Here is a 139104-nt window from a genome sequence, read left to right as displayed (position 1 = left end):
TGTTCTTTGGTTTTTTTGGCTGAGAGGCATGTTGGAGCTTGGCTCCCTGACCAGAGATTGAACCCACACCCCCAGATTTGGAAGGCAAAGTCTTAACCACTGGACTGCCAGGGAAGCCCCTAAAATGAAAATTTTTAGATTAAAAAATCTATTTGTGTTGGAGAATTGGTTACAGGTAATAAAAACAGCATCATATATTGCCCAATTACTGAAGAAAGTTCTTAGTAACAACTACTCTACTCATCATATATTGTCTGCCTTAAATGTCTTTTCTAAGTGTTTATTGAATTTGTTACAATATTGCTTTTGTTTTATGTTTTGATTTTTTTGGCTATGACACATGTGAGGTCTTAGTTCCCTGACCAAGGATGGAACCTGCATTGGAAGCTGAAGTCTTAACCACCAGACCACCAGGGATGCCCCCTGCCATAAGTGCCTTTATTTATCTTTTAAAATGGGAAGACTTGGATGTTGGTTATTTCATTTATTCACCAAATATCTATCACATATCTGTTATGAACTGGCCCTGGGATGTGTGTTACGTACAGAGAGGTAAACAAACACACACAAAAATACCTATCCTCATGGAATTTACAGTTTAGTGGGAGATGTAAACAGAAAGCAAATACATAGTTAAATATAGAATCACAAATTGTGTCAATTTCCCCAAAATTGGTATCTAAATTTTAGGCGATTCTATTTATAAGCCCAGCTTTTTTTTTTCCGTTGATGGAGAAGATTCTGTAGTATCTTGATCATGTGTCTATGGAAGAATAAAAGACCAAGGCTAGCCAAGAGGAGAAGGAGTTGGGTAAGGTTGGGGTGGCGCAGTTTACATTGGGTGTTAAGTGTGAATCCTTGGAAAACATTGAGATAGAGTTAGAACCCAAAGTGTTAGTCGCTTCAGTCATATCTGAGTCTTTGTGACCCTATGGACTGTAGCCCACCAGGCTGCTCTGCCTATGGGATTTCCCACGCAGGAATGCTGGGGTGCGTTGCCATTCCCTCCTCCATGGGATCTTCCCGATCCAGGGACCCAACCCAGGTCTCCTGTATTGCAGGCCGATTCTTTGCCACCTGAGCCACCAGGGAAGGACGGGAAAGGGTTAATTCGGGGGTTTGCAGGGGTGGGGATAAAGAATGCCTATAAAAGGGAGGAAGCCCTCAGGCCCTGGTGAGACTAGACCCCTGTGGAAGGGAAGCTGCAAGGGCAGACACCATGCAGTCGTGACCACCACGTCCCAGACAACCTGAGAGTGGAGAGCTCAGGATGGAGCCAAACTTCCACAGCTGGTGGCATCCCACCCTGGGTAGAAGTGACCAGGCCCTTGTGCTTCTGCCACACCAGCTCAGTCACTGGCTGGGGGCTTCCTGGCCCCCACACTGAGCCCCAAGCAACTCTCCAGCTCCTCTGAGCTGACCTCCTGGGTTCTCCTGCAGGAGATCTGAGTGGGCATTTGGGGGCCGCCCCAGGGCACCCAGAGTAGAGCCACCTCCGTCAGAACAGGATGGTGCCAGGGTCACAATGGAGACAAAGTCCGCAGAACAGAAGGAGCAACAGACAGCACTGGTGAGTGAGAATTACCTTACGAAAAACATTTAACCCAGTGGGAGGAATGGTTTGTCTTATAAACGAACGGTGCTGGTGTTGTTGTAGCCACGTGTTCCGGGAAACAAACTCACTCAGATCACAAGGACATTGCAGATAGTGGAGTGCAGCTTATTACACCAGCGGGCCCAAGGCAGAGTCTCCTCTTAGCCAAGGACCCCAACCAGTTTTTGTGAAAATGTTATATACCCTAAGTGTATAAGGTTCCCTGAAACTAGTCTGAACAAAGGAAAAGAAAAATACAATCAAAGTTAACCTGTGATTCATATGCCTTAAGCCTAGGTAGTTAACAGTGGACAATTATCAATAGGCCTGTGGTCATACTCCAATAAGCATAACAGAATTTATGATTCTATTCGGTTACACAGATAATTAGGATATTCTTTTAGGTGATGGAGAATCTAGGTATGAGCCCTGGGGCTCTTCCATGGTCGGGGGGGTGCGGAGGGGTGGGTCTGGTTTTCCAGTTGGTATGTCGGTTCCATATAGCTGGGCATATAGCTCAAAGTCCACAGTCCAGCCCAAGATGGAGTCCTGCTTTTAAGGTGAGACCTGTTCTGTGTTTCCTCCTCAAGTGTTAAGAGCTATCTTTCTAGAAGATAAAAGTTGGCCTCCAACTTAGCGTAGACAAAAATTTAAGCCAGAGGTACAACGGATGTAACTGGCATTAACAAAATCTTTAAAATAATGTAAGAAATGCCACAAAACGTTAATCCAACAGCAAGGAAGACTTTATTGTGCATAGCTGGAAACCCAGAAGCTATCTTTTTAAAAAAGACTGTAGAATATTTAAAATCTTTACCGAGAAAAGAAACTATAAACAAAGTAATTAGACCACACAAAGATCAGGAAAATCTTTTTCAATTCAGGTAAGAGATTGGCTTGTGGTAGGGAACAGCTGTGAAGTAAGGTTGATGTCTATAAGCCAGGAATGAAAATCAGTTGTGTATTTCATAGCCGAATAACACACCTACACTTTCTATACCAGTTTGGTGGCTCAGATGGTAAAGAATCTGCTTGTAAGTGCAGGAGACCTAGGTTTGATCCCTGGGTCAGGAAGATCCCCTGGAGAAGGGAATGGCAACCCACTCCAGTATTCTTGCCTGAAAAATCCCAGGGTCAGAGGAGCCTGGCAGGCTACAGTCCGTGGGGTCACAAAAAGTCGGACATGACTGAGTAATTAACACTGTGCTGTAGGACCAATTCCACGACCTGAAAGTCTTAAGCAGGGCTCGAGGAGAATCACATGGACTCTCCAGTTTCTGATTTCCTTGAATGATTTACAGCTGTGGAAAAAATCTGACTCTCACTGCAGTGAAAGCCAAACCTCCAGCACAGGTGTTGCTAGCTGCAGGAATCTTCTATGTTAATGTGGGTGTTTTGCATTGTATCCCTATAGAATATAATGGATGCCCCTGAATGTCTCTTAGACTAATCCCTTAACCCTTTGGCAAAGTTGTCATTTACCCTGGAAGATATAGTCATTTCCTGAATCAGGAATGAGGTTCAATGAAGGAGGTTAATCTCCAGGAAATGAAATCCAGAAAGGGAGACTTCAAGTAAATCAGTAAAGGAACTTGTTTTCTTTTTTTGAGGTTTTCTTCGCTTGGCTGTTGTTCAGTTGCTTAGTCATGTCTGACTCTTTGCCACCCCATGGACTGCAGCACGCCAGGCTCCCCTGTCCTTCACTGTCTCCTGGAGTTTGCTCAGATTCCCTTGGCTACAGATTGCAATAATGCAGATGTCTTTGAAGTGACACTTGTTTGGTAGATGCTCAGATGGCCTTGATTGATAGACCTTACAGGGTCTCAGTTGCTAAGCCACTCACTGAAGATGCATAAGGAAGATTTATTGAGAGTTCCTGAGACAGACACCTAAGGGTCAGAAGTTCTCTGTAGCTCGTTCCCATGTATTTTCCCAAGCCTTTGGTAAACATAGCAGCCCTCCCCCGAACCCCGTGGACTAGCACATGGATAGTCTCAGGACATGGTGACACCATCTTAATTTCAGTTTCTTCTGTCTTTACCTTCAAGGACAACGCATCTGTAAATTAACTATTGCTCTCTATATCAGAATTACTTTTACTAGCCCTCAGTTTGCTTCTTCAGGTTTCAAGGAATACCCCTTACCCTGGTATGACAATATTTTTTGACTAATTCATGGGTTTCCCAAGTGGCTCAGAAAAGAATCTGCCTGCCAAGCAAGAGACATGAGTTTGATCCCTGGGTCAGGAAGATCCCCTGGAGAAGGAAATGGAAACCCATGCAAATATTCTTGCTTGGAAAATCTCTCCCCTGGAGAAGGAAATGGCAACCCACTCAAGTATTCTTGCCTGGGAAATCTCATGGACAGAGGATCCTGGTGGGCTACAGTCCATGGGGTCACAAAGAGTCAGACATGACTGAGCAACTAAACAACAACAATTCAGGGTTCTTCTCTGTCTATATAAACTGCACCGGAGAAGGCAATGGCAACCCACTCCAGTACTCTTGCCTGGAAAATCCCATGGATAGAGGAACCTGGTAGGCTACAGTCCATGGGGTCGCTAAGAGTCAGACATGACTGAGCAACTTCACTTTCACTTTTCCCTTTCATGCACTGGAGAAGGAAATGGCAACCCACTCCAGTATTCTTGCCTGGAGAATCCTGGGGACGGGGGAGCCTGGTGGGCTGCCGTCTGTGAGGTCGCACAGAGTCGGACACGACTGAAGCGACTTAGCAGCAGCAGCATATAAACTGCACATATACATGAACTCTAAGACCATCAATATGCATTTTCAATAAATTTGGAAATATTCATGGGACTAAATCATTTTAGTATCACAACCCCTCTGGACATCAGTGTATAACAATCATTTTCATTAGATTTTTCTCCCTCTGAAATTTGAAAGGGAAGTAAATCTTATCCATTACCTGTGACGATTGCAATGACAATAGGAATGGTGATTTAATTTCAATATTTATATGAATACATGAAAATGCTTGTATCATTCACAAGATTTATGAATAGTACACCCTGTTGAGGCTGGAAGAATGCAAGGCCTAAAGGCACAATTACGTGTTTAATTCTAATTTCTTTCCAGGAGTTTTAATTGACTTTACAAGGAAGTGCCTGGTTTTAATGCGATCTTTTATAAATTGTTGTAAGGCAATGTAGGAGGATGGAAGGAAAACTAGCTCTGGGATTTCTAAAACCTGGGGAATATTGCATAATGCAGGGCCTCGGGGCTTTGAAGCTCTCTGCCATTTAATAAGCAATTCAGTTTAGGTGGACAAATCATGTCACCTCCCTGGACCTTAAGATACCTTCTTTGAAAAGGAAGACTGAGCTGAGGGCTAAGGAAGATGCTGCAAGTACAGCCCTTGCAATGTGGATAGTACGTGGCAGCTTTTCTTTTCAGCCATTTCCACACTGGCTCCATCACTAACTGTGTGATACTGAGCTGGTCACAGCCTACAAAGGCATCTTCTCTTTATTTAGAGTTAAAAAAAAGTTGCAGCTAAAGAGTTAAATTCTAAATTCCCCTTCAACACTGCATCTTAAATTCTTATATATGAAATGCAATTTTTTTTTACACCACAGCCGTCCTAAAGGCACTCTGTAAGATTCTTTTCTGTTAAGTCTTCCATGACCAACACCCATCCCCACCCTCCCCATCCACATGCCAAGAAGAGTCAATCCCAACTCCTTGCACCCCAAAGTCTCTTGTCTCTTAACGTTAAGAGATCTTAAAGCCAGAAGCGGTTTCTTTCTCCGCTTTGCCTCAGTTGGAAAAAAACTCTTAACATGAAAATGTCTTCTAATGTAATCATGTCATATTTTATAGACTATATCCTTTTACCCACACCCTACTTATGTCATGTTTGACTTATAAGCTATTGAAAAAAATGAGGCCAGAGGTATAAAAATGCACCTCTGGGTCTTTCAAACCTTATCCTTAAACAATATACAAATGACTCTTGAACAGTATTTCTCGTATGGGTTTGGGCTCCACTAAATTATTTTCACTCCCTCTGCCAGATTCTTTATCAATACAGTTCCTATTCCTTTGGTGGAGGGCAGGGGTCAGACTTTGAATGTAGCTGCCACTTGACTGGAGACTTTAACGTGACCTGACATTTTTCATTCACACCTGGCATTGGAAACTAAACTCTCCTCCCAACCCAAGGCTAGGCAAGCCTTTGAATGAAGTGATTGTGGCATCACCTCTGGCATCAACATGGACATCAACCTAAAAGAAGTCACCTGAGAATGTTAATCTGAATATGAGAAGCGATTTGCATTCTCCAAGGGTCCGGAAAGGCATTCAAAGACTTTGGGTTTTGCTTTAATACAATTTCCCCTTGAGCTTGACATACGTACTACAGATAAAATCTCACACAATTTGATATTTCCCTTTGGGCTGTAACTGCTAGGTGACAGTCAATATTACTGAATAAACAATTCAACACTGGAATATTGCACGACAAGTCTTGTGACATTCTGAGCATGGGTTGTCATTTTTCTGGGCAATTTGTTATTGAACAAATTAGATTTCCCAAGAACATGGCCATTTCTTCTTCTAAAGCGATAAGACACTTGCTAGACTTGCTTTACCTCTGCAAATCTCCGCTACATTATCTTTGTTGTCCTCAAATCTCAGAAGTCATTAGGTCTGGGTTTGTCTGAATGAAGAGTTCTCTAAAGTAAACTTGAAAGCTCCAAGGCCCTGGAGCAATATTTCTCCAAGGGACAGTCTGGCCACCTCTGCAGATGGCCAAGGTTTTTGCTGGGTGCAGTAGTTCTGGGTCCTGAGGCTCGAGTGATGAAAGGGCTCTTAGGGGGGTCCTGAGTAGCACTGGCTTTAGGAGGTCACACCTTTTACGTTAAGATTCTCATTGCTGTCACTCAGGAAGGACTTTTATTAATAAAAGTCGTTAGTGGGGGAGCTACTGAGTAATTCAGTAAATGACAACTTTTACGCTGAAGCATCGCTTTGCCAGAATCAGCATGGGATCTAGGAAAAGAGAAAAACAAGGCAAACTTATAGACAGGTAAACAGCAACTCACCCTGAGCCTGTACCACATCGGGGTGAAATTGACCAGGTGAAGAATCAGATTGCCATCCTCTTTACATCATCAGAGTTTGATCCTACCCTAGTCCATAATCACACACAGCAACAGGGAGAAGCCCATGTGCTAGACACAGTAGGGCAGTGAAGTGTACCCCATTTTGTCTACTGGGGGGGGAGAGTGTCGTCTTAGAAGTTGGACCCTGGCCCTCACTGGTGGCTGCTTGTGGTTGTCCTACCGTCTTTAGAGTCTCATCTGCCCAAGGAGGAAACACACAAAAATACGGTGTATGTGAGCCAAGTACATAAAGATGTTCCTGGTTCAAACAGTGCAATTCCAAGGAACCCGTGTGGAGGTGATGATAACTTCAGTCATTTAATAAGGCAAGTTATTGCCTTTGAAATAACTGATCTATAGAAATGGTCAAATTAGACCCTGTCAGATTATTCCTTAGAACACATTTAAAAATGAAGTGCTATATAAATGAAGTGGAAATCACTTTATAGCAAGAACAATTATTACAAGCCAGCCTATTAAGAACCATCTTCCATGCCTCATGTTGGTATCAATTGAGTGGATGGGAATTCAGCCGTGCCTAACTGATCACAAGAAGATATTTGCGTGGAGTCATTTTCTTTCTTTCCCATCAGAATTCAAGAATTAAACTACGATAGAAAGCAAGGGGACAGGGGAGTTTTAAAGCAATTCAGACTGGTTGGAAATGTGGTTTACTTGAAGAAGTCACTGAGAAAAAGCTTAGTACTTCCCTGATGGTCCATTGGTTAAGAATCCGAATTTCTAATGCAGGGGGCACATGTTTGATCCCAGGTTGGGGAATTAAGATGCCACATGCCACATGATGCAGCCAGAAAAAGAAAAAGAAAAAAAATCACTTGTACCCATTGTCAACTGGTCTAAAGCAGATATGAACAGGATAAAAGCAGAAAAAATATAATCAAATGGAAGAGTAATAGATATGTTGTTGGTGTTCACTTGCTAAGTCGTGTCCAACTCTTTGCAACCCCACAGACTGTAGCACACCAGGCTTCCTTGTCCTTCACTGTCTACAAGAGTTTGCTCAAATTCATGTCCATTGAGTCAGTGATGCTATCTAACCATCGCATCCTCTGCCACCCCTTCTCGTTTTGCCTCCAATCCTTCCCAGTATCAGTCTTTTCCAATAAGTTCGCTCTTTGCATCAGGTGGCCAAAGTACTAGAGCTTCAACTTCAGCATCAGTCCTTCCAATGAATATTCAGGATTGATTTCCTTTAGGATTGACTGGTTTGATCTCCTTGCAGCACAAAAGATACGTTAATTTGGAATAATTCTAGCTTTTGAATTTTACCTAGACAGGCTTCATTGGTGCTACAACAGCTTTTGATATTTCCCCAAAGCAAAAATCCCCTTTAGCCTTGAGTCCACAGTCAGGAGACATGCAGGCAGTAGCCATCTGGCATTCCCTTTCACACACAGTCCATGGGGCTCCGTCTGGTTTCTGGGACAGAATCCTTAGGAAGCCGATTGGATGGAAAAGCCAAGAAAAGAGCTCCAGAGCCCCCAGAGGGGAAGAAAGGACTTTGATGTCCCAGGTGGACTTGAACAAAAGACCCAGGTGTGCTGAGGAGAGGATGCTTGCTCATTGGAGCCCAGGGACAACTGGGGACTTAGTGTGATGACAACACATGCATCCTTCACCCTCTGCAGACACACCTTCGATACTGGTGAAGCAGGAACACTGATGCTAGAAATATCAGTACTGCTCCTCTAGCAGAATTTAACTTTAATTTAAAGCAATTAAAAAAAATTTTTTTTGTTGAAGTATAATTGCTTTTCAATGTTGTGTTAGTTTCTGCTGTACAATGAAGTGAATCAACTCTTTAAATATGTGTATCGCCTCCCTCATGAGCCTCCCTCGCCTCTCCAATGATACAGCAATTTAAGATTCCCCTGTCATGCCAGGCATTGTCATAAATCCTAGAAATATAAAGATGAAGACCATAGTTTTTGTGCTCCAAGAAGTCATCATCTACTGGGGAAGGTAAACATACAACACAACAAAAAATGGAGTGGATAAAGGATAGCGAACAATAGTAGAAATAAATAAGAATGAAGGGCAGGAGTGATCATGGGATAGACAGGGAGGGGGTTACCATGGAAGAGGTACTTAAAGCTGATCTTGAAAGATGAGTAGAAAGGCTTCCAAACACCTGGAAAAAGGAAAATACACGAGACCTTGGCTTGTTTGAAAAAGTCTGCCGAGTCATATGTTCCTAGAGCATAGGCTTCATTGGGCTTCCCTGGTGGCTCAGCAATAAGGAATCCAACTGCAATGCAGGAGACAGGAGTTCGATCCCTATGTTGGGAAGATCCCCTGAAGGTAATGATAACCCACTCCAGTATTGTTGAGGGAAATTCCATGGGCAGAGGAGTCTGGGAGGCCAAAGTCCATGGGGTCACAAAAGAGTAGGACATGACTTAGTGACTAAACAAACAACAAGGTTTCATTGGTCAAGAGGCGACAGAGATATGGGACCCAGAACTTGGAAAACCTAGGAAGTTGTACTGAATAATTTAGACTTCTCTTATGCAGCTCAGCCAGTAAAGAATCTGCCTGCAATGCAGGAGACCCTGGTTCAATTCCTGGGTTGGGAAAATCCCCTGGAGAAGGGATAGGCTACCCACTCCAGTATTCCTGGACTTCCCTGGTGGCTCAGCAGTAAAGAATCCACCTGCAGTGCTGGAGACCTGGGTTCGATCCCTGGGTTGGGAAGATCCCCTGGAGAAGGAAACAGCTACCCACTCCAGTATTCTGGCCTGGAGAATTCCATGGACAGAGGAGCCTGGCGGGCTACAGTCCATGTGATCGTAAAGAGTCAGACATGACTGAGTGGTTTTCACTTTTTTCACTACATGCGCTGGAGTGTCATTATTTAAAAAGTTTACGCAGCGTGGTGTGTGACAACAAGACTAGCCTTAAAGAGGCCAGCTGGGAGGCTGTGGATAACGACCCATTTGAGCCTGCGGTCATGGGGGTGGGACTGAGGGATAAAGGAAGACGATGTCTAGGAATTCTATCACTGAATTTCAGGATGTACGGGGCTCCTGCCACCAGGAGTTCTTGGGGAGGAATGTACGCATGTGGGCGTGGGGGTGCTGGGAGCCGGTGGGCAGAGCAAGAACTACAAAGGCAACTCAGGAAGCTGACCTGGCTCTCACCCGCCCCACTCCGACCACAGCTGCTTCACCCCCTCACCTCCGCTCAGACTTCAGCCCACCCACCGCTTCCCTTTGGTCTCCACCCTCACCATTCCTCCACGCTGCTTCTGCCAAGGTCATCAAAGACCTCCCAGTCACTCATTCCCTGCACATTTGACCCCACGGCAGTCTCCCTCCTCGAGATGTTTTGTTTCCTTAACTACCACATCACCCACTTTTCTTGTTTCTCTCCTGTTTCCCTGGCTGCTTTTCTTACGTGTTTGTAAGCTTCCTTTTCTCTCCTAGAGTTTATCCTCAGCCTCTTATTATTATTTTGGACCACGCCACGAGGCATGCGGGGTCCTAGTGCCCCAACCAGGGATCAAACCTGTGCCCACTGTCTCAGTGGAAGCTGAGTCTTAACCACTGGACCGCCAGGGAAGTCCTGCCTCCTTTTTCTTTTCTTCTGCTTTATTTTTTCCAGCTTTATTGAGATGTAATTGACACACATGTACATTTCAGGGTACAGTGTGATGATCTGATACATGTATATAAATACTGTGAAATGATGGTCACAAGGTGTGACCTTGTTGCCTCCATCACCTCACATAAGTACCACTTTTGGTGTGTAGGAGAACATTTAGAACACTTTAGATCTACTCTCTTAGCAACTTCCTAGTATATAATATAGTATTGTTAGCTATACTCTCCATGCTTTGTATTATAGCCCCGGAACTTAGAAGTTCGTACACTTTGACCCAAATCTCCCCATCTCCTCCCCCGCCCCCGGCCCCTGGTAAGCACCACTCTACTCTGTCTCTGTAAGCTCGGCTCCTTTAGATCCCACACATACATGAAGTTGTACACTGTTTGTCTTTCTCTGACTTCATTGCACTCAGCATCATGCCCTCAAGTTTCATCCATGCTGTCACAGAAAACAGGATTTCCTTTTTTTTGGTCTGAATACTATTCCATTGTATGTATACATGCCATATTTTCTTTATCCATTCATCCGTTGATGAACAAGTAGGTTGTTTCCTTGTCTTGGCTGTTGTAAACAGTGCTACAGAGAACATGGGAGAGAGGTTATCTCTTTGATATCCTATTTTTGTTTCCTTCAGGTATATATCTAGAAGCAAGATTGCTGTATCTCCTGATAGTTCTATTTTTTATTTTTTTGAGAAACCTTCATACTGTTTTCCACAGTGACTGCGCCAATGTATATTCTCAGCAAGAGTGAACAAGGTCTCCTTTTTCTCCACATCCTTACCATCACTTGTTATGTCTTGTCTTTTTTGTAATATCCATTCTAACAGGCATCAGGTGATATCTCACTGAAGTTTTGATTTGTTTCCCTAATGATTAGTAATGTTGAGCATCTTTTCATGTGCCTTCCGGCCATTTGGATATCTTCTCTGTACAAGTGTCTAGTCAGTTCGTCTAACTGGTTTTTTTCCTTTTTAATTTATTTTTTTATTGGAGGATAATTGCTTTACAGAATTTTGTTGTTTTCTGTCAAACCTCAACATGAATCAGCCATAGGTATACATATACTTCTGCCCATTTTTTAATAAGGTTGTTTGGGGTTTTGCTATTGAATTGTGTGAGTTCTTTATATATTTTGTATACTAACCCTATAACAGTTTGCAAATATTTTCTCCATTCCATAGTTTGCCTTTTCATTTTCTTGATTGTTTCTTTTGCTGGGTAGAAGCTTTTTAGTTGATGTATCCCCTTATTAATTATTGCTTTTGTCACCTCACTTTTGGTGTCATATCAAAAAATATTGCCAAGATCCATGTCAAGGAGTTTTTTCCATATGTCTTCTTGCAGAAATTTTACAACTTCAGGTCTAATATTTAAGGCTTTTATCCATTTTAAGATAATTTACGTGAGTGGTGTAAAACAGAGATCCCATTTCTTTTCTTTTTTTCCTGTGATTAATTCTCCCAGCAGAGCTTCCCAGGTGGCTCAGTGGTAAAGAACGCACCTGCCAATACAGGAGATGCAAGAGACACAGGTTCCATCCCTGGGTCAGGAAGATCCCTTGGAGGAAATGGCAACCTGCTCCAGTATTCTTGCCTGGGAAATCCCGTGGACAGAGGAGCCTTGTGAGCTACAGTCCATGGAGTCTCAAAGAATCAGATGTGACTGAGCACACACACACACACAATTTTCCCAGTATACTATTTATTGAAGAGATTGTCCTTTCCCCATTGATTACCTTGGCTACCTTGTCAAATGTTAGTTGACCATATATGCAAGAGTTTATTTCTGAGCTTTTGATTCTATCTTATTGGTCTATATGTCAGTTTAATGCTAATACCATAACTCACTGCCCCCGATATTTATGCCCAAAATATTTCTGGTGGAAATAGGAAACATCTTACCTATCATCAAAGTAGTCCACAGAACATTGCTGCTCATCAGGAAAAGCAATTCATAATAAAAGAATGAATTCCATTTGAATTCCAAATGAATTCCATTTGAAATTCATTGGTCTTATACCACACATCCTATTACCGAGAAGCATTTAGCCTGACAGAGCTGACAGACAGCCTCCTGAAGATTCAGTGTAGTGCAGTGGAGAGATAGCATTCTGTGTATGAGATGGACATTGCCATACAGAATATGCTTTGAGGAAGCACCCAGTGTGTGATGCCATTTTTCCAACTGCCAGCATATGTGGGTCTGGAAATGAAAAGGTGGGTCTGGGAGTGGCTCTTCTCACTATCAAATCTAATAAGCCACTTTCAGAATTTTTGCTACTAATTCCTACATATTTGGCTTCTGCTGATTTCTTTCACGGTCTTACTTCCCAAGGGAGGAATGCTTCTACCAGGAGACACAATAGCAGGATGTGTTGGGTTAGAAGCACAGACTGCCATCTGGCCATCTCAGGTCTCTATGTCCCTGAACTAACAGAGACTAGTTGGGGAAATTGACTCTGATTATCAAGTCAGTGAAACTTTGATTTCTACTAAGAAATGACATCAGCGAATAAAATCTGGACATGAGAAGACTTTCCTAGGGCACTTCTTACTACTACCCTTTCAATTTGTACAAGTTAACGTGGCCTTCCCTTGTGGTCCAGTGGCTAAGACCCCGTGCTCCCAATGCATGGGGCCCAGGTTTGATACCTGGTCAGGAAACTAGATCCCACATACCACAAATAAGACTGAAAAGAAAAAAAGATCCCGCATGCTGCAACCAAGACCCAGAGGGACCAAATACATAAATAAAATAAATATTTTTTTTATTTTTTTTTTTATTTATAGCACTTTTACTCACAGTAGCCAAAAAGTAGAGAAAAATCCAACTCTCAATGGATGGATGAAAAACACTAAAAAATGAAATACTGATAAACACTGCAACGTGGATGAACATCAAAGATATTATGTGAAGTGAAAAGAAGCCAGACATAAACTTACACAGAAAGTAGATCAGTGATTATGGGGCTGAGATGGGAATGAAGAGTTTTAGTTTTAGGTGTTTTAGTCACTAAGTCATGTCTGACTCTTGAGACCCCATGGAGTATAGCCTGTCAGGCTCCTCTGTCCATGGGATTTCCCAGGCAATAATACTGGAGCGGGTTGCCATTTCCATCTCAAGTTCAGTTCAGTTCAGTTCAGTCGCTCAGTCGTGTCCGACTCTTTGCGACCATGGAGTATAGCCTGTCAGGCTCCTCTGTCCATGGGATTTCCCAGGCAATAATACTGGAGCGGGTTGCCATTTCCATCTTCAGTTCAGTTCAGTCGCTCAGTAGTGTCCGACTCTTTGCGACCCCATGAATTGCAGCACGCCAGGCCTCTCTGTCCATCACCAACTCCTGGAGTCTACCCAAACCCATGTCCATCGAGTCAGTGATGCCATCCAACCATCTCATCCTCTGTCATCCCCTTCTCCTCCTGCCCCCAATCCTACCCAGCATCAGGGTCTTTTCCAATGAGTCAACCCTTCACATGAGGTGCCCAAAGTATTGGAGTTTCAGCTTCAACATCAGACCTTCCAATGAACACCCAGGATTGATCTCTTTTAGGATGGATTGATTGGATCTCCTTGCAGTCCAAGGGACTCTCAAGAGTCTTCTCCAACACCACAGTTCAAAAGCATCAATTCTTGGGTGCTCAGCTTTCTTCACCGTCCAACTCTCACAACCATACATGACCACTGGAAAAACCATAGCCTTGACTAGACGTACTTTTGTTGGCAAAGTAATGTCTCTGCTTTTAAATATGCTATCTAGGTTGGCCATAACCTTCCTTCCAAGGAGTAAGCGTCTTTTAATTTCATGGCTGCAGTCACCATCAGCAGTGATTCTGGAGCCCAAAAAAATAATGTCTGACACTGTTTCCACTGTTTCCCCATCTATTTCCCATGAAGTGATGGGACCAGATGCCATGATCTTAGTTTTCTGAACGTTGAGCTTTAAGCCAACTTTTTCACTCTCCTCTTTCACTTTCATCAAGAGGCTCTTTAGTTCTTCTTCACTTTCTGCCATAAGGGTGGTGTCATCTGCATATCTGAGGTTATTGATATTTCTCCCGGCAATCTTGATTCCAGCTTGTGCTTCTTCCAGTGCAGCATTTCTCATGATGTACTCTGCATATAAGTTAAATAAGCAGGGTGACAATATACAGCCTTGACGTACTCCTTTTCCTATTTGGAACCAGTCTGTTGTTCCATGTCCAGTTTGAACTGTTGCTTCCTGACCTGCATACAGGTTTCTCAAGAGACAGGTCAGATGGTCTGGTATTCCCATCTCTTTCAGAATTTTCCACAGTTTATTGTGATCCACACAGTCAAAGGCTTTGGCATAGTCAATAAAGCAGAAATAGATGTTTTTCTGGAACTCTCTTGCTTTTTCGATGATCCAGCTGATATTGGCAATTTGATCTCTGGTTCCTCTGCCTTTTCTAAAACCAGCTTGAACATCTGGAAGTTCACAGTTCACGTATTGCTGAAGCCTGGCTTGGAGAATTTTGAGCATTACTTCATTAGCATGTGAGATGAGTGCAATTGTGTGGTAGTTTGAGCATTCTTTGGCATTGCCTTTCTTTGGGATTGGAACGAAAACTGACCTCTTCCAGTCCTGTGGCCACTGCTGAGTTTTCCAAATTTGCTGGCATATTGAGTGCAGCACTTTCACAGCATCACCTTTGAGGATTTGAAATAGCTCAACTGGAATTCCATCACCTCCACTAGCTTTGTTCATAGTGATGCTTTCTAACGCCCACTTGACTTCACATTCCAGGATGTCTGGCTCTAGATGAGTGATCACACCATCGTGATTATCTGGGTCGTGAAGACCTTTTTTGTACAGTTCTTCTGTGTATTCTTGCCACCTCCTCTTAATATCTTCTGCTTCTGTTAGGTCCATACCATTTCTGTCCTTTATCAAGCCTATCTTTGCATGAAATGTTCCTTTGGTATCTCTAATTTTCTTGAAGAGATCTCTAGTCTTTCCCAATCTGTTGTTTTCCTCTATTTCTTTGCACTGATCACTGAGGAAGGCTTTCTTATCTCTCCTTGCTATTCTTTGGAACTCTGCATTCAGATGGGAATTTTCTATCTCCAGGGATAAATAAAATAAATATATTTTTTAAAAGTGAACAGAAAACCACTGCAGCCTAACAAAGACAGAACTATTAAGAATTCGAACCCTTCAGAAATGAAACTTCAGTTTACTTCACCAAGTCAAAATTCCCAAGTAGTATAGGTGCAAGCCCTAAGGGCCCAGGAACCATGGAATTGTTAATAGAAAAAATGAAATTGTTAGTATCAACTATAGCCTTGCCGTCAGTAATAGAAACAATGATTGTAGCAGCTAGGCATGTTTTTTTCTTGTTTTCATGAATTTGCATATTTTGAATATTTTTGCCTTCGTTTTCATTTTCTATATTACTTGGTACAAAGAAATTTCATGATTGTTGCCTTTGCAGTTCAGTCTTTGTATCATAGCACACTCATGTGGGGGTTGTAATGAGCTAGAAAAGCAATTAAAGACACCCAGAAGGCCTTCCCTGGTGGTCCAGTGGTTAAGACTCAGCACTTTTTACTGCAGCGGTATAGTCTCAGTCCCCGGTTGGGGAACTGAAATCCCACATGTTGAGTGGCCAAAAAAAAAAACACAACACCCCGAGATGAATATGTAATTGGTAGGATTTTATACCTCTCTTCTTTGGCTATAGGTGATGTCTTAGTCTGCTCAGGTTGCCATAACAAAATACCACAGCCTGGGTGGCTTAAACAACAAATACTTACTTTCTCACAGCTCTGAAGGCTAGAAGTCCATTATCAAGGTGCCAGGAAATTTGGTTTCTGATGAGAGTGCTTCTCCTAGTTTGTAGATGGCCGCCTTTCACTTTGTCCTTTTACGATCTTTCCCCAGCACGTGCATCAGGGGATAGAGAGAGAGATCTTCCTCTTCTTACAAGGCCACCAGTTGGATTAGGGCCTCACTCTTGTGACCTCAGTTCAGTTCATTTCAGTCGCTCAGTCATGTCCAACTTTTGCAACCCCATGGACTGCAGCACACCAGGCTTCCTTGTCCATCACCAACCCCCAGAGCTTGCTCAGACTCATGTCCATCGAATCAGTGATGCCACCCAACCATCTCATCCTCTGTCATCCCCTTCTCCTCCTGCCTTCAATCTTTCCCAGCATCAGAACACCCTATCTCTAAATACAGTCACACTGGGTATGAGTCTTATAACATGAGTTTCAAGGGGGACATAATTCAGTTCATAGCCAATGAGAACGTTTTCATTTGTACAAGAACATCTTGTTGGGAAGAAATCATTGTTATTATGGGAAAGTTTAAATAAAATCAAAGCATGCATACAGACAATACCGCTAATAAACATAAATGTAAAATCCTAAACCAAAAAAAAAATAAATCAAGTCCAAGTTAAATAAAAATAATTCATCACTAACAAGTTGGATTTATTCCAAGAACATAGATTGTTTTAACACTTGAGAAGTAATGAGTTAAATTCATTTATCATAATAAAGAAAAGATCATATATGGTCATAAAAAAAGATAAAAGTGCATTTGGTAAAACTCAACATGAAAGCTCAATACTTTTTGTAAGTGATTAATAGACAATAGCTCCCGTAATCTAATAAAGAGTACCAAAAACCCTATAGTAAGCAATATACTTCATGGTAAAACAAAGCTTTTCCTCTGAGTTGGAAATGAGACAAGGTTCCCAGTCTTACCACTTAACACAGTAATGTGTCCTAGCCACCAACAGCAAAGCAATAAACAAGCAAACAAATAAGTGAAATAAAGGGCATAATGATTGGAATAATAAAATAAATGTTCTTTGCAGATGACATAATTATGCAAGGCAAATACAAAATAAGACACAAACAATTAGCAAAATCATCAGGTGCCCAAATGTATTTCTTCCTACCTGCAGTAAACATAAAATATGATTTTAAATGATTTAATTCAAAATAGCATCAAATATATGAAATTTTAAAAAATAAGTCAAAAGAAAAATGTGCAAAACCACCATACCAAAAACTAAAGAAAAATTATTGAGACCAAAATAAATGAAATGACATATTAATGGATTAAAAATTTGGAAAAATTGACATAAGACATGAAATTCATATAAATGGATTAAAGTCAAGGAAGTCAATTCTCCCTAAATAGATTCATGGATTTAATAAAATCTCATTAAAAAAGGCTAGCAGTTTCTTTTGTATAAAACTTACAAGATAGTTGTAAATTTTGTTTGAAAATGCAAAGGGCCAAGAATACTGAGAAAAATATTGAAGGGAAAAAAAAGGGGCTTACTCTAGTGCATAAGAAGATTTATTACAAAGCTACAGTAATAAGGGAGTGTCATTTTTCTGCAAAGAGAGACAAATACACCAGATACAACAGAGGAATAGATCAGAGAATCTACAATCAGTGCTACACTTACATGGATGATTGATTTTTGAAAAAGGTCACAGAGCTAAGCAAGGTGGGAAAAAATGACCTGTTCAATAAAAGTTGTTGGGATGATTGGATATCCAAACATACAAAATGAATCTTGACCCTGACACCACACTACACATTAATCAATTTAGTTGAATTTTAGATATAAATGTGAAAGGAAAATATAATACAAATTTTTAGTATGACATAAGGAAAGGCTTCTTCAACAGGGGACCATAAAACTCATACAGGAAAAGTTCAGTTCTGTTGCTCAGTCGTGTCCGACTCTTTGTGACCCCATGGACTGCAACCCACAAGGTTCCTCTGTCCATGGGATTCTCCAGGCAAGAATACTGGAGTAGGCTGCCATGCTGTCCTCCAGGGGATCTTCCCAAACCAGGAATCAAACTTGGGTCTCTTGCATCTCTTCCATTGATAGGGTGATTCTTTACCACCACCATCACTACCACCTGTAAACAGGAAAATGCAAATTAAAACAATACACTGTACATTACATACATATACATCAGAAGAGCTAATTTTTCTTTTAATTGGAGAAAAGGAACAGGAGAAAATGTGAGAATGTGGAGTAACTGGAACTCATAACTACTATAAGTAGTGTAAAATGGTGGAACTTTGAAAATCTGTATAGTAGTTTTTATTAAATTTGGAAATTCACATCCACTATGTCACTAGTTTAAGCAACACTGTAGTATTCTTTTGTGTCTTGATTCTGTTGTTCAACACTGAGTCTGTGAGATTCATTTACGTAATTGTGTACTGTTCATCATCATCTGTCTTGAGTTTCTGAGGTTGCTTTGTTCTTGGTTGACTATTGATTACCCACATCAATTCTCCAACACGTGGGGAGCAGAGTAATATCTACTCTACCTCAGCTCCACCTACAGAAGGAGAAAATGGACTACCTTCACTCTCCTACCATCCTCTTTTGAGCATTATCTTAAGCATAAGGGCATCTTCCCCTTTGAAATTGGGATAAAGACTCAAAGAACAGAGAGTGAAGTACAAATAAAGTTTAGGTATTCTGTTGGCCAGAAAGTTTGTTTTCCCATATGATGTCACAGGAAAAACCCTAGAGGAACTTTTTGGCCAACCGGATACTTTAGAGGCCAGGCATATGAAATTAAGGTAAATTGAATTGTTTAAAAAGAGAAAATCATGGAAGCAGATGATTGAACTTCCAAAGACTTTGAAAAGTGTTGCTGTATTCCAGGTACTGGACTAGACCAACCTAGCCTGGGACACCAAGAAAAACTTTTGGTGGAGAACACACCAGAACAGTCTGAAGCCTGTGTAGACACGAGTCAGCTGACATGGGGCACAGAGAAGCAGAGAGAATTCAGCAGACGGAGAAGCACGTGCAGAGGCCCTGGGTAAGTACCAGCATGAGACATTCTGAAGACCACAGGCATCATTTGGACAAAAATGCAGAGCACAACAGCAGAGAGTGGCTGGATCAGTGTAGTATGTAAAGGTGGCTTTCAGAAGGCCTTGAGGGCCACAGTACAGAGCTGGGCTGTATCCTCTCAGTTCTCTGGACCCTCTAAAATTTTCAGTGCGATGTTATGGTTGGTTGGTGGTGATGATAAACTCAGATCTGCCTGATAATGAGGGTGACATTGCAGAGGTCAAACTGATATGATTCGGTGATCAATTATAATGAAGGCGAGAGAAACGGTGAATTGAAGGATGGGGCTAAGTTTTCTGATGTTGGTGATAAAGCAGCTGCTGCTTTCTCACATTGAGGAGGTTGTAGAGGGTTTAAGAAGTGGATGACTGGTTCAGTTTTGGAAAAATGAGAGCTAGAAAGTTGCAAATTAATCCAACCAGGGAAGAAGAGCTTGAGACACTACGTGGGAGAGATTAACATTTAAGGGGAAGAGAGATCATAAAAGACAACAGAAAGGACATTTCAGTGTAAGCGCTATTTTAGGCCTGAGGGCTAGAACATGTCCACTGGCTTCAGCAATAAGGCAGTGATGATTTGGGGTGTCTGGGGCAGAAGACAGGTAAAAGTGAGTGAAACATATACACTACCATATGTAAAATAGATTAACAGTGGGAATTTGCTGTATGACTCACGGAACTCAAATCAGGGCTCTCTAACAACCTAGAGGGGTAGGATGGGGTGAGGGGTGGGAGGTGGGAGGGATGTTGAAGAGGGAGGGGACATATGTATACCTATGGCTGATTCATATTGATGTATGGCAGAAACCAACACAATATTGTAAAGCAATTATTCTTCAATTAAAAATATTTTTTTTTTTAAAAGTGAGTGAAAGAAGGAATTGGAATAAGAAAGTGGACAGACCACCCTTTCAAAGAGCTTAACTCAAGAAAGGAAACAGCCATCAGGACAGACAAGGGAGGTTTTTTTTTTTTAATATTAGATTATATAAGCGTTTTATGCTGAGGAAGTCCTCAGTAAAATGGAAGAAAGTTACACCCCCTGGAAATGGTAATCGGTGGAGCATCGTCTAGGGAGACACCCTTCTTCTACTGTGACAGGAAGACGAGAGCCTTGTGGCAGCAGTGAGTCTACGGAGCAGGGACCCAGGGGTTCTCTAGTCTCCCAAAGCCGAGGGAGGACCTTTGCTGTGTGAGGGTGGAGGCTGCAGGCTGCAGGCTGTAGGTCTGGGCTGGCACTGACCTTCTTAGTAGCGACACTTTCTCCCATGCTTCTCAGCTGCCTGGGGGCAGTGATGCAAAGATTAGGAAGAGTTAGGCTGACGGAAGATGAGGGCTTTGCCAGGTTTGTGGGGAGAGATGGACAAGGGAAGTGAAGGTTTGGAGTAAAGATAATTATTGCTAAATTAAGGTTCTTTGGAGCTTCATAGGATAGGGTGCTTAGTCTTGTTCAGGTTAATCATTCTATAAAGGGAGAGGCTGAAGAACTTGTCCAGAATCAGAGCTCGTTGCTGGTAGAGGCGTGTCCGAAATTTAGAACCTTTGACCCGTGTCTTTTCTACTGTGCCCATTGAGAGGTTTTCTGTCCCGGCTCCTCTCTGCCCTGTACCCTTGTCCTTGGGCACTAACTTGCAGGGTGGATTATTAGAACATGGTCATCAGGCATCTGGAGAAGGCAGGTTTGCTTCACCTCTGATGTTGCTTTTGAGCATTGCTGAGTCACGGGTTACTCCATGCAGACACGGGCTGCTTGGGTTTACATGTTAACAGGTGGAAACCTTTTCTCTTTCTGCTGGTTTCCAGCAGACACCCATGAAGCACAGGGTTAGTACCATAGGGAAGGAAACTGGATAAGAGACAAAGCCATCCTGTATGTCTGCGTCTCTACTCCCACCCTGGAAATAGGTTCATCTGCACCATTTTCCTAGATTCCACACATATGCATTAATATACAATATTTGTTTTTCTGATTTTTTTTTCATTCTATGTGATGGACTCTAGGTCCATCCACATTTCTACAAATGATCCAGTTTCATTCCATTGTATTGCCATCTATACACTACCATGTGTAAAACAGACAGCTAGTGGGAAGGTGCTGTAAAGCACAGGAAGCTTAGCTCCGTACTCGGTGATGCCCTAGAGGGGTGCGGTGGGGAAGGGGTAGGAGGGAGGTTCGAGAGGGAGGGGATTTTTGTATACATATGGCTGATTCACTTCATTGTACAGCAGAAACTAACCCAGAATAAAAAAACAATATAATAAAATCTTGAGGGAAAAAAGGGACAAAGCCAATGATTGTAGAATGCCCCCACAGTGGAGAACTTTAAAGATCTTTTCCTACTTTCCTCCAGTCACCTCGTCATCTTTTCTGATGCCAATTCTTTTCATTGTACTTTGAATATTTCCCCTTTGATTTTACTGTCTTTTTTGTTATAAGAAGAAACAGTCATTACTGGGATGTTGGCTTTTGTGAAACAGCAAGGGATGGGCTCCTTGCTGACACTGTCCCAGAGATTTCAATCACCAGTCTTTTGATCGGTGAGGCACTGAAAACATATCATTGAACCTCTGATCCAGTCATTTTCGGAGTTGAATGTCATGTCAGTCTCTTTCTCAATGGTTATCAGACTAATTCTGAAAAAGAAAAGGGCCCACTACCAATTAGAATTATTCTTCAATAGGGCAGATATATATATTTCAAATACTTAAGTTTAATTACAATTGTATAAGTGATCTCAGATCATTATTAAAATTCATTTGCATTGCAACAAAGGAAAGGTATCCTTGAAGTTGTTATTCACTCAGTCGTGTCTGACTCTTTGTGACCCCATGGACTGTAGAGCCCACCAGCCTCCCCTGTCCATGGGATGATTTCCCAGGTAAGAATACTGGAGTGGGTTGCCATTCCCTTCTCCAGGGGATCTTCCCGATCCAGGAATTGAACTTGGGTCTCCTGTATTGCAGGCAGATTCTTTACCATCTGAGCCATCAGGGATAGCCATCCTTGAAGTTACAGATCCCCAAATAATATGAGTTAAGAATACTACACAGACCTTTAAAAATAAGACCATGACTATAGGAACAGGGCTGAACACACTGTTTCAAGACTTACACTGTATTAACATTTTATTTTGTTGGACATCATGACTCAGGCTTAGAGTTAGCACATTCAGCAAATAACAACACAGGGTGCTCAGTTAAATTTGAATTTCAGATAAGCAACAGATAATTTTTAGTATAAATATGATGCACACTTACATATGTAAGGCAAGTCTCTGCCTCTCTGAGCCTCAGTTTCCTTATCTATAAAACAGAGGCAAGGATAAAGTAATCTAAGACTTCCTTTCTTTGACATTCATGATTAAAATTGGAAGGAACATTCTTATGTCATTTCCCATTTACCCAGATGTGTCCAGATCGCTGGGGCCAGCTGCTCAGAAGGTTAATAGGTAACTCCAGAGTGAAGGTGTTAGTTGCTCAGTCGTTAGTCTGACTCTGTGACTCCATGGACTGTAGCTGGCCAGGCTCCTCTATTCATGGAATTTTCCAGGCAAGAATACTGGAGTGGGTATCCATTCCCTTCTCCAGGGGATCTTCCCGACCCAGGGATCGAATCTGGGTCTCCTGCATTGCAGGTTGTCTTTTTATCGTCTGAGCCACTGGGGAAGTCCCAGCCCCTAAATCTGATTGAAATAGCACTAGTGACACAGACCGGAAGGGGCTAGCTCCCCCTTCTGGACACCTGCCATCATGAAACAGTTCCACAGTTCCAGGGACTCAGTCTCAGATCAATTTGAAATTACACAGATTCCAAGTTTACTTGAAGCCCATCTTTCCCCACACCCACCGGAGACACATTAGAACTCAAGATTGCCCATCCTAACTTTTGGATGCTTCTTTACCTGGAAACACAGGCTCCAGGAAGCCAGGCACATAATAGGAACTCAATAAATGTTTATTTAATAAATTAGTAGACTAACCAGGTGCACTGAGGTTCACACATCCTTTCATGTGTGTCTGTGGCTCTGGATTGAAAGTATCTCTGCATTGTTCACCATTTTCTAAATGTAAGTCTTAAATTTGCAGACAGGCTTCCCTGGTAGCTCAGTGGCAAAGAATCCACTTGCAGTGCAGGAGACACAGGTTGGATCAGGAAGATCCCCTGGAGAAGTAAATGGCAGCCCACTCCAGTATTCTTGCCTGGAAAAATCCTATGGACAGAGGGGCCTGGTGGGCTACAGTCCATGGAGTCTCAAAAAAGTTGCACATGACTTAGTGACTAAATAACAATAACATAAATTACTAAGAGTTTTGCTCCAGTAGGAGATTCTGGGTGCTTTAATAGATGCTTCATCATGTGGATACAGATAAATATCATACTTAGAGGATGTGTATTGAATTCATCTTAGCCCTGTTTTCCCCTTATTCTCTTGGCCTTCACTGCAACGCACTGTAACTATGAAGCAAGCACATAATCTAAATGTACACAGAAGGCAAAATGTGGTCATATCAAAGGAAAGGCATTTACATGTGTGGATTACCCTCACTGTGGTAGGCACTGTGCATATATGGAATTATCATTAAAAATGTTATAGCAGTTTGGTGAGGTGAATTTTCATTTATCTACCCTCTTTTTAAAAATAATTTATTTATTTATTTATGGCTGTGCTGGGTCTTCACTGCTGCGTGGGCTTTTCTCTAGTTGGGGCTAGTGGGAGCTACTTTCTGGTTGTGGTGCACGGGTTCTCATTGCAGTGGCTTCTCTTGCTGTGGAGCACAGGCTCTAGAGTACATGCGCTTCAGTAGCTGCAGCTCCCAGGCGCTAGAGCATAGGCTCAGTAGTTCTGCACAGGTTTAGTTGCTCCATGGCATGTGGGATCCTCCCAGACCAGGGATCAAACCTGTGTCTACTGCATTGGCAGGCAAACTCTTTTACCACTGAGCCACCGGGGAAGCCCTCTCTTTTGCTTGGAAGAGATTTTTTTTTCACGCCCTTAGGTCACACAAATAGTAACAGAATTGAACTTCAAACCAAACCCATACTGTTTTCATTGTCTGAAAGAAAATGCAACATTAGGCAAAAGGGCATGTTTATCCAATGGAACCAGTGAAAGGAGTGGAAGAAACCACAGGAACTACAGACATCAAATGAAAATTAGAGGATTGTGGTATTTTAACAAAACTAAACAAAAGGTTACATTTGCTTGTCCTTCGCAGCAACGAGGTCCTTTTGTCAATTGTCAGACACATTGTCTCTACTTCCTAATTTCATTTGTTTTATTTGGTTTGTTGAAGGGAGCACAGAGAAGGGGGCGTGGTCAGGGAGTCAGGATTCTAGCATCCTCAGAGCCACTTGGTACCTTTATCATCCAAGATGAGTCATTTAGCTTCCCAGTCTCAGTTATTCCATTTCTAAAATATCAGCTCTACCAACCCAATGCCCTCCCAATAGCATGCTGTACATACAGGGGACCCATGAGAAATATATCTGTGAATGTTAATTTCATAGCACTGTACAAAAATCATAGTGACCACCTCAACTAAAGGCTACGGAGATGAATATTTGTTTTTCTAAGACCAGCAAGTATGGCAGAAAAAAAAGGACTTGGGATGCATGAAGGATTCTAAAGATCATTTGGATTCCAGGTCAGTCTGGCTGCTGTGGTGACTATAATGATTCTGGGTATACTCAATTACTATCCTTTCTACTCGGCAGGGGAATAAATCTTTTTATGATTCTCAATTGCATTTAACACCTTGACAATAAAAATGAGAAATTTCGCATGAACCGTTGATTTACTCATGATTAGAGCTATAGCAGTTCAGACCAAGTTACTGAATTTGACGGCTGAAGAAATATAAGCATCCAACAGTGGGTTGTTCCAAGTGAAAACAAGTGTGCTGCTTTCAGAAACATTTGGTGAGAGATTTGTGTGGGGACAAAATAATAGCAAAGGCCAAAAATGAACAAATGACAAGCTGGTTATCAATGGATGCCCTGTGGAGTCATAGAAGCTGAAAGAGAGATTTCTGGCTGTGATTTCAGGGTCATAATTCCTTCTTGGGACTGCATGCAAATTAAGGAAGAGTTGGCATGATGTGACTATATCAAGGAATTTATGAGTCAGCATAAATAAATAAAAATGCTGACTAGGAGACTAAGTAATTGCCTCTATTTCCTGTCTAACTGCCCATTCTTAAAGTTATATGAGAATCATAAATAATGAAATCTGAACAGTATGAACACATGCCCATGAGCTGGAAGTTCAAAATAAAGTCAGCATTCTGCATGAAGATTTTTAAAGATAAGTTATCAGATATAACCCATTCCATGGACTTTTATCTATTAAAGAAGATATCATAAGCTCCCTCTTATCAGCAGATAAAAATGAAAGAATTATTTTTAGCTTAAATCTCAGGCACTAAAGTATTTTCAGCTTCCGGAGACTGCCAGGATGTTGTAAGGTACATTCGGAAATTTTTGTCTTTGGAGGATAGAGGATTATTTGGGGCCAGAAAAGAATGTGTCCCCTCTTGAAATGCACACACTCTGCAACTTACTTCCCCTGAAATACAGATATGATAAAGGCCCTTCCCTTTGAAATATGGGAAACAAACTTTGGCAAACAGATTTCTTTTAAGGGATATTAGAAATGAAGTGACACTGACATTGTCTAAGCCACTATTACTGAACTTACTATGGTCATAGTCATGATGGCTGTGTCTTCTCAAACATTACCAGTATTTAATCATGAACTTATTAATCTATTTGGGGTGACTATTTATGTAGCTCCAATTTGCTACATCTTTTTTTTTTCTTCAGCAGCTGATTCCTTTGTGCTGGTATGGTGAGAACATTTTCTCTCTACCATCTCAAATTTCCATCCCCACTTCCCTACCATGAACAAATGACAGTCTCCCTGAGAGCGGGATTATGTCTATCTTGCTCATAGCAGGTGCTCAGTATGCGTTTGTGAAGAGAATGACTGAATTGAAGAAGAAACCTCTTTTCTTTTTTCTAATTGAAGTATAGTTGATTTACAATGTTGCATTAGTTTCTAGTATACAATAATTCATTTATATATATACTATACATATTCTTTTTCATATTTTTACTATAACTTATTATAAAATATTGAATATAGGTCCCTGTGCTATACACAGTAGGTCCTTGTTGTTTATATATAGTAGTCTGTATCTGCTAATCCCAAATTCTCAATTTAACCTCCCCCCCCCCCGCAGCTTTCCCCTTTGGAAAACATCAATTCAGTTCAGTCGCTCAGTCGTGTCCGACTCTCTGTGACCCCATGGGCTGCAGCATGCCAGGCTTCCCTGTCCCATCACCAGCTCCTGGAGCTTGCTCAAATTCATGTCCATCAAGTTGGTGATGCCATCCAACCATCCCATCCTCTGTCGCACCCTTCTCCTCCTGCCTTCAATCTTTCCCAGCATCAGGGTCTTTTCCAATGAGTCAGTTCTTTGCATCAAGTGGCCAAAGTATTGGAGTTTCAGCTTCAGCATCAGTCCTTCATAAATGAATATTCAGGACTGATTTCCTTTGGAAAACATAAGTTGATTTTCTGTGTCTGTGAGTCTGTTTTGTAAAGAAGTTTGTATCATATTTTAGATTCCATATGAGTGATATCATACTTCACTTAGTATGATCATCTCTAGGTCCATGCACGTTGCTGCAAATGGCATTATTTCATTCTTTTTCTGGCTGAGTAATATTCTATTGTCTATATATACTGCATCTTCTTTATACAGTCCTCTGTTGCTGGACATCTAGGTTGTTCCCATATCTCGGCTATTGTAAATAGGGCTGCAATGAATATTGGGTGCATGTATCTTTTCGAATTAGAGTTTTCTCTGGATATATGCCCAGGAGTGGGATAGTTCTAGTTAACGTATGATCCAGGAGCCTCTTTTCAATGCACTGTGAAGGCAAAAGTGGAGGGGACCATTGTAAGGAGAAATTCAGCAACTGTCCCAATGGTCTCAAGAGAGCAAAATTATTTCAGCTCAACTTGGGAGAACCTCTTCCGTGTTGTCGACATCCAATAACCTGAGGCTCCTGTGAATGCTTGAGACAATAACAACAGTTTAAAGCTTTCTATTCATGAGAGAGAAAATGAAGCTAAGAGGCAAGAAAATCAGCTTTTGAGTCAGGGCAGACTGATATAGTGGTTAAGAGATCCTGGAGTGAGGTGATCTGGGTTCAGATCCTTGGCTGGCCATTTGCTAGGTGGATAATGTTTGACAAATTCTTTAATTTCGACGTGTTCCAGTTTTATCACTTGTAAATGGGGATGCCTACCTCTTGGAGTGTTGTAAGGATACATGAATGAATACACGTGGAAGACTTCCTGACTCATGACGACTACTGTACAGGCATTCACTGTTTACATTATTATTATTTACCCTCAAGCCAGCAAGCAGGTCTGTAGGACCAGGTGACCAGAGATTGTTTCTAGGCTGTGCCACTAACTAGCTCCAAGTGCTGGTGCTAACATCTCTAGTTTTTTGTCTTTCCATCTGTAAAATGACGTAGGAGGCTACATGGAAGGACTGCTGGATTTCAAATCCTGTCACAATTTCTTCCCTTCTAAAATGGAAATGCACAGGGGCTATAACAATCATCAATGAGTGTGTAGGTATCACATACCTGCAAAGTAAATGTATCAGTCCAGGGTGTATTCAGTACTCTATTCATTATGAAAACACTTGAATATTAATTTCCAAACCTGGTAAGTCCCACTTGCTCCTCAAGTTTAAAACTGAGGGATCATAAAAAGAAATGGAGGATGAGATGGTTGGATGGCATCACTGACTCAACGGATATGAGTTTGAGCAAACTCTAGGAGATAGTGAAGAACAGGGAAGGCTGGCGTGGTGCAGTCCATGTGGTTGCAGAGTCAGACATGACTGAGTGACTCAACAACAATAAAAGGAAATAAGGCAACTATAAAATCTTGTGGATTAAATGGATTGCCCGCTGACCAGCAGTTCCTTCTTTCTCCTCCCCTCTCTTTGTTCATTTCTTTCTTCTCAAACTTTTCCTCCTGTTCTCACTCCAGCGTCATGGCTTCCTACACCTGAAACCATCTGTCGAATTCTTGCTGCTGCTGCTGCTAAGTCACTTCAGTCATGTCCGACTCTGCGCGACCCCAGAGATGGCCACCCACCAGGCTCCCCCATCCCTGGGATTCTCCAGGCAAGAGTACTGGAGTGGGTTGCCATTTCCTTCTCCGAGGCATGAAAGTGAAAAGTGAAAGTGAAGTCGCTCAGTCGTGTCTGACTCCTAGCGACCCCATGGACTGCAGCCTACCAGGCTCCTCTGTCCATGGGATTTTCCAGGCAAGAGTACTGGAGTGGGGTGCCATTGCCTTCTCCAGTCTCATTCTTGATGGCCCCATAATTGAATACATTGCTGTCCTTTTTTGGAAATTGGATTGTTCATTTATTTCTTTTTATTCTAAAGTAAAATATGATCTATTTGTCTCCAATGGACAACTGTAGCTGCAAATGGAGATATTCAGTAGACTGGTAAAAGCTATCATAAATCTACAAATGCATGCAGGACACATGGCTTATGGGAAAAGCATAAAATTAATCTGCTGTGGTCCATGTATTATGTGGGCTTCCCTGCCCACTCGTCACTTGAGTGAAATTAGAGGCCAAAATTTAGAAAACTGGACTACGTATATATTTTTTTCTTTAGAAAGTAGTGTGTGTGTTTACTCAGTTGTGTCCAACTCTTTGCCACTCCATGAACGATAGCCCACCAGGCTCTTCTGTCCATGGGATTTCCCGGGCAAGAATTCTGGAGTGGGTAGTCATTCCCTTCTCCAGGGGATCTTCCTGACCCAGGGATCAAACCTGGATCTCCTACATTGCAGGCAGACCGAGCCACAAGGGAAGCCCCTAAATATAGTGTAGATTTTTCCAAAAAGATCTATTTAGAAAGATAAACAGTTTCCCTCCAAAACTGAGGACACAGTAGGAGAAGCCAATGACATAATCTGTCAGATCACTTCCTTTTCCTATTACAGAATTGACTCAAATATTAACTCTGAAAAGATCTATGTGTCTTGATGAATTTCTAAGGACTCTTGTTGAATTGTTCCTCTTTTAACTGGCGATTGAGACTGTGACTTTTATTAATATCAGATAAGAGAAGCATGGGAAAATATATTAGCTTTTCCCTAAGCATAAAGATAGTCATGGAATATTTAGGGTCATCTGTTACATTTATTATTCTACAGTTTGAATATTGTAGCAACTAATAGATAACTGGCTGAAATTCATGCTCAACCTATTCATCCCAAAGGATGAATTCTCTGATTCAAAGAATTTAGAATCAAAGTGGTATCTAGTTATGCAGACAAATCTGTGTGAGTCGTCAACTAGATTATGAAGAGAAAATGAACTTTCTACTTATTCTACTTGACCTCATCTGCTGTCTCATTTGTAAAGCATGGAAGCTGAGGAATGGCTCATTTCTGGAAAGAACTATGAGCCGATCATGAAAGATGGATGAGGGCTGTAGAGATATTAACATGATGGAGTGAAGAATTCCACTGAGATGTCCTTATCCATTTAGTGTCAATCCCGTCCTGCAGAGCAAATGTTCCCTTCTTAATCATGCCAGAAGTTAAGCACTGGAGCCTTAAGAGGGAAGCCAACAGCCGACTCTGTTCCAGGAACTGTGTTAATATCTTAAAAGAATCATCTTATGTAAATCTTTCGGCACTCTGAATGTCCCTGATTGGCCCCTTCCTCTTTGCTGATTTTCATGGGTGGCTGTACCTTCTGATCACCTGGAGAGCTGTTGTAATTCCAGATCACTCAGTCTACACCCCAACACAATTAATTAGAGCCTCTGAGGGTGAGACCCCAGGGGAAGTATCTTTAAAGGCCCCCAGGTGATGACTGTGAGTAGCCAAGGTTGACAAGGACTGCTCTCAGGCATCTGCTGGACGCTGGTCCTCACCAGAGGATGTGGCTCCCTGTACTCCTCTGGAGAGTGACTGTTTGTGCTCCTGCCTAGGGCTGAGAGGTACCCACCTTCTCTTCCCAAACCTTTCTCCCTCTCTTCTCTGTAAAAGCTCATAGCTATGACTGTCTGATCACCTAACTATCCAACCTACTACCCCTCTTTGTTGCCATCATGATCCACCCACCACTGTCACTTCCCTTTGGAAGATTTTAATTCCAGGTGTCTGAAGCCTTGCTAGAATCTGCCTGGAAGAATATAGTCATTGTTAAATTAGAGTGTTTTGCCATTTCCTCTTCAACAAACATTAAACAAATGGTGGCAAAATGTCAACAACTGGTAAATTTGCATGCTAAGTCACTTCAGCCGTGTCTGACTCTTTGCAACCCCATGGACTGTAGTCTGCCAGTCTCCTCTGTCCATGGGATTCTCCAGGCAAGGATACTGGAGTGAGTTGCCATATTCTTCTCCTGGGGATCTTCCGACCCAGGAATCAAACCCGCATCTCTTACATCTCCTGCATTGGCAGGCAGGTTCTTTACCACTAGTGCCCCCTGGGAAGCCCCCTTGTAAATGTGAGATAAAATAAATATCCCTGCTGAGGGAAATGGCAAACTACTCCAATATTCTTGCCTGGATGATTCCATGGACAGAGGAGCCTGGCGGGCTTCAGTCCATGAGGTCGCAAAGAGGTGGACATGACTGAGTGACTAACACACACAAAATAAATACAGAAATTCTTTTATTATATTCTTTCAAAATAAGAAGCTACCCAAGAAAAGATAACTCAATTTCCATATAATTAGAAACAAAATAACGTTTATCACACTTGGATTACTAAATAGCATGAATTAAAAAGGAAATCATAAAGAAACCTAAGAAATACATAGAACTGAATGTAAGTAAAACTACACAGAAAAATATGTTGGAAAGGGAAAAGCAGTCCTGAGGAGGAAATGTAGACATAGCTCTTTGAAATAAATGTATCAGAAAACAAGCAACCTGTTCACCAAGCCATTTTTTTTCATTCTGGTTCTCCTACTGCTTGGTTCTCAATGCAGGGGCAGCTATGCAGGTGCCCCCAGTTCCTGGTTGAAGGATAGAGAAAGGCGCCTCAGCAAGGCAGAAGTTACCAGGCAGTCATAGAAAGGAAGTCCAGGAAAGCGATGCCATAAAGCTGTTTATAAACCCTAGGTTCACGTTCAAGATGCACATGGAAGGATCTGATCCTGAACGAATGATTGCCGCCCAGGTCCTACGCTGGCCAATGCATGAGAACACTTGTGACAGATCCAAATAGCATCCAAATATACCAAGCAAGGGGGCTTCCCTGGTGGCTCAGATGGTAAAGGGTCTGCCTGCAATGTGGGTAGACCCAGATTCTATCCCTGGGTCGGGAAGATCCCCTGGAGTATGGAAATGGCAACCCACTCCTGTATTCTTGCCTAGAAAATTCCATGGACAGAGGAGTCTGGCAGGCCACAGTCCAAGGGGTCTCAAAGAGTCAGACACTGACTGAGCACACAGCACACAATGCCAAGCAAGAACCCTCTGAACGTGTGTTAAAAACTGACCAGAACTTAACCTAGCTGATTGTCTGCTAAAATTTAAAGAAAAAGAAATCAACATTCTTCCACAGGATTTCACATGGCCCAGAGTCTTGTAACATAGTATTTAAAATACCTAAGACACAATCCAAAATTACTCTGTGTGAAAAGACCCAGAAAATCTCAATTCACTTCTAAAAAGACAGTCAACAGAAAGTAACAATGAGATGACAAAGATGTTGGAATTAAGTAACAAAGACTTAGAGGCAGTTTTATTAAAATTCTCCAACAAACAAATAGGAACACTCTTAAATACAAAACTAGAAAGTCTCAGAAAAGAAAGAGAAGACTAAAAGAAAAAAACATAAATTTTAGACTGAAATAGACAACTGAAATGAAAAATCTCAGTGAGTTGACTAACTAGCAGATTGGAGATGAAAAAAGGGCAAATCAGTTAACTTGATAGAACAATAGAAGTTATTCAATCTGAACAAGAGGGAAACAAGTGTTTTTAAAAATGAGAAGTCTTATAATCCTAAGAGAAAAAAACGTTTTAATCCAATGTCTATATCATTAGAATCTCAGAAGAGGAGAAAGAATGTGACGCTGAAAAAAAATGTGAAGAAATAATGGCCAAAAAGTTCTCCCAGTTAGAGAAATATATAAACCTACAGATTCAAGAAGCTCAGTAAATCCCAAATAAGATAATCTTAATAAAATTCATCCCCAGAAATATCATAATTAAAATGCTAAAAATTAAAACAAGGAAAAAAATCTTGAAAGTAACCAGAGAAAAATAATTACTTACACAGAAAACTTTTTGTTTTGAAATAACAATATATATGCAGAAGTTATCAAAAACATAAAGTGCTCCTATAAACCCTTCACCCAGCTTCCTCTAATGTTAACCCAAGAGAACCATGAGAGCATCCTCTGGATGACCAGCTTCAAGAGGAGGGAGACAAAGGCTGTCTTGGTATGAAGGTCTACCCAGGGTAGACCAGATTCCCCACCAAGTTCAAGCCTACAGGGGAAGGATCCTTTCATTCAGTCAACTCCATCGTATTTTTAACATCAAAAACATTTTGTATTGGAGTATAGCCAATTAACATTGTTGTGGTAGTTTCAGGTGAACAGTGAAGGGACTCAGCCATACATATACAAGAACCCATTCTCCCTCAAACTCCCCTCCCATCCAGGCTGCCACATGACACTGAGCAGAATTCCATGTGCTATACAACAGGTCTTTGTTGGTTATCCGTTTTGAATAGAGCTGTGTGTACATGACCTTCCCAAATTCCCTAACTATCCCTTTCCCCCAGCAACCATAAGCTTGTTTTCTGAGTCTGTGAGTCTCTTTCTGTTTTGTAAGTAAGTTCATTTGTATCATTTCTTTTTGGATTCCACATATAAGGAATGTTGTATGATATTTCTCTTTCTGTCTGACTTTCTTCACTCAGTATGACATTCTCTAGGTTCATCCATGTTGCTATAAATGGCATTGTTTCATTCTTTTTAATGGCTGAGTAATATTCCATTGTATACATGTACCACATCTTCTTTATCCATTCCTCTATTGATGGACATTTAGGTTGCTTCTGTGTCTCAGCTATTGTAAACAGTGCTTCAGTGAACACTAGGATGCATGTGTCTTTTGGGGGCATGATTTTCTCTGGATATATGCCCAGGAGTGGGATTGCAGGGTCATATGGTGGCAGCCAATCCATCTTTGTGCAACAGTTTTTCCCCACTGGCAAAGCAAAGCTTGTCCTTGTGCTCCTTGCCTTGGAAGATGTTCAGAACTTTTTTGATTCGCCCCTCCCACCTGACAGGTTGCTGTTAGATTAGGTTCTCTCTTCAGAGGTCAGGTATGACAGAGAAGTTCCAAGGGGCAGTTCCTGAGGATACCCTGTTCTTCTCTTCCTCTCGAAAATGAGAATAAACCTCCCCAGACATTGGCTCCACCAAGGGAATTTCCTGGCCCAGCATAACTAAAATGGGCAACAAGAAATGTCCATAGCAAGGGCTCAATTAAATCTTGTATCTACAAACCCAGAAAACAAGAGTAAAGTATCTTGTAAGCAGACCCATCTTCCAATAAGCATATTTCTGAAGATACAGAACTATAGAGCAAGGTGCCTTTCCCCTCTTTCTACTGAAGAAAACTTTTTTTGTCCCTTACTTTTATTGCTGTTAATTAAGAGATAATACAATGGTTCAAGTGGAAGCCTGATATAATTAGAATTCTTAGAATAATGTTTTATAACTGTAGATCATTTAAATGCGAATCTTATCAATTAATTGCTTCCATTTTATTCTAGATCTAAGTAGTATAATTAAGGTATTTTTGTTTTTAACAAGACCACTGAAATCATCCAGAAACATAGCAATAATAATTTTTGATCTTCTAAAATGAGTTTGAGCTTTTTCTCTTTTGGTTTCATTGCTATCATTTAAGTGTTTATACAGTAACTCCAGTGAAAACCTCATGGGAACATAATTCTTAGGATAATGTTCTACAAATGTATATTCTATAAATGTGAATCTCATTAGTAATTAGCTTTCTTTTTATTTGATTTCCAGATAGTGTATAGTATTTCTATTGTTGCTGTCTATTAATAACAAGTTTCTTCTCTTGATCCAGAAACAGAGCAGTGTTTCATGTCTCTGCTAATTCAGCATTTTCACTCATTTAATTTCAAAGCTGTTGTTAAGTCCTCATATAATCATTCAAGTGGGAGTTTGATCAGAATCTTTTCTTAAGATAGTGTGATGAATGTATTTCATTCGAAGGTAAAATTTCATGAGTGAATTATTAACTTTATTTCTAGATAAAGAAAGATAGGATTTCAGTTACTGGTATCAAAAAATCATTTCCCATAACCTGAACTATGAGAAAAGTTTTACATGAGCAGTCACACCATTGGAGGTATTTGAAATTCAAAGTCTACATCTGCTTTCCATAGCCTGCATTTACCCTAGTTATAAGATTAATATATTTACCCAAGTAAATGTTAGTTTACCCTCAGATGGCACTCACTGTGCTTAGTATAAAATCCATAGCCCTCACTATGGACTGCAAAGCCCATATGTGCTGAGCTCCGCTGTTCCACTGACCTGTCTCATGCCCACTGAGCTTTGGTCACTCTGTCCTCCCCTAGAGCGTCAACCTACCAAGTCTCTTCCATCTTTTCCTTCATGCTATTCCCTGTCTGCCTGAAATGCTAGCCCCCCAACCCCAAAGATGCCTGTCTCCCCTCACTCTTCTGGTCTCAAATATCCATCTTCAAAGAAGCTTTCACTGAGTTCGCAACCAGAATGAGTTCCTCTGTTCCATGACATTCTGAGCTTTGTACCTTTTTATTAGTAGCATTATCAGAATGTGCAGTTGTAAAATTACTCATGTGATCATGTTTGAATGTGTGTTTCCATACCTCTGCATCATCCGGGATTAGGTCTGCTTCCTATTCATGTACCGTGTCCACTGTTTTCAGAGCAGCAGGGGGAGAGTGCTCCTGGCACTTGGTGGGACACATTTCCTTGCGCAGGTGTTTTACATTTGGCTACAGTGACAAAGCATAAAACACAGCTTTCCAGCACCTAACGAAGCAAGCGTTTCTTTCTCACTCTCGAGTTTGTGGATGAGCTGTCACCTGCCTGGCTTGGCAGGGCTTGGGTTTCAGGTCAGCTTCCTTCTCTGAGGCCTGCTTGTCATTTGAGGGCCGAGGCAGAAGAGACAGTGGCAACCTAGGCCCAGTCCTCACGGAAGACCACACAAACCCAGGCGGGAGGGGAGAACCCAAGCCGCTTCTCAAAGCCTGTGTTCAGAACACATGCGCCCACTTTTCTGCACATCTTCCACTGATCAGAGGGCCCAAGGTCAGTGTGATAGAGACATCAGCTCCATGCAAATGATCTAACATCACCATGTCCCTCAGGGGCCGTTCCAAAACCACTCTAGGTCCTGGCGCCCCAGACTCCTGCCACCAGCCCCATGTTACAGGCCTTACAGTTAATTTTTTTTAGATTTTTATTTATTTATTTATTTTTGGATATACTGGGTCTTTGTTGTGGTATACAGGCTTCTCACTGCGGTGGCATCTCCTGTTCCAGAAACCAGGATCCAGAATGCAGGCTTTGTATGGGCTCAGAATGTATGGGTTCAATAGTTGCAGCTCCCGGGCCTAGACACAGGCTCAGTTGTTGTGGCGCAGTGCTTAGTTGCCTTCCCAGACCAGAGATCAAACCCATGTCCCCTGCATTGGCAGGCGGATTCTTAACTAGACCACCAGGGAGGTCCTGGCCTTACGATTCTTACAAGCAGGTTCCACTCAGGAGGCAGCCATGAGCATCCTAGGGGGAGGAACAGTGTGTTCCCAGCAGAGTTGTTGGCTTGAGAGTCCCACAGAGTGACAGCATTCGGGGCAGGAGAGGCAGAAGACTTCCTTCAAGGGCCTTAGATCTGTGAGTTTCAGAAAGCTCCTGAGCACACATCAGCCCCACAGCACGTCCTTGTAACTCCCCAACGTACTGCGTGTCATCACTTACCTGTCAGCCCATATTTATGGAGGGCCTAAGGGATACTGGGTGGCGCCGAGGTAAGGCTGCTGTGTTAAGGCGAGGTGCCGGGTCTGGGTCAGGCCCTTCCTTTGTAGCTTCCCCTCCTCCCTCCTCCAGCCCACGGAATTTCCTCTTTCCTTTACACTCATCCCATGATTCCCATGGAGTAAGGGACAGTCGGTCAGAGCCCAGGCAATGAGCGCAAAAAAGCAAATGAAAAAGCGGAATAATTGATGCAAAATCAAGATGTCAAGGATCTGTCACTTGAGAACTGCATTCTGCTGCTCAAGAACTCTCTGAGCCGTTTTAATTGGATCAGATTAGTCAAATCCTGAAAGACTTTACCTAGCCATATGCCAAGAGACAGTCTTTACGTAGTAGATAGGTAATCAATATATGCAGAATGAGTGTATAAAGCTATGCAATTAAGTGGTATGGAGGGAGTGGTTGCATCGAACAATGAACCATAACCAAGAGAGCTATGCCCACTCACTGCAAATGAAATGACAGCTTTACTGCTTGATAACATAATCCTATGATATACTGCTATTATTATCCCCCTATAAAAACAGACAGGATTGATTGAAAGGTAACCTTGAAAGCTATGGGAAATCCCACGGACAGAGGAGCCTGGTGGGCTACAGTCTGGGGTTGCAAAGAAGTCGGACACCACTTAGTGGTTAAACAAACACACATAAGAATAATCAGGCCCAGCATGGCATCAGAGGGGACGTGGGCCACCTAGGGATCAAGTGTGGGCCTGACCCCTGGTGGTTCTGGTTCTGTTCTTGCCATTGAAACCCACTATCCAGACAGACTTGGCAGGTCACTTAACACCATTGCGCTAGTATTTGAGCTAATCACTTAATTGAGCATTACTCCATTTAATCCTCACAATTTTCTGCTCTTATCAGAGAACAAGAAGTGAGGTTTAGGGAATCATATACCAAATATTTGAGCTGAGTATGGCTGATTTTAGAGCTGGTCTATTCTACCTTGCTTCATTCAATAGACCCACTAACCCTCAGGCTTTTGTGAACATCAAAAAGGATGTGTATAAAAAGCACCTTTGGAAACGTTGAAACCGACATCAATTAGTACTACAAATCACCTCGGGACGAACAGAATTTCTTTGGAATTTAACACAATCATAATATTATTTCTTCGAGGTGTATTATGGACCCGTTACAAGCATTGATTTTTGTAATTATCGCACAAGCCCACAAGGATGGTCCTGCTCTAATTTTTAGATGTGAATTACGAATGTTTTGGCGAAACGCTGTTAAAACAAGTGTGATAAAGCAGCACAAGCGACGCGAGGGAGCCGCGGCGGCGTCCAGCTTCCTGTGCGTAGATGAGCAGATAACGGGGGAGCGGGAGGGACTCCGCAGGACCGTCACCGCATGGGAGGGGAGGCGATGATGCTCCCACAGCACAGGAGTCGTTACTCTGCTCAACAGGGATGTAGCAACGGCGCTGAGTTATCAGAATTCTCCGAGGGAGCTGCAAAAGAAGCCGAAAACAGGGGCTCCACGGCCAGGGATGGGCTATTCGGCCTCCAGCCCCGAGACTTTTCCGGGGAGATGTGGGAGCGTGGGCGCGTCCCTGACTGGCTCCCGAGATGTGTGTGTGTGTGTGGGTGTGTGTGGGTGTGATCCCTCTCCTCTCTGGGGCTGGGATCGCCCCTTACAGTCCAAATGAAAATATGCCACCTTTGCATCTCTTCTACAAACGCTTACTGAGCTTCTATAACTCGCCCACAGACAAAATGCGGCGGCGATACCCGCTGTGACCCAACGGCCGCGAGCGCGCGTCTCGCTGTCTCCGGCGAGCGCGGAAGGCAGGGTGCCCGGAACGCCCGTCCGGGACTCGCGGGCGAGCCCCGCAGCCGCGGCTCCCGGCCTGCGCGCGCCCGAGGGCGGCACTGCCCACGCACATGCACACGCACGGGAGCGCCGGGCTCCCGCGTCCCCGGAGCCGCGCCGGCGCCGGCGCCGGGCGCGGGCGGGAGCTCGGGAGTCCGAGCGGGAGGCGGGAGCGACAGGCGGGGCGGGTGCCCGCGAGCGGCGCTCGTGCATTCGCTCCCCTGCTCCTAAGCCCCGCCCCGGCCCCGCCCACCCCTTCTCCCGCGCGCGGGCTCCGCGCGCCCCAACCCGCGCGCGTGCGCGCGCGTGCGCAGGCCAGGGCCCTCCGGGGGCGGCCCCGTAGACTCCAACGAAAGCGTCGCAAGGTCCCGGATTAACCCTTTCCCCGCTCGCCCATTTAGAGGCCCGGTCGGGTTCCGTGCCTGCGCAAGCCGGCGGCGCGCCTTCCCCCTGGCCCGCACCGCGCATGCACGGGAAGGGGGGGGTGCCGGTGGGGGTGTTCGCGGCCGGCTAGACATTCTGTGCTCGTGCAGGAGGAGGGCTGCTACCATCAGGGACGTGCACGATTTCCCCCCCACCCCGCCCCCTCCCCAAACTCCAAAAAAAAAAAAAAATCCAAAACACACTGCCACCCACCGTGCCCCCGCGCCCCGCGTCCATCCCGTCCCCGGCCTGCGTGCAGCGAGCGCGGGGAGCCCACGGCGAGTGTCTGTGGCTGTGCCAGGCTGCAGGTAAGCGCGGGCCGGGGGTGCGGAAGGGGCCCGGGCCGGCCGCGAGGCGGGCGCGGGGGCGGCGGGCGCGGCGGGGCTGCCCGGAAGAAGCGCGTTCTCGCCGCGCTCGGGGGCACCCGCCAGCTCCCGGAGGTGCGGGCGGCCCCGGCGGCGCTGCGCGAGCGGGGCCGGGCGTGGGGCCGGGGCGCTACGGGGGCCGCGCAGGCCGGCGAGCGGGCTCGGGCAGCGGCCGGGCGGCGACAGTGGCGGCCCCGCGCGCGCGCTCGCCGTGCCTCGGCGGCGGAGTTTATGGCCGCCCCCGCTCGCACCGCCGCAGTGCACCGCGGTGGGGGTGGGGACGGCCCGGAGCCCGGCGCCGAGCGCGGCCCGCCGGGTGCCGCCCCTCCGCGCCGCGGGCCCCGCCGCGCCGCCCCCCAGCAGCCCGCGGAGGAGGGGGCCGGGACCCCCGCGCTCACACTCCCGGGAGCGCCCACGGAGCTCGGGAAGCCGGCCGCGCGCCGCCTCCGCCCCCGGCCGCGGGAGGGCGGGGGAGGGCCCGGCGCGAGCCGGCCGGGGAGTGCGCGGGGCGCGAGCTCCGGGCTCGCGGGCGGAGCGGGGCGCGGCGCGGCGCGGGGCTGCGGAGCCCGGCCGCACGCCCGCTCCCGATCCCCGCCGCCGGGGCCGCCGTGGGTCCTCCCTCTTGCGCCCGGAGCCGCGGCCCTAGCCCGCGCCGAAGAGCCCGATTCTAAAAGGGAAAACGGCTGGTGCTCCGCCCGGCTTCCCGGGCGGGAGCTTTTGTTCGGGAAGGAATGCCAGCCGCTGGATCCCGTTCCCCACCTCCCGGGCCGAGCGGGATGGGAGCGAGGCTCGGAGAGGTTCCGAAGGCGGCCCGGGTCCTGCGCTCGGTTCCCTGCTCCCTCGCCATCCAGAAGCGGCGAGCTCCCGACCGGGAAGTGGTGCCGCCGCCATTGTCGCGGCGGCCCCGGGGTCGGGGAGGCGGCCGGCTGGTCGCCGCGGCTTCTGTACGTTCGGCTTAGCGGGGGCCCCCGCGCCGGCGCTTTGGAGAAGCGACATGCCGGGGCAGCTTCGTCCAGGAGGTGTGGTTGCGGCTGCATCTTGCCCTCCACCTGTAGGGATACTGGCAACGGGGATCTTCCCGTTTGACTCACCTGAACTTAGCAATGGGAACATCTCAAGAGAGGTGGGGGAAACGGAGATCTGGAGAGAGAGTAGGGCCAAATAACAAATAGACTTAAAAAAAAAATCCAAGTACGTTGCCATGGGTACTGTACGCCTCTCCTATGCCTGGTCCACGCACCTTTATCCCACAAGCTCCAGAGAAAGCGACTGTAGGAAGTGACCCGGTAGGAAGGCTGCCTTCCCTTGGGGGTGGCTACAGGCTGTGGTGCACCCTTAGAAATGATTCTGCCGCGTCCTCGCACTTGGCAAATAAGAAAACAGCTTGCCACTTTAGGCAGCTTAATGATGTTTTTGCTTTTCTATAGAGGATTTTCAGGACTCTGGTTCTGCCACACTCAAGTTTGTGTGGTCACCGTTCAGTAGAGAAGGCTTGATGTTTTTCAGGATGTTGGTCTGCAAAATGGAGTTTAAACTGGAAACAATCTAGAATCCTTTGAGCTTCCCTATAGGGATAGAGGCAGACACCCTGGAGTTCTCTGATGCAAGCTTCAAGACCAGAGTGATTTAAGTAACTGTATACTACATCATACAGAAGAGTGGATAGAAGTAAACAGCTACTGTTCCCTCTCCCCCACTGTTAACTGTTGAGTATATGTATTTTTCTTAACTTTGTCTATATTTATCGATGTAAAAAACATACAGTCTATGTTTATATAAGCCAAGTGGAAAAAAATGTGGAAGGCTGTGTATCCAGCAGGAAATGGTAGGGGAACGAGGTACTTAGCAGCTTTTACTCTATCTGTGCAGCAATCAACATCCTTGCAAATGCTAACAGAGGCTTTGTGAGGGGAAATGCCTTAGTGGTTCCCCAGCCCATCCTGCCCATTCCCATCGCACACCCCCTCCAGGCTGCCAGTGCTCCAGCCCTTACCTTTTCTCCTTCATATCTGTTCAGAGCTGAACCTGACGCTGCCAGCCACCCTCCTCTTTGTTCCCAACCTGAAAATGGGTACAGGTGCCAGTGACAGGACAAAAAAGGAAAGTTTCTTTTTAAAAATCAATTTTTGAAAACATTCTTGTTTATAACTGGGGATAGGGAAAGAGCCAACTTTACTCTTGTATGTCCTTTTCTCTTGTAGGACTGGCGTGCCCCTGATCAGAGTTATTCTGATCCGAAGATTTTGGTGTTTAAAGCATTAAGATAATAGCCTGAGTTGTTCATGGTAACTATGACTTTGCATATTAAGTCTTTAGAATATTATTGGTGTCAGCTTTAAAATGTCTCTCAGTTATGTATTAGCACTCTTTAGGGGACTAGGTATTTTCCTCATACTTATGCTTGGTCGAATAAAAGAAAAGGAAGGTTTTTCAAAAGAAACACACAGGACACATTATTTTAAAAAAGATCACTTCTTTAACACATGGCAGATGTCTTCTGTGCTAGTTCTACATTTCTTTTGCTCATAAAACCCCCGCCGCACTTGTCCAGTGCATCCAGTTCTGATGACACTTTGACCCGGATGACAGATAGACTGGCATCCAGGGGGGAATGAAGTGGCTTGTCACTGTCTCCCCAAGTGGCATCTGATTCTCTGAGGGTCCTATTAAACCTTGCCCCTTGTTCAGAAGTGGCCCAACACTGGTGTGGAAAAACTAGAGGACCACTGAATGGAGTGTTCTGGAAATGATTTCCCTCTCTGGGTCTGCAGGAGTGATCTGTCTCTTCCATCAAGGAAGCAGAACCTTGAGAGCTGCTAGTTATTTTACTGAATTTTCCTCGGCATGAAATTATACACAGCAGACGGCACTGGCGGATGCTTGCCAGAGACAGTTTCTTAAACCTTGAAGCTGAGTTGTCATTATTAGCACTGGTTTTGGAGCTGGAGTGCCTGCCTGGGTTTGCTAGAGCTAGAGCCCTGACGGTCCACTAAATAGCTAGAATATTGGGCAGGTTCCTCAGTTCATCCATAAAGTAGGGTAATAATGCTTATCTCTCAAGGTCATTTGATCACTGCCTTTGTGAAGACATGAAAAGTACATAGCACAATGCCAGGCACGTATTGCGTGCTCAGTAGGAGTTGTTGTTGTTATGAGTAAGCATACGCTGAGTATAGTGAAGATAAGTAGAAGAAACGGTGTGGAAATCCTTAAATTTGGATCTGTCTTTTCTCCTCCTATTCTTGAACCACTCCTGACAGTGACTTTCTGAAATTGTTAGAGACTGGAAAGTGGTCAGAAAATGATAATCTCCCTGAAATTTTTATATGGAAAAGTACTGTTCATAATTACCAAAATTCTTCTTTATAAACATTTTCTTGTAGGAGTTTTTCATCAGTATGTCTGAAACCATTAAATATAATGACGATGATCATAAAACTCTGTTTCTGAAAACACTCAACGAGCAACGCTTGGAAGGAGAATTTTGCGACATCGCTATTGTAGTGGAGGATGTGAAGTTCAGAGCGCACAGGTGTGTCCTCGCTGCCTGCAGCACCTACTTTAAAAAGCTTTTCAAGAAACTGGAGGTAGATAGTTCCTCAGTAATAGAAATAGATTTCCTCCGTTCCGATATATTTGAAGAGGTCCTGAATTACATGTACACGGCAAAGATCTCCGTGAAAAAAGAAGATGTTAACTTAATGATGTCATCCGGTCAGATTCTCGGCATCCGATTCCTGGATAAACTCTGCTCTCAGAAGCGGGACGTGTCCAGCCCGGACGAAAACAACGGTCAGTCGAAAAGCAAGTACTGCCTAAAGATCAACCGCCCCATTGGGGATGCTGCCGACCCTCAGGATGACGACGTGGAGGAAATCGGAGACCAGGACGACAGCCCCTCGGATGACACGGTAGAAGGCACCCCCCCGAGTCAGGAGGACGGCAAGTCTCCCACGACGACGCTCAGGGTGCAGGAGGCCATCCTGAAAGAGCTGGGCAGCGAGGAGGTGCGGAAGGTCAATTGCTACGGCCAGGAGGTAGAGTCCATGGAGACCCCCGAGTCCAAGGACCTGGGGTCCCAGACCCCTCAGGCCTTAACATTTAACGACGGGATGAGCGAAGTGAAGGATGAGCAGACTCCAGGCTGGACCACGGCGGCCAGCGACATGAAGTTCGAGTACCTGCTGTATGGGCACCACCGGGAGCAGATCGCCTGCCAGGCGTGCGGGAAGACGTTTTCGGACGAGGGTCGGCTGAGGAAGCACGAGAAGCTACACACGGCCGACCGGCCCTTCGTGTGCGAGATGTGCACCAAGGGCTTCACCACGCAGGCCCATCTGAAGGAGCACCTGAAGATCCACACGGGCTACAAGCCCTACAGCTGTGAGGTGTGCGGCAAATCGTTCATTCGCGCCCCGGACTTGAAGAAGCATGAGCGGGTGCACAGCAACGAGCGGCCCTTCGCCTGCCACATGTGCGACAAGGCCTTCAAGCACAAGTCCCACCTCAAGGACCATGAGCGCCGTCACCGCGGCGAGAAGCCCTTCGTGTGCGGCTCCTGCACCAAGGCCTTCGCCAAGGCGTCCGACCTGAAACGGCACGAGAACAACATGCACAGCGAGCGCAAGCAGGTCACCCCCAGCGCCATGCAGAGCGAGACCGAGCAGCTGCAGGCGGCGGCCATGGCCGCGGAAGCCGAGCAGCAGCTGGAGACCATAGCCTGCAGCTAGAGGCGGGGGACCGGGATGCGCACGCGCGCGCCAGGGATGCTCAGCATCCTTTATCCGCCTCCCGCATCCCGCATCCCAATCCATGAACGCCAGCCGCCACATTTTGGTGGAAACTTACCGAGAACTTGTACTCACTGGACATAAGGCAGTGCTTGGTTGGGTGTTTGGAAAACTTTGCAAGGAAAATAAGCGTTCCTTGGTTCTGACCAAACTGTTTCACTGTCCCGTCTGGTGTCTTGTATTAATATTGCCAGTAAGCACCCGGCCCCCGCCCCCTTTTTTTTATTATTTCTGATTTTAATTTGAGAACTCCCGGGCCCAGTTCAGAAGTGAGAGACTTATGTCCCTTTTTAAAAGTCCCCCTCCGCCTGCTGCACCAGGGAGCGCACCGCACAGAATGATAATTGAGTGGATTGATTTCCTGACCATCACCATTCTGTGTGACTTATGGGTCACAGCGACATTTTTAAGAACTTTAGTAAAAGTGCTTCGTGTAGACGCAGGAAATACGGGTGAGTGGTTGACCAAGAACCCTGCGTGCACAGATAGGAAAACAAGTTCTGGAAATGCTACATGGTGTCAGATTTATATATTTGATTTGTTAATTTTCTATCACTGTTTTTCATGGTTTTTGTGGACAAATAATGGTTGCTTTGCTGAAGTGTTTCTTCATCCTTTTTGATTGCCCATACCTGCCCCTAAAGATGTTACATGACTGGAAGGCATGTTGGTGGTTTGAGGGCTGAGTTTTTTCACTCTTATTTGGGGTATTGCTACTCTGTAACTGATGGGGTTTGTGGGCTGGACCAGTGGTGAGAGGGTTAGAAAAGGGAGTGTAGGAACCTGGCTCTCAGAGACAGTGTTTGCACATTTGCAACAAGTCCAAGATTTCCTAGATCAAAATAATCCCTGATTTTGAAATTGGATTTTTGTTTAGGATCAAAATTAGGACAAGAACAGGTATACCTCTTCGGATATGTTTGTGTAACTTAAAGAGTGTCATCAAGCTTTTAGGCTCTCTGTAGCACGTGATTATCCATAAAGAAGATGCAGTGTCCTTCCTGAAATCATTATGTTTAAAATCTTTTACCTGTGTAAATAGTACAGAAGCGTTGGTCTTATGTATCTCAAGCTGCATTTTTTTTGCACATTGGATTAACGATATCTCCATCAGCAACAAACATCAGTCTGTTTTTAACCAATATTAAAGATTGTCAGACCAAATGTTTATGTTCTTGAAGTATATTTCATCACTGGTTACAGTTTTAAGTGGAAGATGATTGCCTTTTCATAGCCGTAAACTGAATTATAAGTACTGTTCCAATTCTGGTGTAAGAAATTTCTTTTTAAACATTTCTTTAGGAATATATCAAAATACCAACAATAGTGTGAATTATGTTCTGTAATAAAGAATTAGTTCTTTTAGAACGTACCATTTTCAAAAAATGTCGATTTTTAAAATTTATTTTTGGTTGCTAGGATTTTTTTTTTCTGAAGATACATTAAAGTAATTTCGTTTCCTAGCTCGTTGCATTAACAGCTGTAATTATTATTATTGTGAGAGAAAGTTTATTTTTTAAACTGGTGTATATGTTATGCCCATGATTGTAGGATGAAGATGTTACCTTTTTAAGAATCTTATTTATTGGTATATGTTTAATTTAGTTTAAAACTAATTTAATTTCTTTTCTTAAATGTTGATTATTTGATCCTAAAAGCAGTCTTGTCACTGTGTTTATATGCTCTTCATAGAAGGGGAACCGATTGCCGTTCCTAAACTGTTTTAACCAAAGCAAAGGAAAATTTAACATCTTGTGGATGGCTACTTCAGCAAATCATACCTGGGGCCTTCATTTTTGTATATAAAAGAAAATATACTTCTGTCATTCCTGTTTTCGTTTTTTCCTAGCAGCATGTCACACACCCAGGTTTCTCCCCAAGTGCATTTTCTATACTGTCTTCATCATGGTTATACAGAATTGCAAGTTCCCCATGTGGCATTAACCTTACTGAAACCACATACTCACAGTGGTATCCTCAAAAGAAAGCTTTTTCAGCACTTTATTTGCATCATGTAAATATGTGTCATTGGTCCTATTTTGCATGAGAAATATATTTGTGTTGTAATTTCCACCACCGGTGCTGGGTTCATCTGTGTTTAGGGTACATGTTTTTGTTGTGTTCTGGGCAGCAAGATTGTGACATGGCAGCTCTCCTGTCTCCTGGTCATGAAGCCTGCCTCTCTCCCACCCAGCTGGCTATAGTGTCCTATGGATGATGAAGCCTTTGTGTCCAGCAGTTCTAGGGTACCTCCCTTCATAGCGAGTTAATTCTGAAACGTGCTTACACTGAATCTGCCTTGTGAAAAGGAAGGAAATGCCAATGTCAACATTACTACTTTTTTTTCCCCAAGTGTAAGAATGAAAATATATATAATACTTTAAATTTTTTTAAAGATACATTTTAATCCTTTGAAGTTCTCATGCTCATGCTCGCGCTCACTCTGCAACCCCACCAGGCTCCTCTGTCCATGGGATTTCCCAGGCAAGAATACTGGGTGGGTTGCCATTGCTTCCTCCAGGGGATCTTCCCAACCCAGGGATCAAACCTGTGTCTCCTGCATTGCAGGTGGACTCTTTATCAGCTAAGGCATCAGGGAAGCCCTTTGAAGTTCTAACAGTCTCATTAAAGAATTACTTTTATTTATTTATTTTTAAAGCTCACAAAGCATCCAAGGGTCTGCCCAGTTCTAGCCTGGCAGCTCAGAATTGGAACAGCATTAAGGGTACATCCCTGGTGGTTTTTCTGATGGCCCCTAGCATTGGGTGGGCATGCTGCTGCCTTACAGCAGTATCAGACGTCATTTAATTAAAAAATCTCTTTTTCGTTGTTTTGGTCTCCCTCTTTAGGTTTGGTGCCTTTTAGCAAGGTTTAAAACAAACGGGACCATTTGGCTAGACTGAGAGTTTGGGACACCATTGATCTGAGATGGTCCCTACTGATAGGTGTGCAGAATGTAAAATGAAGATTTCAGCTTCCCACGCACATTGTGGGGGAGATGCGTGTTATAATAGGTTTATGTCCCATGGGAGAACTCCCATGGAACTGATTACAGGGAGGTCAGTCAAGATGGGGTCCTTGACTTCCTGTGGCTGGTGGACTTCTCGGTGCATCACATAAAAAGTGTGTTACCACTTCTGTTTGAGTCCTGTCATCAGGGTCACCAGTCTGAAAGCAGGGTGTTTTGTGTTCACTTGTAGCTTGCTGACACTCAAACACTCCTGCTGGGCAGTAAATATGGTAAGACTTGCCGTGCTGATGTGACAGCTTCCTTTCATTTTGGGGCATGATTTTAAGTATCAGTTCCTGAGTCTACCTTTGACTTGTGGAGCAGGTGCAGAGTTCTCTGTCCATTGTTAGAACTACTTTTTCATTATATGAAAGCCAGCTACTTTTTTTCTCTGTTTGTTCAAAGAGAATGTCTGCGAATTTGATGGTAGCTTTTATGCCAACTTGTATGGCTTCGGCAATGATTGAGGAAGAGGATTTTAGAGAGTCTAAAATGTAGGTAATCTGCCTACTGGCTAACTTGATCACAAATTTAGAATTGTTAGAAATCACAGAGGTCACTGTCAAGTCAGGCTGATAGTAACAAATTCCTCCTATTCTGTTGGGAGCAGGGGGTGATTATGATAGAGTGATTCCAGTTGATGTAGTTTCCAACTTCATGGATTATGTTGTGTAAGGTTATCTATAACTTAGTCATTGTGTGTGCATGCTCAGTCATGCCAACTCTGCAACTCCATGGACTGTAGCTTGCCAGTCCATGGGATTCTCCAGGCAAGAATACTGGAGTAGGTTGCTGTGCCCTCCTCCAGGGGATCTTCCTGACCCAGGGATTGAACCTGCATCTCCTGCATTAGGTCAGTTCTTTACCGCTGAGCCACTGGGGAAGCCCAACTTAGTCTTTGTGTGCTGTGCTGAGTTGCTCAGTTGTGTCTGACTCTTTGCAACCCCATGGACTGTGGCCCTCCAGGCTCCTTTATCCATGGGGACTCTCCAGGCAAGAATATGAGAGTGGATTGCCATTCCTTCCCCCAGGAACTTAAGTCTTTGGGAACCTGGAATTCATTTTCCCAAGTAGTGGTGTTAGTGGTGATTAGTTCCCCTGGCAGATGTAAGTGGAAATGAACTAGTTTAACAGAACTTCTGGTCTTGAGTTCTGAGTTAGGAGTTAAGGAATGAAGGAAGAACAACTCTCAGGTTCCTCTCTGCCCTTCACCTTGAGCATTTGCCTGCCTCTTTCTCTCACTCAGCTCCCCACCCCCACCAAATGTATGGGAAACAAGCCATCCAACTGCAGGCAAAGTGACGGCTGAAAACTATTCCAGGGACAGACTTTGTCCTAAATGTATTCCCTCCTTCCTTCTAGTCCTCTACTGAAACCTGTGAGCACTCGAAATGGTAGGGAGTCCCTTCCCCCTTGGTGGACACCCATTCCTATCCTGGGACCTCTAACTTCTCCTTGTGCCTTGAATTCTGTATCCGTGTTTTGCCTACCTCCTTGAACCTTCTTCCCCTTGGAACTGTTCAAAATTGGCTTAACCCTGCTTGACAAAGCTTTAGGTACCTGAAGATAAATGTGTGTGAGTAGTTGTGTCCGACTCCTTGTGACCCGTGCCAGGCTCCTCTGTCCATGGGATTCTCCAGGCAAGAATACTGGAGAGGGTAGCCATTCCCTTCTCCAGGGCATCTTCCCAACCCAGGGATCAAACCCAGGTCTCCTGTATTGCAAGGAGATTCTTTACCACCTGAGCCACCAGGGCAGCCCATGGTGAAAATAGCGTGTCCTTAATTCAGTGTGTATTAAGCATTGTGTGAGGCCAAGGGCTGAACCCTGAGATACAAAGGGAGATTTGGCCCCTGGCTAGTAGGGTAGCCCTTTACCAGTCTTGTCTTCAGCAGTCTTTTAAAAAACGAAGATGGCGTTTGCCTCTGATTCCTTAAAGGTCACCATACTGATCTTATCTCTGGGGCCCTGGGTGTGATTTATCTGGATTACAACAGATTTCATCAGTTGTGACCCCGTGATCTTTTCTGAGATGCTCCCCATTACCTTTCTTCACATCTTTTCAGTATAGCAAGGAGGGATGGTGGGTTCATGGAAAGAATTTTGAAGTTAGACTTGAATTGGATCCTGATTCTGCTTTTCAGTTAACATATACATTTAGGCTTCCCTGATGGCTCAGCGGTAAAGAATCCACCTGCAGTGCAAGAGACGCAGGAGACGAGGATTTGATAGCTGGGTCAGGAAGATCCTGTGAAGGAGGAAATGGCAACACACTCCAGTATTCTTGCGTGGAGAATCCCGTGGACAGAGGAGCCTGGTGGGCTCTCAAAGAGTCGGCATGATTGAGCAACTGAGCACATCACATCACATACCTTTAGGCAAATTCTTAGCTGCCCTGAGCCTTCATTTCGTTATTTCTAAAACAGTGATTGGGATTTCTTCTTCATGGTCTGCTGCAAAAATTAGTGATAACCAGTACACACCTACTGCTTTTGAGGTGCACCAAAAGTGTTCCCTGCTTCTTAAGGGGCATTCTCAATAGAGAAGCAGAAACAAAATTGATTTTCTCTTGACTTTGACATCTATCAACCATTGGCCGTAAGCTGTAGACCTAGATCTCACTTAGTCTTCTTATCAGGTGATATCTGTAGATGTGTTTGTCTTAGCATTTCTGTAATGTTCAGCCAGTTCACAGCCCTGTCCTCACAAACTCTCATATTCCTCTGAGAGTTGTCTTTGGTTCTGTAGCCTCCCATCCTTTAATGGTTCATGGGAGTGTGGTCAAGTGTAAACATCGGTCTCCGGATGGCTCCCTGCTATTCGGAATATCTGTGATGGCAGAGTCAGAGTTGCAGTTTTGACAGCTGGCTTTTGAGTTTCACCTCAGAAATCATGCATTTGGGGAGATATGTTTACATGTACTTTTCAGATATTGTGTCTATTTGGCCTACACCTGACCTTTGCCTTTCTAGTTTGCATGAATTCCAGGATGATTTGTTGCATTCTCACAAAAGGGACTTACACTACTGCTCAGGAATTCGGGTCTTTTTTTAGTTCCAGAATACCATTTTACTGAATCACTTTGCTCTTTTTTTTGGAGGATATTTCCATCGATCTTACATAAAACTACTTTCTGTAGATTGAGATTAAAGTGTATTGGTCAACAAATGCTTCCTGGATGTCTCGTGTGTGCCAGGCCTTGGACTGGACATGGGGGAGGTAACAGTGGGCAGGACTGACACTTGTCCCATTCTCATGGAGCTTATGTTCCGGGATGGAGTTAAACAATGACTTTCCCCAGTTTTACTAAATTTTACAAGAAATCATAAATGTGAAAAATGCTCTAAAAACTCTGTTCTCACGTGTATTTCAGCGCAGTTCATGTAAGTAAACATTTTGAATGCATAGTCATGAAGTTTGGTTGTACCAAAAGAAACTTTCTCAGGTGACTTTTGAATGTATACTAAGGAAATATATTTGTTCAGTGTGACCATTTTCATAGAATGGTTCTCAACTTTTCTCACTGATACTGGATTTCGGAATTAGGCGTGTAAAAAGAGACTATGGTCTATTTCTTAAAAATAATCCTATTATCAAGTAAGAGTACTTAGGTACTTCCCTGGTGGTCCAGTGGCTGAGACTCTGCATGCAGGGGGCCCAGATTCCATCCCTGGGACCTAGATCCCACATGTCACAACTAAGACCCAGCACAGTCAAATAAATATTTTTTTAAAAAAGGGTTACTGATGTAGAGAAAGTTAGGAGAGTAAAAGCATGATAACTTGGGCTTCCTACAGCAATGAACAAGGATAGTAATACCTGGGAAGAAGGGACCTCTATGAGCAATACGGGATATCCAACTGAGATTCAGCAGGTTTTCCTTTAGAGTGCATAGATCAGGGCAGGGTAGCAAGCAAGCTAAGGGAAACATGAAAGGAAATCTCATCTATTGCTTTCAGATCACCAGGAGGTGCCCTGCCATTTTGATGGAGCTCTGTGCAAAGCATCCTGTGCTGTACCACTTACTTAGAACGTGGTTATTTTTTTGGTTTCAGTCAGAGGGCAGAAGTCTTTTATAGATGATTCCTATAAGTGATTCTTACAGATCATGGCTGTTTCCTTTCCTTTTTTTTTCTTTTGTTTTCACTTGTCGCTTTGAACTTCTGTCACTGGATAGTCAAGAGGATCAGGAATTAAAGCATAAAACTAGCACATGTTGAATGTTTACCAGGTATCAGGCACTATACAGACAATCTCTTTGTATGATTTGCGACAACTCTTGGGTACGTATTATTAAGGATTAAGATGTCAAGATTCAAAGAAGTTAAAAATGCTGCCAACGTCAAATTGTTTTCAGAGCCACGACAGAGGGACCAGTCCACCTGCCTCCAGGGCCTGTGCCCTTAGTCACTGTGTTGTATGCCCTCAAACAGGCAGAGGAGCAGCTCTGACCCTGCCCACGTTCTTACCACCTTCAGCCCATTGTTAGGGGAGCAACTGGAGGACAAAGGGGGCATTTGTGTAAACTGCTGCCTCTAAGTTTGTATAATAAATTAGTACCAGTATTTTAATTTCTGTACATGTTTCCCATGCAAGAGGCCTAAATACTAACCAACATTGTTTTGTCTCTTTTCCGGTCTGGAGGCTGCCCCCAAATAATGTGGAAAACTTCAGACAGAATGTCATGGATGATTGCAAAATAACAAAGCTACTCGTCTGCTTTCTTTACACGTCCCATTATGCAGTGAGCCAGGGAAATCCCACCAGACCAGAGGCCATCGACTTTGGCACCAGGATTAACTCTTTTTGTGTATAAAAATGGTTACCTATGTCAGGAGTTCTCCCGTCCACTCCCTTCTCTCTGAAAGGTGCTAGAAAACTTGAATTCAGGTTCTAGCTCTACCGTTTTCAAGCTGTCACCACTTTGGGCTTGTTGCATAATCTCTTAATTTCTTCAGCAAAAATGCAAACTGATTCCTTGCTCAGCTGACTCCACTCTTGCTTAATATTTCAAAGATAAATTCAAATTTTGCATAATTTAACAGACAGGAAGTTTAGCTTTAAAATGTTTTGTAAGATCAGATATAATTGGCTTAAAATATTACCGGCCTCAAACTGGATGACCCATAGAGAAGGTTAGAAGGATAAGAGGAAATTAATTACACTTCATTCTTGTACATTTAATTAAGTGAAAAGTGTGTGTATGAGGACTGGCTTTTTCTAAATCTTAGAATATTTTAGCTACTCTTCTGTAATCTTCCAGCAAGCTTTCAGCCAGTATGAAGCAGAAAGTATTAACCAGATTGGAAGGCTACTGGATCAATTGGTCTGATAAGCATAGATAAGATTATATTTGATAGTCTGTAATAAAATGTGGCATTGAGAATTGAGGAATGAAAAATAGTACAGATAAATTAATTTTAGGTGCTCTGTAACTAATCATTATTTCCTTAAACTCACTTCTTTGAATTATGAGACCATAAGAGTTTCCTTGATTTTTTTCCATGTAAATTTAGCGAACATCCATCTCATATAGATACAAAATTAAAGAAATATAAACATTTATTTTTCCTTGTGATGAGAACACATGGATTTACTCTCCTAAAAACTTTCATATTTAACATACACCAGTGTAAATTATCATGTTGGGTATCACATCCCTAGTATTTATTTATCTTATAACTGGAAGTTTGTACATTTTGACCACCTTCATCCAATTCCCCCCGCCCCTGCACTTCACCTCTGATAACCACACACCTGATCTCTTCCTATGACTTTGTTTCTGAGGTATAATTGACCTCAGCACTGTGTTAGTTCCTGGTCCATGACATAGTGATTCAGTATTTTCATCCATTACAAAATGATCATCATGGTAAGTCTAGTTACCATCTGTCACCATACAAAGATATTAGGTAATTATCGACTCTACTCCCCACACTGAACATTTCACACCTGTGACTCATTTATTTTGTAACTGGAAGTTTGTACCTCCTTATCTCCCTTACCTATTTCTCTCTCTCCACCTTCCTTGTCAACTACCTGTTTGTTCTCTTTATGACTGTTTCTGTTTTGTTATGCTTATTCATTTGCTTTGTTTTTTAGATTGCACATATAAGTGAAATCAGGCATTTTAACAGGCATGACATGATATCTCCTTGTGGTTTTAATTTGCATTTCTCTAATAAGCAGTGAAAGTGGCTCAGTCATGTCTGACTCTTTGTGACCTCACGGACTATACAGTCCATGGAATTCTCCAGGCCAGAATACTGGAGTGGGTAGACTTTTCCTTCTCCAGGGGGTCTTCCCAACCCAGGGATTGAACCCAGGTCTCCCACATTGCAGGCAGATTCTTTACCAGCTGAACCACAAGGAAAGCCCAAGAATACTGGAGTGGGTAGCCTATCCCTTCTCCAGCAGATCTTTCCAACCCAGGAACCGAACTGGGGTCTCCTGCATTGCAGGCAGATTCTTCACCAACTGAGCTACAAGGAAGCAATGAGTTGAGCACCTTTTTTATGTGCTTGTTGGCCATTTATGTATTTTTGGGAAAATGTCTATTCAGGTCCTTTGACTATGTTTAATTGGATTATTTTGGGTTTTCTTAGGGTTTTAACTTAATTTTTTTAACTGAAGTGTAGTTGATTTACAATGTTGTGTCAGTCTCTGCTGTACAGCAAAGTAACTCAGTTATATTTTGTTGTTGTTCAGTCACTAAGTTGTGTCCAACTTCTTGTGACCCCATGGACTGCAGCACACCAGGCTCCTCTGTCCTTCATAATCTCCCAGAGTTTGCTCAAATTCACGTCCATTGAGTTGAGGATGCCATCCAACCGTCTCATCCTCTGCTGCCCCCTGCTCCTCCCACCTTCAGTCTTTCCCAGCATCAGGGCCTTTTCTGATGATTCAGGTCTTTGCATCAGGTGGCCAAAGTATTGGAGCTTCAGCTTCAGCATCAGTCCTTCCAATGAATATTCAGGATTGATTTCCTTCAGGATTGACTGGCTTGATGTCCTTGCCATCCAAGGGACTCTCAAGAGTCTTCTCCAGCAACACAGTTGGAAAGTGTCCATTTTCCAGCGCTCAGCCTTTTTTATGGTCCAACTCCATACTTACTGCACATTATTACAAGCCAGGTCCTGTAGGAGGAGCCTGGGATACAGTGAGAATCCTCAAATTGAGTGAGGGAAGAAAGATCAGTAAGCAATTGTAGTCTCATGCAAGGGGAGTGTGGGCGTGAGGTAGGGGGCTCACAGGGAAAGAGCATCCAATTCATACTTGGGGTGAAGGGAGGTTCTTGGAGAGAAGGATTTCTGCATACTAACTACATCACACGTGGTCTCCATATTGATTTCTGGTAGGCATCTTGGATATGACAAACTCAAAACCGTGCTCCTGACTTGACCCTCAGATCTCCTCACTTGATCTTTCCTGTCTTACCAAATGGCAACCCCATCCTCCCACCTGTTGAGGCTATAAAACCTCTTCTTTCTTTTGCATCCTACATGTTAGACACCAGAACGCCCTACTGGCTCAGCCTTCACAATGAAGCCGGCACCTGACCACCCTAGTTCTAAGTTCTCTTGTTGCCAGGAAATTACAGTGATCTCCTCCTAGGCTCCCTGTTTCTGCCCTTGCTCCATTCCATTACAGTCCAGGCTCAACTAAACAGCCAGAAGGATCCTTTTAAAACTGAAACTTTAACATCCCTTCCACCACATGCCTGAGGTCCTTTAGGTCACTACCCAAATGTCACCTCATCAGTGAAGTCTTCTTGACCCCTTTATTCAGACAGCAACCCCCACCCCTCACCTGCACCTAGGCATTCATTGTCCATTGTACTTATTATCATATGACATGCTATATCTTACTATTGTAAATTTACTATTTTGTTTGTTTTCTCTTTCCCCCAGTGGAATACAAACTCCATTATAATTGGAATTCAATCTATTTTATCCCTTACAGTATATTCCCTAGATAAGCCTAGGACTGTGTAAATCTCTCTTGACATTTTTGTGTATGCCTTCCAGACGTTTTTCTCTATTTTTATGCTTGTGCTTTGTTGCTCAGTCATGTCTGACTCTTCATGTCTCCACGGACTGTAGCCCACCAGGATCCTATGTCCATGGGATTTTTCAGGCAAGAATACTGGAGTGAGTTGCCATTTCCTCCTCCAGGGAATTTTCCTGACCAGAAATCGGACCTGTGTCTCCTGCATTGCAGGTGGATTCTTTAGCCATCGGGGAAGCTTCTTTTAAGCTACCTTCTATTATATATTATAAATATATTTAAGTAAACATAGGATCATGTTATATACCCTGTTTTTACCATGCTTCTTTCATTAAACAGCATTTTTCAGTAACAATACTGTTCTTGCACAGTATAATTTTGTTTTTGTGTAGTATTCCAGTATTTGAAATAGTTTATTTATTCAAGCTTTTATTTTTATGATTTTTTAACACTATATTTAACTTTTTCGTGTGTCTAAAGCTCACCATTCTGACCAAATATTTGTCCACCTCTCAGCACAGTATATGTCCCTCAGATTTGTCTTAGGAGGCAGACTTGTTGATGTTCAGTTGCTAAGTCATGTCTGACTCTGCGACCCCGTGGACTGCAGCAAGGCAGGCTCCCCTGTCCTTCACTATCTCCCAGAGTTCGCTCAGATTCATGTCCATTTTGTTGGTAATGCTCTCTAACCATCTTGTCCTCTACCGCCCCCTTCTTTTGCCCTCAATCTTTCCCAGCATCAGGGTCTTTTCCAATTAGTTGGCTCTTTGCATCAGGTAGACAAAGTATTGGAGGTTCAGCTTCAGCATCAGTCCTTCCAATGAATATTCAGGGTTGATTTCCTTTAGGATTGACTGGTTTAATCGAGATAAAAATCACTTGTTGGGTCAAGATATATCGAAAATTATAAAGTCTTGTTACCAGCTGCCAGTTTGCATCTCAGAAAGGTGGTATTATTTATATTCCTACCAGTTTCATACAATTTCTTTTAACACTTACACTAGCAGGTGTAGGGGGTATAGAAATAGCTTCAGTTTTTCAAGATAAAATTGAAGAAACCAGTAAGAATTTGATCCTTTTCTTTGAAGATAAGAATCTTCCTTTTTCAGTCTATTGCATGCTCTGTATGGTATCATATTCAGTCTAATTTTGTGAAAGTCACTTAAATGGGGTGGAATAACCTTTTCAGTGGTTTCCTGGAGAGTACTTTTATCTTCTAAAAGACTCTCATTTAGAAGGTTCCTATAAAAAAATATTGTTACTTAGGAATGAAACATTTCATTAATATATTACCCATAATAATTCATACCCATAATACTACTGCATGTTTTCTATAATAAATTTGAATTATTGTCTTAATTTTTATAATGATAAAAAATTAATGCCCAATATTTTGTGGAAGGCACCCTGATAAACAAGACATGACTGCCAGTTGCTTGCATGTTCTACTTTTTGAATTTGTGTTTAGGATTGAACAGACACCAGAAAATTCTACTAATATTGTCATGGAATAATAAGGATGAAGGTAGATTTAGTGCTTAAGAGTTGCAATCTTGCAAATGGCACTGAGCAAATAAAAGATTGGTCACTTTATCAAACACTTTGGTAAAGTAACATGTACCTTGAACATTTATAGGTAAACCACTTAAATGTACATTTTTTTACCTCCATATGATACAAGTGCAAGACATTTCTTGTGGATTAGGTGATTAGGTTGTCATAATCTTAAATAATTCATAACAATAATACTACTGTTTTCTTTAGAACTTAAACCCATTGTTGGTTTTGAAATTTGGTTTGTATTTAATTTGTAATTTTAATAGTTGTGTGAGAGCTCCATATATTTAACTCATATAAGAATTTATAGTTGCCTTAATTTGTATATGCTTAAGTGACATTCTAATAATTGAAGCCAGCCTCAGGGATAGGTGAGAATCTTTTTTTTTTTTAATTTTAAAAGGTATGTGTACAATATTCCAATATGAGAATCACTATCCTATTAGCTAAGAAGGAATTATCATGAACTGATACAAAGAGATACACAACTTTACTGATCCACCCTAACTCTCCATCTGCAACTTTTTGTTTCTCAAATTAACTCCCAGTCGGGCATTAAACATACAAGGAAAGCTCTAAGCTGTGAATATTGGTGAGAAAAGTGGATACAAAGATGAATAAAACTTGGTCTCTGGTTTCTAGACATAAGTCTGGAGGCAGAGAAAAGTGACATAATGTAATCCCTCAGTCATAGATACTATTTAACAAGGCAAGAAGCTAAGTGCCATGAAAAAAGAGTAGAGGTGGCTACTTTGGAACATTGAGAGCATGGATGCAGCTGGTACTTAGTTTTTCGCCCAGTGAGTTTTGGCTTAAAAACTGACGAGAATCTTCAGTCACATATCAGTCTTCAGTAGTCTTCAGAATACTTTGTTCTGAACTTGCCTCTCTATGGGCTGAAACCACTCTAATGGTGACAGATTGTTCAGATCTCAGTTAATGTTTGCTGTTATTATTGCATAAACAAACCATATTGTTTGCAATTGCAGTTTCTTCTAGGCCCACATTAAGTCTGTTAAAAGGCAGCGTGTGTATGTGTGTGTGTGTGTTTAATCCCTGTAAGTATGAAAGCTATACGTCTAAGAGACTGAAGCTAATTCATAATTTCAAAATGGCATTAGCAGTTTACTACACATAAAGACTTGGCTGTCATAGATTTTTGCACGTCCAGATGTTCATGTGTTAAGTTTTCTCGAGTACCAAACATTTGTTCTATTCAAGGAAATTATGCATATATAGGAAATTTTGACAAAGTCTACACTATTAACCCCTCCCAGGGAGGAATCTGGCAAGTACTCATGTTTATACCCAAACCTGATTGTTTCACAGCAGAACAGGCCCTAGGGTTTTGGGAACCTGGCTGGGTAGTCAGATAAACTAAACATCCAGATCTGGTCTTAAGGACCAATCCACAGAGACGGATAGTTAAAGACCTGGTGCCTCGGCTGTTCGGGGTCTCAGGATGTAAGATCTCAGTCTTGAATTGATCAGAGCCAGGCAGACTGGGTTCTAGGAGGAGCCCTGCAGGGGATTCAGGTTCAGAGTTTGGGGAGATAGAAGTGGAGACCGAGTTCTGCCTATTAAGGTCTCCCTGGAAGTAGGAAATAAGTCAGAATCTGACCATGAGTCCTTCATGATGGTCAGATTAGTTTAATGACTTTGCCAGGGGGGGAGAGAGACTCACAGATTATGATCTTTCTCTGTTCTTTAAGACATGATTTACTGTCGGAAATTCACACTAATTTTTTTCTCCCTTCTTCCCCTCCTCTCCCCTCCCTTCTTCCCACTCCCCCCCCCTTTCTTCTTCTTCTTCCTCTTTTCCTTCTTCTTCTCTCTCCCTCTCTGCCTCCCTTTCTTTTTCTTCTGTATTACTTTACTGGGGCTGCCATAACAAAGTAGCACAGACTGGGTGGCTTAAAAGAACAGGAATGTATTCTCTCAAAGTTTGGGGAGCATCAGTCAAGGTTTCAGTAGGGCCATGCTCCCTCTGGGGTTTCCGTGCCTCTTTCACAACTTCTGCCTTGGCATCCTTGACCTCCCCTGCATGGCTCAGTCTCTGCCTCTGTTGCCACTCGCCTTATCTGCCTTGCAACTTTCTATGGCTCTCTGCATCCTCTCCTCTTAAAAGGACAGCAGCCTTGTAATATTTAGGACTCATTCTAATCCAACATGCTCTCAATTTAACTTAACCAATTAAATCTGCAAAGGTCCTATTTCTACATAAGGTCACGTTTTAAGTTCTTGGGTGGACAAAAAAGTTGGGGGGAGACATTATTCAATCAGACTCCTTTCTGTTTATCCATTCCCTCCACCCTGTTTTGGTTTTTTTTTTTTTTCCATTCGTTTTAGAACTTTAATCAGTCACAAGATAAGCAATGAGCTGGTTATGTCCTTCCTTGTTTTTGATGACTTTTTACAAATCACTCCTTATTATGTTTTCCTCAGCATTCATGAATTATAAGATCATCAATAACTCAAAGATGCATTATTTATTTTAAACATGCTCATTAGTCAAGCTTCATATATTTTCTTGGACTTTATACTCGTCTTCTTTAATTATCCTGCTCTTTTGGAGCCTGCTTGAACATCAAATGTCAGTCAATGCATTTTTCATAACTTGTAATGGATTCTTAGGGTTTTATTTTTAATAAGCCTTTCAAACATGGAAAATATCTCTATCAACCTATTCTTCTCTCATTTTTAAAACAGCGGGAGATTCTGTGTGGCTTTATTTTTTGATGCAGACATTTACACTCTCCTGACAAAGGGGTGATGCCAAACAATAGAGGCCAGTGAGAAAAATGGAAAGTGTGAATAATACTATTTCATTAAAATGGCATCATTTCTGCATCAAGAAGAAGAAAGTTGACTGGAAATTCTTCTTACTAACATCCACATTGTTGCAGGCCAAAAGTAGACTTCCAAGACTCGTCAGGTAAATCAAATAACTATTGAAAAAATTAAACAAAAAAAGTAACCATGACCTGTGTAGACAGTGGGCTGGAGGGGAGTAAGAAGGAATGTAGTCAGGAGTCTGTTGTCATAGTGACAAACTGCAAAGCAACTAAGAACCAGAGGACCAGCTCTGCCTGAGCAAACGGCGGGGCTACGAGTGTCTCTGGACCCATCCACAAGGAAAGTGATGTCAGAAGACTAGTGAGCTTTGCCCAATCACTTTATTCCCTCCTTCCTTCTTGGAGAGAAACAAAGGGGATGCAGAAAAATGGAACTAGGATCTGCAATATTCCTGACCGAGTAGAGAGAAAGAAACACCCCCCACATCCATTTATCTGTATTGTCCGCGATTTCTGTCTCCAAAGTAAAGTGCTAGTGGCTCAGTGGTGTCTGACTTGGACACGACTGAGTGACTTCACTTTTTTTCTTTCTTTTCCTTATCTTCACCTGGCAGAGAAAGGAAGCAGGCTCTCCAGCCTTTTCTTGTAAGGCCTCTAATCCCATTTATGTGGGCTCCACCATCAGGATCTAATTACTCCCAAGCATGTTGGGGGCTTTGGGTTTCTTTTTTTTTCTTTTGAACTTTTTATTTTGTATTGGGGTATAGCTGATTAACAATGTTGCCATAGTTTCAGTGAACAGCTAGCAACCTTGTGTGCATATGCACGTATCCATTTTCCCCCAAACTCCCCTCCCATCCAGGCTGCCACCTAACATTGAGCAGAGTTCCCTGTGCTGTACAGTAGGTCCTTGTTGGTGACCCATTTTAAATAGAGCAGCATCTACATGACTATCCCAAATTCCCTAACTATCCCTTCTGGGGGTTAGGATTTAACATATGCATTTTGGAGGGACACATTCAGTCCATGGCTGGGCTTGGGGTACCCCTTGGTGCCATCACAGCCTCCTCCCTGCTGCAGTCCAGCATGATGATGGCCAGTTCCTTTATCTTCTGGAGAATCAGGATTGTCTTGTTAGTACTATGTTCATAGCACTAGCAGAGTAAGTAATAGATGGTAAGCACTGCAGTTACAGGGACCCTTCCTGCCTCTTTCCTGAACTGACTAATGGTTTGGAAAACATAGATTCATCAATTTTGTGGATTCATCAATTCATTAACTTTGCTATAAAGTAGGGAGAATGATAGACTCAAAACTGAAAAATTCAAAGATTTAAAATGCCTCAGGCTGGGGCTTCCCTGGTGGCTCAGTGGTAAAGAACCTGCCTGCCAATGAAGGAGAATATGGGTTTGATTCCTGATCTAAGACAATACCGCATGTTGCAAAGCAACTAAACCTGTACGCTACAACTATTAAGCCTGTGACATTACTTTGTCAACAAAGGTCTGTCTAGTCAAAGCTATGGTTTTTCCAGTAGTCATGTATGGATGTGAGAGTTGGACTATAAAGAAAGCTGAGCGGCGAAGAATTGATGCTTTTGAACTGTGGAGAAGACTCTTGAGAGTCCCTTGGACTGCAAGGAGATCCAACCAGTCCATCCTAAAGGAAATCAGTCCTGAATATTCATTGGAAGGACTGATGCTGAAGCTGAAACTCCAATACTTTGGCGACCTGATGCGAAGAACTGACTCATTTGAAAAGACCCTGATGCTGGGAAAGATTGAAGGAGGGAGGAGAAGGGGATGAGCTGGTTGGACGGCATCACTGACTCAATGGACATGAGTTTGAGCAAACTCTGGGAGTTGGTGATGGACAGGGAGGCCTGGCGTGCTGCAGTCCATGGGGTCGCAAAGAGTCGGACACGACTGAGCAACTGAACTGACTGGAACCTGGAAGCTGCAACTACTACAGCCCGGGGGCCCTAGAGCTCTGCACAAGAGAAGCCACCACAATGAGAAGCCAGTGCATCAAAACTAGAGAGTAGTCCCTGCTCTCCACAACTGGAGAAAGTCCACGAGCAGCAACAAAGATCCAGCCCAGCCAAAAATCAAATAAAATACCACAGGCTGAGACCAACAAGGTAAAGTTCTAGAGAGAAATTTTAAATTCAACAGGTCGGTTCACGTTGTGCAGTGGTTCTCAAAGTGTGGCCGTGACTGATGTCAGGAAAACAGAATCAAAACAAAATCTCTTGTCAACCTAGAAAACCTCTTCACAAAGATAGAAGAGAAAGAAAACGGTTTTGTTTTGAATAAGCATTAAACCAGAAAGTGATATGAATCACAGAAAAGCCACTAAACAGATAGTAAAGATGTCAAGAAATCACACCCATTTAGGTAGCCAGGAAAATGAAACCCATTACCTCCATGTTTTCAAGATAAAGGGTAACTGATGCTCAAGTGAGAGGACTAACTACTTTCATATGAAGGAAAAATTAATTTTTTCTATCTTTACAACAGAAGGCATTTGGGGACAGGTACCTGCTGAAATTGGACTTCCCAGGTGGCACTAGGGGTAAAGAATTGATGCTTTTGAACTGTGGTGTTGGAGAAGACTCTTGAGAGTCCCTTGGACTACAAGGAGATCCAACCAGTCCATCCTAAAGGAAATCAGTCCTGAATATTCATTGGAAGGACTGATGCTGAAGCTGAAACTCCAATACCTTGGCGACCTGATTAGAAGAACTGACTCATTTGAAAAGACCTGATGCTGGGAAAGATTGAAGACAGGAGGAGAAGGGGATGACAGAGGATGAGATGGTTGGATGGCATCACCAACTCAATGGACATGAGTTTGAGTAAACTCTGGGAGTTGGTGATGGACAGGGAAGCCTGGCGAGCTGCAATCCATGGGTTCGGAAAGAGTTGGACATGACTGAGCGACTGAACTTAACTGTAGAGGTAAAGAACTCACCTGCCAATGCAGAAGACCTAAGAGACACAGGTTCGATCTATGGGTTGGGAAGATCCCCTGGAGGAGGGCATGGCAACCCACTCCAGCATTCTTGCCTGGAGAATCCCATGGACACAGGAGCCTTGTGGGCTACTGTCCACAGGGTCGCAGAAAAGAGCCGGACACGACTGAAGGGACTTAGTTGCATGCACACACACACACAGACACACACACAGCAAACCACCCCCCTCCACTCCCGCCCCCCGCCGCCGCTGGAGTTAGACGTCTAGATTCCCAGGAAACTGGGAGGGAGGGGTGCTATTACTGCTTTCTTGATGGTTACATTCTACATGCTGGCTCCAGGGCTCCTTTCAAAGAGGAAATTCCTGTATTGTAAAATGGGCAAGGGGCTTACTTAACCTTTACAAAGACCTACATACATTTCAAAAGGCAGAGAAAGAGCCCACAAGGGGAAGTTTTCTCAAGTTAATGATCTCTTTTTCTTTGCACCATGGAGCATTTGATATTCTGTTACTTCTAATTTCTTTTACCCTCACACCAACAGCATCAGTATCACCTAGTAGTTCCTAAGTCAGAAATGCGAATTCTCAGATCCCACCCCAGACCCACTCAGAAACTCTGGAGATATGGCCAGGCAGCGTGTGCTTTCTAATAAGTCCCTCAGGAGGGGCTGATGCTCCGGAAGCTTAAGAATCACTGCAGACAACTGTTGACAGCAGGCCACTTGAAAAGGATCTAGGAAAGATGAAGGATTTCACTGAACTTGAATCTATAGTTTGCATCACATAGGTAGTCTCTGCTCTGCTGGTCCATGACCTTCAATTAGCTGGCAGGAAATGAAGATGTCTGAAATAAACCTATTAGATGAGACTTAGCTTAGGAGAGAGGATCCAACTGTAACAACTTGCGGGACACAGATGTGAAAGCAGCGAGCATTATGCAAAGTGATGCTCCTCTGGCTCTAGGCACATTCTCTAGGTGAATAGATGAACAGTTGCCTGATTTTCTGGAAAATTACAAAATGCCCAATAAAGCCATATAAACCAAACTCAAAAGAAAATAACACACTTGTGCACTGTCCCCTCACCCCACCACATGAACCCTTAAGTTCACCTGACTTTTAAAAATTATTTATTTATGGCTGCACTGGGTCTTCATTGCTGCCTGCTGGCTTTCTCTGGTTGCAGTGAGCAGGGGCTACTCTCGAGTCGCAGTGCATGAGCTTTTCATCTTGGTGGCTTCTCGTTGCAGAGCACGAGCTCTAGAGTGGGCTCAGTAGTTGTGACACATGGGCTTAGCTGCTCCACACCACATGAGATAGTCTCAGACCAAGGATCAAACCCATGTCTCCTGGATTGGCAGGTGGGTTCTTGACCACTGAGCCATCAGGGAAGCCCAATGTTACCATTTTTTTAAATTTACTTACTGTGATTGATTTACAGTAATTGTAGTGTACAATTGTACAGTTTGTGTTAATTTGTTCAGTACAGCAAAGTGAACTTTCTCATATAATTTTCAATTATAGTCTATCACAAGATACTGAATACATTAATAGTTTCTTGTGCTATACAGTTAGGACCTTGTTTATCCATTCCCTATACACTAGTTTGCATCTACTAATCCCGAACTCCCAATCCTTCCCTCCCCAACTCACCCCCACACACACCTTGGCAACAAGTCTGTTCTCCATGTCTGAATCTGTTTCGTAGATATGTTCATTTGTGTTGTATTTTAATTGCCATAACCTGTCTTTAACCAAATCATGCAAAAATATAACCAGAGGTTTTCACTACAGTCCTTATGTATGTAAACTGTTTACCAAGGTGGCAAGAGATGAGTTTTTCTTTATACAAACTATCTTAACTAGGAATTTAAGCTATTTCAGTGAGACTGTACTGACCACCAGAATGACAAAATCCATGGACATTTAAGGAAAGGTAGTGGCACCCCACTCCAGTACTCTTGCCTGGAAAATCCCATGGACAGAGGAGCCTGGTAGGCTGCAGTCCATGGGGTCGGCTAAGAGTCGGACACGACTGAGCGACTTCACTTTCACTTTTCACTTTCATGCATTGGAGAAGGAAATGGCAACCCACTCCAGTGTTCTTGCCTGGAGAATCTCAGGGACGGGGGAGCCTGGTGGGCTGCCGTCTATGGGGTTGCACAGAGTCGGACACGACTGAAGCGACTTAGCAGCAGCTAGAGCAGCAGTACAGACTTTGGTCCCTAGAGGATTTCAAGAACTCTTTTCTTTAAAAAGAGGGCTCCAATCTTTCTTTGTCTTCCCATTATTTGGCTCCATATGAGAATCACAGAATTCTGAACTAAACTGTAATGATCAAGTTATGCCTTTAATTACAGAAGAAAAACTGAGGCCAAAACTATCAAGTAATTTACATAAAAAGGAGGGAGCCAAGTCATCTAACATAGGAGAATAAGTGACTACAGCTCAAAGAATGCACATGCCCTCCTCCCCCCATTCTTTTTGCTATTAGTTGCACCCACCTTGAAAAAATACCATCTTTGCTCATACAGGAGCAAACATAAAAATTACTCAAGTTGACTCTTCTGCCTCCTGTAAGATGCACGTTTTTGACACGTACTTAATTTTTTAAATTTACTTTTAATTGGAGAATGATTGTTTTACAGTATTGTGTTGGATTCCAGTCATATTAACACGTATTTCAAAACCATGAGGTGAAAACTGAAAAAAAGGCCATAAAACAAGAATCAAATATGCCATTCTTTGCACACGACATCAGAATATGCACTTAGAATTTTTTTCTCACAATTGTGTTCCTGTGGCGATACACTTGGTCTTACTCATCTGTTTCTACTGTAAGCCAAGTATGTAAGATACATAGTTACATTTTAAAAATAAGTCCTTTTCAAATGCACTGTCCAGCGCCTGGAGTTCTCCGACTCAAAGGCACAGTCTCGGAAACTGTTGCGGTTTCAGAACAGAAACGAAGTATGTGGAAAACAGATTCCTAGGGTACAAGGGTCAACATTTGGACGCCAGGCACGCGAACCCTGACAGCCGTCTCAGGGCCTCAGAGCTCCGTCGGTGTCCCCAGGGGTGTGACAAGCTCGGGCACTTCCCAGGTGGCCCAGATCGTCCAGGGCGGTCTGCAGCAGCCTTCGCAGACTCGGAAGGTCTCGGGGAAAGCCATGGGGCAGGCGGGCGGGCGCCCCTGGGACAGCAGATCGGCCTTCTCGCACAACAGCCGCCGAACTTGGTCCATGAGCGCGCCGTTCTCCCTGCGCAACGCATGGTTCGGGCCCAGGACAACCTACATCAGGACCGCCAGCGCCTCCATCACTACCCACCCAGCTCCCCCACTGCCACAGCGCCGCCGCCGGAAGTGCGTGTCGCTCGGGGGCGGATCACGGCGGCGGCGCGTCCAGCCTCCGGGGTTCAGGCCGGGCCAAGGCCCGAGCGCCCGTGGGCAGGGTCGCCAGCATTATTGGCCGCAGAAGCCGAGAGTCCTGACGCCGGCGGGCGGCGGGGAAGGGAGGAAACCTAGGCTAGACTGGCGGCCGAGCCACTGGACCGGACGCCGCTCTCGGCGGAGGAATCTGACTCCGTGGCAGCGCGCAGCGACTTCCGGGGGGCTCCCTCCGCGGGCCGGCGCGCAGGTGCTTAAAGGGGAAGACGCGCATCCCTGGGAGGCTGCGGGTTCGCCGCCCCCTGCCGAGGTACCGCGCAGTCTTAAAAGTCTTTTGAAGTTCCACATTCCTGGGTGTTCACATGTTAACGCCCAAGACCTCACAGCCAGGAGGAGGCAGTTGTAATAAATCCCCCCCGTGCTTGCAGAATAGGCCGTCCCTTGGGGCTTCCAACCTGCCAGGATTCTTCCAACCTACCAGGTGCCCAACGCCTTATGCTATCGCATGCTAGCCTCCCGGCTCTGGGAAGCCCTTGCCGGTCCTTTGGTAGGTTTGTGTTCTTGTTTTCCGGAGGACACAAGTAACTCAGAGAGTTTGCACACTTACTCTGGCTGTAAAGTCGGGTGGGTCGTTGGCGGAAGCTTCCCTAGTGCCAGGTGTTTGAAGATGAGCTTGAACTTCAGGTGGCGCAGGGTCTGTAGATTGGAAGGGACCATGTTGAGATTAACGCCGTCTATATGAATGAAAGGAACACATTTCATCTGGTTCAGTTCAGCCAGTTTTCTGTTCCTTCTTGAGTCAGTTTTGGTAATTTGTGTTTTTCAATTTCGTTTAATTTATTGGTGAACAATTATTCAGAGCATTCTTTTTATTTATGTAAAGTTGGTTGCAGTGTCCTCATTTTCATTTCTGATTTTAGTTATTTACATCTTTTTTCCCTCAGTCTAGCTAAAGTTTGTCAATTTTGTTGAAGTTTTTTTCCCTAAGAACAAGACATTTGATTTCATGGAATCTATTGTTTTTCTGTTATCAATTTCAGTTATCTCTGTTCTAATCTTAATTATTTACTTTCTTCTACAAGTTTTGGGTTTAATTTGCTCTTCTTTATCAAGTTTCTTATAGTGTGTTATGGACCTAATTGGGTCCCTTCAAAATTCATATATTGAAGTTCTAATTCTCATTGTGACTGTATTTGAAAATAAGGCATTTAGGGAGGCAGTTTAGGTTAAAAGAAGTCAAAAGGGTGGTTCTCTTTTTCTGAAGAACCCTGACTAACACATTCTTCTTTTAGTCATTTCTAATTCTTTAATCAAGGGTATATTTGTGGATATACTCTATAGAAAAATATCTTTCAAGTGTATCCTACCAAAATAAAACTACTTTTTACAAACAAGAACCAACCCCATGAATTTGTGTGTGTGTGTGTGTGTGGTTCTATGCAGTCTCAGGATGTATTAAAAGGCTTGAAAATATATTGAATGATGGTACACACCTACTTTTGGACAGGGTTCTTTGTGTGTGTGTGGTGTCCAGTTTTTTGCAGCCCCATGAACTGTAGCCCGCCAGACTCCTGTTTCCATGGAGTTTTCTAGGCAAGAATACTGGAGTGAGTTGCCATTGTCTACTCCAGGGGATCTTCCCAACCCAGGGATGGAACTCGCATCACTTAAGTCCTCTGCATTGGCAGGAGGATTCTTTACCACTAGTGCCACCTGGTGAGATGTAAAGTTGAAAGCTCAGACAGAATTCTCTGGGAAAACTTCAGTGTTCGCTCTTAAGGCTTTCAACTGATTGAGTGAGGCCCACCCAAGTCATGGAGAGTAACTGCTCACTTTAAGGTCAATAATTCTAAATGTCAAGTCACATCCAAAAAAAAAAAATACCTTCACAGCAACATGAAGACCAATCTTCGACCAAACAATTAGTCACCATCGTCTTGCCAGATTGACATATAAAAGCAGCTACATGTACATTTAGTCATTTTAGAATAAACCTTGAAGACATTCAAAGAAGTGGCCTAGGCAAACGGGGGCATTTGTAGGAGAACTCATCTCAAAGTTGTCTTTTATTTGACTCACAAATCTTTGAGAAAAGAAGTGACATCAGGAATATTTCAAAACTGTTACTTCCTTTAGGCAAGTAAATGCAGAACCATGTCCCTGTCTGGGTGGGGTTACTCAGAATATATTTCAAACTGCTAAAAGCAGTAATAACAAAAGACAGTGTGACCAGCAAATAAACGGTTGTTTTTATTTCCAGCATGTACCTTTATCACTTGTTCCCTCTCTTTGGGCCATCGTTTATAGTGACTCAAACTGTGAGTCAGGAAGTGAGCTGTCCCCTGATAACACATTAAAAAGACGTGTGAGACTCATAAACTATACAGGCTTGATGAATGGATCACGTATGGAATTGAAATAGCATTTTAAATGGTTATATTTTTCTTGCAGATATCCTCAGGAGACAGTCTTCCTGCCTCCTGGAATGAATGTGCTTTGCTTTGATGTGGGCGCCATACTAAGGTAACAGTCTCTCTTGATCATTTGTCAGCGTGTCTGGAGCCCCAGCTATAGGCACCAACCTTTACAGATTTGTAGGGGAATCAGACGACTAATGCATGTGCAAGCATTTTGGAAGCAATCAAAAATTAGAATGTTGATGATACAGGTAAGACAGTGTCTTTATCAAAGAGACTGTAAATGTCAGAGGATTTATCAGAGGCCATTTGTTGGCTGCAAAGCTGGATACAATGTTTAAATGAATTTTGGCATTTGGGGTGGGAAGGATGGTTTAATTGAATTTTTGGAGCTTTCAGTGTGGGAAACAAAGCATTAAAGTATTCATTGAACTCTAAATTTTAATAGCGGAGCCAATGATACGGCTCTGTGCCTCTCAGTTTAACAAGGTTAAGTGGTCCTTGAAAGGACAGAATTCTAAGACCAACTATTTGGGTTTATTGTAAAAAGTACCAATCATGTAAAATTTTGAGAATATGTTCTCTTACCTTCTGACCCTTCTTTTTAATGCATTTATTGAAATGCTGATACTCTCCATCCTGGGTCTTGGTCTTTTCCTCCTTTGCACCCTCTCCCTTTGTTATTAAAATTAGGACAAGACTCCACTCCTTTGTATTCCAAAAGTTCCAGATCTTTGCCTCCAGCTCTCTTCTCACTCTGGCCCACTATTCTCCACTGCTTCGCTGTGTCAAAAGGATCAAACTAAATCTAAGTTGAAATCCTTATCTCTGCATCAGCTTCTGTTGCAGAATCTCTAACTGGGCTAATAGTATCACTGTTGTGTTAATTGACCCTAGCTGCTGGGTAAATTACAAAATTTTAGTGGCTTAACCAAATAGATGTTTACTTCTTACTAATGTAAAGTCCAGTCAGTGCAAAGAAGGTGTGAGCCTTCTTTCCAGGGACCCAGACTCAGAGCAGCTCTTCTTCCATCCCCATGTGCGCTGACCTCCGGCCGATGGGGGAGAGAACAGAGGACAGACCGGAAGTGGTGCTCATCCTTGGCACTCATTCCTTTGACCCCCAAATCAGTCACCTTGTCACGCCTGACTGCAGGGGAGACTGGGTTAGGCCATCTGGCTCTGTGCTCAGTGAGGGCCTACCTGATCACTACTATTTAAAATTTCCAACTTCTTCCCAATAGTTGCTCCCTATTCCTTTCTCCCACTTAATTTTCCTCCACAGCAACATTCATCCTGGTGGAAAATACCTGTTTCTATATGCTTGTGCTTTTGTTCCTCCCTCCCGAATGACAATGTAAGTGTAATGAGGAGAGGAGCCTTGTCTGCTTGGGTCACTGTCATATCATCAGGGACTGTGCTTGGCCTATAAAAGTCTCAGTGTTTGTTAAAAGTGAGAATTAATGAATCCAAGTGCATATATAGTGAGTAGGCAAGTCGGTCTATAAGTCTGGAGCTTGGAGGAGAGGTCTTCACTGGGGCAATGCATTTGGGACCCACTGGCATAGAGATAGGGTGACCATGTATCCAAGTTGGCCCTGAACAGTCTGGGCATAATTGCTAGTAGTACCCCTCCTTTACTCTTAAAAAGGCTCTGTTTTGAATGATCAATTGTAGAGTTCTAAAAATTCATGATAAATAAAACCATAGAACTGGATGGGATTCCCTAGAGAAAGCCTGTAAAGTAAAAACAGAAGAGGATCCAGGAGGAGCTTAGGTTCCTTAGGAACTTAGGTTCCCTAACTTTTAAAGGCTCAGAGAGGAGGGAGGAGTCAGAGATGGAAGAAAAATCACAGAATCACAAAGCCAAGAAAAAAGAGTGGTTCCAAAAGGAAAGTGAGAGATTGATCAAGTCAAAGTCTACTGAGAGCTGGAGTTAAGATGAGGACTGAGAGACACCGGTGAGATGCTTGGAAGTCAGGGAAGACCTCGGCAATAGACCTCGTGGTGGAGTGATTAGGGCAGAAGCCAGATTGATGCAATACAGAGAGGAGAGATAAGGAAATGAAGACAGCAAGTTATAGAAAATCCAATTAGTTTGGTTGTGAATATAAGAGAATGGGCGAATTCTGGATCACCCATTTAGCAGATTGAGTGTGTGCTCAAGGCAAAGCTCATAGCAAAACAAATATGTAATAATTTAGTACTTGACAATTTGAAACAATGAACTAAAGGAGTCATTGCCAACAGCTCATAGTTCTGTTGGGCCTTCTGTTCGTTGTTTTAATATTGACTTTACTCGTGCGAGAGGGTACCTGAGTACTCAGTCCACTGAGCAATCTGGTCTGGCCCTGAGTGTGGTCACAGTGGAGGTGGGAGTGGCCTTGAGAGAGAACGTTTTCCGTTTTTGTTGGAAGAGATTTGAGCTGAAATGTTTCTGGGCAGGATCCAGGTGAGAGGGACCAGCAGACTACACAGGAGAGGGCAGAGAGCATGGATGGTGGCATTTCACCTGGGCAGGTGGGAGGATGATGGGAAGAGTGGCTGGAGGTGGGTCGAAGGGTACGGACCAGCTGTAACTGGAGGAGGAGCTGGGTTCATGTACAGCTGGGTTTGTCCAGGTAGACATGGGAGGAGAGGGCACTGTGGCCTGAGGTCTTAAGTGCCCTGAGAAGGAGGAAAGACCACCTGTGTGTGCAGGAGGTGTCTCTCTGTGGTTTAGAGCAGGTAGAAGAGTGAGAAAATCACCTACCAGGGAAACAATGTCAAGGGTGCTTTTGAGGTTGGTGATCATGAATCATCGGCTGTAATGTCTTCAGTTACCTAGGTGATTACAGGAAATCACAGGCTTCTTCTTTGATGGACCAAAACCACCAAGAGAGAAGTATTTAAGAGGGACTTTATCTTCCACTTGTTTTTTTTGCTATGCCATGAGTCAGCATAAACATGTGGAGAAAGTAGGGATTGTTAGGAGAAAAACATTCTGGAAGACATTCACTCTTTTTTGTTTTGTTTCTTCTTCAGGAATGAGTGGGATTGATACTCAGGTTTTCCTGAGATGCAGGTCTCACTGGACTGGGTGAGAGTCAGGAGGCCTGGGTCACAGTCCTGGTTCTGTTGGAACCATGTGAGCCTCTCTCTCTGAGTTTTGGGTTTCTCACAGAAAAGCTGTGAACAGATGATCCTATTTTCCTTCCGCTTCTAGAACAGATGATCCTATTTTCCTTCCGCTTCTAGAATCTCTGAGTCTATGATGGTCTGTCCCCATCTCAGCTGCCTCCAGCTGACCGGCAGGCGTGTAAGTCCTAGGCTTCATTGTGGAGTTGGAAGAGTTCTTACAGATCACCTGAGCCTGGATTTGTGCTCTGAGACACTGGCTTTGGAGGGGTTCTGATGAACTTCTTGCTGGGTGGAGTTTCGAACTCATTAGCAGATGAAGCCAAGGAGTCAGGCCAGGATAGATTAAAACATTGTTTTATTACTGGACAGTCTGATACTGGAAAATGTAGATTAGAGGAGCAGGCCAACGGGCTCTGTGATCTAAATTCCCAAATGAAGTCATTGCACCCACCAGAGTCACAGGAACGCGGAACATTGCAGGTCTTCCCGCATCGTCCCTGAGGGTGTGATCACACGGGGAACAGAGGAAGACACAGACTTTCTGCAAGCTCCCGGCTCCCTAGAGGCCAAGGGAGGAAGCAGGGCCAGTCAGCAAGTATCAGGTTCTCTCCTTGACTTACCACTCCAAAGAGTTACTACTTCTTGTCGGGAGAAATGAGGATGCAGCAGAGAGGGAGAGAGGGGCTTCCCTGGTGGCTCAGTGGTAAAGAACCCTCCTTCAAGCAGGAGACACAGGAGATGCAGGTTTGATCTCTGGGTCAGGAAAATCCTCTGGAGGAGGAAATGGCAACCCACTTCAGTATTCTTGCCTAGGAAATCTGAAAGACAGAGGAGCCTGGCGAACTACAGTCCATGGGGTCACAAAGAGCTGGACCTGACCAAGTATGCACGCATGCACACACAGAGAGGGAGAGAAGGAAGGTGGGAGACAAAGTGAGAGAAAGAGCAGGATTTATGGGAATGGACACCATCCTTTCCAAGGTTTATGGAAAGTGTAAGTGTGAACTCCAAGTGTCTGCATGGCAGGGCAGTTTTGGTCATATAATACACACATTGTGTATGTATATGCATATGTGTGGGGCACATACAGATTAAGTGGGCAACGACGTTATTTTGTTCAGATGTAAATATATGTGAAGATACTGGCAGGGTGTATATCTTCCCTCTGTGTTGGAGTGGCTGTTCATTTAAAATCTCAAGTATCAGACCAGGGTCAAATGAATGCTTTTCCATGGACAGAGTCTTGGATGTCTGTGGGTATTTGTCCATTAAACTTTACCTTTACACGTTTTTTTCTTTATTTCTTTTTTTCGTTTTCTTTTTGGCCACACTGCATGGCACCTGGAATTTCCCCGACCAGGGATTGAACTCATGCCCTCTGCAGTAGATGCACAGAGTCTTAACCACAGGACCACAGGGAAGTCCTACAGTTTTGTTTTTTTTTTTTTTTTTGGCCTGTGATTCTCTAATTTTAACTTATGTAAAACTTATTTTGAGAAAAACCTCATTTATGTAAAGTTGGAGGTAATCTGTCCATTGTTTGAATTCTTTGGTTTTTCTTTACATTTTTGCTTGGCATTTAATCCTATTCTGGCCTGCAATATCATGGTTTATATGTTGGTTTTTCTCCTTTATTAGAACAGAACCTTCTTTTTTTTGGACTATGCCATGCAGCATGTGGGATCTTAGTCCCCAACTAGGGATCGAACCCACGCCCCCTGCATTTGAAGCATGGAGTCTTGACCACTGGACCACCAGGGAAGTCCCTAGAACAGAGCCTTCTTGAGGGCAGGGATCCTATCTTATTTTTATACCTTCCACAGTGACTAACACTCTGCTTTGTGTTTCATTGGTGTTAAGCAAATATGTGTCAGGTGAACACTTAGTGAATAATCTTCAAAAAATACCTTAATTGAAGTATAGTTGATTTCCAATGTTTCAGGTATGCAGCTTAATTAATAATCTTGAACGTTATTTTCCCATACCATTTGAAAGGGCAGATCAGCTAAGCCCATGGGCCGCAACTACCGAACCTGCGCTCCAGAGCCTGCGCTCTGCAACAAGAGCAGCCACCACAACGAAAAGGCTGAGCACTGCAGCTAGGGAGTAGCCTCCACTCGTAGCAGCTAGAGAAAGCTCAAGCAAAAAGCAGTGAAGATTCAGTGCAGCCAAAAATTACCAATTTTTTTTTTAAAAAGTAGCTGGTAAATTTAAGGAATACTAAGAAAGTAAAGTCAGGCAAGTAAAGATCACTTGACTTCCATTGTAGATGAAAGATGCTGCCTCTATTTGAGAGAGTGAGAGCACAGGAGGATATTTATATGGGACAAGGATGATGGATAAAGTTTCAAATAAAGTAAGTCTAAGATCTCCTACTTCAGCCCACCTGTCACCTCACTCAAGACAGTTCTGAATTTTGGAATTGGAACAGGATGGCTGCTGCAGTATAGTAATTAAAGACAAAAAAAGATCTTCCAATGGTTTGTTTTTTAAGCTATCCCCAAATCTCCCTGAATCAGATACAACCCTATTGCATCCTTGTCTGTGTCTCTCCCCACATAGACAGCAGGGGCCATCTGAACCCTCTACTCTGTCATCAACAAACTATACCCTTGGGTTGAAAATGGCCCCTGACTCCGTCCAAGAAGGAGGAGCTTGTGTTGGCCCACATTCCAGTGTTCTGGCCTTTGGGAGGGTCCATTGGTCACTGTCCTCCTAGTGCACAGGAACACTGAGGCCCAGCTACTGCCTTCTGTGTTTGTGAAAAGAGAAAACATGATGCTCTGCAGTCAGTTGTTCTTAGTTTTGTTTTGCTTTTAATCCTTCTTGAGTTTAAATTCTGGCTCTACCATTTACTGGCTGTGTGACCTTTGCAAAACTACTTAACCTGTCTATGCCTCATTTGCCTTGCTTTTAGAATGAGAGCAATAACAGCATCTATCTCAGGATTAAATGAGACACATTCAGGCAAAGAATTTAGCCTAGAGCTTGACATAGTCATTCAACTGTGCTTCTCGAATGGTTGGGTAGAACTGAGGCCATGCTGGGCAGTGTGAGCTTTGGGATAATTAAACAGGTTCTGGCCTTATGGTGATACCATTGTAACACTAACCAGACCATCAAATAACTATGAAATACCAAGTTGGGGAAGGGGAGATAACAAAAATGAATCTAGGATCCTAGTAGGAAATAAACAGTGTGTATATGTGTGTGTGTGTGTGTATGTGTGTGTAATAGTAGTTGGTGGTTACACATACCAAGATTAGTTAGACAGGAAAAACCTCTCCAGGAGTGATATCTAAACTTGGACTTGGATGAGAAAGAGACAGGTGTGTGTGGGATGGAAGGAAGAGCATCTCAGGTGGCCAAAACTGCTGTGTGCATGTCTTAAACAAGCACTGAAAAAAAGCATTTAGTGCGGGTGGTAGAGAGTCACAGACCTCAGATGGGGAACAAAGGTGTTTTTTTTTTAATAACTCAGAGCCAATCATTTTATCATTTGTCTGATAGCAGAAAACTTAATCTAGTTACTTCTAGGCAGGCTCAGTCAAAATGATTGATTACTCAGAAGTTTCTGAGTAAAGTTCTGGATTTTAAATAGCTAATACAGGATCTCCACTGTGGACGTTTCTTCTGAGGCTGTGTGTAAACTCAAGGGGAAGGGGTGGGGACAGGGTGTCCAGTTTGCAGATACCTGTTCTGCCTTTGGTGTTGCTTCCCTGATGGCTCAGTAGGTAAAGAACCCTCCTTCAATGGAGGAGACACAGGAGATGCGGGTTTGATCCCTGGTTTGGGAAGATCTCCTGGAGAAGGAAATGGCAACCCACTCCAGTATTCTCCCATGGACAGAGGAGCCTGGCGGGCTAGAGTCCAAAGGGCTGCAAAGAATCTGACATGACTGAGCAACTGAGCAAGCAAACTCTGCCTAGGCAGTTACTAAGACATGACATGTCCTTTGCTTTTGAGACTTGATCCCTGGTCCATCGTCTTAGATGCCCATGGCTCTGCGTGGCCTCCTGTCCCTCTGAAGCTTTCCTTATTCTGACCTGAACACCCAACTTGAGACGGAGCCTGACACCTGTCCCTATGTGTCCAAGCCCTTCTGTGTGTGTGAGTGTTCTCTAGGGCTGGAAGGGGCCTAGGAGGTGACCCTGAAGCTCACCTGCTTGACCCTTCACTTCACTATCCATACATTATCCCTCTAACCTCAGCCTGGAAATTTTCAAGAGGCTAGAGGACTTTCTGAGCTATGAACCCTTGGAAGTTAGATGAAGATCTTGGGATTTTTCCAAGTTCATCTGGGTTCTCAAGTCATTTCCCCTTTGAGGCCTGCTGGCTAAAAAAAAATGCACATGACAGTTACATTTTATTTGGGGTAATATGAAGACTGCAGCCTAGACGACAGCCTCAGATAGCTCTGAGAAACTGCTCCAGAGGGGCAGGGGGGAAGGTCGGTAGAGATGCGATTTTGGTAGAGGGGAATATGTGCAATCAAGCACGTATTTTTCCAAAAAGTTTCTCGTGACGTCTCATGAAGCCTTTGCTATTTATGAGGAACAGTCATCACCATGAAGGATTTTAGTGCTTTTCTAGATATGAAGAGATACAAGAATTGGGCTCATAAAATCAGCTCCTGAGAACATCTGAAGACCTGTCCTGCCAGTTTTTCCCCTGAGCACAGAGTGCCTCATTTCTGCTCTACACCCTCAACTCCTTCAAGGAGTGTTGAAGGTCGGCAGCTGCAGCAGCACATGATTTAATCCTTGTGGAGGTAGATGGCAAGCATGCATGGCAAGGGCCAATTTGTAGTTGACAGGCCCCACCTCTCCATGGATTGACCAGGGCTGGGAGTAAGCTGAGATGCAGTCCCTTTGTTTGGAGACCTTGCTAAATCTATAGTTTCTTATCTATCCTTGTTAAAAACAAAAACAAAAACCTTGCCTCCAAGCCCCAAAGGAGATTTCAAGCAAAATAAAAACAAACGCAAAATATTTCCTTTGGGGTTTGAATGAGTTTTCAAACAAAATAAAACAAATGCAAAACTGGCTGTGCTTTTTTCCTGCTTTTCATTCCAACTCTATTTGTGTTACAAACTTAACCTTGAGGCTGGGACTCAAAATCTTTCCCCTCTGCTCTGGCAATTGATTGAAAGCCTCAGCTTTCAAGACTTTAGCCCCTGCTCTGCATTTCAAGAACTTATTTTAACATTCAGATGCTAAGAAAGTGATTGTTTATTTTCTAAACTCAGGTCAGTCTCTTTCTGAAGCAGTAAGATCTTGCCTAAGGTCTATTGTTGTTGCTTAAAGTGGTGTAAAAATCAATTACCACGAAAGAAAGTGAAAGTGTTAGTCATTCAGTGGTGTCCCACTCTTTGCGACCCCATGGACTGTAGCCTGCCTGGCTCCTCTCTGTCCATGGAATTCTCCAGGCAAGAATACTGGAGTGGGTTGCCATTTCCTTCTCCAGGGGATCTTCCCTACCCAGGGATTGAACCCGGGTCTCCTGCATAGCAGGCACATTCTTTACTGTCTGAGCCGCCAAGGAAGTATTGCAGGTAAACTCTTTACCTTGTGAGCCACCCTAGAGAAGCCTGTTATCATGCTAGTTATGCATTATTGGCTTATTCAAAGACCTTGTAACTGTTTTCTCCTTAGATTTATCTGGCAACTTCTCAGTAGTTCTAACTATTCATGCCCTTGCCCAACATCCACTGATGGAAGCCAAGCCATTAGGCCCATTATCTCCTCATCTTTGTCCACCCACCTTCCAGAGTGACCTCTGCATCCCTCACTTCAGTCTCTGGATTCTTTCACTTCCTCGCTGGGGATTGTTCTGCAGTCACTTACAGAGGTGCTCTTGAGATCTTGCTGTCCTTCAGGTCTCCACCTTAAACCAAGAAATCCTATCTCCAGTCCTGGCAGCTTGCTTACTTTCCTCTTGTGAAGCTCATCTTTCAACCTCACAACTAATCCAGAACAACCTCTTATTCTCCTCCTTAGAGAGTTCCCCATGGCTTAATTTCTTTCCACTTGGATTCCATTGGCTAGTGCATTCTCAGCTGTACGTTCAAACCATAGTGAGGTATCATTACATACCCTGTAGAAGGTGGAAAATAAAAGGACTGACAATGCTAGGTGTTGATGAGATATAAGACAAGGAGCAACTAGAACTCTGGTGGGCATGTAAAGTGTTACAACCACCCTGGAAAACAGTTTGATAGTTTCTTATAACATTAAGCTGATACTTACCCTAAGACCCATGCATTCTACTCCTAGCTGATTATCATAGAGAACAGAGTGACTGGCACATGATCCACACCCAGACTTATGCAGAACACTGGCAATAGCTCTTCATAGCCAGAAACTAAGACATCCCCGAAGTCCATCAACGCTATTGAGCTACGCAAATTGTGGCAGATAGAGGTACAACATTGGTAAATTTCAACAATGTACGGAGCAAAGGAAACCAGACACCACAGAGTACACACTATAGGATTCCATTGATATGAAATTCTAGAAACAGCTGGAAAAGCTATAGTGACAGAAAGCAGATCAGGGACTTGGGGACATGCAGAGGTGGATTGGGACTGACTGAAAAGGGACACGGGCTTGAACAGATGGGGCCTGCCTCAGCATCAACAAGAGGCAAGTCAGCTGATGGGCAGGATGAAGGGTGTATTTCTAAATATTTAAAAAGATGTGCTAGAAGTAATTTCTTTTTAAATGCTAATACATCAACATCTTGCTACTCAAAATGTAGCCCATGGACCAGCAGCACCTACAGCGTGGACATCACTAGGGAGCTTGTTAGAAAGGCAGAATCTCAGGCCCACCTGCAATCTCCTGAGTCATCATTTGCATTTTGACAAGATCTCCGTGGGATTCACGTGCACAGTCAGGTTGGAGAATTACAGGTTAGGAGAATATAAAACATTTAGTTTGTACTCCTGTAGGGTGTCCTCCCTCATAGCTCAGTTGGTAAAGAATCTGCCTGCAATGCAGGAGACCCCGGTTCAATCCCTAGGTTGGGAAGACCCCCTGGAGAAGGGAAAGGCTACCCACTCCAGTATTCTGGCCTGGAGAATTCCATGGACTGTATAGTCCGCGGGGTCACAAAGAGTCAGACAGGACTGAGTGACTTTCACTCTCAGGGTGTCCTCCACTCCCAGTAATTTCCTGGAATGTGTTTAATACTTGAGGCAGACTGATTACCAAGCCTTTTTTTCTTTTCCTACACTCCATTATTTTTTCCTGAAGACAGAAATGGCAACCCACTCCAGTATTCTTGCCTGTAAAATCCCATGGACAGAGGAGCCTGGCGGGCTACAGTCCTGGGGTCATTGGACACGACTTAGTGACTAAACCACCAGTGCTCTTAATAAATCCATTAATCCATTATCACATTTAATCTTCACAACAAACATTCAAGATACCGTAATCCTTCTACTGCAGATAATACAGTTAAGTCACTTATCTGAGGTCACACAGCTAGTAAACAGTGAAGATGTTCTATTTGAGGCGGACTGATTCCCAAGCCTTTTTTATTTTCCTACACTCCATTGCTTTTTCTTGAACTTAACAAAGAGTAAATTGTTTAGGCGCTAAGGGAATAAACTCATTAAAATTTAAGCTTATAAAAGAGAGCCCTTTTGAGCATGTTAAAAGAAAGAGGTCTTTCAGTTGTTTAAAGAGTATTTCAAATAGTGTCTTGCACTTCTGTTGGTAATAAAGCAGAGAGAGTGAAGCATCATTGGTTTCTCGTTTCTGGTGTAACCCAGGAAGTGGGAAGACTTCATCCTGCATATACACACCCTTCATTCTGCCCATCAGCTGACTTGTGTCTTGTTGCTGCTGAGGCAGGCCCCATCTGTTCAAGGCTGCATTGAGCCAGGTGCTAAGAGCAGTACTGATTGTTTTCTGCTCAGACTGCCCATATGCCTCCATGCAAACTGTAGTCCAAGAGCTGTAAAACTATTTGCATTTGCAATCTATCAGATGGCTTTGAACAAAACTAGTGCCAGTAAGGCCATTTGAATGCTTACTATTTGCCAAAAGAGTGTAGAGCTTATGGCCACCAACCAAATTACTAAGAAATCTGGCGTTTTCAGAAAAGCTACATTTTCCAGGGAGAGGTGCAAGTGAAGAAACCCCAGTGAAACACTGGTGATGACCCGGATCACCCTTCGTTCTTGGAAAACTCCACTCAGCTGCAAAAACAGAGGCTGAAATCCAAAGCCACTGACGTTTGCTTTCAGTGTAGAGGATCCTTATGTCACCTTCACTCGGGGGTTGTAACCCAGATGGATTTGTTTCAAGCTGGGTAATATCTTGTGTGGGCTCTCCACACTGCACAAGCATTTCTTGGCAGAAGGAGATAGTATTTAAAAATAACAGCGTATTAGAAGCTCGAAGTGAGCATGGGGCCACGTCTAGGTAACTTCAGAGTAGAACTGGTTGTACACTGGGCTGGGCGTCCATTTGGATAAAGGCAGGGAAAGCACTGATGTTTCTTGATTGGTCTCAGGGCTGTTCTCACACCTGAAGGGAACTCTGTTGGCCCCACCTTTCACAGGGTGTGTGTGTGTGTGTGTGTGTGTTTGTGTGTGTGTGTTGATGGAACTCTGTCGGCCCCAGGGTGTGTGTGTGTGTGTGTTGATGGAACTCTGTTGGCCCCACCTTTCACAGGGTGTGTGTGTGTGTGTGTGTGTGTGTGTGTGTATGTGTTGATGGAGACCTGCCTCACCTAGGCCTCCTTCCTCTGCACTGGAGAGCCTTGCTGTCTCTCACACGATGACCTTGAGGGCGTCCAAGCTTGGAGCTTTCAGAGCAGCCTGGGAGCAGGGGGCCTGATGTGGTGCCCTCCTCACACACTCCATCCTCAACTTGTTCTTCCCTCCAGCATCCTTGCTGACGTTAGGCTGGGACTTGGGTGCGAGAGTGGAGTCATGGACTCCAAGGACCCCTTAACTGAACAGAGGGGTCCCACCCCTTTGTTCAGAGCCAACTCAACTCGGAGAACTCGAGTCAGCCTCTAGAGTAAAGCTTTTTGAGTTTTATATATATATATAATTTTTTTTTTTTAAAGGGCAAACTCATCCTAAATGTCAGTCCAACATCCACGGGGGGGCGAGCGACAGCAGGTAATTAGAAGCAATTAGCTGCCCCCTGCCGGGAAGCCGGGCATTTACCTTTTCTCTCTTCCTCATCCGGCCGTCCCTCTGCGTGGAAGCGGTGCTGCTCCCCAGGCAGCGGGTGCGCAGCGCTGGCGCGGGCATGAGGACTGGACCGAGCAGCAGCCTCCGCTCCTCGCGTCGCGGCGCCGGGCAGAGCGGTGCATTGTGGAGGCGGAGCGCGCGGGGCCGGGACCGCGCGGCCGGAGCTGTCCGAGGTGCTGACCGCCCGACCCTAGCCCAGCGCGCCCTGCACCGGCCCCCGAACCGTGGCCTGCCCCCCACCTTCCGCCTGCCCGTCTGTCTCTCCTTACCTTGGGGCGCGGCGGCTGGAGGAAATCATGGTGTTCGCTCCAGGTACACCGGTACCTTGCTTTTCCACCAGGTGTCCGAAGGGGAACAAGGGAGAGGAGAGAGGCGATAGGGAGAAAAGGCCTTTACCTTACGGCGCACCTGTGCGTTTTGGAGTTGCTGCTTGTGAGCGGGCGGTGAGAGGTAGGGGGGCGGGAGGGAGAGTATCCCTGTCCCCCCAGATCCGCCCCATCTGTCCTCTAAGAACCTCAGGCTCGGTCCTGCTTCCCGCCTGCCCCTCCGTGTCCCGTCGGACTCAGGCATCTTGAGAACCGGGACCTTGGCCAGCAGCACGCGCGCCCATCTGAACGGGAGGGCGGAGGGATGGGGCACGGAGAAGTGGGCTTCGGGCTACTTCGGTGGGAACCTTCTTCAGGGCCGCTTCCCCCTCCGTAGAAGTGGCAGAGGGACCAGGGACCTCCTGAGGGGGAGAAGTGTGTGCCGCCCGGGGAGTGGGACGGAGGGCGGAGGAGGGAAGCGTACTCCTTAAAGAATTGGACCTGGTACCGAGGCTGCCACTGCGGCGCCGCCGCCGGCGGTTGCAGTGTGTTTTTGGAGCTGGCGGTGAAGGACCTCTGTGCTTTTGCTGCTGTCTGTGGCTACAAGTTGGCCAAGAGTCAAGTTTGCCTGCGGTTGACCGGCGGGCCGGTGTGTTTGAGTCACCAACCCCTGGCCTCTCTCCCGCCCCAGGAAGGACTTGGGCGGGTGTTTCGGCCGAGGTCAGTCGAGTTAGGGAGTGGCAGGGAAACTTACCGTTGTTAATGTAGGAAGCTCTCTCTCTGGGACCGACCTTCCGTCTTTTCCCCCCACCCCCTCTCTTAAATGACAGGCTCTGTTATTAAAATCATTGAAGACCGCTTTGGGGGGTAAGGGTAAGGAGAAAGGAAAACAGTAGAGAGGCCTGAAAGTCTTTAACTTTGTTGTGATTCTTTAACTTGAAAGGTTGGTTTGCATTCGCTGTGGCCATGGACTTCAGCTAGCTAGGGAGGAAAGGTAAAATGCATTTTTTTTTTTTCAAGGTAAGAGTTGAGCCTGGCCTTCAAAAAATTCAAATAATAAAAAGTGGAGAAAAGGAAGCCTCACCCTGACCCCACCCCTCTCCCTGCAGCCAGCTGAGGAGGCAGGAGTGAGTGTCTGTCAGTTCTGACACTGCAGGCAGTGACTCCCAGGAAAGCCTGGGAGCCCTTCTGCTGTTTGTCCCAAATAACTCAAGGGGGGTCAGGTTCTGTTCAGTGAAGGACATTCAACCAACCCAGGGTCTGGAAAGTTGGGAAACAGCAGCTCCTTGTTGTGTTTATAAGCTACCTAACGCTTTGTAAGTGGGGGTGTAGCTCAGTAGTCGAGTGCATGCTCTATGGGGCTTCCTCCATGGCTTAGAGGGTAAAGAATCTTCTTGCAGTGCAGGAGACACAGGAGACGCCAGTTCGATCCCTGGATTGGGAAGATCCCCTGGAGGAGGCAATGGCTACCCACTTCTGTATTCTTGCCTGGAAAAATCATGTAGACAGAGGAGCCTGGCGGGCTGCGTGACTGAGTGACTAACACTAACACTTTATTTTCAGGCCTTTATCTTATTTGATCTTCAAATTACCCTCTGAGGTAAGCAGTGTCATCTCTAGCTTACCTGCTCCTGGGATGGTGGTGGTTCTGTATAATCTTGTCAGCCTCAGCTGGAGTTTTCTGACTCCAGATTCTCTTCTCGACATACCTCAGGGCCTATCTTCCTGACAAAATGCTGTACCAGTTTCAGGGGTAGCTGCCTTTTGGTCTAAGATCAGATATAGCAAAAAGGAAGCGTTCTTACACTTCTAAGGTGGGAGATGGACTGGTGTTGTCAAGTTAGGATTATTGGATGATGTTAACTTTGTTGTTTAGCCACTATGTCTTGTCTGACTCTTTTGCAACCCCATGGACTGTAGTTTGCCAAGCTCCTCTATGCAGGGAATTTCCCAGGCAAGAATACTGGAATGAGTTGCCATTTCCTTCTCCAGGGGATCGTCCCAAAACAGGGATTGAACAGAGATTCTCCAAAAGCATGATTGTGGGTGAAAGGTTGTGTAATGAGCGGTGGGGAATTTCTGGAGTGGACTGACTTGGCTTAACCAGCCCACTATTTAGATAGGGCTTTATTTTTCCATTTCTCCCCAAGCTTTGTATTAGTGCCATGTCTTTATAACTTTTAGAGATGGCATAAACTGACCTGAATAGGATATGTACGGAAACCCTTAGGGAAATACTTTTTGGGTCATTTCTACAATTTCGAATTTCTCTTGAAAAGTCATAAGCATTTTGGGGGAATAAGGACAGGGTGCTAAAAATGTTATGTCAATTGCCTGCTTGTCTACTGATCATTGTGACGTTATTCTGAAAGAAAATCAGGACAATGAATTATTTTTTTAACCCTGCTAAATTTTCAGCATCACAGTCTCATTTCTAGGACTATTGCTCTTCTAAATCTCTTTAATCTGGGGCTCCAGATGTTTTGTACTAAGTCAAGGGAAACACTCCCCCACTGCTTTCTTCAAGCCAACCTGACACTCATGAAGGGGGGGGGACAGAAACAAGTGCTATGATTATACCAAAACTAATTTGAAAAGTGTTAGATAATTCAAGATGAAAATAATAACAAATTAACAACGGGCTGTTCATTGGGTCAGTGGGTACTATGTCTTTCAAAACCCATTGTAGCTTTTCTGGATTTTAGCAAAGGGAGACAAGAAGCCTGAGGTCTAGTTCTGGCCTTGCTTGCATGCACTGGCCTGTCTTTGAATTGTCCTGCTACCTCTCTGCTTACCTTAAAGGCAAGGTGAAAAGTGACAGAGATTCATGAAGCCAATTTAAGTCCAGGAGTACAGTGGAATGAAGTGTATATAACTCTAGTTATGATTCACTCTTACCATATTTTTGCATTCTCTTCTTTCAATTAATCTACAGATTATAAGGGACAGAGCTTAAGTTGGGCAGGATCTTTGGGTGGTTTTTTCACTTTTCATAGGGTAGGCATTTCAGTTCTACCCTTTTCCTTCTTCTTATACATTCGTGGCCCTCCCTGGTGGCTCAGTGGTAAAGAATCCACCTGCAAGCAGGAGATGCAGATTTGATCCCTGGGTCGGGAAGATCCCCCGGAGAAGGAAGTGGCAGCCACTTCAGTATTCTTGCCTGGGAAATCCCAAGGAGAGAGGAGCCTGGTGGGCTGTAGTCCATAGGGTCACAAAGAGTTGGACATGACTGAAGTGACTTTGCATGCACACACTCCCTTGAGTTCTAAGTTTAGTTTGAAAAACATTTAGCAAAAATAGTTCTAGAGAGAGCTGTCAAAAGTATTTAAGAAAATATATATTACAAGGGAGTTATAGCTTTTCTTTATTTACATAAACCTATTACCAATTCCTGAGAGATCCATGAATAAATAAATTATATAGCAGGCAGTCTTAACTGTAAGGTTTAAAGTCTGCCAACTTAAATTCTCTTCTGTTGGCATAAAGGCTTTTTTTAAACTTTTATTAATTTATTATTTTTAAAAATTTATGTTCAGTTAAATTGACCTCTTTTTGGATGTACAATTCTATGAGTTTTAACTCATGCATAGAATGGTGCAATGACCACAGAACAGTTCCGTTGTACCAAAAAATCTTTTCCTGCTACTCTTTTTGTAATCAACCCTTTTCTCCTACCCCTAACCTCTGGTGACCACTGATTTATTTTCCACTTTTACAGTTTAGCTTTTTCCAGAATGTCATATAAATGGAATCATACGGTGTGTAACCCTTGAGATTGGCTTCTTTTACTCAGTATAATGTCAGTGAGATTCATCCACATTTTTGCCTACGTCAAGAATTCATTCCTTTTTATTGTTGAATCATATTCCATTGTAAGGATGGATTCACAAGATATTTATCCCTTTGCCTGAATATTTAGGTTATTTTCAATTTTTAGTGATTATGAATAAAGTAGTGATAAACATTTCTGTACCTGTTATGTGTGAACATGTTTTCATGAGTCTATAAGTATTAGTACCTAGGCTTGGGTAAATATTAATACCTAGGCTTGAAACTAGTGGATCTTATAGTAGGTATATGTTCTTCAGAATTTGTACCATTCTGTATTACCATCGGCACTTTACAAATTCCAGTTGTTTTTCTAACAGGCATGTAATGGTATTCACTGTCATTTTATTCTGCATTTCCCTAATGGCCAATGATTTTGATAATTTTTTTCAGAATTTTATTTGCCATATGTGCATCTTTTTTTGTAAGTTAGTTTTTACTTTATCTGGGGATAGAGTTGATTTACAATGTGTTAGTTTCAAGTGTACAGCACAGTGGTTAAGTTACACATATATATATGTACCCACTCTTTTTCATATATTTTCCCATATAGATTATTCTACAGTATTGAGCTCCCTGTGCTATACAGCTGGTCCTTGCTGAAGGTGTATCTTCTTTTGGTGAAGTGTCTGTTCAAATCTTCTGCCCATTTTGTGGGGAGATCTTTGTGTTCTTATAGATGCATTTTCAGAGTTCTTGATATATTCTAGATGCAAATCTGTTGTTGAATATGTGATTTGTAAATATTTTTCTTCTAGTTGTGGCTTGACTTTTCAGTCTTTTAACACTTTGACCATTTTTAAGGGCAGAAGTTTTAAATTTTGTTGCAATCTAATTTATCAATTTGCTTCTTCTAAAGTTTTACTTTTGATGATGTCTGAGAACTTTTTGCCTAACCCAGTGTCAGGGAGAATTTCTGAAAGTTTTATAATTTTACATTTAGATTGAATCATGGGATTAGATGCCCCCTGTCAACACTTCAGGTAAACCTAATTGTGTCCTCAAGGCCCCACCTCCTAATACCATTACATGGGAGGTTAGGGCTTCAACATAATAATTTTGGAGGGACAACAAACATTTACTCCATAATAAGTTGATCAATCTAAAGGAAATCCTAAAAGATGATGCCGTTAAAGTGCTGTACTCAATATGCCAGCAAATTTGGAAAACTCAGCAGTGGCCACCGGACTGGAAAAAGTCAGTTTTCATTCCAGTGCCAAAGAATGTTCAAACTACCACACAATTGTACTCATCTCACACACTAGCAAAGTAATACTTAAAATTTTCCAAGCCATGCTTCAACAGCATGTGAACCATGAACTTCTCTATGTTCAAGCTGGATTTAGAAAAGGCAGAGGAACCAGAGATCAAATTGCCAACATCCGCTGGATCATCGAAAAAGCAAGAGAGTTCCAGAAAAACATTTACTTCTGCTTTATTGACTATGCCAAAGCCTTTGACTGTGTGGATCACAACAAACTATGGAAAATTCTTAAAGAGAAGAGAATACCAGACCACCTGACCTGCCTCCTGAGAAATCTGTATGCAGGTCAGGAAGCAACAATTAGAACCAGACATGGAACAACTGACTGGTTCCAAATCAGGAAAGGAGTGCGTCAAGGCTGTATGTTGTCACTCTGCTTATTTAACTTATATGCAGATGACACCACCCTTATGGCAGAAAGCGAAGACGAACTAAAGAGCCTCTTGATGAAAGTGAAAGAGGAGAGTGAAAAAGTTGACTTAAAATTCAACATTCAGAAAACTAAGATCATGGAATCTGGTCCCATCAATTCATGGCAAATAGATGGTGAAACAATGGAAACAGGGACAGACTTTATTTTCTTGGGCTCCCAAATCACTGCAGATGGTGACTGCAGCCATGAAATTAAAAGATACTTGCTCCTTGGAAGAAAAGCTATGACCAACCTAGACAGCATGTTGAAAAACAGAGACATCACTTTGCCGACCAAGGTCCATCTAGTCAAAGCTATTGTTTTTCCAGTAGTCATGTATGGATGTGAGAGTGGGACTATAAAGAAAGCTGAGCGCTGAAGAATTAATGCTTTTGAACTGTGGTGTTGGAGAAGACTCTTGAGAGTCCCTTGGACTATAAGGAGATCCAACCAGTCCATCCTAGAGGAAATCAGTCCTGAATATTCACTGGAAGGATTGATGCTGAAGCTGATGCTCTGATACTTTGGCCACCTGATGCAAAGAACTGACTCATCAGAAAAGACCCTGATACTGGGAAAGATTGAAGGCAGGAGGAGAAGGGGATGACAGAGGATAAGATGATTGGAGGGCATCACTGACTCAATGAACATGAGTTTGAGCAAGCTCCGGGAGTTGGTGATGGACAGGGAAGCCTGGCATGCTGTAGTCCATGGGATTGCGAGAGTTGGACATGTATGAGCAACTGAACTGAACGGAAAGGAAATCAATCCTGAGTACTCACTGGAAGGACTGATGCTGAATCTGAAGTGCCAATACTTCGGCCACCTGATGTGAAGAGCCGATTCATTGGAAAAGAACCTGATGCTAGGAAGGATTGAGGGCAGAAGGAGAAGGGGGTGACAAAGGGTGAAATGGTTGAATGGCATCACCAACTCAATGTACATGAATTTGAGCAAACTCCGGGAGGTGGTGAAGGACAGGGAAGCCTGGTGTGCTGCAGTTCGTGGGGTTGCAAAGAATCGGATATGACTTACAACAAAGTTGATTTTTGTCTATGGTATCAATTATAGGTCAAGTTTATTTTTTTTGCATATGAATGTCCAACTATTCTAATCCATTTTTTAGAAAGACACTGTTTCTCCATTGAATTACCTTTGTAACTTGTCCAAAATTATTTGACTGTATTTGTGTGGGCCTGTTTTTGAACTCTTTATTCTATTTCATTCATCTTATCTTTCCACTAACACCACACATATTGATGACTACAGCTGTGTGGTAAGTCTTAAAATCAAGGAGTGGAAATCCTTCAACTTTGTTTTTCTCTTTTAAAATTGATTTGGTTATTGTAGTTTCTTTGCCTTTCCATATAAATTTTGGATCAGCTTGCCCACATGTACATAAAATCTGCTAAGATTTTGGTTGGAATTTTGTGAAATCTGTGTTGTTTAGTTTCCAGTTATTTGAAGATCACCTACATATCTTTCTCTTATTTATTTCTAGTTTAATTTTGTTACAGTCAGAAAAAATAAGTTTTCTATGGCTTCAATTGTTTTAAATTAGGTAAGGCTTGATTTTGAGACAGAGCATTGTCTGTCTTGGTGAATGAATCATGTGTACTTGGTAAGAATGTGTATCTGCTCTTTTCAGGTGAAGTTCTTTATCAATGTCATTTTGATACAGTTGGTTGATGATGTTCATTTTTCCCTTTTTTAGTTGATAGTCAGCATACTGGGTCTGTTGACTACTAGGAGAAGAGTGTTAAAGCCTCTAGCAAAAAACTCGATTTTTCCATTTCCCCTTTTGGTTTATCACTTTTTCTTCATGTATTTTGCTGCCCTCTTATTAGGTGCATATACATTTAAGATTGTTGCATTTTCTTGGTGATTTGTCTCTTTTATCATTAAGAGGTGTCCCTATTTATCTCTGGTAGTTTTTCTTACTCTGAAGTCTGTTTCGACTGATAGTCATGTAGTCACATCAGCTTTCCTTTGAGTACTGCTTGCATGGTACAGTTGATTCTCATTATTCACAGATTCCATATTTATAAGTTTTCCTACTCACTAAAAGCTGTTAGTAAAACACATCAAATGAAATCAGTGTTCACAGCACTTTTTCTGTGTCATTCAAAGACATGTATGGAATGGCAAAAAAATTTGAGTTACTTGACATACATATTCCTAGCTGAGGTTGAACAAGGTGGTGGTTTGCTGTTTTATTTCAGTTCTCATGCTGTAAACAAGTGTGCTTTTTGTGGTCTATTTAGTTTTTTACACATTTGTGCTTTGTGTGTGTGTGTGTGTGTGTGTGTGTATGATTTCACTGTTTAAGGTGGCCCTCAGTTGTAATGCCGAGGTGTTGCCTAATGTCTTAAGTATAATAAAGTTGTGATGTGGCTTGTGGAGGAGGAATTTATTAGATAAGCTCCATTCAAACATCAGTTATACCTCTGTTAGTTTTGAGGTCAATGTTAGTCAACGTTATGTATTAAATAAGGTGTCATTGGGAATTCCCTGATAGTCCACTGGTTAAGGGTTCCACTACAGGGGCATGAGTTCCAACCTTGGTTGGGAACTAAGATCCAGCATGCTGTATGGGGGTGCCAAAACATTAAAAAATAAAAACAAAGAAGCAAATAAATAAAGTGTTTTTAAACAGAAACATAAATAAAACAAAGTTATGTATTGATCAGTTGGCAATAGCGTTGTGACCAGAGGCTTGCAGGAACCTAATCCTTGTGTTTTCCTTGGGAGCATTAGTTCCATATTTGCTAATTCACTGTTTGCAGTGACTTTATAGGATATAACTACTGTAAATAATGAGAATTATCTGTATATTATTGTCCATCCCTTTACTTTAATACCTTTATCATTGCATCCACTGTGGGTGTCTTATAGACAGCATATTGTTGGGTCTTGCTTTTTAATCACATGTAGTGCTTTAAAGGTGGTAAGTTAGCTACTGACTGCCGGGATGTCTTTCTTGTATAATTACTGTATTTTCTAATTCCCCATCATCATTTAAAATTAAACAGTATTTCATCAATTGAAAAATTTTGCTGTTATAGTTCTAGAAATTTTAATAAGCACAGATAGTCAAAAAGAAAATAAACATCACAATATTATCCAGCAGCAACTGTTAATATTTTATATATAACTTCTCAGACATTGCCTCTATAACTACATCTCCCACTTTTTTCAGCAAAATAGTTATCATAACATGCCTGTTATTTCTGGACATGACTATTTACACGATGTACCATTATCTTTTCATGCCATTCAGTTGTCTTCTACATGTCATTTTTAAAAGAGGTGTAGAGCAAAGTTGTCATTGTTCTCATTTTTACATATGGTAAAAGTGAGGTGCAGAATGCCTGACCAATTTTAGGCATCAGAACCAAGATTTGATGTTAAATGCACTTATTTCTGTACACAACATCATTTTTAAATACATTGCAAGCAACAAACAATTTGCACACTAGAATTAGAGACAAAGGAAAAGAGATAAAAACGGTCTCCTTTGAGGAGAATCTCTGTGAACTGAGCATCTCTTCTGCCAAGCTAGAGGACACGAGGTACTCTCTCAACCACCCTGAAACGGGCTCTGTCCTCTCACACTTGCTGGATTCTTCATCTTCTCCTGGCTGCTGTCAGTAATGGAGAACGAAACAGTGGACAGCCAGAACTGGCAAAAGATGCCCTGGAGAGCAAAAAGATCTAACAGATTTACACAGGGCCTCATCATTTCTAAAGTATTTATATTAACTAATTGCTATATGCAAGACATTCCTTGGGTTGAGAATAAATGGCACTAGGTTAAGTATAGTCTCTCCTCCTCTATACCACTCATAAGAATATTTCAGTTATTTGATAGCAATTCAAATGTGAGGCAAAGTTAGTTGCTGCAGAAGCTTGGGTTTGAGGACTGATAGACCTGGATGCAAATAGCTCACCTCTGCCATGTCCACACTTAGTGGCACTGGCTAAGTCATGTTATCTTGCTGATTTGTTCACTTGTTAACTGAAGGTCAGAATATCTGTTTTCCAGAGTGGTGATGAAGGTGAAGTTGAAGTGCCTGGCCAACAGGGGGTTGAACGGTAGCCATTACTGACATTATTGTTTTAAAAGGCAATGACTAAGAAAGTGTGTTTTTTAAAAAAACATGTTATTTATTTATATGGCCATACTAGGTCTTAGTTACAGCGTGTGGGATCTAGTTCCCTGTCCAGGAGTCAAACCCGGGCTCCCGCTGCACTGGGAGCATGAAGTCTTAGCCACTGAATCACCAGGGACATCCCAAGAATGTGTATTTTATACACATATGCATGCATATGATTTCACGATTGGATCATCAGTCTTGGGGAGCTATACAGTTGATTCTCTCTGTGCAAGAAGACTGCCTTACTGGTTCACTGTGTCATCTGGGTAGAGGTTATGAAGCTTTGAAGTGAAATGCTGTGACAAGCTGAACTGATGATAAAGCAGATGTCAGAGAGCATCCTGGGATGAATAAGTTATGAATCACGGAAAGTTGCTGTTCAGAGGCACACAGCTGCGTGCTTGAAAGCAGATGGCTGTCTCGCTAATCTGAATGATTCTGATCATCTCTAAAATTAAATCTGAATGATGATTTTCTGGTAAAGGTATACTTTAATATTTGGTGTATTTTTAATATTTAACTGATACTTAGGGTAAATTGACATTTGGGGATTTGAGATATTAATTCACATTCTCTATGCCTTTTTTTTTCTCTTGGAACCTTAAGTTCCCATTTTGTGGTGGTATGTCATTGGCCACATACACATTCTTAGATACTCTTCTTTGAACATTATCTTTGGTCCTTTATAAATCTTGTTAGGAATGAGACAGGAAGGGAGTAGGGCACAACCTTTTCAAGAATGACATAGCCCGAGGACACGACATAAAGTGGTTAGACCCAACTATGTCCAAGACAGAGGACAAGTTGACTTCCAGCAGACTTTAAGCCTTGGTATGCGAAATATATTCAGATTATGAATGTATCTGAACACATCTCATAAGCTATGTTTGAACCATCTCTTTGGTATTTAGAGAAGAGGCCTTCACAGAGTCCACATCTGTGTTGTGTTGTCTGATAGAAGTTGTTCATTTTTCTTTCCATGGAATTTATTTCTAATGTTCTTGTGTAATTTTTTTTTCCTTTCCATTTAAAGTTTACATTGTTTCAGGAATAAAAAGTGAAATTCAGTCCTTCTTGTAATATAGTAGATGAGATCTTGATCACCCCTAGCCAGGGAATTTGAAATGAAGTTCCCTATAGACTTAATTGCAATCTGACTCATGCTTCAGAATAAATTATTTCACCACCAATCAGGCCACGCTGTACAAATCCATACATAATAGTTGTTTTCCTCTAAAATTAACTTACCTCGAGAAGGACAACATTTAAAGCTTCGTTTATCTGTGTTCTTTCTCATGCCTTTGGGGCAATGCTAGTAGGGTGGAGCTCATGACCCTGAGAATGGAATTCAGGAAAAAGAAGAGGCATAGCCTCTATTCCTCCTCGTATTAGAGCAGAGCTCTTAGTGAGAGTCATTGCCCCCTGGCCTGGGGAGAGACGCCTTAGTAGCCTTAGTGGGAATGGAGCTGAGATGTTGACAATGCCAAGGTTGGTGTGTGTGTGGGGGGTGGGGGGTGAGGTGGGGTGGAAGATAAATAGGTAATTGCATGTATTTATTCAATCTGTTAGGTCTTCCCTGGTGGCTCAGATGGTAAAGAATCTGCCTGCAGCGCAGGAGACCTGGGTTTCATCCTTGGGTCGGGAAGATTCCCTGGAGAAGGGAATGGCAACCCACTCCAGAATTCCTGCCTGGAGAATTCTGTGGACAGAGGAGCCTGGCAGGCTGTAGTCCATGGGGTCGCAAAAGAGTCAGACATGGTGGAGTGATAAAACAACAGCAACATGCATATATACTTCTGATCAGAACAGTGGAAATACGGCACAAAACTTACTGAACTGTCTTTATTTCACTTCATGATATGCTCATGTTCTACCAACATTGACCTTGTGCTCCTGATGACTCAGGAGGGCCTGATAAAAAGGAACTCAGGATCATCCTGTCTTTCCTTCTCCTTCTGTGTTGTTGTTTTCAGCTTAGATTGTTGGCTAATACAGGGGAGTGGTAGGAAGGAGAAAGAATGTGATCGGGTCCCTCAGTCATGCACATTTCGTAGACATCACTGCCTTCTTCCTGGGTTCTAAGCAGGCTGTGGTTCTAACAGCAAGTGTGGCTGCCCGCCCCCCCAACCCCTCCCTCTGTTGTAGACAAAACACAATAGTGCTTGCTTGGGGGCCTTGCATCTCACTGAATTCATACATATCACTTGTACAGGCTCAGTTGTGTCTGACTCTGTGCGACCCTACAGACTGTAGGCTGCCAGATTCTTCTCTCCATGGGATTTCCCAGGAAGAATCCTGGAGTGGGTTGCCATTTACTCCTCCAGGGGATCTTCGTGACCCAGGGATCGAACCCACATCTCTTACATCTCCTGCATTAGCAGGCAGGTTCTTTACCATTTACACCACCTGGGAATACATATCACGATCCGTTGTAATCCTGTGCTCACGGGGCATCATTGAAGCTACACAAACATGCGTATGGGGTGGCTGAGAATGATGTGTTGCGTGGATCACCTCTGGGCAGGTCTCTGTTCCATCATCCCATCCAACTTCACTTATAGAACTCAAGTTCATTGATACGATTGTTAAGACTTTCAAGGCGGCAACAGCAGAGCATTGAATCCAGCACAGGAGCCTTCTGAAGGTGGGGCTCCATGTGACTACACCAGTCACATGCCCATGAAGCTGGCCCTGGCTGCTGGCATATCTCCTGGCTCGAGGCTAGGGATGCGGTGCCCTAGCCTGCCCCTCATCAAAGGCACTGCTGGAAAGGTCGGGCTTCTGTGTCTGAAGAGCATCTGAGGTCTGCACACAATTTCAGTTCTCTCTTTGTCTGTAGAACTGTTCCCCTGGTGGGCTCTGCTCCGAGATCCTCCACGTCATGGTTTCTCCATGGGAGACCACCGCTTTCTGCTCACCCTGCAGTAGTGTCAGGCCCCTCCCCACTTTGTCTGAGCGGGCAGTTCTGCTTACTGCTCTTTGCTGTCATCTTGCTGATGAGGACAGACAGGTTCTCCAAGGTGGACCTCGATGGCTTCTAGATGTGGTGCATGGCCCTCAGGGTCCCAGTACGCAGTGTCCCCCTTGAAAGGGAACCCTTGTGGGCACCGCCTCTCCCTCAGGGTAGGACAGTGAGAGGCAGTGGCCCTCCAGAGCCTGGCCCGTCTCGTGCAGTGGTTCCCGGGTGTCCTAGCCAGGCTGCATCATCTTCAGTATGAGGGTCTACAGCACTATTGTGACTTTTGTGCACATCAGAAAGTTGGGAAATAAATGTCCACGGGCGAAGAGCTGGCTTAGGCAGCCAGAGAACGTGGTGCAGGGAGCAGAGAGCAGGTGTGGAATGAACTGGGGAGGGGGCGCAGGGGGGAGGGCAATGGGAAGGGAGGCTCCAGGGCAAGTGGTCCAAGCATCTTTCTTGGCTTGTTGTCTTCCTGTACCAGGATGAGTACAGCAGGAGGTGGAGGGTGAGCAAAGGTCTCAGACAGCCCAGAATCAATCCCCCACCCCTTTTCTGGTTGTTATCCCATTTCTAGGTCTCTAACCATGCACAGCAGATAGCAGGGATGGAGATGATGGCAAAGAAGGGCCAGTCTGGACAGGTGCTCACATGGCAGTTGCTGCTGCCGCTGACCGCCTTCCGTGTGGTCCAGGTCTTAATGATTGCTCTGTGCTCCCAGCATTCAAGACCATTCTCTGAAGCTTCTCTCTGAATTCCCAGAGCTTGAGAAAAAGTCCTAGTGAAAGTGTTAGTTGTTCAGTCGTGTCTGCCTCTTTGCGACCCCATGGATTGTAGCCCGCCAGGCTCCTCTGTCCATGGAATTCTTCAGGCAAGAAGGTTGGAGTGGGTCATTCCAGTATTTGGAATTCCCTTCCCAGTTGTCATTCCCTTCTCCTGGGTATCCTCCTGACCAAGGAATCGAACCCAGATCTCCCACCATGCAGGCAGATTCTTTACTACCTGAGCCACCAGGCAAGTCCCAGAGCTTGGTTCTTGTTCATTATTTATGAGGCAAACACTCTGTGCCAGACCTGGGATCCTGTAAAACAGACATGACCCCTGCCCTCAGGGGGCTTATCATGCTTAGTCACAGAGACTAGAAAAACAACTACCCAGTGTCTTGACTCTGTTTTTTCCATCAAAGGAAAGGACATGATTTTATTCCAACTAGAATATAACCAAAGTCAGCCCCTCATTTCTGTTTTGGCTCACAATCGAGTCACCAGCTGCTTTTGTTGGGTTTTTATGTCACTGATGGCTGATCATCTTTTTGGACGTGGGGAAAATGTCAGTATCTTGAATCAATGATTTGGAAAACAAAAAATATGCAGAAGTTGAGACAGCTGCACAATAAAATACAACACACACCAGGAAATACCTACTGTGCTTCATAATGTGATATTTAAAAAACTTTTGTTTAATTCTACAAAAGGCTTTCAGCGATTGTGTTCCTTACATCTGAAGGAAAGTCACATGTATTATGCAGCAGTGTCTGGTCAGTCAAAGCAAGTTCTGGGGAGAGGATCTGAGCATTTCCATGGTTAGTAGTAATTAATATGGTTCTCTTAGGCTCTTTATTTTGCATGTTACAGTGTCCACTTGCAGGATTTTAATGGTTAAATGATTTTCAACCAGTTGTGAAATGAAATAATCCTCGTGCATTAGAACTCAGAAAATATTTAAATAAGACATTTCACCAAATCTTTTGTCCTTCTCCAAAGTATCTGATTATGCTGTAAACTTTCAAACAAGATGTGTGTTATCTACATCCCATCTCTATTTTCTTCCATCTTGACTTTTTTCTTCATTGGCAGGACCCTGATCTTCACAATCTTAATATGAAGGAGGGAGTTTTATAGATTTGGTATAAATGAATTGAGTCAGGCACCTTAGAAATTGCCTCTGCAGGCAGTAAAAATTCAATTTCTTACATTCTTGGAAAGTACCAACAGAAAGAGACCAAGAAAAACTCTTTTCTGATGGAGGTTTTTCCCCTCTAAAAATGTTTTTATTATTTTATTTTATTCAAATGTTTTAATGAATTGTCTTAGCCTTTGGTAACATGATTTCTTGGAGGAAAATATCGACGCATATAATTATATAAAAATTATGTAAAATATATTAAATAATTTGGTCTGTGAAGTATCACAAGGAATAAATAGGGCTATGAATCAAGGACTAATCGTTCTATCACTAATTACTTATTAAGTAAGTATACAGCATAGTAAGAGCCCAGTCAATGGAGTCAGGCTGCTTCAGTTTGAATTCTGCTTACAAGCTGTATGATATTGGGCAATTTACATAGTCTTTTCTTTTTTTTTGCTTGTTTCCTCATGTGTAAAGAAGGATAAAACATGATCAACCTTATTCTAGTTATTACTGCTGCAACACAAACCACCACAAAACGTAGTGGCTTTAGCAACAGCACACTAGTCATTTGGGTCATGAATCTTCAGTTTGGGGATGGGCACTTGGCAGAGATAGCTTGTCTCTGCTCCACTGTGTCAGCTAGGTGGGATGACGAATATCTGAAGCCATGTGCACTTCCATCAACCGATGGTTGATGCTGGCTGTTGGCTGAGATTCTACCTGGTTGCTGTTGGCTGGAGCACCTCTATGTGGCCTTCCCACGTTGCCTGGCCTCCTTACACTGTGGTGGCTGGATCCATGGTGAACATCCCAAGGGAGGGGAAATCTATGTGGATATGATATTGCCTATCCTTAGAAGTCAAGCCATCCCTTCTCCCATATTCTGTTAATTGAGACCTTCCCAAATGCTTACACAAGGTCAAGGGGAAGGGAATAGAATCCATCTCTTGATGAGGGATGGCAAGGTTCTGAAGAACGTAGGAGACCAGAGATACGGTTGTGGTCATTTTGGGAAAACACAACCTTTGACTCGCTTGATGTGGCTTTTGTGAGTCAGTTCATAAATAAAATGTTTAGCACATATGAAGCAGTAAGCACATGTGCTGTTGTTATTGCAGAGCATGTAAAATGTGCTAAGGGGATTGTGTAAGTTCTTTGGTTAGAAAGACAGAGAATTCTGCAGTGCTCAGTTGTCCGTAATTTCAACATAAGGAAACCAAGGGCCGGAGGCTAACTTGCCCAGCCACCCAGTGAAAGAACCGAGGTCATGAGACCAAGGTTGTGAGTGCTTGTTATTTCAGGTCAGACTCTGGAAACTTACAGAGCTGGCAATCATGGAAATAGACCTCTAAATAATTAATTAAGACAAGAAATGAATGCTCTGCCTCTAGAGAGCCTTGGAATCAAAGATAGACCTGATTATAGAAGAAATAGCCCTTTTCTCTATCTTGTAGTGTGCTTGTGTTCAGTTGCAAAATTGGTTTTTCTGCTTTTATTTTGTGGTTGATAGGATCAGATGAAATTCTGCCCAAACTGCTAATATCACTTGTTTTGCCACATAATGCATACAAGGGAGTAGTTTTGTTAAAAATCATAATATTTGTTTAAATATCCCAAACGTGTGAAGGCTTGCCGGTCTTACACAAATATTTATAACCGTGTCCGGAGATTGTACCTGAAGTGGGCAGATGAGAAGCACATGGCACAGTCCAGGTCTTCAGGTGGCAGGAGAGGGCTGGGGTGTGTAGGGGGTGGCTCTTGTTCATTTCAGAAACCTTTTCCTCCCACCCCAGGGCCCAGCGAGCTCCAGCCCAAACCCACTCCCACAGGCTGAGATGCTGACGTTAGACTGCAGGAGGGAGTCTTGCCACCTTGGACCAGTTCTTTGCAAATAAACTTTCTCTTCTTAATGACACCTCTGTGAACATCATTATGTTGGCACAGCTTGGCCAGTGCTCGCCCTAGAAAAAGCCCATTTCCGTTGGTCTTGGCTAAGCTGATGCTTATTGAGTCATCCTCCTGGAAACGTGGGGCAAAACAGAGTCTGTCTGCTGGCTCCCAAAGGCGGATTTGACATTTTCTCAATGTAAAGTTTCAGCGGTTACAGTTACTAAAACTTCGGGCCAGTACGAGACTGAGGGGCTGCAGGCGAAGAGTAACTTACTTGCTGGGCATAGGCTGTAATGGTAGGTAGTTAATATGAATATGTTTTAATGAGAGAGGACTCGTTGGGTTGGGGGCAGGGAAAGAAATGGTGGTCTCCTCTACAGTCTGCATTGCCTGAGGTCCTGGTTGTAGGAGAAACAGCGCTACTTCCTGTAGGTAGAGGAAAAAAGGAGAAATTCACGAAATGTGCTCACTGTGCCAGGAACGCAGCAGGTGTCCAGTACAGGTCACCTAGAGGCAGCCGCAGTGGCAGCAGTATCAAAGACTGGCATAGAGCAAGTCAGGTAGGGGAAATATGAAAGAAGGCAACATGGGAAAAGTAAATGTGTAATCTAACGCTAGCTAGACTGTAAGGGAAAAGTTTTCAGTGGGCATTGGTGAAAAGTTAGATATTTAAGGTAGAACCAGGACAACGTCATAAAACTCAAAATACTGTCATATGGTTATTACTAATAAACTCCTCTTATATGACTTGGCAATGGTTTATAAGACTGCCCTGTAAAACATCCCTTCTGTTGTAAAGTCAATTGTTATAGATTCTTGATTGGATGATGTTGCCTGGTATTTCTGCAAAATTAAAAATATTGATATGGGAGACACTGATGATGAAGAGTTGGACGGTGAAGACAGCTGAGCGCCAAAGAGTTGATGCTTTTGAACTGTGGTGTTGGAGAAGACTCTTGAGAGTCCTTTCGACTGCAAGGAAATCCATCCAGTCCATCCTAAAGGAGATCAGTCCTGGGTGTTCAATGGAAGGACTGACGTTGAAGCTGAAACTCCAATACTTTGGCCACCTCATGTGAAGAGTTGGCTCATTGGAAAAGACCCTGATGCTGGGAAGGATTGGGGGCAGGAGGAGAAGGGGACGACAGAGGATGAGATGGTTGGATGGCATCACTGACTCGATGGACATGAGTTTGGGTAAACTCCGGGAGTTGATGATGGACAGGGAGCCCTGGCGTGATGCGATTCATGGGGTCACAAAGAGTCGGAAACGACTGAGTGACTGAACTGAACTGTTGCTTGCCTAGACAATAGCAACTCCTCCTTCATCTGGGTAAGAGTCCTATTTTTGTCCTGGTTTCAGCCTTTCATCCATGTGGTTCAGGTAGCCTATAACCATCTAGGCTATAATGATGGTTCTGTTCTTGTTGCCAATGATTGGTTCAGGGTAGAAAATGAAAAAGGCATCTAGTAAAAAGTTCCTAGCTCTTGGAAATAGCTACATTCTGCTTCTGGAGATTGCTTTATGAAGTTGTGATGCCTGGATCTACTGCAGCCATCCTGTGGACATGAGGGAGAGATTAGCCATCATTTTATTATTATTTTCATTGGTTTAGTTTTGCCTGGGGAGAGATGCATTCCATCATCTCTCCATTTTTTATACTGGATGAATGTATCCTGCTCTTTTTTTTTGTACATTCTGCCTGTGTTAAACCCTACTTCTTATGTCTGCTCCATAATAGTGTCTATTCCAATCCCAGAGTCTGTTTTCTCTCTTGGGCTGACTAAGTCCCACTTTCCTGGCAGTCCTCTTATAGTATATTTCAGAATGTGGCTTTTTTTCCATTTCCTATGTCTGTTCAATCTCATATACTTTTCTTCCAGAAATTTGTAAAGGTCTGTCTTCATTGATGTCCTCTGTTCCATTTTCTCTTCTTTTTGTGGTTGTGGGTTTCTTCTTTTTTACATTTTTATGCATTCGAAGGTGCTCAGGCTGATGCTTGGGGTTAGTGGATCAGTTTGGTTGTTTCTTTTGTAAATTTCTCATTATAGTTCCATCATTTATGTTTTAATATTACTCCTTTCGAGGATGAAACAGTGAGAAGTCAGCTGAAACAGTAGTTCAGCGGAGATGCCGAGGGTCAAACCCGGGACCTCATACATGCAAAGTTTGTGTTCTACCACTGAGCTATACCCCCCATGCTCATTATAGTTCATTCCTGTTTATATTGGAGTTGTCATCGATCTGCAAGACCTATTTATATATTAAGGTATCAATCCTCTTTTCCGTGTATAGCCAGTATTTTTCCTACTTTATTGCTTTTGAGAATTGTTTGTGTGTTTCTTGACATATGGAAGACTTTACTGTAGTGTAGTAAAATTTATCCATCTTCTTTATGGTTTTGTTCTTTGTTTTTATTCTTAGAAGGACTTTTTCTCCCCAATATCAGATGTATATTCCTTATTGCATTTTTCATCCTTCCTTCCTCCCTCTCTTTTTGAACTCAAATGGGTTAAATTTAACTGATAACATTTTCAGTTCATGGCACACCATCATCACTGGTCCATGCAGAGCCCTTGTGTTTTACTTTCTCTTTTCCCTTTTATCTTCTACCCTCAGTGGCATTTCTCTCTCCAACCATATACATCTACTGTAGTGCATATAGTGTATGTTCATTTTAGAAAAACATTCACTAGTTTTTATCCATCTGGAGTTAAGAGATTTAAAAAATTAAAAAAAAACCAAATCACTCAGTTTTCTGACTACCTTTCTCTAATTATTCGAACTGCCTTCTTTAACAAATATCAGGTTCCAGGTTTTCTAACCTGTTCTGTTTCTCTGTCTGTTTTGGTGCTAGGATCACACTGCCTTAATGATTACCTAATTTAAAAACATTTGAATATGTAGAAATGAAAATCACATGTAATGCTCTTCCTGTATCATTTAATTCTTCACTTTTTATTAATACGATAGACAAGGGGACCATTCTTTAATAACTAGCAGCACATTTATATATGTTAATGTAGCTCATTGCTGTCACTGTCATCTAAGCCAGTCACGTGTTACGATTTTCAGACTGTGAAAACTATCATGGTAGATGTGACTCTAGGAGCAGGAACATATTTAAAAGTAGTGCCTATGACTAATTTAAAAGGAAACAGAGGTTCACATGCTTTAGTGAACTCTGGCTTAGAGTTACTGAAGCTGTTGACTGTGATTAACATTCTCATAACCTTAAATCACACTCTATCAACTTCTAAGCAAATAATTTCAAATGTCATTTTGTGGATTGATAAAGTAGGTGCCAAGAATGAAATCTGGGTCTGACCTTTTTATCCATGCCGAGCAAACTTTTCTATCTGGAACTGATATTTATCAGCAGCTTACGTCTTTCCTGCGTGTTTATCATGAGGTTGTGGTTTATATATGGCTCTTATTCTATGGAGCATATGGAAATTGGTGGTGAGAATCAAATTTTCTGCTTTTGGACACAAAATAGTGCCTTGTTCCATGAAGCAGCCCTCGACAGTGGTTCTAGGTGCTTAATGTAGGGGAGCAGAGGAGGGAGAAGGAGGGTAGCACAGACTTTTTATGCTTCCCAGGGCAAAGCAAAAAGGGAAGAGTGGCAACTGACGAGTGCCTGAAGAATTAAATGTAGTAATTCAGAAAAACTAAAACTCTAGCATTTTATTGCAGCAAAACAGGAAAAAACAAACAAACCCACAACTGCTTTCCTTTAAGATGTGAGAATTTTAATTTCTACCAATAATTGGTAATATAATAATTGAGGGGTCTTGGTTTGGAGAAGGACTTGGCACACTTTAGGTAATTTAGGTAATTATTTAGTTCAGGGAACCTTCTCACTAATAGATGTTTGTAATCTTTCTGGATACTGTGTACATTCTAATTGATTTACTAAAAATCACATAGTTTAAAAGCCATGAAAATAATAGCTAATCACAGTAATTGCAGAGCACATTTTACAATGCTGAATATGAGAGGATTTTTAGAAAAGGAAGGTGGAACCCAGATAGGTGAAGTGAATTGTGTCAAGTTACTCAGTAGCTTCAGAGAAGGCAATGGCACCCCACTCCAGTACTCTTGCCTGGAAAATCCCATGGACGGAGGAGCCTGGTGGGCTGCAGTCCATGTGGTCGCTAGGAATCGGACACGACTGAGCGACTTCACTTTCACTTTCCCCTTTCATGCACTGGAGAGGAAATGGCAACCCACTCCAGTGTTTTTGCCTGGAGAATCCCAGGGACGGCGGAGCCCGGTGGGCTGCCGTCTATGGGGTTGCACAGAGTCAGACCCGACTGAAAGCGACTTAGCAGCAGCAGCACTCAGTAGCTTAGGAGTAGCGCTGGCTTTGCCTATCAGACCTTTATCAACGCCCAGTGTGGGTTCTGCCTTGTAGGAAATGCAGAGTGCTTTTTCTAAGAATCAACTGGCTGTCTGGAGCACTGGGTGGAGACTGAGGATTAGCCTAGGACACTTTCAATCTGTGTGTGCTCAGTGCAAAACAGTTGAGTTCATTGGATTAGAGATAATGAAGGGGAAGTTAGATAAACATTTTTCACTTGCTTTTCCTGAGTTAATTTTCTTTTGAGTGAATGAAAAATTCATTTAGTAAAATAAGTACAAGATTTTCATATATCTGAAACCACCAGTGGCTCTAAATTGTGTTGTTTTTTGTTTGTTCAGTTGCTAAGTTATGTCTGACTCTTTGCAACCCCATGAACTGCAGCACTCCAGGCTTCCTTGTCCTTCACTATCTCCCGGAGTTTGCTCAAACTCATGTCCATTGAGTCGGTGATGCCATCCAACCATCCCATCATCTGTTGCCCCCTTCTCCTCCTGCCCTCAATCTTTTTTGACATCAGAGTCTTTTCCAGTGAGTCAGCTCTTCGCATCAGGTGGCCAAAGGATTGGAGCTTCAGCTTCAGCATCAGTCACAAGCAGTGAATTACTTACTCCTCAACTTCACAGAAAGGCTTCCCTGGTGGCTCAGATGGTAAAGAATCTGCCTGCATGCTGAAGACCCAGATTTGATCACTGGCTGAGGAAGATCCCCTGGAGAAGGGAATGGCTACCCACTCCAGTATTCTTGCCTGGAGAATTCCTTGGACAGAGGAGCCTGGTGGGCTACAGTCCATGGGGTCACAAAGAGTCAGGCACGACTGAGCAGCTTTCACTTTTTCACTTTTAACTTCACAGAATTCTACTCTGTAAAGGCAAATGAACTTTGTAATAAGAGTAGGCACTAATAGGGCATATTTTTTATCTTTTTATCATCTTGCTGGGATTAGTTTTTCCCCCCACCCCCCACCCCAGGTTAACATGATTTTACATAAAATCATTTCCATGTGCATTTATTTTTTGTTTTTTTATGTGAATTTTAAATTAAAATATGAGTTGGTTTCCCCCCCCCAACCATCCTTTTCTCATCTTGCTGTAAATTTTCTACACACAGAGAATATAGTCCAAATATATTCACAAATAGAGAATATATTCCAGGTGTAATATCTGCCTGTACTATATATTCAAATGCGTATCATCTTTTCTGTTCATTTGATAGAATGACAACCTCCACCCCTTTCCCAGTTTTCTAAAAAGGCCTGATTGTTGTACAATTGGATTTTTAAAATAAACTGCCCAGTACATTATGTGACTCCCATAAGTCTACCAGATGGATCCCAAAGATACTGAGTCATATTGTTCAGCCTTCTGAACACACATATTGTTAACATTATCTGCCAGCATTTTAAAAACTCATTTGCAAATATTCTACCTGTTAATGATTCAGAGATTTAGGAGTGTATCTTCTAGTTTTCTTACTTCTTAGAATCCGTTTTAATCCATGTCTGTTAATGCCAATCAAATATTGAAAAAGGAGCTTGAAGGCTGCCAAGAAGACAACATGACTTTAACACAGAAAGAGTCTCAAGCAGGTATATGAGAAGGAGTTTTTCCATAGATTGTATTTTTAAAACATAATATAAAGTCTTCATCCTGTACCTTTCACATGCCTTTTGAAATGATTTCTGAATAACCCAAAAATTTTGTTATTGAAGCATAATATATCAGATTTAATATAAAAATCAGATTTAATTGAGGAGTGAGATACCCTGAGAGTGCCTGTGGCTTGACTGAGATATACTTGGTAGAAACTTTTCTAGGCACTGCCTGCAATTTCAATCGGAATTTAGTAATTTAGTTTTATTTTGGGGTAGCTCGTTTGCACCCTCAGCAGTACTGTTTCCCTTTCCCTTCATCTCTCCCTCCCTTCCTTTCTTCTTTTCTCTGAGTCTGATTCTTGCACCAAATGTGTGGTGCATTTGCTGTGCCCTGACTTGGGGTCTTGAGGCTGACCGCCAATGCTCCCTGAGAGCCAGAGGGAGACACATGTCTCGTGGGTCTGACAGCCGCTCCTCACATTGGGGTTTATTTTCCTTCAGTCTCTCTTCCTTCTGAACTATCACTGGAAAGAAAAAAAAAGACATAAAGCATCTGATCTTGCTTTTCACTTCCTTTTCTATTTCCAGCCACCTGTTCTTGTTTTCTAATTAACCCCAACACGGTGACAAGAGCCAAGATTCTCATGGTTCTGTAAAACGCAGAATAAAAGAAAAGCCACATCTACTAGATTGTTGCCCTAAGGGAGACTCAACATCGTATCTGAGGAAGGCCACTCTCTTATTTCTTTGTCCAATTTGTAGAGGAAGCAATGGTGACTTGCCTTCTCACTCCTCTGCTTCAAAAACGAATCAGAGGTTTCTGTGTATATTGTGTGACAGAGGGGAGGCTTGTTCCTATGAGCTCAGAAAGGCCCAAAGGTGAACTTCGAACCCCGTGCTTCTAGGCCAGGGCTCCTCCGCACAGGCTGATGGCCTCCCAGCACCTGAGTGTGAACTGATTCATTAGAGCCTGGTGTGTGCAGGGTTCAGGGGGTTGATAAACGCCTGGAGAGTCTTCATGGCAGACGCTTGGCCAATAGGAGTAAAATCACCCGGCAACATCCAATGGGCCTTTCCACACTGCCTTGCTCTGAAAAGTGTTTGAAGCCAAGCGGAGGGTGCTGAGAACTGACACAAAGGAGCCCTGTAAGGACAAGGAAGGAGGAGAGAAAGGAGAAAAACTGGCTGGTTGGAAACGAGAGAGAGAGGAAGTTGCTGTAAAATTTCCAAAGCGGCAATTGACCGGGTTAGATGTGGCCAGGAAATTGGAGCGGCCTTTCTGATATTCTCATGCCAGGGTGCTTTCTGCACGGAGGCTGGTGCCAGAAGGGCATCTCCCAGGCGCTTTCCTCCTGAGCTGGATTTTTATCACAGTGAAGCAGCAAAAGGTAGCAAAAGCGGCCAAGATCAGGGAATGAATGGAGCAGAGAGAACGGAGGAGACAGAACAGATTGGAGAACGGAACCTGGACGCCCAGGGTGGCAGTCCCTCACTGAGCAGATCCTGAGTGTCCGCTGTGGACCAGGGCTGGGCTCCGGGGTCAGGGGTGAGCAGGACAGATGAGGTCATGTCCTGGGGGCTGATGGTCTAGTGAGGAGGGACAGACCAGCAGCACAGACCACAGCACCCGCTGTCCCCAGACGGGTGGCCAGTTCATTCCTGATGGCTATTCGTTCACTCATTCCCTCTTGATGGGAGACTTTCTAAGAGCTACTCCGGAAGGAAGGCTTTTCTTCTCTGTGCTGAGGTCAGAAAGCTGAGTGGGACATTGCTGTACGGGGTCAGGTGCTCCTTTGGAGTGGGTAGAACTGGACGATGGCTAGAGGAAGAATAGTTCCACACTGTGCCCCAGCTCCTGCGCATGTTCCTCCATTAGGAATTCGTAGATAGCATCTGTCTGCTTTTCACTGCTTCCGGCATCTCTCGGCTTATATGGGAGCCAGAAGGACCCAGGGGCCATGGCACTGTTTCAGGGGATGGGGATCCCATGCCTGTAGCTCCCACTTCCTGTGGTTGGAAGACACAGTCTCACAGAACTCCTTTTCTGTTGAGATGAATAACATTCACATTCATCAGAAAACATTTCTCAGTTCATAGCCACTTTTTGTCATTGGGTTGTGCATGAGGAGATCTGTGAGATATTTTATTTTATTTATTTATTTTTTGTGTGAAATATTTTAACCTGACAGTGGAATTGTCTTCAAAAGGGTGGGAGCTGCTCCTTCAAAGAGAGTAGGAAAGATCTTACTTTATGTCAGAGCACAGTGCTCTTCTGCTTATCCTTCTCAGGCTCCCACTGTATACACCCGTCCCCCCCCCGCCCCCCCCGGACGAAGAATTACTACAGAGAGATTATTTAGGTAAAATAGCAAAATCTGATCTTGCACTGATGACTTGTCACAGCTGGGAATCTGATTCCTTCCTTAGCAGAAAATGGTGATTGTGAGGATTATGCTGTTCATCTTTAAGGAGGACAGTACAAGAGGATTTTTGTCTCTGTTTTTTAAGGATTCCTCTGAAGGCGCTCAGAGAGCGAGGACCAGCTCCTTCCTGCCTCCTTTCCTCTCTCCTTCCTTCCTCCTCTGCCTCCCTCTCCCCTTTCCATCTTGAGAAGAAAGGGAGAGTGTACTCCTAGTTTTGCCCAGGAACTCAGAACCTTTCGTTAAATATTTACGAGAGCTGGTAATTCGGTCAAGTAATTCTCATCTGAATGAAGACAGGAAATCTCTGGACTGTGTTTCTAGCTGCTCCAGAGCTCTTGGAAGGACAAACTATAAATGGCCTCATGCTTCCCTGGTAGCTCAGACTTAAAGAATCCGCCTGTAATGCGGGAGACCTGGGTTCGATCCCTGAGTTGGGAAGATCCCCTGAAGGAGGGCATCGCAACCCACTCCAGTATTCTTGTCTGGAGAACCCCATGGACAGAGGAGCCTGGCAGGCTACAGTCCATGGGGTCGGACACGAGTGAATGACTAAGCATAGCACAGAGGGTTTCTGTGATCAGAAAGCGCCGTGGATGCGCTGGTGATTCTAAGTGTGTGTGATAAAGTGAAACCACAGTCTTGTCTCAAAGGTTTCCCCTGACAACACTCACACACACGTTCACACACACATTAATATATACAGACATTTGTGTACACACCCACACCCCATCCAGGGAGCAGGGCAGACAGCTCTCTGCCTGCAGACGTTCCATCCCTGTCTGCAGCAACCCAGGAGTGGCCACGAGGGGGCAGCAGAGGCCGCAGAACCCGGCCGGCCCCGTTGGAGGGGCGGTGGGGGGAGCCGAGCCTCTAGGGGTGGAGGAATCCCCTGGAGTAGGGATCTTGCTCCCAGAGAGAGGAGAGTTCGAGTTCCCCAGCATCCCCAGGTTTGTTCTGCTTCCTGTTTGGGCCCAGTATGTCACCTTTTTGCAGAAATCCATGTGGAGATCAGAACAGCCTTTTGGGTCTCTCTGAACTCACAACCCAGTCTTGATGGAGTTATTTGCTATCCAAGTGTTCAGAACATTAAATACCTAACACATTTCCAAGGTGGCATTTTCACAAGCATTTTTTCCTGTCTCAGCTTCCTCGAGTGAAAAGCTTTTTTACCCCCCCGTGTGTGTGTGTGTGTGTGTGTGTGTCTATGACAAAAAACAAAAGCCGTCCTGCCCTGATAGGGATGTCTGCAGTTTGCAAATTTAGTGACCCAGTGGGGAAAGGCGACAGCTAGAGATGCTGCTTCTTACCACCCGCTCTGTGCGATCCAGGGAAAATCACTAATCGGATTCGGCCTCAAAAATGGGAACACTGACCTTTTCCAAAGTCCACCAAACTGGAATATATAATAGGGTTAATGTCATAGAGGCAAATGACACTTAGGTTCTTAGGGGAAAAAACAGTGTACATTTTTATCAGAAGGATATTCCTAAGGTCCTTGGAAGCATGGTTTTGACGGATATAAATAGGGAATTGAGACCAGTTATTAACCAACCACCTTGCACTCGAGGTCCTCTGATGACTTCCGGTGGGCGGGGGAGGTGCCCGGTGGAACAGCAGGATCTGAGGGGAGGGGGCGAACGCAAGGGCTCAGGGCCGCCTTCCGAGGCCAGCCGCATGGGGTGGGCGGGGTCTCTCCCGAAACTGACCGCAGGGATGGATGCCTGACTGCGTGTCGGGGGGTGAGGGGTGGGTTACTGTTCAGGGTGGAAAGACGCTGAAGACAGATTTAGTCACATCTGGATTTCTTGATTTCAGCGTGTTTATATTGGGTGTTTTGAGTTTCAAGCTAATTAAATCGATTCATCATCTTTTGAGAAATACCAAAACGATTTGGTAAATGCTAAGTAGGCTAGCGGACGTTTACATCATTTAACGCAAGGCGTAGGCCACCTGCAACGTGTAGGTGATTCATTTAATTTCAAGTAAGTTTCACCTATGTAAGTAAATGGCGAAGCTGAGGGTTTCAGTTGCGGCTCAGCCTTCTGCTGTGTTTGTGCTGTGGGTGTCTAGCCAGAAACTTGTTGCCTAGACCCTTGTCAAGGAGCTTTTCCCCCGTATGTTTTCTTTTAGAATTGTATGGTTTCAGGTCTTATATCTAAGTCTTTAATCCATTTTGAGTTAATTATTGTGAGTGGTATGAGATAGGGCCTTCTTTTACATATGAATATCCGATTTTTCCAGCACCATTTAAAAAAAAAATTTATTTTCTCAACGTTTTTTGTGTTGGGTTATAGCTGGTTAACAATGTTGTGACAATGTCAGGTGAACGATGAAGGGACTCAGCGATACATATACAGGTACCCATTCTCCCCAGAACTCCCCTCCCATCCAGGCTGCCACCTAACACTGAGCAGAGCTCCCTGTGCTGTACGGGAGGTCCTGGTTGCTGACCCATTTTGAATATAGCAGTGTGAACATGACCTTCCCAAAGTCCTTAACTGTCCCTTCCCCCAGCAACCGTAAGTTCATTTTCTATGTGAGTTTCTTTCTGTTCTGTAGGTAAGTTCATTTGTATAATTTCTTTTGAGATTCCACATATAAGGGATGTCATACGATATTTCCCCTCTGTCTGACTGACTTCACTCAGTGTGACACTCCCTGGGTCCATCCATGTCTCCAGCACCATTTATTGAAGAGCCTGTCTTTTATCTGTTGAGTATTCTTTGCTCCACTGTCAAGTATTAGTTGACCATATATGCATGGGTTTATTCTGGGCTCTCTCTTCTGTTCCACTGGTCTACGTGTCTGTTTTTATGCCAGCACCATATGGTTTTGATTACTGTAGTGTTTATAAAATAGCTTGAATCAGGAAATGTGATCCCCGCCCCCCCACTGCTTTATTCTTCTTTCTCAGAACTTCTTTGGCTGTTTGGAGTCTTTTGTGGTTCTGTATATAACTTCTTGTTTCGCTTTTCCTCTCTTAATGCTCTGAGTGGCTTTTACCCTCGTATTCATCCTTCTCTTTCTCTGTTTGAGCTTGTTGCACCTCTTTTTGTCCCACATGCTCTGCCACAGGTAGAAATTCCAGACCCAGAGCAAAGTGGTGATGAGGGCAGTTAAGGTTAAACCTGCTTTGCAAGTCCCCAAAGGGATCCCCCAGACACAGCATCTCACAGACTGCCTCTGACTTCTTAATCAATTTTTCTTCATAATGGATGAGCGAGGGGAAGACGATTTAGGTTGGATGTTAGGTCACAGCTAAATTCAGAGTAGATTTTCTTTTCTCTCTCTGTCTCTTGTTAAGAACTCATCCTACTCCTACCCTTAGAGCCTTCCATCCTCCACCCAAAGAGTAAAAAGTCACTTCACACTAGGGACATTTGAGAATTCACACAGATCTGGTTTGGCTGAGATACTTTTTCTAGGAGCATCCCTGGACCTTTTGTACTTCGTTGTTTGCCCAGGCACTTATGCTGTTTGGTGGTCAAAGGCCAATCTCCCTGAGGGTCAGTTGGGACCTGCTGCCAGTGTACATCTTCTTGCTTTTCACTTTAGCCTTACTGTTGCGTGGAAGTCATCACTTCTTTGTTTTAGCAATAGAATCTCCCTGAGTCATAAGCTGGGCACATGGCTATCTGGTTGGTGGCTGTATTTGTGGTCTTCTGTGTGGTAAGTGTGGCCACACGGCTCCATTTCTCCCAGTAAAATGTGAGCAGAGTGATGTTCTCAGGGTCTGCAACAATTTCTCCAAAGGAAATGCCCTGCCCTTCCTTTTCTCTTTGGCTTCCTTCCAGCCGCAGAGGGGGTCTGCATTAATAAGCTCCACTCATGCAATACTTTGGCCACTTGATGTGAAGAGCCAACTCATTGGAAAAGACTCTGATGCTGGGAAAGATTGAGGGGAGGAGGAGAAGGGGGTGACCAAGGATGAGATGGTTGGATGGCATCACTGACTCAATGGACATGAGTTTGAGCGAACTCCGGGAGATAGTGAAGGAGAGGGGAGCCTGGCGTGCTGCAGTCCCTGGGATCGCAGGGAGTAGGACACGACTGAGCGACCGAACAGCAACATGCAGCTGAGGGCGATGCAGTCAGAAGTGACAGAGCAATGAGATAGAAGGAGGCAGGCTCTTGCGAGAACCTGGAGGAGCAGAGCCACCAGAGGATGCTGGGAGGATGGGAGTAGAAGTTGGGCGCATCACTGGGGCAGACCTCTGGAGATTCTGCTGGAATGGGAGACAGAGAGACAAGAGTGGTATGTGTTAGGTGCTCAGTCGTGCCCAACTCTTTGTGACCCCATGGATTGTAGCCCACTGGGCTCCTCTGTCCATGGAATTCTCCAGGCAAGAATACTGGAATGGGTTGCCATTTCCTTCTCCAAGGAACCTTCCTGGCCCAGGTTTTAAACCCAAGTCTCCTGCATTGCAGGCAGATTCTTTACTGTTGGAGCCACCAGGGAAGCCCCTGCTGTGCAGGGCTCCCTGCAACTAACGTGGTGGGCCCCTCTACAGATCTTATTTATTAGCCTCTTTTTTCCTACTAGGCCTGGCCTGTTTAACACCCCACCCCCCACCCCCAATTAACCTTGTGCTTTTCCCCTCCCTTTCTGTTCTCGGCCAGGTGAGAAGCCTGGAAGTGAGCCTGAAGAGGCGAAGCTGCAGACCACCAGCAGACAGATCGTGCAGAATGCCATCCTGCGGGCCGTGCAGCAGGTCTCCCGGGAGAGCCAGAGCCGGAGGAGGGACGCCAGGGCCAGCGACACCGCCCGGGGCAGTCTCCAGCCGGGCGCAGGGGAATTAACCAAGAAGCACAAGAAGTAACCCGGGGCTCTTATCACATGCTTGGTTTCCAGCCCTTTTTTAAGTGTAGGATGCGTCACCAAAAACGTTGCCAGTAAAGCAAACTGAAGATTCATTCACACCTAGCAGTAGGATGAATTTGAGCTAGCCCTTGGCCGAGGGGCACTGTCCTGGAAAGTGCATTAGACAACTCTGTTTATATTAATGCAGTGCCTCTGAAATAGGCAGGCAGACAAGACACTGCCATTACAGATGTAGCTTTGCAGCACAATTCATTTCTAAAGTTCTTTAAAAAAAAAAAAAATGGTTCTGTCTTGTTTGTTTATTTGGCCTTGTATGCATTCTTCCTGTAACTTAACCTGCCGGTTCTTTCTGCTGAAACACCGAGTACCCTACTGTGATTTTTACAATATTTAAACAAGGCTTGCTGGAAAGGTGAGGGAAGGGCTTTGCAGTCCTCCTCAAATATGGAGCTGAAGGCTTTAATAAAGTGGGTTCAGGTCCAAGATCATATTAAGAAAAGACAAATCTAAGTCCCTCAGGATCTTATCAAGACATGTATTTATATTATTTTGTAAAAAAAAAGAGGAAGAATTGAGATTTTCAAGAACTCAGTCTCAATTTTCTCAATTGTTTGGTAGTTAATATTTTCTCCCTGTGCAGAAAGCCTTGCAAAACACTACAGATTTCTCTTTCTATTTCACAATGAAAGTAAGACAGGTGAACCTAAGTGCACGAGTGAAGAGCAGCTGGAATTGTAGATTCCATCCTGAGATGCCCTGGGGTCTGATTATGGGATGCGGGGTCCTCAGAAGGAGCTCTGAGGCCTTATAAATGCCGTGTGGCCGTCAGACTATGCATAAACACTAGTAATTTGCAAATAGGAGCTTTTCTTTTCCCATCCACAAATTAGATTTTTGTTTTTTGAGACTATGAATATCATACCTATCTGGAACAAATGACATATAAAATGGGAAAAATCATTTTCTCAACTCTCTGAAATGTGAAAATACAGTGGGATCAACAAAGCGACCGTGTTGTGAATGCAGTCATGGGAATGTATGTGTGCAAATGAATAAAGCCACCTGTGTTGCAACAGAATGACTTCTGCTCCCCTTCCACGTGGGGGCCCTACAGCCTTCTGTGTCTTGCAGTCCTATTTCCTGGGCTCCCCAACAGTTACTGAGTTGGTGCTACCGCAAACAGAGGAAGAGTCTGACCTTTGTTAGAAACTTTTGGGCTTCCGAGTGTCAGTGTCTACATCTGACGGTTTTTTAAAATGCAAAGTACCAGAGAATGAAGTGTGACTGATATTGACAGACTTCTAAAATCCCACTATTTACACTTTCCAGAATGGATACTGTTGAGAAATGAATGAGAACAGCATCTCGTCAGTTCTGTTAGACGCTCTCACACCATGTGGAATGTGATGGAATAAATTCACAGGGAGAATGATTAGGGAGGGAGTGGAGGGGTTAACCTTTCTTTAAATGTGGTTTATTCATAATTTTCTGTAATACTCATGACAATTGAAGAACAAGTTTAAGTCGAAGTCATATAATGGATGGGATATAATTGTATAACTTAGATAATAGGAATGAAGGTATTAAGGGAAATGATTGAAAAAATAAATCCAGTGCTTGTAGTTTGCAAGTGATCCGGCCCTCTATCTACTGAGATGTCTGGATAGAACCAGCCTTGGGTTTAGCTGCCAGATGGTAGAAACCCATAAACATGCTCTCTTTCCTCTCTGGTGTGTCTGTACTAATATACTGGGGGATCTTGGAGAATCTCTGATTAACCTCTGTATCTAAATATTATTTATAAATAAAATATACCCAGCTTTGAAACACATTGTCATTTTAAGCCAAGTTTTCTTCGCCCTACTGTTTGGCTCCTTTCATATGGGTCCATGAGGTATGCTGTGGGATGCGGGTTCCTGAGGCGTGAGCAGAAAAGCTTGTGTGTGCTAAGAAGTGGCCTTTTGATCTCAGGAAGTGAAGGTAAGTAGGTTTGGAAGCCAGGTGTCTTTCATGGTCTTTCTGAGATGGAAAGTCTACAGCAAGGAACAGAGATACTGATATGTTCTTGGAAGGAGAAAAGAAAGTTTATCTGTCGCTGCACTTGACAGGTAGGTGCCATATTAGCAGAATCCTAAGGAAGTGGTAACCACTCCAGTATTCTTGTCTGGAGAGTCTCATGGACAGAGGAGCCTGGTGGACTACAGTCCTTGGGGTTGCAAAGAGTTGGACACAACTGAGTGACTGAACACACAAGAAAACTCAGCCATAAAAATAAATGCATCTGATGAACTCCTTATATCTGTCTCAGTATAAAGTTATGAGGTTTTAAAGGAGCCAACAGAACTTGATTTGGAGGTGGCCTTCCCCTTGGTAGTGATCACAAGCCAGCACAAAGCTTTTGGTCCTAGGAATTAGCTGTGTATGTGTGCTCAGTCATGTCTTGACTCTCTGCGACCCCATGGACTGCAGCCCACCAGGCTCCTCTCTCCATGGGATTTTCCAGGCAAGAATACTGGAATTAGTGGGAACATGTATTTCATGCCCTTTACCTTCCTGGCTTAATAGATGGTAAAACGCACATGAACCTCCCAACTCCGTGTGTTCAGCTCTTTGTCTTGGGCTTTGCCTGTCCCTGGGGTGGAACTGGAGAGAAATTCTTTTTGCTGCTTTGTTTTTCTGCAGTCACCCACCCACCATAAACAACACTGTAAAGAGAACTTACTGCTTCATCTTTGTTTCTCTTTTTTCTCCTTTAATTGCTTTAGCCTTCATTTATGGCATGGTTTCTGGTTACAAGTAAATGAATCGGCCATTTAAAACTAATCTTTGAAACTGCGCCACTTTGGCTATTTTCAGGGTTTAAGGTCTATAAAAAATTACTATTAAAAAGCTACAAAAAAGGAAGGAATTTTACATTTATCCACAGTAACAACTATTCTAACTAAAAAGTAGTAGAGAATGAAATCTCTGAAAAATCTGGTAACTAGTTTAGCAACTCTAGGACCCAAACTGTTGTAAAAACTAAATACCTCAGTTGGAGTAATTCTTCAGTTTATGTAAAGAGAAAGTAGAAAATACAATCATACTGTTGGCTCTCTTGAGTGTGAGAAAGTTTTCAGAAATATGTGACTACACGTTAATTCATGTGTGTCATCACAACTTCACAATCAAGTTGTAGCCAGGAAGATTTTATTCTCCTTTTGCAGAGAAAGTCTCACTGAATCTCAGAGAGGGTAAGTATGAAAAGTGAGTAGTACTATTGGGCATAAGAATACATGCAACGGGCTTCCCAGGTGGCTCAGTGGTAAAGAATCCACCTACCAATGCTGGAATCCCAAGAGATGGAGTTTGATCTCTGTGTTGGGAAGATTCCCTGGAAGAGGAAATGGCAACTTGCTCCATTATTCTTTCTTTTTTTTTTTTTACAGGTAAGAATACTGGGGTGGGCTGCCATTTCCTTCTCTAGGGGATATTCCCAGCCCAGGGACTGAACCCTGTCTCCTACGTCTCCTGCATTGGCAGGAGGATTCTTTACCACTAAGCCACCTGGGAAGCCCTCTGCCTAATCCCCCCTTCAGTAGTCTGGAGAATCCCATTAACAGAGGAACCTGGCAGGCTATAATCCGTAGGGTCACAAAGAATTGGACACAACTCAGCACACGCCTACATCCATCACTGTTCTTTGTGTGGGCATGTGCATAGCTGGGGAACTTAAGAATACAAATTTCAGGGATACTTATGTTAAGATGGACCAATCAAACTGCCTTACAGAATAAGAAATGTAAGACAATGTAAAGGGCCAGCAAAAACCATCATCAGGAGTAAAAGAATGCCGTCACCCATGAAAAGTGGCAGCAAAGAAAAGAAACAGGAGACCCCAGAGGGAACAAAGCAGAAAGTCACAACAGAGCATGGGAAGTGACTCCTTTCCCCTCTGCTCCTCAGAAGCCACAGAATCCTGACCCACATGTGGAGAAAGGTGGATGAGGAAGTGTCTTGATTGTCTTCTGGCTCCAGTGTAGGGTAGAAATGGGTGAAACAGGAAACAGGACTCCTTTCAGAGACATGACAATCTGGTCTTACAGAAATGAAAACAGACAGGGAGACAGAAAGGAAACAAAACACATGTTTAGAAATCGCATCATTTTCTAGGGAAATGGATACATATACTCAACAGTGATATTTCCAAGAATCAAAAATTGTTGAAAATCCTAGGCTGAGAGCTAGTCCTTTACAGGGGTAGAACTTGGAGCTGGTGTCAGACTCCTTCAGAGAAGTGTGTGACGTCCTAAGGCAAGAGAGAAAGGCTCTGGAGAAGCTCTGAAGGATGGAAAGTGTGAAGAAAGGATGTTATTCCCAGCCAGGATGTCACTCAAGGACAAAGGCTATCATAAAAAAAATGGTCTTTTTGAAAGACCATTCAAAGACCTTCTTTGAAAACCTACTTGGCCGGAAACTTCAGCCAACTAAAAAGATAAAGAATCTAGGTTGTTGACCATAAAGAAAGCTGAGTGCCGAAGAATTGATTTCTTTTGAACTATGGTACTGGAAAAGACTCTTGAGAGTCCCCCTTGGACTGCAAGGAGATCAGTCCTAAAGGAAATCAGTCCTGAATATTCATTCAGGATGCTGAAGCTGAAGCTCCAATTCTTTGGCCACCTGATTCGAGGAACTAATTCATTTGGAAAGACCCTGATGCTGGGAAAGATTAAAGGCAGGAGGAGAAGGGGATGACAGAGGATGAGATGGTTGGATGGCACGACTCAATGGACATGAGTTTGAGCAAGCTGCGGGAGTTGGTGATGGACAAGAAAGCCTGGTGGGCTGCAGTCCATGGGGTCACTACTGAGTGGCTGAACTGAGCTGAACTGATCTGAGATTGTTGGGAAGCTGTAGTATAATGATTGGTGAGGAGCAATGCGTGCATGCTAAATCACCTCAGTCATGTTTGACTCAGCGACTGTATGGGCAGTAGTCTGCCAGGCTCCTCTGTCTATGGGATTCTCTAGGCAAGAATACTGGAGTGGGTTGCCATGCGCCCCTCCAGGGAATCTTCCCAACCCAGGGATTGAACCTATGACTTCTGCATTGCAGGTGGATTCTTTACCGCTGAGCCACCGGGGAAGCCCAGTGAGGAGCAGTGCTTTCACTTAAATATCAAGTGAACATGATGTAATTGCAAAAATTGGGCTAATGAAAAGATTGTGAGTTGTTCTATCTTGACAAAATAAAAACGTAACTTACAAAAATCAGGAGATGGGGCTGGGGACATGACATTGTGCTAATGACTTCATCTATTAGAGAAAGACAATTTATCTCATCTTAACTTGAATGATTTAGTTTTAAAAAAACCCAAAGATTCCAATCCCTTAACTGATTTCATAAATTTCCTTAAGCCTCAAGGAATGCATTAGAAAATAATATGATAAAGGTTTATTTAAAGTGTAGAGATTCCTTTAGCTTCCATTTTGTTTTTTTTTCTTTCATGAAATTAAAAATGAATGAAGTTACATATATAAATTCCCTGGATACTAGGCATGACCACTGTTTGCTCATGCTTCCACTGAAAGTGATCACTAGACTCTTACAACTCTTGCAGCCCTGAAGATCTGGAGTCATCGTCCCATTGGGTAAAACAATTCTGTTGATTATTACACCTGGATCACAGATGGTCCATGGTTCAAAGTAATAACAGAAGAGATAGCTTTATTCACATACTGCTTTTTTTTAAAATTTTCTTGTTCTCTTTTCTTATTGAAGTATAGTAATAGTTGATTTATAATGTTGGTTAGTTTCAGGTACACAGCAAGTGATCCGGTTATATATATATAATTAATATACTATGTATAATTAATATAACAGTATTATAATTATATAATATTATAAAATATGCTGTTGTATTATTAAATATAACATATAATATAGTTATATTATTAAAATATATGGTAAAATATACAATATTTTATAAAATATTTTATAGAGTATAATTTTTATTTTATATAATAAAAATATTATAAAATATAACAACAATATATATTATATATAATTAATATTATATCTAAGCCACCAGGGAAGTATATATATATATGTATGTATTATAATACATATATATGTACATATATATATACACATACATACTGCTGCTGCTGCTAAGTCGCTTAAGTCGTGTCCGACTCTGTGCGACCCCATAGATGGCAGCCCATCAGGCTCTGCTGTCCCTGGGATTCTCCAGGCAAGAACACTGGAGTGGGTTGCCATTTCCTTCTCCAATTCATGAAAGTGAAAAGTGAAAGTGAAGTCGCTCAGTTGTGTCCGACTCTTCATGACCCCATGGACTGCAGCCCACCAGGCTCCTCCGTCCATGGGATTCTCCAGGCAAGAGTACTGGAGTGGGGTGCCATTGCTTTCTCCGATATACATACATACATAAATATATATACTTCCCTGGTGGCTTAGATGGTAAGAAACTGCCTGCAATGCAGGAGACCTGGGTTCAACCCCTGGGTCGGGAAGATCCCCTGAGAAGGGAATGGCTACCCACTCCAGTATTCTTGCCTAGAGAATTCCATGGACAGAGGAGCCTGGTGGGCTAGAGAATACATATGTATGTATTTTCTTTTTCAGATTCTTTTCCCTTATAGGTTATTACAAGATGTCAAATATAATTCTCTGTGCTCTACAGTAGGACCTTGTTGGTTATCTATTTTATATTCAGTGTATATGTTAATCCCAAACCTCAACTTGTCCCTGCCTCACCCCTTTCCCCTTTGGTAACTGTCAGTTTGTTTTCTGTCTGTGGGTCTGTTTCTGCTTTGTAAATAAGTTCATTTGTATCTTTTTTTTAAGATTTCACATATAGGTCATATGATGTTTTTCTGTCTGGCTTACTTCACTTAGTATGATAATCTGTAGGTCCATCTATGTTGCTGTAAATGGCATTATTTTGTTCTTTTTTATGCTGAGTAATATTCCATTGTATAAACACCACATCTTTATCCAGTCATCTGTTCATGAACATTTAGGTTGTTTTCATGTTTTGGCTATTGTATGTAAATAGTGCTCTTATGAACATTGGGATGCATGTATCTTTTCTAATTATAGTTTCCTCTGGATATATGCCCAATAGTGGGGTTGCAGGATCATATGGTAGTTCTATTTTTAGTTTTTTAAGGAACCCCCATACTGTTCTCCATAGTGGCCGAACCAATTTACATTCCCACCGACAGTGTAGGAGAATTCCTTTTTCTCCACACCCTCTCCAGCATTTGTTATTTGTAGACTTTTTGAGGATGACCATTCTGACCAGAGTGAGGTGGTACCTCATCATCATTTTGATTTGCATTTCTCTAATAATTAGCTATGTTGAATATCTTTTCCTTTGCCTGTTGGCCATCTGAATTCACATACTGCTTTTCAATTTTTAAAGTAAAAAATGTGCCTTGTGTGTATGCTCAGTCATATCCGACTCTTTGCAACCCCATGAACTATATAGCCTGCCAGGCTCCTCTCTGTTCATGGAATTCTCCAGCCATTTCCTTCTCCAGGGAATCTTCCTGATGCAGGGATCGAACCTGTGTCTCTTGTGTCTCCTGTATTGGCAGGTGGATTCTTCACTGATGAGCCACCTGGAAGCCAAGAATGTGCCTTAGATCCTCTCAACTGATTTCTACCTAACCCTTTAACCAGTGTTTTCTCTGCACGCCTGACACTCGTGTTTAAGAACCAACCTCCTGCACACTCTTGCACTAATGCTCAACTACTTGTTACACGTGTGGGCAGCGTTGTTGGTGGGCATTCATAATCCCTTAGCATTTGCCATTTTCCTCTGCTTTTGTGCTCAGCCCACACATGGCTAGCTGGAAACGCCAGGGAGCTAGGTCCCCAGGTGAGGCTTTCAAACGCTGATGGATAGTAATGGATGGTGATAAGTATCCCAGCCTCCTTGCCCTTAGGTGGACCAATCCAGAGGCTCTCAGTATGACCAGCCTGATTCATTTCAGGTGTGCAGGGTCCCTCCCTCCCATCTCTCTCTCTCGCTCCGCATCTCCCGCTGGTGATTTCTTAGGTAAGCTCCGAAATGAACTACTTTCACTTAAATCTTCATCTCAGAGTGAGCTTTTCTCAGAAACCCAAACTTAAGATAGTGGTATTATGCGCTTAGTCACCTAGTCGTGTCCAACTCTTTGCGACCCCATGAACTGTATCCCACCAGGCTCTGTCCAAGGGATTCTCCAGGGAAGAATACTGGCGTGGGTTCCTATTTCCTCCTCAAGGGGATCTTCCTGACTCAGGGATTGAACCCGCCTCTCTTGTTGTCTCCTGCATTGGCCAGCAGATTCTTTACCTGCTGAGCTATCTGGGAAGTTCAATGGTACTATGGGTGTTTTTTATCAAAGAAAACTGAAGTCACTAAAGACTCGTGTTTGTTGCAGGCAAAGCTGAGCAACTTTTTTTGGAAAGATAATCTGCCTGAGCAGAAGCCAGCATCATTTGAAACAAATGAAGTCACAGACCGTGAGTTGCTGAAGAAATCAGACGTGGTGTGTATTTTAACTTTATTATGGAGATCTTGGCTGTCTTGATATTGATTTATCTTGGTCCTCTTTTCCAAGTTGTCTAATTTATAACAATTGAACCCACGTAAATGTCAAATAAACAGGAGAGGGAGGGAAAAGTGGTCGAGGGCCTGTTGCCAGGCCATCCACCTCCTGAATCTAAAGAGCTGAGATGTAACAGGAAGCAAATGTCAAGTCCCCAAATTTGAGCAGTTCCGTTCCTGACAAAATGGAGTCATTTTTGGCAATTCTTGGGAGGGTCACCCCCCTTTACATTTATTTATTGTTTTGCCTGTACTTTATAACTAAAGGTTGCCCTTTGAAGTCTGGAGAATTTCTCCAGAAATTTATTTCTGGAGAAATCTGAAGATTTAGAATTTCTTCCTAGTTTTTTAAAAGTTCAAAGTTGGGGAAAGGCAGCGTTGCTGGAATCCAGGGAGCAGGACTCTGCCCACCAGGTGGGCTTGCGCTCCAGGTGCCAGCACTCAGACACCCCGTGTTGGTCCTTCACACTGTTTATCACAATCGGCGTTTGTGTGTTTATTTTTAGGTTATTTGCTTGATTTCTGTCTCTACAGCTAAACTGTAGGCTTCATGAAAACAGGTGATGTGTCTGTCTTGATAACCTGTATCTTCATACGGGTGTCAGCAGAGTAAGCTTCCAGTAATTACTTGTTGAACAAGTGAATACATTACCTGCATGATATCAACAAGTTTCTTAATTTTCCTGAGACTCGGTTTCCTTAGAAGTAAAATAAAAATTGGCTAAGATAATCACTAAGCTTCTTTCTGGTTCTAAAATTAAATTATTCCATGTAGAGTTTTTTTTTCTAATTTTTAAATTGAGGTTTTATGTAAATGTACAGCTTGACGAATTTTTATGTGTGTATATAGCCAGGGAAGTACCATTAGAGTGATATGAGATAAGCACATTTCCTCATGCCCCTGGCCAATTGATACCTCCATAAAGCTAACCACTATTTTGACCTATATAATTAAAGATTAGTTTTGCTCATGTTTAAACTTCGTTAAAGATGGAATCATGCAGTATGCACTCTTTTTTGTTTGGGGGGAGTTTTTTCCTCAACATTTTGTCTGAGATTCACTCATGCTGGTGAAAATAGTGGTAATTAGTGTTTTGTTTTTTTTTAATTTGCTTTGTATTCTTTTACATAAATATATCTATACTTATCAACTCCATTAGGGTTTCCCCTCAGTTTTGGATATTACAAATAATATCCTTGTCCATATCTTTGGGTAGATACACAGGAGTAGAATTTCTGGGTCATCACATGTATGTGTTTACTAGATTCTGTCAAAGGGGTTTCCAGTGTGGTCGTAATATGTGAGAGTTCCAGTTGCTTCATATGTTTGAGGCAGACCTCATCCTTCTAGGGGGACTGTGTTTCCTGAAACATGAGTTATGGGGAATTCACTTCCCGGCCTCCTGCCTGTTCTGCCAGAATCCAGCATGAGTCCTTTGGGGGAAAGCCTAGCCCCCTTTTGGATATCTCATATTTCTATTCCGTCCGTCAGACTGCCGGAATCCTTGCTGATTTCGTCTTCCTCAGTCCTCACCCAGAATCAGCCAAGACCCCACCCCCTCCCCCTGGAAAGACTTGCCCTGATTTGAAACCCCTGTTTACCCAGGTCCCATCGCATCTCACCGCTCTGCTTTATTTCAAGTATGTGCGCTTAGTTGCTCAGTCTTGTCCGACTCTTTGCGACCCTTTGTATTGTAGCCCACCAGGCTCCTCTGTCCATGGAATTCTCCAGGCAAGAACACTGGAGTGGGTTGCCCATTTTTCCTCCTCCAGGGTATCTTCCTGGCCCAGGGATTAAACCCATGTCTCCTGTGCTCCTGCATTGGCAGGTGGATTCTTTACGCACTGAGACATTGGGGAAGCCCTATTTGAAGTATGCTCTTGGTAATTCATCCCCTCTTTTTTTCCTCTAGTTGGCTACAGTAGGAGCCTTGAGCTATATCCTTCCTGAAGAAGAAATCCTCTGATTCTGTGAATTATTAATCCAGACATGGTACCAGTAATATCATACCAGTTACAGATCACAATTTTAATACTAGGATCAAAGAAAAGAACAGAAGTCCAGTTTTCACTTTCATTTGTTTTAGAATTACAGTGTGGAGGCAACCTTGAGTAATTCTCCACTGATGTACTTTCTGATAGTGTTTCATAACAAAGAAATTTTGATAGGATCGTAGTCACTTAAAATCATGTCGAGGTGGGTAATAAAGGAATCCAGTGCTAGTAGAGAACAACCCTTTTCATCTCTCATCTGTTTTATCCAACTTTCTGAAATTTTCCTTTTCTCCACTGCAATCATCTTTTCTGCCTCCATCAAGCTTCTGTGTCACCACCATGCCTTAACAATTATGAATCCATCTTTGAAAGGAGAAGAGGTGAAAGAAGGGAAGGGAGAAGGCTAACACAAATCAGGAAGGGAGTGAGATTAATGCTCTGTGTGGAAATGTCATATATGGGCACGTCCACAAGGACACGCGTGTGTGTACTGTGTGTGTGTATTGGTATGTATTGGGGTGTATTTATGTTCTAAGTCTAAACATGCATATGGAGAATAAAATTAAGTTAATAGTTTTGATCTTTGTTCTAAAAGAAAAGTAGGCATGTTTTTTAACAATTTTCATAAGTATTAAATAACTTGCATTAAAAATAATTTCTCAGGGTTGCACTCTTCTGTGGCATTGGCACAATTAGAAGTGGTTTTCTTCAGATACAGCTTCCCTGGTAGCTCAGATGGTAAAGCGTCTGCCTGCAATGCAGGAGACCTGGGTTCAATCCCTGGATTGGGAAGATCCCCAGAAGAAGGAAATGGCAACCCACTCCAGTATTCTTGCCTGGAAAATTCCATGGATGGAAGAGCCTGGTAGGCTACAGACCACTGGGATCAAAAAGAGTCGGACACAACTGAGCAATTTCACTTCTTCAGAAACATGACCTCTTGATTTCCTGGCAACCTTGTCAGCCAGGCTTCTAAAGAAAATTCTTTCATTCAGATTTATTTATGAACTCAGAGTCCTTCTGTTGTCTTAAAAAGAACAAAACAAAGGCAACACAACAAAAATACCTTCCATCATCTTTACTAAAATAATTTTCCTTTTGGAGTAGCTTCCTATCCTAATTTGTCTCAAGTCACTTATTTTGATTACATGAAGAGTTTATTGAAAATTGGAGTTCCTGTTGAAATAATGTAACTATTAAACTGTTACAAACCATTCTGCTGATATTTGTTCAAAACTAATTAGATTTGTGACCTGAAGCAAATGAATTTATCTTTCTGGTGCTAGTTTTCATTATTTCAGAGAAATAGGATCGTTATATGGGTCTGATTTTTTTTTTTTTAATTGCAATGTGGTTGATTTACAATGCTGTGTTAATTCCTGCTGTGCAGTAAAGTGACTCAGTTATATATATTATATATATGCTTTCTTTTTCGTATCCTTTTCCATTATGACTGATCACAGAATATTGAACATAGTTCCTTGTGATATACAGTAGGTCTTTGTTTATCCATCCTATAAACTAGTTTGCATCTGCTAATCCCAAACTCCCAATCCGACCCTGCTCCACCTCCTCCCCCTTGGCAAGCACAAGTCTGTTTTCTGTCTATACAGAAGTTACAAAGTTCTCCTTTGTATTATTAGTTGGTCTGTGAACAGTATCCAAATGCTGGTGTCATTGCATTCGGTCAGATGAGGGTCCCAAGAGCTAAGTGAGTGGAGCGCTCTTGAGGCAAATGCATCCTTAATCTTAGACATCAGAACCAAACCCACTATGTGGTTTGTTAACCTGGTCAAGCCAGCGGGATAAACCTTGTTACCTAGACTAGTGGAAAGCCTAAGCATCCTGCTGTATACCTGCTTTGGGGGTTTTTGTTTTTTTCAAAGCCCGCCTTTATTCTTTCCGGGCTTCCAAAGATAGGGATTATTGTTTGGTCACTAAGTCGTGTCTGACTCTCTGCAACCCCATGGATGGCAGCCCTCCAGGCCTCCCTGTCCTTTACTATCTCCCGGAGTTTGCTCAAACTCATGTCCATTGAGTCAGTGATGTGATCTAACCGTCTCATCCTCTGTCACCCCCTTCTTTTGTTTTCAATCTTTCCCAGCATCAGGGTTTTTTCCAATGAGTCAGCTTTTCACATCAGGTGGTCAAAAGTATTGGAGCTTCAACTTCAGCATCCATCCTTCCAATGAATATTCAGAGTTGATTTGGAATGGCAAACCACTTCAGTATTCTTGCTGCAAGAACCCCATGCACAGTATGAAAAGGCAAAAAGATAGGGGTAATCCTTGGAAGAATCTCTCATACCATATATATGACCAGATGAGAACAATTAAAAATTGATTTCATGCAGAAAAGAATTCCAAAAAATATAATTTTTTTCCAATTCAGTTCTATTTATACTACCCATAAAGGCTACACCTAGTCTCACAAAAGTTACATCCTATGATTAATGATGTAGTTATGTATCTATTAGGATTCTCTTTTGTCCTTGACCTACACAAAAAACAATTCTTCAAAGGTGGAGTGAAGCAGTTCCTCGAGCTCCCTCTAGAGGGAAAAGAACACTATTACATTGTTTTAGAGGATTAGCTCAAGAAATCATGTTAATGTTTGTGTGTGTGTGCTCAGTTGCAGATCCCAGGAACTGTAGCCCGCCAGGCTCCTCTGTCCATGGGATCTTCCTGACCCAGGGATCGAACCCTTGTCTCTTGCACTGACAGGCAGGTTCTTTACCACTAGCAACCTTGGAAGCCCAAGAGCTCATGTAAATGATAATAATGATAAAAGATCTACAGCATCCATGAGGGCAATAACTACAGCTCCCTTGCTTTGTAGAGTGAGTGCTCAATACACATTTTGGAAGAATAAAGAAATTAAGTCATTAGTAGAAGCTTTAGCATTGTTATGTTCTAAAATCCATGATTAGTTTCTTGCATGTACTAACCAATTTAATCCTTCTCTTTCTCTAAAGTGTCTGCCACAATATGCCCATTTTATACTTAGTAAGGTTAAGGAACTTAACCAAAGCCGTCGTCTAATAAATGGTGAGGTCAGAGTCTGAAGAGAAGCATCCCGCTGTTTGCTCAGGACGGCAGCCTGGTGTGGAGCCCGATGGTGGCGTGGGAATCCCGTGGGAGGCGCTGGGAGACTGGGTCCTAGCTTTCCCTCTCCTTTCCCAGCCTGAGTGTCCTCACAGGTAGATATACAGGGCGGCAACCTCCTTCCCGTCTTTCTGCCAGATGATTGCAAGGATTAGGTTTAGACCAAGGTGACTATAAAATATTTGGTAGAAAAGTCAATGTGTTTTTGAAATGCTCGGTAAATAAAAGTGTGGGAGTAGGGAGTTTAGGCTGGAGAAGGGTGGGGAGGTTCTCTTCTCGGTGAGTTTACTGAACTGAGGAAACTGAGGGCTTTGGGGTAACCTCAGATTCCCCTGGAAATCTTGGGACTCTGAGTCCAGGGGGCTGGGAGTAGGATGTGGGAAGAAGAGGAATCCTTTTGCTTCCAAGTAGAGAGATGAGTATTTGCAAAGCCTTTACATCTATACATAGGAGATGTTAATTGGCCTTAGAAGGTCTTGATCAATACTATAAAGTATTTTGTTAATAAGCCTTGAAATGCATATTAGTAATTTAAATATGATTAGAGAATGTTTTTAGTTACAGAATGGTACCATCTGTTTGCTAAAGGTTTTTCGTTTCTTTTTTTTTTTTGGTGTAGTATCTGGAATGTATCTCTGGGCTCCTGTCAAATAGGGGATAAAGTTAAGGTTTTTCTCATCTAATTAAGGATGCAGGATTACCTAACTGAGTTATCAAGGGGCTGCTGTCTCTCCCTCCACCACCTTCTGTCCTCCTGCCTTTTTTTATAAGTGAATTAACATGCAGTTTAAATGGAATTAATTATATAGCCCATCAGGAGATATACTTTAAGAGCTCTTGGTACAAAAACTAATAGGAAAATAAGCTTGATGGAATCTAAAGTTGCCTTAAAATTTAGATTGAAATTGGGTTTTAAAAAAATATTTATTTTTAATTGAAGGATAATTGCTTTACAATACTGTGTTGGTTTCTGCCATACATCAACATGAATCAACTATGTCCCCTCCCTCTTGAATCTCCGTCCCTGAAATTGGGTTTTAAAGCACTTAATGTATAAGTTCTAGAGTTCAAACACTGATATATTTTGACTTTTATTGCTTTTGTTTAATGTGTGTGAAAATTTGATACAACATGTCTGAACTATGGCATTTAACTGTGTAGCCTTAGTGACGGCATTGCCTTTAATAATTTATAAGTAACCACATGTGGTCATAAAACGTTAGAACTGAAGGGACTTTCAGCATAGCATTTCTCAGAGTTCTGTAGGAGCCTCATCCTCTAAGATGCTCTGGGGAAAAAAAAATTGTTCTCCATGCAGTCAAGTTGGAAGACACTGCATTTCATAGCTCACTCTTGGAAACTAACAATGCGCTTGAACTTAAAAAGAAACTCTGAGAAGTTCCGCAGTAATGAAACCTATCGGCATTTATTTAACCAACCGTTTCTGCAGTATATTTCTCCGTGGAAACTTTGAGACGAAGAGCCATTTGTGACTTCAAGGGAAAACACTGGGGTATTTAGGCCAGAGTCAAGTGACTTGCCCCCAGCCATGACGCTTAACGTTGACAATGCTGGTCACTTGAACAACTCTGCCTGCAGCTTCTGTTAATGCTTCTGAGATGAAAGGAACAAAGAGGGTCTATTTTGACTAATCCTCCACAGAGGAGGTGAAGCTTTCATGTGCTTCTCAGCTAGCGAGCTGCTTCACTTCCCTGGCTGGACACTAGGTGTCACTCAAACTGTTGAAAAGCCGTATCAGGCCATCTTCAGAAAAGGAAGTTCTTCCCCAAGTAGACATTTAATTTCTGCCGAATATTTTCAGTGATGATTACTTATATTCTTTTTACTTTTCTTGAGTTTTCTCCTCTATATCTACCCTGTAGCAGGACCATTGGGCTGGGTTAATCAGATGAGAACATTTCTGCCTTATTTCCTCTTTAAAAAAAAAAAATCTCAGAAAAAGTAATTTTCCTCTCCCTTCTTACAGTTTCTTTCTCTCTTTTTTGAACTTGCCACGTTACATTCAACAAATTTGTTTTCTTACAGTAGACTCTTAATTTCGTTGTTCAGTTACTCACAACATGACCATATTAGGGTTGTTTGAAGGTTTCTCTCTTTCAGTGAGGATTTAGGAATCGTCTCCTTTCTTAAAGTTTCTCTCTCTCTCTTTTTTTTTTGAAGCTTACCACACGACATTCAGTGTGATTGTTCACCATAAATTGTAAGGCTTGGGTAGACACACTTATTGTTCCCTTGTCATCGTGGGATTTGTGTTATATTTTTGGCAAGATTTTTTTTTTTCCCAGCCTTATTTTGTCTCAGTTAAAAAGCAGACTTGAAATATTAGCAAGAGGACAAATCTCTAGTCTGTTTTCTTTCCTTATTTGATTTGTGGAAGTTGAGACTCAGACATTATTCTTGACTTTCTGATAATTTTTCTGGACGAACTCTGGGATCGGCATCTGTGATACCCGGAAGAACAAGTCCTACCTCTGTAAAGGACTGTGGGTCTAGACTAAGCCAGACAACCCCTTAGACCGTGAGTCATACCCTGGGGCTCATGACTTGCAGTTATTACGTCACTGTCCCCTGTCTGCTTGGAAAACCTGGTTTGTCTCTTTGATGCTTTTGAGCCACTTATAAAGGGAGGCTACCAGGAGGCTAGATAGTAGAAATAAGAAAAAATTCAGTATAGCAAGAGTGAGAGAACAAACAATCCACAAATAATACACTAGATTCTTGGAAATGAGCTACGTGAGAGTAGGTTTATAGGGTACTCGGAGGCTGACCACCTAATGGAAAAGAAGATATATTAACTTCAAAAACTATTTAAAATATTTTATTGGCGTATAGTTGATTTACAATGTTGTGTTTCAGGTGTACAGCAAAGTGAATCAGTTTATACGTATACATATATCTACTCTTCTTAACATTCTTTTCTCATATAGGTCAATACAGAGTATTTTTAAGAAAGATTTTTGTGAAGACCTAGGAGAAATCAATAAAAAATTATTTTCTTTTCCCAGTTCAAAAAAAAAAAGAAAAAATGCAATAGACTAGTCAGTATGACAACTCTAACCAGAATTACAGACTTTCTTGTGTAATTATCTTTAAAAAATAAACCAATAATAGCTGGCTACTTAAAACAATGCATATTCATAATCAAAATCCGGAAAGTGAAAAAAGTATGTAAAGGATGTGTCAGTCAGGCATCTCTTCTTATCAGATGACATAAACCCATCCAAACTCATCTGAACACAGGAAAATGTATGGCTCAATAAATAAAAAGTCAAGAGGTTTGGTGAGGTTTTATTAATAGAAAACTCTGGATCAATGGTAATGTTGGATTGAAAGATGATATTCTTTCTAGAGATCACATTTAAAGAAAATTTTTTTTAAACATCAAAAATATTTTGTACTGGGGTATAGCCAATTAACAATGTTGTGGTGGTTTCAGGTGGACAGTGAAGGGACTCAGCCATACGTACATGTATCCATTCTCCCATAAACCTGATACCATATTTCTTTATTTTTGTTGGAGTATAATTGATGTACAATGTTGTTAGTTTCAGGTGTACAGCAATCTATTATACATACATCCGCTCTTTTTTAGATACTTTTTCCATATAGGCCACTACAGAGTGTTGAGTAGAGTTCCCTGTGTTATACAGTAGGTCCTTATCGGTTCTCTATTTTATATATAGTCATGTGTATATGTCAATCCCAGTCTTTCAATTTATCCCTCCTGCCACTCCCTGATGTGGGTGTGTGTGTTCTTAGTTGCTCAGTTGTGTCTGCCTCTTTGTGACCCCATGGACTGTAGCCCACCAGGTCCATGGGATTCTCCAGCCAAGAATACTGGAGAATCTGTACTGCCATTTCCCTCTCCAGGGGATCTTCCTGATTCAGGGATCAAACCCACATCTCCTGCATTGGCAGGTGGATTCTTTACCACTAAGCCACCAGGGAAGCCCTCTCTGGCTCCTGGATGGGTCCCAAACACTCCCCTATTATTTGGGCATGTAGGAAATGAGCAAATGAAGGAAAATCTCTAGGACTTTTTGCCTAGAGATCCTATTTGCCTAGAGATCACATCTTCAGGGCAAGAACCTCTGTATCTAGTTTGTCATCACTTTACCCAGCATTTGATAGGTACATTTAAGCAATTGATGGATTTAAGTGATTCTTGCCAAATGCCTACTGCTGTGGGATCCACAGTGTCAACTGTTCCTCAAAGATTTATGACCCACAGATGTTCTTACAGTTCCAGCAAGGACAGAACTTATGCCCTGTGAAGTCTTAGGCAATCCTCTGTAACTCCCAACACAGGAAGCAATCCTCCAGAAACACACAGTGGAATGTTACTTGCCTCCTCTCCCTTCCCAACTGTGGGAATTCCAACTATTTTAGTGGGGAGATAATCTGGGTGATGTTTTTACTCTAGACTTAGCGATGGATCACATGCTGATCCTCTTTTCTATTTTGCTTATGGTTGTGGGCAGGAGGGGGTTTAAGAGTTAAGGGAGGTACATGATGGGGACCCAGGGAGATGAAGGAAGAAAAAAGTAAAGGAAGGGAAGAGAGAAGGAAAAAAAGAAGGGTTTTGCACAAAGAAGGAAATGGCGACCCACTCCAGTATTCTTGCCTGGAAAATCCCATGGACAGAGGAGCCTGGCGGGCTACAGTCCATGGGGTCACAAAGAGTTGGACACAACTTAGCGCCTAACCAGGAGCCCATTATAGCAGCCAATATTAGCTTGGGTGTATATGTCAATAGCAATGTAGTCGATTGGTATTTTCAACCACCACTTCTGTAATTTATTTTAAAAAGTCTTTACTGAATTTGTTGCAGTATTGTTTCTATTTTCTCTTTTGTTTTTCTGGCGTGTGGGATCTTAGCTTCCCAAGCAGGGATTGAACCCCCACACCCTACATTGGAAGGCCAAATCTTAACCACTGGACTGCCAGGAAAGTCCCCACTTCTGTGATTTTTATCTGAGTTTCAGTGATCCACTTTGGGCCAGGATAGAAGACTTGAAATAAGAATGACTCTAAAATGTCCTCTTGGTTGAAGTTCTTATTGCTTTGAGAGGTGAAGCGGTTTGCAAGTCATGGTCCTTCTCCAGGCTGGAATTAAATTCACCAACATGCTCTCGTTTGTGAAATGTGTGCTCCATTTAGTCCTAGATGACAGAATGAATCATCATTTAGGGAAAAAAAAAAGACCTTTCTTTGTGTGCTGTGCCAGGTTGTTTGTGTTTAAACCTGTGAAGATTTGAAATTGTTTAAACCTTAGAGCAAGTGACTGATTGTCAAGAGGTGGATTTCTGGGTGCAATAAAAACGATCATTTTGACTTAGGTATCCCTGTATTTAAGTCAAAATGATCGTTTTTATTGCACCCAGAAATCCACCTCTTGACAATCAGTCACTTGCTCTAAGGTTTAAACAATTTCAAATATTTGGCTTCCCAGGTGGAACTAGTGGTAAAGAACCTGCCTGCTGATGCAGGAGATGCAAGAGATGCAGGTTCTATTTCTGGGTCAGGAAGATCCCCTAGAGAAGGAACTAGCTCCTCACTCCAGTGTTCTTGGCTGGAGAATCCTATGGACAGAGGAGCTTGGAGGGCTACAGTCCATAGGGTCTCAAAGAGTCGGACACGACTGAAGTGACTTAGCATGCATGCATCCCTGTATTAATACATCTCTAGACAGAAAACCTCATTCAGGCTGAGCCTTGGTGCTACTTGCTCATTTGCAGCTCTGTAGATATTGATGTTTTGAAGAGTGAATAAACACACAGGAATTACATGATACATAAAACACAGCACTTAAGCTTACAGCCTACCCAGCACAACCATTTACCTCCAAATGTTTCAATTGATTGTGGTTTAGTAACAAAACTATCTGAAAATTGTGTTTTATTGGCTGGCAAGACACAGCGCAGGCATGCTCAAGCTGATTCCACTCCTCCTGCAAAGTCACTTCAGGGATTTCTGAAAGTCCCCCGATGGTGTCCAGATCCTCCCCAACAGAAAGGGTCAGCCACCACAAGGAGACCCCTGGCGACCACTGTTTGCACCAAGGCATCACTCCCTCTGCCCGGCATTGCAGCTTCCATCTGTTTTGGTGGTTCTTTGTGGTGTCCAGCTTAATCCCATATCTAGCTTGATAAGGATTAAAATGTGGGATCTGCTTTTGTAGATACCAGGTTTTAAATGAACTGTCCAGTGGCTGCGGTCACTTCCCCAGTTTTGTGCCAAAGATGTACTCTATTTTTTTCTTTTTTTTCTTTAAATATATTTAAAAAAACTTTCACAGTGTTGTGTTGGTTTCTGCCATACAACAAGGCAAATCAGCCATGATTATGCATCCCCTCCCTCCCTGGCCTCCCTCCCCTCCCCGATCCCAGCCCTCCAGGTCATCACAGAGCGCCCTGCTGAGCTCCTGTGCTACACGGCGACTTCTCACCAGCTATCCATCTCACACCTGGGAGCGTGTATATGTGGATGCTACTTTCTCCATTCGTCCCACTCTCCCACTCCCCACATGTGTCCACAAGTCCATTTTCTACATCTGCGTCTCCATTCCTTCCCTGCAAATAGGTTCATCAATATCATTTTTATAGATTCTGTAAGTATGCATTAATATACTATGTTGGTTTTTCTCTTTCTGACTGCCTTCCCTCTGTATAACAGGCTCTAGCTAGGTTCAGCCACCTCACTAGAACTGACTCAAACACGTTCTATCTTTTATGAGGAATAATATTCCATTGTATGTATGTACAACAACTTCTTTATCCATGTGACCCAACAATGTCTTCTTAAAGTTCAGTCAATCCATGGGTGAATGGCTCTCATGCTCCACAAGGAAAATTCCCTACTGATGCCCAGGGCAATTTTTTTTAAGGTTAATGTAAAAAATATTTATTTAATTATTTATTTGTCTAGCTGGACTGGATCTTAGTTGCAGCACATGCAATCTTAGTTCCCCAACCAGTGATCAAACCCAGGTCCCCAGCATTGGGAGCATGGAGTCTTAGCCACTGGACCGCCAGGGAAGTCCCTAGCTCAGTTCTTTGAGAGAGATTTTTTTCCTCTCTTAATCTCTTAGTTTTATGAAATTACATAATTTTAAACCCCTTCTCATCACTTTTCTTTTTACTGAATTAATCCTTGAATCAGTCAAGGTTCTTCAGAGAAACAAAACCAATGAGGGGGAGAGGGATGGAAATTGATGGAGAGATGGGCTGATTTGCTTTTAAGGAATTGGCTCACATGCTTCTGGGGGCTGGCAGGCTGGAAACTTGGGGCTTCCCCAGTGGCTCAACAGTAAAGAACCTGCCTGTGATGGAGAAGACACAGGAGATGTCAGGAAGATTCCCTGGAGGAGGGCATGGCAATCCACTCCAGTATTCTTGCCTGGAGAATCCCACGGAAAGAGGAGCCGAGCAGGCTACAGTCCATGGGGTAGCAAACAGTCAGATACAACTGAGCAATTAAGCACACAGGCTGGAAACTCAAGAGGGAACTTTTCAGTTACAGTCTTGAGGTAGAATTCCTTCTCAAGGAAACCTTAGTCTTTGCTCTTCAGACCTTCAGCTGATTGGCTGAGGCCCACCCACATTATTGGGAATAATCTACTTAAAGTCAACTGACTTTGTTGTTATTCAGTCGCTCAGCCATGTCTGATTCTTTGCGACCCCATGGACTGCAGCACGCCAGGCTTCCCTGTCCTTTGCTGTCTCCTGGAGTTTGCTCAAACTCACGTCCATTGAGTTGGTGATGCCATCCAACCATCTCATCCTCTGTCATCCCTTTCTTCTCTTGCCCTCAATCTTTCCCAGCATCAAAGTGTTTTCCAGTGAGTCAGCTCTTTGTATCAGGTGGCCAAAGTATTGGAGCTTCAGCTTCAGCAATTCCTTTCAATGAATATTCAGGGTTGATTTCCTTTAGAATTGACTGATTTGATCTTCTTGCTGTCCAAGGGACCCTCAAGAGTCTTCTCCAACACCACAGTTCAAAAGCATCACTTCTTTCATGCTCAGCCTTCTTTATGGTCCACCTCTTGCAACCATATATGACTACTGGAAAAATCATAGCTTTGTTGTATGAACCTTTGTTGGCAAGATGGTAGATGTTAATCATGTCTACAAAATGCCTTAACAGCAACATCCAGGCTGATGTTAGAACAAACCACTGAGCTCGGTTTATGTAGAAAATTGAGGCTCAGGAGTGTCGAGTGGCCTGCTCAGGGTGCCTGGAGTGGACAGAGCCAAGGTCAGTATCCCAGTCTGAACTCTCCCAAGGCCCGCTTCCTTCTGTGCTTGTGGAGGAGGGCGCTCAGGGGCCACTCCTTAGGTTGGGTGCCCCTTTTTTCATTCCCACTATGTCCTACATGTCTTTATCACCCGACTGGACACATCTCATTCTAACTCAGCTGTTGGTGTCTTCCTGTCTGTCCTGGTGTTTCCTCACTAAGGCTAGAGTCTTGCCTTGGTCCTTGTCCAGTTCAGGGCTGGCATGTATTTTTTCCAAATGTTCATTGATGGTAGATGACACACCCGCTCTCTATGTTCTCCCAGAGGTGACCCAGGCTCCCACTTGCGCTCACTGTGCATTCAGTGATTGGAGGGGACAAATGATTTCCTGTCCAACACCCGGGGGTCTCTCAATGACAGTTACTTTTCCAGGACCCTTTAATTACTGAAGACTGTACTGGCTGGGTCTCTCTTCTTACATCTCTTGACTTGATGTGACAGAGTAGAGTTTTGTATCTGCATGAAGGCCACCAAGGCTCTTCTTTGGGGCAAATCACCACTGGGTTGCAGGGAGTTGGACGTGCAAAGAGCACGCCCACATACACCACCAGGAAAGACGGCCTTTGGAGAAATGATAGTGTTTCTCTGTTTTCCTGCTCCCCCTCCAAAGTCTTGCATTATGTGTGTCTCTTAGAGATAAATTCTGGGCTTCTAGTGTATCAAAGATTTTCCATCACTTGAGGAAGCAGCCCACCTCCTGTTCTCAGTTTTTAAAAAACTTTGTATTGGGGTATGTCCAATTAACAATGTTGTGATAGTTTCAGGTGAACAGCGAAGGGACTCAGCCATACATATACATGTATCCATTCTCCCCCAAACTCCCCTCCTATCCAGGTTGCCAGAGTTCCATGTGCTGTACAGCAGGGCCTTGTTGGTTATCCATTTTAAATATAGCAGAGTGTACATGTCCATCCCATACTTTCATTCCCATTTGCAGAAAGTATGGCAGCAAGTGTTGAGGGGCTGGGGATCTATTGGGTGGCCTCATGGGTTTCTGACAAGCTCTGTGATCCCTAAAGCCCCGAGCTCCCCCCTCCCCCGTCTGGGACCCTAACGCCCTTGAGCACCATGGAAACCTGTGGGAAGCAGCCATCCCAGCAGGCAAGATCAGATGGGCTCTTAGGTGATAAGTTAACCCTGTCCTTCCTTCTGTAGACAGAATTCTTTATTCCTGTGCATCTTCACTGCTGAGTAAGAATCCTGTGAGCTTTGACTTGAATAGAAGTGGCCGAATGGCCATCTCTATAAATGGTCTTCTAAACTGCAGCCACCAGTAACTCTGTCTTGGATTGGGACTGAAAATTTCAACGTTGTCTCTTGGCTGGCAGGTCATTTTTTCCTCTCACTCGCTCCAAACTCATCAGTGTGATGCCAATTGTCTTATTTATTTTGGGACAGAGACCAGCGTGGATTGCTTCTCCATCAGTTCTGCTAAGCAGTGTGTAGTGGGGGATAGTGATAAAACAGCCAGGCCCATGATGAGATTTCAGTTTCAGAACATGACATACTCCTTGGACCCAAGGGCTGTCTTCTTTGGAAGATGGGCATGTGGGCAAGTCACCGCCAGCTGGCAGCCTCCAGCACCCCGCACACACTTTGATGTGGGTCGTGTCGCCAGGGGGGCTGGAACCGCAGCTGGCAGAGTCCCCGACCCCAGCCCGGCTCAGCCGCTGGGTGGCCCCCTCGGAGGAGTGCAGTGGCTGGCGCCGGCCTAGCCGTGAGCACATTTGCACGGAGTGAAAGCAAACAGACAGAAGGCTTTCCTCACAAATCCACCCACCGTTCCTCAGGGGAAGAAACACAGGGGAGGACTGGAGAGTGCAGGCCAAGCTCCTGTAAGGAGAACACTGCAGAGTCACCGCTGGGAAATGGAGCAGAAGATGGCGGGTCAGGGCACTGCCTCCAGCCCTGAGGCCACAAGGAGTCAGGTTGCGCTCCACTGTCTGAGAAGCGGGGCTGGGGAGAAACAGTTTTCAAAGGAAACCCCTTAAAAAACCCAGCTTTATCTTTTAGAGTGCTTTTAGATTCAGAACAAAATTGAGAGGAAGGTCCAGAGATTTCCCATAAATCCCCCGTTTCCCACGTGCACAGCCTCCCTGGTCATTCACATCTCCCACCAGAGGGGACATTCATTATAAGTGATGAACTTAACACTGACACTTTGTTATCACCTACTGTTTTTAAATGGACTTTTATTAACAATTCTTAGTGGCTTGGATTTCTTTTCTTTTTTAACTTTTTATTTTACATTGGAATAGGCTTAAACGGTAAAAAATCCACCTGCAAGGCGGGAGACCTGGGTTCGATCCCTGGGTTAGGAAGGTCCCCTGGAGTGGGGCATGGCAACCTACTCCAGTATTCTTGCCTGGAAAATCCCCATGGACAGAGGAGCCTGGTGGGCTACAGTCCATGGAGTCACAAAGAGTTGGACACAACTAAGCAACTAAGCACAGAGCATAGTTGATTAACAATGTTGTGTTAGTTTCAGGTGTATAACAAAGTGATTCAGTTACACATATACGTGAATCTGTTCTTTTTCAAATTCTTTTCCCATGTAGATTGTTATATAACATTGAGTGGAATTCCTTGTTCTACACAGTAAGTCCTTATTGGTTATCTGTTTCATTTTTTGTTATATTTTTTAATTGGAGGATAATTGCTTTACAATATTGTGTTGGCTTCTGCCATACATCAACATGAATCAGCCATAGATATGCATATGTCCCCTCCCACCCTATCCCGGTTATTCACTTTAAATGTAGCAGTGTGTACATGTCAGTCCTAAACTCCCTAACCATCCCTTCCCACCCTGGTAACCATAAGTTCGTTCTCTAAGTCTGTGAGTCTGTTTCTGTTTTATAAATAAGTTCATTTGTATTGTGACTTTTTAGATTCCACATATAAGTGATATCATGTGATATTTCTCTCTCTGACTTCACAAATATGACAATCCATCCATATTTCTGTGAATGGCATTATTTCATTCTTTTTAATGGCCAGGTAATATTCCATTGTGTATACATACCACATCTTCTTTATCTGTTCCTCTGTTGATGGAATTTAAGTTGCTTTCACGTTTTGGCTACTGTAAACAGGGCTGCAGTGAACACTGGGGTGCATACATCCTTTTGGGCCATGTTTTTCTCGAGATATATTCCCAGGAGTGAGATTGCTGGACCATATGGTAGTTTTGTCTTTAGGTTTTTAAGGAACCTCCATACTGTTTTCCATAGTGGCTACACCAGCTTACATTCCCACCAACAGTGTAAGAGAGTTCACATCTCTCCACACCCCCTCCAGAATTTATTGCTTGTGGATTTTTTGATGATAGCTATTTTGAGTGGTGTGAAGTGATACCTTGTGTGGCTTGGATTTCTTTACGTTGAGGGAGGGAAGACTAGCGCGAGCTTTTCCCTCCTATTTTATTCCTGATGGAGTTCTCTGCCTTTTTCATTGGCCTCTGGCCCCTACTGAGGTCCCCACAGCAGCATGCTCATCTGACCATTCCCCCGAGATCCCGCAGAACTGAAAGGCTCTGCTGCTCTGTCAAGCACACCTGGAAAACGCACTGCAACTTTATGTGCATTCATCTCATCTTTTCCAAGAGATTGTGCGCTCCTTGAGTACAGCGACTGTTGTTCACATGCTCTCAATAAAATACGTGTTGCTGGACAAAAGTTTTATTTTTTTTAAGAGGATAAACACCAAAGATATCCAAACGCTGGGACAGTTCTGAAAGAATTCTGTTATTATGATTATCCATTTTGGCATCGCACCACTGCAGGAATGAAAGAGGAGTCTGCTTCAGGGCAAAATGATATGATATGCCAAGATACAAGGGGCTGTGTCTCAGTGGTCTGAACTCCATGATCCAGACAGCGTGATGGGTTTGCAACAGACACATGAAAAACAACCCTGTCAGATGTTGTTCGATGTTACGAAAATCTGATAAATTACATGAAACAAAGGGCATTTACTCTAGAGCCAGAGATATTCCAGGTGGAGAGACAAGCACAATTTGGAAAGTAAGATGAAGCCAGAGGAAGCAGAGGATACTGAGGGATGTTAACAAGGATCACTTCTGATGGTGAGTGATTATTGTCACCCTCTTACCCACTGGTCAGTAACGATGTCCAGAAATGCAAAATCTCTGTATATATTCCACAGTTTTCTCTGACTTTTAAAATGCAATAAATACATAATGCAAGTTTTGATTTTGTGTGTGTGTGCGTGCAAAAATTATGTTAGATGTATTCAGTATGTTTATGGTATTAGATATTTGCAACATTATGTCTCTTCACTTGCAGACAAAACTAGGCAGTTTTAATTTATATGAATTGATTATAGATACTCAATACATTCTTCAGTTGATTTGTGCTAAATAGTAGACTTTGTAAATATTCCTTAATCCTTACTGTAATCTGCATCCCTTTTTTGGGTACCTGTGCCTTATGGGCTAAAGTGTCTTCCAAAAATATTGTTACTATGAAGTTAAGATTTCTTTTTTTTTAATCATGAATATTTTGTTTAGTCATTTCTGTTTACAACTGAAACTCTGTGAATTCAACATTAACATCCTTGCCTGTGAGCTTCTTATAGACACCAGAAAATGTTTCAATCTTGTATTCCACGTTGTTCTCCTGTGCTTTATCCAAATGGACCTTTATGAGTCTGCTGCCGTCTAGCTTCATGTGGATTCTCTTGCCCGCAATCTCACTTGAGAAAACCAAGTCCTCCAGGACGGCGTTGTGCGCAGTGTTCAGAGTGCGGCTCCTGGGACATTTTTGCTTATTTTTCATACGGCTTTTTCGAGTTGGCTTAGGCAGAGTTCTCCTCTGAGTGATGAAGACAGCATGCTTCCTACTGAACTTCTTCTCTAGCTCACTCACCAGCCGCACCTGGATTTTCTGGAAAGACTTCAGCTGTGGAACGGGAACAAAGATGATAGCTTTACAGCCACCGCCAACGTCAATTTCCTTGGCAGCCGTGATGTTCAGCTCCCGCAGCTGGGCCTTGCGGTCCAAGTTCATCTCCAGCTCCAGGAGGGCCTGGGAGATGCTGGACTCAAACTTGTTCGGCCTCTCACCATTGGGCTTCACGATCTTAGCACTGGAACTGAACATGGCCTGGACCTTGCAGATGCGGCCAACACTTGTTGCCACTGCCGACACTAGTAGGCCTATGAAGAGCTGAAGTTAAGATTTCTAAACTTCAGAAATATTAACCTGGAAGCAGTCAATCCCCTGACATTTTGAGTAACTCCTCTTCTATATTTCTATGTTTACCAATAGACTTAGAAATCATCTTAAAAATCATGGTGATTTATGTTGCCAACTTTATATTATGCTTTATGCCATCACGTTTTTCTTTTTTTTATGGAAGTATAGTTGATTTACAATATTGTTATACAATATTGTATTACTTTCAGGTTACAGCAAATTGATTCAGTTATACATACACGTATGTATTTTTTTCAGATTCTGTTCCAGTATAGGTTATTAGAAGATTTTGGATATAGATTCCTGGACTATACAGTAGGTCCTTTTTATGTCATTAATGTGTGGTGGTTTGTATCTGTTGATTCCAAATTTATCCCCCTTTCACTTTTGGTAACTGTAAATTTGTTTTCTAAGTCTCTGAATCTATTTCTGTTTTGTAAATAAGTTCATTTGTATCATTTTCATTTTGATTTCACATATTAGTGATATCATATGGTATTTGTCTTTCTTTGACTTAACTTAGTATGATCATCTACAGTTCCATCCATGTTGCCACAGATGGCATTATTTCATTCCTTTTTTCTGGCAGAATAATATTCTATTGTGTATATTTACCACATCTTTATCTATTTCTGTGTCGTTGGACATTTAGAGTGCTTCCTTGTCTTGGCTATTGTAAATAGTGCTGCAATGAACACTAGCGTGCATGTATCTTTTTTAATTAGAGTTTTCTCCAGATATATGCCCAGGAGTGGGATTGCTGGATCATATGATAGCTCTATTTTTAGTTTTTTTTTTCTTTTAATATTTCTTATGTATTTGGTTGCTTAGTCACAGCATGTGGGATCTAGTTCCCCGACCAGGGATCAAATCCACGCACCCTGCTTTGGAAGCAAGGAGTCCCAGTCACTGGGCCGCAAGGGAAGTCTCCCAATGATCACTTTTTAAAAACCGTTTATAAGAGACAAAAAAAATGAAGATATTTCTTAAGCTCCTTTACACACAAATTATATATTTTTTAAAAAGATCACAGAAAAGATAATCTTACACCCTTCTAACTAAATATTTTCTGGAGCAAAATTAACTCCTTTGCTTAAAGTCAAAACAATGAAGGCTAAATTCTAAAATTATAATATGGAGTGGACAAAAAAATTCCTGAGAGAGATGTAAGAAAACTGAATTCACATTTTAAAATTCTACAATATCTATGGAGCCTTAACTCTTGTATACTGGCTACATGGTAAGTTTGCTATTTGTAACAAAAGTGACAAAGTCAGAATTCTCTAACCAATGTCAAAGCCCCTATTGGTAAAAGCTGCAAAATATAAAGAATCCACTCTAATTCTGATCCTCTATCCTCTGAGTATTCAACACATGACCTCTACGGCACCCTGTCCTTAACTGTCTTCTAAAGCATCCCCCCATCATCCTGTCCCAGTTAAACCTGCCTATGGAGAGGGTAACATGGAAACTTACATTACCATGTGTAAAATAGATAGCCAGTGGGAACTTGCTGCATGTCTCAGGAAACTCAAACACCCGGGCCCTGCACCAACCCGAAGGGGTGGGATGGAGAGGGAGATGGGAGGGAAGTTCAGAAGGGAGGGGATATATGCATACCTATGGCTGATTCATGTTGAGGTTTGACAGAAAACAAAATTCTGTAAAGCAATTATCATTCAATTAAAAAAACAA

The 139104-nt window shown here is 43.1% G+C and overlaps 2 protein-coding genes and 1 pseudogene across 12 annotated transcripts; 2 read left to right on the top strand and 1 right to left on the bottom strand.

The window, feature by feature from the left end:
• Window positions 1-19026: 19026 nt before the first annotated feature.
• ZBTB14 (zinc finger and BTB domain containing 14) lies at window positions 19027-45592 on the top strand. Of its 4 annotated transcripts, none has more exons than XM_081562777.1 (4): window positions 19027-19186; window positions 40994-41080; window positions 41178-41261; window positions 42360-45592. In XM_081562777.1, exons 3-4 carry the CDS (start codon window positions 41259-41261, stop codon window positions 43704-43706), a joined length of 1350 nt encoding a protein of 449 aa, XP_081418903.1. In that variant the 5' UTR covers window positions 19027-19186; window positions 40994-41080; window positions 41178-41258; the 3' UTR covers window positions 43707-45592. The 4 variants fall into 4 exon arrangements, with proteins under 4 accessions (XP_081418903.1, XP_081418901.1, XP_081418900.1 ...); XM_081562775.1 differs by lacking the exon at window positions 19027-19186 and adding an exon at window positions 38651-38919; XM_081562776.1 differs by lacking the exon at window positions 19027-19186 and adding an exon at window positions 39448-39995.
• A 19124-nt stretch (window positions 45593-64716) lies between these two features.
• LOC145534699 (uncharacterized) lies at window positions 64717-112005 on the top strand. 8 transcript variants are annotated; one of them, XR_014074891.1, is made up of 3 exons: window positions 64717-65747; window positions 67949-68165; window positions 109973-112005. XR_014074891.1 is itself a non-coding variant. In XM_081562773.1 (3 exons), exons 1-2 carry the CDS (start codon window positions 65280-65282, stop codon window positions 68000-68002), a joined length of 522 nt encoding a protein of 173 aa, XP_081418899.1. In that variant the 5' UTR covers window positions 64717-65279; the 3' UTR covers window positions 68003-68020; window positions 109973-112005. The 8 variants fall into 8 exon arrangements, 2 of the variants coding, with proteins under 2 accessions (XP_081418899.1, XP_081418898.1); XR_014074890.1 differs by having other exon boundaries at window positions 64717-65807; XR_014074888.1 differs by having other exon boundaries at window positions 64717-65978; window positions 67949-68020.
• A 24726-nt stretch (window positions 112006-136731) lies between these two features.
• Window positions 136732-137313, bottom strand: LOC145534979 (small ribosomal subunit protein eS7 pseudogene; annotated as a pseudogene).
• Window positions 137314-139104: the final 1791 nt, after the last annotated feature.

This window comes from Giraffa tippelskirchi, chromosome 14 (assembly GCF_054371585.1).
Source record: "Giraffa tippelskirchi isolate mGirTip1 chromosome 14, T2T-mGirTip1v1.2.pri, whole genome shotgun sequence".
Classification (NCBI taxonomy): Eukaryota; Metazoa; Chordata; class Mammalia; order Artiodactyla; family Giraffidae; genus Giraffa; species Giraffa tippelskirchi.
The sequence above is the reverse complement of the archived record's forward strand: the minus strand, read 5'-3'. Positions and strand labels throughout refer to the sequence as shown.

Coding starts and splice junctions, on each gene's coding strand:
- LOC145534699 (XM_081562772.1), top strand. CDS start 65,280: ATGGGGCAGGCGGGCGGGCGCCCCTGGGACAGCAGATCGGCCTTCTCG. Junction 65,808..67,948: donor GTTCGCCGCCCCCTGCCGAG/GTACCGCGCAGT, acceptor TTTTTCTTGCAG/ATATCCTCAGGAGACAGTCT.